The 144,179-nt window shown below is 43.1% G+C and overlaps 1 protein-coding gene and 1 non-coding gene across 2 annotated transcripts; one reads left to right on the top strand and one right to left on the bottom strand.

Moving 5' to 3' along the window:
* The first annotated feature begins 49,085 nt into the window (after positions 1–49,085).
* Positions 49,086–112,916, top strand: LOC126416604 (keratin, type II cytoskeletal 68 kDa, component IB-like). Its single transcript, XM_050084361.1, has 3 exons — positions 49,086–49,167; positions 103,972–104,242; positions 112,451–112,916. Exons 1-3 carry the CDS (start codon positions 49,086–49,088, stop codon positions 112,686–112,688), a joined length of 591 nt encoding a protein of 196 aa, XP_049940318.1. The 3' UTR covers positions 112,689–112,916.
* Positions 75,424–75,498, bottom strand: Trnal-caa (transfer RNA leucine (anticodon CAA)). The gene has a single exon. It is a non-coding gene; the product is annotated as a tRNA-Leu (tRNA).
* Positions 112,917–144,179: the final 31,263 nt, after the last annotated feature.

Raw genomic sequence — 144,179 nt, 5'->3', positions numbered from 1 at the left:
GAGTCCACACCAAGTCCCATGATTTTTTTCAGCTCAGTGTAATTTTTTTTGACGGATGTAAACTGTGTGCAAGATTGGAACTGGATTCGAACCCGGAACATAACCTTACACGGGCACTGCTCTTATCCAATGAGCTACTCATGTAGGACTCGTGAGCCTTCCGCACAGCTTTGCATCGCCAGGTAGCTCAGAACTACTTCCCAAACTTCACAGAAATTCTGGTGCATACTTTGTGGGACTAGTACTGCTGGAAGAAAGGATTCATGAATAAATGGAAATAATCCGGGAACAATCCATTACGCTACGCTTAAGTCATCTCTGCCTAATAGCCTTTCTTCAAGGAGTTCTAGGCACGCAAGGAATTCATCCTCGTATTTAATTTACTGATTTTGTGCGGACTTAGTTTTTAATGGTATGTCATGAGGAAGAAAGAAGATGAATCGGGAACTGAGAATAAAAGACACAGTCGAAAACACCAGTTACACACCAGAGCAAAATATTGGGTATCGAGTATATTAACTGAGAAAGGAACTTGCAGTGATTCTGAAATCCATATTATTAATAAATGTTCTAGCTCCTATTGCGGAAATATAGCTATTTCTGAACAGAGCTTAACAGAGCAGCTAACTACCGTAGCTATTAAATTAAAGAGGACATTCTCAGTTTATCAGGGCCATTAGTTTCAACAACAACTCCCGGGGGAATACCTTTCTGATGATTCAGCGGAGCAGCACATCAGCTAATGGTTTCTTATGAATTATGTGGGAACGATGGCCGGCAGTAATATTCGTCTGAGTTCCCAGAAACAAGTATCCCTCTGACGTTACCAGCTCATATGAACTGCTGCCTCTGTTCACCAGCAGTTAATACACATCTTCATGGTACACAGCCACACCTTCATCGCTCACAGACGTTTCTGACTGCACCTCACGTCATTGAAAGGAAACAGGATTCGGGTTAAAATTAACGAGCCACTATCTGAACTTGCTTTCCACTTTGTGAAATTCTTTTGACTGACGTAGAATGGGAAACTACGTTTCACATAATGCTTTCTGATAATGGAAATTGTTACCTCACAGAGTTTAAGTTTTTCGCAAGCCAGTTGTTTATTTTCTGATCAGTAAGACTGTCCGGTGATTTCGTCCGAAGTCTTAAAATGTTATTTTTTTTTTTTTTTAAGGTGGTTGGCACACAACATCGTGCCTTAGCTACTCTGCGAATTTAGTTCAGCTGATGATCTGTTTAGATTACTGACAGTATCTTATAGACAAAGAACATGGAGTAAATGAAAAATGAAAAGTATGTAAATAGTGTTATATCATACATTTCAGTAACTATCCCAGTCACAGCGCAGTATTTAATTGTATCAGCTCTTTCACTTACATTTCTTGCTGATTTTCCAGGCTTTAACGAAGTCTGTAAATATCAGTTTTATGTCAATTATTGTACTGTCTACATGGCGACTGATCGTATTCCCTTACTCTTCAGTTGCGAAAGTTTCTGACGAACAAGGCTTTCAGGGAGCAAATGGTGCTTTCAAAGCATGCGAAATGATCCTTCACACTTTGAAAAGTATGACTCGCGCACGGAGGGTTCCTCCAAACTTGATTATGTCTATACATAGTTCATCTAGTCTGGGAATTGACAATCTGAATAATTTTGGCCTGTTATCGATATCGATACTTGCAAGATATTGCTACCGGGAATTTCAGGTTCAAATGGCTCTGAGCACTATGGGACTTAACATCGGAGGTCATCAGTCCCCTAGAACTTAGAACTACTCAAGCCTAATTAACCTAAGGATATCACACACATCCATGCCCGAGGCAGCATTCGAACCTGCGACCTTAGCAGTAGTGCTGTTCCAGACTGAAGCGTCTAGAACCGCTCCGCCACTCCGGCCGGCCGGAATTTCAGGACCATATCAAAACTAGCACAGAGATACAAAAGGAAGCGAGCGGGGGACTTCAGTTTAAATGCAGACAGAGAGAAGATTTGATAAAACATTTTTTTATTTCCTTGCTAAACCATGATTACAACTTACATTTTATGTTCACATGCAGTAATGTTCGTCTGTTATGCTTTTGACGGATGATGAATGCAGTTTATGTTCAAATAGCAAAAAGATTTTTTTGATTGATATAATTACGGTTTAGAGTTTTTGGATTTTTTTCCCTTTGCTTGCTTCTTACCAAATTTCATGATTCTGGGTGAACGGGAGGTATCGTGTATGTATTGATGACTGAGATTGCGAGTTTCAAAATATGACATAAATGGCCGTATATTTTGATTGCGTTTACTTAGAATCTTAAGCGCCACCGAGGGACCGTGGTGCACAACATGTTATATAAATTTGAACTTCATACGTCTGCCCGTTCTCGATACATGTACAGAGAGACAGACAGACGGTAAAAAAGTGATAATTTTTTCGTGTTATATAATTAACAGTTTTCAGAGTTTTTCCTTCACTTGTAATGTGAAATGTTGCTTCCTGCCAAAATGCATGATTATAGGTCAACCGGAAGTACCCTATAGGTTTTGATGAACGAGTTTTCGAGTATCAAAATGTGTAACATAAGTGGCTGTATCTCTTGATTGAATTGACTCAGAAACTTAATACACCGCCAAGGTACCATAGCCCGTAATACGTGACGTAAATTTAAGCTTGGTACATCTATCCGTTCCTGAGTAAAATGGTTCTTAACAGTCAGATAGACAGACAGACAGACGACAACAAAACGATCCTATAAGGGTTCCGTTTTGATGAATTGAAGCACAGAACCCTAAAAAGTACATACACATTATGTACACTCTACGCAAGAGTGATTCGAAGAAAACAATGGTGATTTTAGACATCTTGGTTGTGCCTAAACTCGTAACATCTCGGAGATGTTGAAGATTTTTTAGGCATCACACCCTATGACCCAAATGGCCTCTCAAACTCATATCGTGATTGAAATCGGATCTGGGGAAAACAGAATGGTGCCCACACCTTTTAACTACTCTCGGCATGTCTATTGAAGACTATAATTTCGGATTTTTACTGTGTGGAGCCATAAGGTAAGACCTGCACAACTATACATACGGACTGATAATTCAGTACAGGATGGATATAAAATTTGCCGACAAATGTTTTGCTGTGTGGTTTGTTTGGGTGTATAAGACAAACAATAATATTTATTTAAATTTTACTTGTACAGAAAACAGTGTTTTCATAAACTCGATATGTTAGTGAGTATACTGCACGCAGATACTCACAGCATCGCTGTAGTCCACTTGATCAATGTTACCGAGGACTTTCAATGCTCGTGAGGACATGAAGATAAATATTTGTTCTATCAAGCTCTAATTGTGAAGCATGCACATAGATGTTTTTATGGCCTGATATGCATTTGTATGTGTTAAGATAAAGGAGTGGAACTGCTGATCCCTGACGAATAAAACAATCATTTTCCATTACAGAATTTTTTATTGCTTCCTGCCTAGTCTGTACTATGCTCTCCTGATAAAAATAAAGAAAAATGTGAATTTTTGGGTAATTACCAAAACTATGTTGAAATTTCGATAAAATCTGCTGGAAAATAGTAGAATTCTGTGAAATTAGTGAATAATGTCAAAAGAACCATTCTATATTATTTCAGAAGCACACATCTGAACATCATACTAATATAGTTTTTGAAGACGACATTATTCAATAACATACTCGCGACTTAATTGCTACTTTAGATTGAAACAATATCTTCAGCATTTCATGAAAAATGGTTCAAATGGCTCTGAACACTATGGGTCTTAACTTCTGAGGTCACCAGTCCCCTAGAACTTAGAATTACTTAAACCTAACTAACCTAAGAACATCACACACATCCATGCCCGAGGCAGGATTCGAACCTGCGACCGTAGCGGTCGCGCAGTTCCAGGCTGTAGCGCCTAGAACCGCTCGGCCAACCCGGCCGGCGCATTTCATGACACTGTGTCATTACCAACACCTGCCATAACTGATCATATATTGGGATTGCCTACCACATAATCGTCCAAATGACATTGTAGAAACGTAACTCAAAGGTAAAGAGATATGCAAGCACTACAACAGTTTATGCCAGTGTTTACAAAGGAGGAATTCCAGCAGAGTAACGGAACTGCAAACTCGACATGTTTTTCTGTAACCTCTCAGTATTAAGTGTTAGCTACCATATTGTTGTTGTTGTTGTTGTCTTCAGTCCTGAGACTGTTTTGATGTAGCTCTCCATGCTACTCTATCCTGTGCAAGCTTCTTCATCTCCCAGTACTTACTGCAACCTACTTCCTTCTGAATCTGCTTAGTGTATTCATCTCTTGGTATCCCTATACGATTTTTACCCTCCACGATGCCCACCAATACTAAATTTGTGATCCCTTGATGCCTCAGAACATGTCCTACCAACCGGTCCCTTCTTCTTGTCAAGTTGTGCCACAAACTCCTCTTCTCCACAATTCTGTTCAATACCTCCTCATTGGTTACGTGATCTACCCATCTAATCTTCAGCATTCTTCTGTAGCACCACAATTCAAAAGCTTCTATTCTCTTCTTGTCCAAATTATTTATCGTCGATACATGGCCACATTCCATACAAATACTTTCAGAAACGACTTCCTGGCACTTAAATCTATACTCGATGTTAACAAATTTCTCTTTTTCAGAAACGCTTTCCTTGCCATTGCCAGTCTACATTTTATATCCACTCTACTTCGACCATCATCAGTTATTTTGCTCCTCAAATAGCAAAACTCCTCTACTACTTTTAGTGTCTCATTTCCTAATCTAATTCCCTCAGCATCACCCGACTTAATTCGACTACATTCCATTATCCTGGTTTTGCTTTTGTTGATGTTCATCTTATATCCTCCTTTCAAGACACTGTCCATTCCGTTCAACTGCTCTTCCAAGTCCTTTGCTGTCTCTGACAGAATTACAATGTCATCGGCGAACCTCAACATTTTTATTTCTTCTCCATGGATTTTAATACCTATTCCGAATTTTTCTTTTGTTTCCTTTACTGCTTGCTCCTTATACAAATTGAATAACATCGGGGACAGGCTACAACCCTCTCTCACTCCCTTCCCAACAGCTGCTTCCCTTTCATGCCCCTCGACTCTTATAACTGCCATCTGGTTTCTGACCAAATTGTAAATAGCCTTTCGCTCCCTGTGTTTTACCCCTGGCATCTTTAGAATTTGAAAGAGAGTATTCCAGTCAACATTGTCGAAAGCTTTCTCTAAGTCTACAAATGCTAGAATCGTAGGTTTGCCTTTCCTTAATCTATTTTCTAGATAAGTCGTAGGGTCAGTATTGCCTCACGTGTTCCAACATTTCTGCGGAATCCAAACTGATGTTCCCCGAGGTCGGCTTCTACCAGCTTTTCCATTCGTCTGTAAAGAATTCGCGTTAGTATTTTGCAGCAGTGACTTATTAAACTAATAGTTCGGTAATTTTCACATCTGTCAACACCTGCTTTCTTTGGGAATGGAATTATTATATTCTTCTTGTAGTCTGAGGGTATTTCACCTGTCTCATACATCTTGCTCACCAGATGGTAGAGTTTTGTCAGGACTGGCTCTCCCAAGGCCGTCAGTAGTTCCAATGGAATGTTGTCTACTCCCGGGCCCTTGTTTCGACTCAGGTCTTTCAGTGCTCTGTCAAACTCTTTACGCAGTATCGTGTCTCCCATTTCATCTTCATCTACATACTCTTCAGTTTCCATAATATTGTCCTCAAGTACATCGCCCTTGTATAGACCCTCTGTATACTGCTTCCACCTTTCTGCTTTCCCTTCTTTGCTTAGAACTGGGTTTCCATCTGAGCTCTTGATATTCATACAAGTGGCTCACTTATCTTCAAAGGTCTCTTTAATTTTCCTGTAGGCAGTATCTATCCTACCCCTAGTGAGATAAGTCTCTACATCCTTACATTTGTCCTCTAGCCACCCCTGCTTAGCCATTTTGCACTTCCTGTCAATCTCATTTTTGAGACGTTTGTATTCCTTGTTGCCTAGTTCATTTACTGCATTTTTATATTTTCTCCTTTCATCAATTAAATTCAATATTTCTTCTGTTACCCAAGGATTTCTACTAGCCCTTGTGTTTTTACCTACTTGATCGTCTGCTGCCTTCACTACTTCATCCCTCAGAGCTACCCATTCTTCTTCTACTGTATTTCTTTCCCCCATTCCTGTCAATTTTTCCCTTATGCTCTCCCTGAAACTCTGTACAACCTCTGGTTTAGTCAGTTTATCCAGGTCCCACCTCCTTAATTTCCCACCTTTTTTGCAGTTTCTTTAGTTTTAATCTACAGTTCATAACCAATAGATTGTGGTCAGAGTCCACATCTGCCCCTGGAAATGGCTTACAATTTAAAGCCTGGTTCCTAACCATACAACAGCGAAAATTACTATTCAGTATTTGATAATTGCAATTTTTTATGCAAAAAGATTTTTCTGTCATCGAAAATAATTATATACTGGTTTGTGAGAAAGTGCTACGTAAATGCCGACCTGAAACTACACCAAAAATGTCTTTGATTATGTATATCGCATCTTTTATCTTCTTGGGTGGCTGCAATACAGGTGAAATGATTTGTCTGCAGAAAAAAAGGAATCATACGGGCAGATCGTCGTGTGATGGTTGAGTACCTATTCTGACACAGAATAACCAGAACCAAGCCAGTCGTTATGTACTAGTGAGGAGACAAGCTCGTGAGTGCTGAATCTGTGAACTGAGGTAAGTATCCAGCCACTACACAACCAGTCTCGCGAATAAGTGTACTCGATGTCCTGAGTGGGTGAATGGTGGGGCTCCATGTAAACCGGGTTTGCCTTTAAGTCAACAGTGGTGTTGACGTCGACGAGGCTCTCTTTTGGCGGTAACCGCTGCCTCCCTATGAGAAGCGTGTAGGGCAGAAGTATCCTGGTCTTAACAACGACAGCGTGTTGGGCAAATGGATGTCCTGGGCAGCAGTATCTGTGTTGGTGGATGTGTGAGCTAGGCTATTGGACCACTGTTCAAGTTGCATCTTCGAAAGGTAGTGGCATTAGGACCACCAAATCTTTCCTCCTTTGGGCAGTGTGCATAGATTAAGTGCACTGGATCTATCCCCAGTTGAACTGAGATCGTATACAAAATCTGTTGCTGCCCCTGAGATGCCTATATGCGGATTTTTACTGCTGATGGTGGGCTTTGTGGGCTGGTGGGGAAAGATGTTAGGCCAGGGGGCAGAAAAGAGAGATCGCCACACTCAATACATCAAAGAGTGCCATCTCTCCTGGCCAGCATGAATTCCATATGTCTGTAGGTGTCCGCCAACTTGGTTGATGCCCAGCCTGGTTGTATCTCAAACGTGCACGCCCACTCCAGGGCTCCAGGGCATTAGTCTGGAGTAGGATAGCACTACAGGTGAGGGATGGCGTAGGTTTGGGGCGGATGTAGTGAAGTAACTTTAGCTGTTGTCCCTGTGCAGTACCGCGGTATGACTTGTTTCTTTCACTTGTGTGATAAGGAATAAATCTAGTATGTAAATGTAGGCTTCAGCAGCCGTCCATAAAATTATTCAGGGTATATGACTGTATTGCAAACATGTTGCCCGTTTTGTAAGCAAAAAACCCTGAGGTAGGGTATTTGCAACAGTGGCCAAAATTTCGGAGAAAAATATTATATACTGGCAATACGGCCACGTGCTGTAGACAGTTTTATGGACAAGTTCAATGGTATCTATGTTAGGTTATTCCCTCGTCGTTTTCGTTAGGTTTTATATGCGGTTTAAATGAACATTTTATGTTTCCTGTCTCCTATTCGTGGTGTAAGTAAAGATGTCATGTATTAAATGCCATTTTTCGCACAAAATTCCCGAAATAATTTGGCGTCCATTTTCTGTCACAGTTATATGTAGAAATTGCTTGGAGCTTGCTCCTGCGTATTTTCTGTACAGTTTGGAAACATTGAGTGTGTAAAGCTCAGATGAGATCTGTTGACGATGCGTAGGAGAAATGTCTGCATCCTTGGCTTTTCGAGAACCATGGTGCAAGTTAAACATCTGGTGATGGAGCAAAACGTCTCCAACCCATCGTAACTAAAGAATTAAAGGGTGGTGACGTTTACGCTTTGATTATTGATTTCTAGTTTGAACATACAGGCATGGAAACTACCTATAAGATGTTTAATTTTGATGAAACTGTGACTGGTTGCAGTTTTTTACATTACTGAAAAGAAAGAAACGTTATTGCTGCTGTTAAGACTCCAACAAAATTTAAAAAATTAAACAGTTCAAATCATTCATATTCATCTACAAACTTTGGTATGTACAACCTAACGGAAAAAATCGCAACACCAAGAAGGAGTTACACAGCAAAACGTGTTTCTACATCTGAAAGATAATGTCGATTAAAATTTCGCGCCGGTTGCATAATAGTGGAGAGAATGCAAATCAGGTTTGCTTTAAATAGGCGGTAGTGAGCTTAGTTACCTTTGAGAATGGACATAGTGAGTTGATTTTAGTCAAGAATGTCTTTAACGCGCCATAGACACCATTATCAACACATCACTGACTTTGAACGAGGACGTGTAGTAAGGCTACGAGAAGACGGATGCTCCTCCTGCGATATTTCAGAAATACTCGGCAAGCATCTAGCCACTGTACATGATTGCTGGGAGCGGTGGTCACGAGAATGCGTGGTCGCAACAAGACCGGGCTTCGGACGACCACGTGTTACTACCGAGAACGAAGACCATCGTGTTCGACGTATGACTCTGGCGCATCGTACTGCATCTGCAGCAGCAACTTGAGCAGTAGTTAGCACCGCAGTGACACAGCGAACTGGTAAAAATCGGTTACTTCAAGAAAACCTCGGAGCCAGGATGCGTGTAGTGTGTTTTCTCATGAGAGCTGGTTCATCAAATGATTCAAATGGCTCTGAGCACTATGGGACTTAAATGTACAGGTCATCAGTCCCCTAGAATTTAGAACTACTTAAACCTAACTAACCTAAGGACATCACACACATCCATGCCCGAGGCAGGATTCGAACCTGCGACCGTAGCGGTCGGGCGGTTCCAGACTGAAGCGCCTAGAACCGCTCTGCCACACCGGCAGGCAGAGATGGTTCTTCCTCAGTGCCAGTGATGGCCGAGTGTTGGTTAGACGGAGGCCAATTGAGGGCCTGCAACCACTCTCTCTGTGTGGTATACATATTGGACATACCCTTGGAAGTGTGGTCTGAGGTGCGATATGACAGCAGTAGCACTCTCGTAGTTATCCCACGCACCGTGGCTGCAAATTTGCGCGTCGATCTGGTGATTCGACCTGTTGAGCTGTCATTTTGTGCTGTCATTAATGAACAGCATTCCAGGAGGTGTTTTTCAACAGGATAGCGCTCATCCATATCTCGCTGTTGTAACCCAAAATGCGCTACAGTGTGTCAACATGTAGCCTTGGCCTGCTCGATCACCACATCTGTCTCCCGTGAAAAAAATAAAAACACATATAGCCGTCCTTATGATTTTATTTTATTTTGTCGCTACTAGTTTCGACGCTTCATTGGGTTATCTTCAGGCCTGTATGCATAAAACATTAAAGATAGCATTATGAACTTATCGGTCAAGTAGTACAGAAAGGGATAAAAATAGAATGAGAACAACGGCAAGACTCTATAAATGAATTAACACCGAACATTTGACAGAAAGAACTGATACATCCATTGTCACATATCTAAAATTTACCATCACGAATTTCCACTCAATATATTGTAAAATTATACCATCTATTAAAACTTCTTTAAATATTATTCACGATTTTTATTTGAGAGTTGGACACGCATTACCTGCACAACCTTGAAATAACTTACTGTAAGACAAAATAACTGTAAAAGGTGATGAATGGAAGGAAACAATACCTCACAAAAAAGAAGGAACATGACCTATGTGTCGTGTCAAAGTATCAAATGCTTATGCGTACACAGATGAGGGGCATACATTATGTCATATCTATAAAATGATCGTCCGAGACGTGGTATAAACCGAATTTAGGACCCACATACATAGGACGTATGAAAGACACCCACAAGGATGCAAACATTCATATGCGAATGCATCATATATCGTGTATTGCCATGAAACAATCACACACAGGGATATTAAGTAGCCCGCAAGGATGCAGTGTCTCATGAAGGATGACAACAGTATATATATATATATGCCAGCAATCAGAAAAATTTCCAGACATTCAAATCGTGTCAAAGTCAAGCTACATTATTAATTGGCCAGTGAAGAGACCACACACCATGCTAATAATTAAAACGTAGGTAATAGTAATTTTTCGACCAGTCGTACACTGTTAACGAGTGGCATCTATCTGTATGTTGGCAATACATACACTAGTACAAGAAAAACATTGGCAATGCCACGAGTCGTATGTAGTAGAACGTAAGGTAATGTAATGCAGGTCTACTCGAAATAGAATACAGGTACATAATCAATGTCACATGTATGACTAAAGTAATTGCATGTCATAGAAAGCGACATTTAACATACACAGTTCTACCACCAAACACGTAACTAGAGGCCAGTGGCCATCAACGTTCACGTCAACTTCCTGACCAGCAACCCACTCGAAAAGTACTCATATAAATGAAACCCAAGTAACCACGCAAAAATACAATAAAATTTAAATTGCACATACTTATGAGTAAATGTATTGTAACCAATACACATCTTGGACTTTGAACTACGTCAAACCTAAAAATCATATCGATGTAATCAAATTTCAAAAGAGCCTTACTGGCCATACTTATCGTTACACAAACCAAATTATCAATTGACCAGTGAGGTGCCCACACAAACTGTAAATAATTGAATCGTAAGTGAACCCTATACTTACGGTTGTTGTGGGACTGACCATGTCATAGCAGTCTACGAATTGACATTATATCCACTGTTACAATTGCAACATTGGGGATGCCATAGTCCTGTCCAGCAAAATCTGGTAGATGGTCAATGAAGCGTTGGAACTGGTAGCGACAAAATAAAATAAAATCCTAAGGACAGCTGTAGGTGTTTTTATTTTTTGTCACGATATTAAACGGCCGTCGTCCCAGAGACGCCCTGCTAAAAGGATGGACATACAAAAAATATCTGTCTCTAGTCGAGCACATATCGGATAACTCCAGTATCATACATAGACAGCATTAACCGTTCCTGTATTGACCGATCAAGGGCAACAGGCGCGGAACTCAATCCCACAAACTGACATCCGGCACATGTACAACATAATGCGTGCATGTTTGCACTCTTGCATTCAACATTCTGGCGGTTACACCGGTTATTCATGTATCAGCATTTAACATTTGCAATGGCGTCTACATTAACCTATGACCTTGCAATGTTAGCCACTTAAATAGGTTACCTAGAAAAATGTATTTCCGAAATTTGATTATTCTAATTAATTACTTTTTGTGTTGCGATTTTTTACGTCGTTGTATATATATTTCATGAAGGCTCATACAGGAAAAAAGATATTTGTTGCGGACAATCCAAAAATACTGTTGATCAGAATGTTGTAACTGTGGTGTAGCCTCGTATAACCACTGTAGCTACGCCTCAGTGCCGTTTAAGAAGCACCAAGAAAAGTAGTAGGTAGCTTGCCGTCTTGGTATGAGAGGCACGAAGTCAGCCTGACTCACAGTGTGGAGAACACTCGCACGCTATCCTTCGGCTGGTAACCACAGCGACGCGTGCTGCAGTCTTTATCGTCCACAGCGGCCTTCGCGACCCATAAGGGCGTCTTGTCACCTTCGTGGTCGTCAGCTGACGGTAGCTGAAATCTTCTAACACGTCACTGTCGGCACTCTATCGTCGTTTATAGCAGTTTCGCTTAAGTGTAAAGCTGTTGAATTTTTAACAGTTCATGAGTGGCTGGGGTTGCAACACGTATAGACATTTTCGCCTAGCATTGCGCTTATAGCTGGGGCTCTCGTAATACTTTTTGTAATGTGTCAGAGCTCAAACCTGTCTCTTACCTTGTCACAGGGTGGGTGACGGTTTCACCACCGCTGGATCAGGGCCTGTTATCGATTGTCACTGCGACATAGTTAACTGACCTAAACGAGTGAGCTTAGAGACAAAATAATGTGATCAGGCACCCATAAAAACGAGAAAAAAAGCAAATATGAGGTGCCGTAAGGTACATCAAGCACGTTCAAAAAGTTTCCGTTTCAGTAGGTGCTGGCTGGTGTGGCCGAGCAGTGCTAGGCGGTACAGTCTGGAACCGCTCGACTGCAACGGTCGCAAGTTCGAATCCTGCCTCGGGCATGGATGTGTGTGATGTCCTTAGGTTAGTTAGGTTTAAGTAGTTCTAAGTTCTAGGGGACTTATCACCTCAGAAGTTAAGCCCCATAGTGCTCAGAGCCATTTGAGCCACATTTTTCAGTAGGTTGCCGCAGCGTGTATGCAATTCAGAGCGACTCCGATGCAGGTATATGGGCACCGACTTCTAGGCAAGGGGTTGGCATGGCCTTCGAATGGAAACTTTTTGATTGCCCCTTACACAATAAAACAATTCGCTACTGGTGAGGAGTCCTCAGCAACCATAGCGATAGCACACACACACACTACTCAGTTAAGCACATGGCCTGCATGACCATTTACACTGTTCACTCACATTAATGTGAAAACCTGTCAAAAACTTGAATAAGCATCTTCTGCAGTGCAGACCGCTGCGAGACATGCAGGAAGAATCAGTGAGATTCTGGAAGACAGGGATGTGAAACCCTGCCTTGACCAGCTGCGCTCTGTATCTCGGTTGCGGACCTATGAGACGAGGAGCTAGACCGAAGTTGTCGCGCTGATTCTCGATTTGTTTTAAATCCGTGGAGTTTGATCGCCAGCGGAGTGCGGTAAACTCATACCGGAGCCATTCAAACAAAGGTCTGTACGGCGAGCTGTATGATACTGCATTATCCTGCTGGTAGATGCTGTGGTGCCGAGAAGGAACAATGTGCATGTAAGGGTGACATGGTCCCCAAGGATAAACGCATATCCATGTCGACCCACAGAATGACGAGATCGCCCAGTGAATGCCACGAAAGCATTCCCCAGATCATAACGCTCCCTCCTCTGGGGTTGACCCTGCCGACGATTGTTGTAAGATGTTTGCTTCCAGTGAGACAGAACATGAAACGTGATTCGTCTGAAAAGGCCACCTGTCGCCGCTCAATGGACGTGCAGTTGCGGTGTTGGTGTGCAAAGTCTGACCTTCGTTACTAAGGCCGGTATTACACTATCAAATTTCTTTGTCAAATATCTTTGTCAAAGATATTTGATGGTGTAATAGGGAACTTTGTCAAATGTCGTCCAATATTTGATCAAATCTAGGGTCTCGCTGTAGATTTGATCAAAGAAGTCGCTTGTCTTCTGTTCAGTGCAATGTGACATGTTACCACATGGAGCGCTAGCATCGCTGCAGCGTTCTGTCGTCTGTAGTGTTTTTATAAGCATTGCCGGTAAATACAATTGGTGTGTGCCGACAACTACAAAATTAATAGAGATGTATGAAGCTAATGAGGCGATTTACAGCGTGAGGCACACTGAATACAAAAATAGATTATGAAGATTGGAGACCTGACCTGACCTGACCTGACCTGACCTAACCTAACCTCTCTCTCTCCTGTAGCAAGAAATCGGTGTGTTACAGTGAGCCTGTCTTCTGCAGATGTAGCAGTTCTTAAGTGAATATTGTGCTTTGTGATATGAGGATACACTTCATTGAGCACATACAGAAATTTATGCTCATCCATTGTCAAGTAACTGATGTACGACTTGACGTCCTCCACTATAAGCGCACGTAACAAGTTTTGTTGAATGCTTTTATCGTGCCGTCATAAAACCCACGGCTTCACCCAGGTATGTTTCCCCTTTTTCCCCCGCTTCTCTTCCGCATGTGCAACTGTGGTACAAAAATGGTTCAAATGGCTCTGAGCACTATGGGACTTAACATCTGTGGTCATCAGTCCCCTAGAACTTAGAACTACTTAAACCTAACTAGCCTAAGGACATCACACACATCCATGCCCGAGGCAGGATTCGAACCTGCGACCGTAGCAGTCCCGCGGTTCCGGACTGAGCGCCTAGAACCGCTAGACCACCGCGGCCGGCACAACTGTGGTACATGCAACTGGTGTGATTAGTAACAAGTTGTTGTTGTCAGCCATCTTGAACTTTGACGAAAAATATGGTGACAGTGTAATACCCCTTCTAGCGCCACATCAAAGATCTTTGTCAGATATGTTTGGCGGAATATTTGATCACATCTTTGATCAAATCTTTGACAAAGAAATTTGATAGTGTAATACCGGCCTAGTGAACAGCGGTCAGCATGGGTGCATGAATCAGGCGTCTGTTGCGGAGGCCCATACTCAGCAACGTTTGCTGAACAGTCGTTGGGGAGACACTGTTGGTAGCCCCTTGGTTCATTTGGGCACTCAGTTGCTCAACACTTGCACGTCTAATCGCCTGTATATGTCTTCGCAGCCGGCTTTCACACCTATCATCTACGGCCTTTGGCAACCCACAGTTGCCTCGGCGGCGGTTTTTGAATAGAGCCATTTAGCTACGCACAGTGTAGTTTAACCACGGTGGTAAGTTAACTGAAACCTGTTATTCAAGGGAAGGCAGGATACGGTTATGATTGTGGACGGGGCCCTGTTCAGTTACTACTGGTTGCCTTTTACAGTTACACACAATTTATTTTAAATCAGTAATTCCAGACTCAATAAATAAAAATACCACTCATTATTAACGAAGGAACAAACAACAGTGTAAATAATAGTGTTCTCAGTGAGTTACAATTTAGCAGATGCAACAGATAATGTTTTAAAAGCAAGCCACTATGATCTTGGCAGAAAGCTTATACGCCAGGAGTGACAATAAGTTAAGAATTGTTTAAGACTCGCTGCCACTTACAAATTGCAGGTATTGAAATATTAAAGGCAAGTCGCCACAAACACAGCAGATGGCATGAGACGCCAGGAATGGCAGTAAATAAGGTTTTAAAGGCTTACTGCTAAAATACAAATAACAAATTAGAATTTTAAAGCAAATGACCACAACCACGGCTGAAGGCCTCACACGCTAGGAACGGAAATAAAATAAAAACTTTTTGAAACCTGCTGTAAAACAGCAAATAGAATGGCAAAAGTTTATTAAAAAAACAAGCATCTGATCCAGATGGTGCTCCAGGAATCCACCTCTGGGAAGATCCGGCAACGAACACTTTCGCGAGCCATGAGATAGGCAGCCAAGAGTTGCATTCAGTTCACAAGGTCGTAACTCAGACTAGAGGCAGTCTAACGAATTATTAATGATAATCTTGCTGAAGCTACCTGACGTCCGATAAACCAAATGCAACAATATGCCAAAGCCGAAACCGGCGGTCTGCACTACGTCCAGAATACTGTGTTTAGACCGCCTGGAACGAGAAAGGAATCATTACCACCAGAGTAGAAGAATCACCAGAAAGCTGTCAAAACTACACGCCTTACCAGACAGCAGCGGCAAGGCGAGGAAATGTACACTGCCGTTACATACTCTAACCCCCAGGGCAGATAACTGGGGCGTTAGCGGCCACCAGGCAAGATAAATTACCGCTGGTTGAACTTAACAAATTGTCACAAGCTGAACGCAGTAAATAGTAATAAGAAGTCGAGGAAAGATAATCAGATCCACCTTCCCCAAGAACTTCACTCGCTGCTCTTCGCCTCAGTGACACTACGAGCAGCAACACGAACCCAAGTCACTTGAGAATCGCGAGATATCACAATGGTGGGGTTTCTCTACTTGGATTGAAATGCACTCATCTTAAAGCTTGCTGGATCCGGCTTATGACGAGGTCGTGCACCCTCGTGACCACAGTCCTTCCATCCGGCAGTCCATGCGTGCCGCCAGCGGTGCCGGCGTGGTCGTCGCACTGCGCGGACCTGGCTTCTCCCCAGTCTCCAACCGAACTCACACATTCATACGACCCGGGAAAACAACGACGTCGCCGCAAAGATAGGGCAACAGTTACTACATATCGATAACCGCCGCTCCTGCCACTAGCTGACAGGCAACACTTGCGAAACCGAGTGGCGCCAGTCAACACGAGAAGAAGACAAGCAACGACGCCCACTAAACGAAACGGTCTGGCCTTCGACAGCGAGCGGAAACCTACAAACAGCACCAACGCGAGATGCAGCACGTCTCATTAACTGTTTACAAACTTAGCCGTTTTGGAAATGCTTCCACCCTTGGACCGAAAGACAATGATAATGCACTTTTGGTCGTCAGATAAATCGCTGTTTCCTCATTATGAGCGCGACTACACTGTTTTCAGAATCCCTCACCCCCCTGCCCCCCCTTCCCCCGACAAGCTCTATATACCCTCCAGCGCTGGTGCTGCCATCTGCCGTCTGTAAGTGGTTATTGCACGCTGACGATGAACATAAGCGGTGGTCACATTAATGTGACTGAACCGTGTATTTCCATAAGCTAAAATCAGCTCATGCAGCTGCTACCGTTGCAAATTCTTAAGTGTAAAATTTACGATCGTCCAAAAGAGTTAACTGCTTAACGCCGTGCTCACCATAGACGCTAATAGTGATGGGACAACCGACTTGCTTTAAAAGCCGATTGGCTATTCGACTGCTTTTTCGTTAAGTCTGTTCTTTCAGTTGAATGAAACAACCGAATGAAACCAATCTCTACGGCCAGGTCAGCAGCCTGAATGTTTTCCATCCACTCTCCGGGTCTGAGTGGTTTCACTCAGTGTGCGAAAACTGCCTGACAGAAGTCTCTGGCAGTTACGGCAGTTATATGAAACTTTTTCCTCAGTCTCCGTGTTTGAGTGAATTCACTTTTCCAGCCTTTTCAGTTATACATGTACCATATTAGAGTCGACAAATAACGTGTCTTATTTCAAGAAGAGGCAAATAAAAAGTATGTGTATAAAAATTAAGTGTTTTCAAAATTTATGTATTTATTTAGTTAAATACGAATTGTTCGTACTTTTTTCATTAAATATGGATTTTGGTTGCCTCTGAAAGGTTAATAACTGCTGATACTTTAAAAATTATGTTTAAATAAATAAACAATTAGTTTGTTATTCAAATTTAGTGAAACTTGGTCTAGCTAATCCCGCTGGTTTGAACCGTTCACTAATAATACCGTTTCGGTAAATACTGAGGTGGCGTGAACAGGAAGCACAAGATACCATTTTTCCAACTGTTTGGTGAGTTAATCACTTGCTTTTTAAACATATGCCTTACTTATTTCAAGTTTTTCTTTACGAGAAATGTTTGTCCCGATTCGTCACTTTCCTTTGTAGTTTATTGGGTGTGCGTGTGAATTTCTAAAGGACCAAACTGCTGAGGTCATCGGTCCCTAGACATACACAATACTTACACTAACTTATGCTAAGAACAACACACACACCCAAGCCCGAGGGAGGACTCGAACCTCCGGCGGGACCAGCTGCACAGTCAGTGGCGTGGAGCCTCTAACCGCGAGGCCACTCCGCGCGGCGTAGTTTGTTAATCCATATACTTTCATTTGTGTGTGTGTAAGTTTGGATGTTACAGGTGCTAGACGTCAAGGTTATCAGCGCCTTCACATATATTCTAAGAAAGGAATGTGTGTAAAATGTCTGACATTGTTGTCACTCAGTGAGGAGGAAACCTTTAAAATGACATTCATTCACTTCCTCCCATCTAATCGCGTAGACCCACACAATCACTCTGCCTCACAGGCCTTAATACAATGCAGAAGGGAGAAAGGTGCTATGCATGGGATTAAAGCAGAAGTAAAACCACATAAGAGCGAGAAGGATATGGAAATATGACTGGCTGACCACTTACGAAAAAATGTGGCTGAGCCAGTCACCCTGTTAACACATTAACAAAGTCTCCCTAAAATTTTAGGAAAGAAGTTGGATACGTCATAAAACAGTAAAACTCTAACAACATTCGTTTCAGCGTCAAAATAGGGTCAGATATGCCAGCAAGTCTGCGGCTGCCCTCTGGCCCGAAAATAAAAATAAGTCGAGTGAACTGCGGCACACAGCAATCTGTACGCCACAAGTGCCACACACTGGAGGATCTTCTTGCTGGAGCAAGAAGCCATGCGTCATAGGGTTCTGGCCTATGCGGGCACGAGTAAGGAGGACCTCACCTCGTCTTCGTGGCTGACAGGAAGCACGCCACGGCCGCGTAGTGGGCTTTACTAGACGCAGTTCGTTATCAACCACTTCCCATCAACACATGACCCTCTACCTCAACAGCGAGGGGATAGCATGCAAGGGCATAGCACACTGAAACAACTGACGATTGCTACACGCCTCCCCGGCTGTTATATCCGCCCTTTCGTTTCGCGCAAGACCCATGTGCCCTAGTACACAGCAAAAAGACACATCCTTCCTTAGTCGCAGTTGTTGGGGGTGAAGGTTCTGATTATTCTGGGCTATTTTACCTGCTGGTTACAAACGTTGTAGAGAGTGAAGGGCACTCATGGGGTCAGAACAGACAAGGAATTTAGCACTCGAACAACGTCTCATCTGCTCCATGGCCACAAGATTGCCTACAGCTTCGCGTCGAATACAGTTAAGTCTCAAGGTAGTCGGTCCTTGAGGACACGCTCAGGAAACAACAGATCAACCAACGGAGTCTCCTTGTTTTGACCCGTCTGTAAAGAAGCTGTAGAACTGTTAATGGCAGAAAATAATTAAAAACGTATCCACGAGTGCGATATTTTCTGTACTGCACTAATCTAAAATCACCCTGGGCCTCTACAGTAACCACGGTGACAGCTGGTTAAAACCCTGGATTTGGGTCTGTACATGCTCCACACCAAGTGACTCCAGCATACACTGCACGTGGGTTCCAGACGGCAATGTTGTTCATGGACGATTGAAGAAAGGGCGTTCCAGAGGTGGACGAGCAACAGCGTGGAATGCAGATGAAGTTGAAGCTGTGAGGAACTTACATGCCTGATGTACCATGAGGAACTGTTGCCAGATGGTGACTCTTCCCCAGCCTCAGTACAGAGACTGGGTATGGGGTTGGACCTGTAAGCACCTGCAGCTAGCCTAATCCCCTCATGGTGGATAGCGCCAATAATCTTCAGGTAAGATGGCCTCACTGACCCATACAGCCATGCAGCCACAGCCTAGCTGTGAATGCACATAAGCCATACTAAACTGGAGCGGGTGCATCCAGTCTACTCCCCAAGACCTGTGGCTAAGGCGCTTGATGATATTCAGTGCCTTCAGGGTTCTGGCTTCCAGGTCTCTCAGGTGTGGTAGCCATAAGAGTTTAGAGTCGAAAATGAGGAGCGGAAACCTCACGGAGTCTTTAAACTGGAGACAGGTGTCCTTCATATGCGAGACAGGTAAATTAAAAATATGATGAGAACGATTAAAATGAATATACACACACATTTCTCTGCAGAAAACTGAAAACCTGTCTTTGCAGCCCACTCCTCTAACCTCTGCACTGTGAGTTGCAACTGACAGGTCGCTGTTGCGAAAGTGGAGGACGAACAGAAAACAGTAAAATCGTCCACAAATAAGGAGCACTGTAAAGAACTCCTTACAGTAGCTGCGATACTTTTTATGGCTGTGGCAAAGAGGGTAACATTTAAAACACTGCACTGAGGAACACCGTCCTCCTGCTCGAAACGATCTGACACCGCATCACAAACTCGGCACCTAAAATAGCACTTAGACAGTAAGGACCATATGGAGATTGGGAGGTGGCCACGAAACCCCTATTGATGGAGTTGCTCGAGAATACTGTTTCCAAGTAAAGTTGTGTACTTTACTGATATCAAAGAAAATAGGAGACAGTGATGTTCACGAAGGAAAGCCTCCTGAATAGCTGCCTCTAGTAGGACAAGGTTGTTGAGAGTGGGCTGAAATATTTGTAATCCACACTGGAAGCAGCTAAGGAGTCGCCTGGTCTCTAACAACCAGGCCAGACGATGGTTCCATCCGCTCCATGGTCTGTCCTACACAGCTCGTTAAAGCGACGCTCTGATAACTACTGAGACACGGTGATCCTTGCCTGGTTTGAGGAAAGGTGCCAGACCTGCCTCTCCCCATGAGTCTGGAAAGTTTCCTGTCTCCCATACAAGATTAAAACATTCGAGGACAATTTCCTTTGATGCTGCTATCAAATGTCGAAGCATGCAGTACCGGATTTGATCGTGACCGTGCACAGTGTCACGAGTCTCAATGTCGATTCCAGCTCCCACATGGAGAAAGGGCAGTTGTAAGAGAGAGAACTGTAGGGTCTGATGCCCAACTTGACCCTCTCTGCAGTCGCATACTAACGGCGAAACACTGGATCCCGCCTGACTTTGACTGTAGTTTTCGCAAAATGCTCTGCCAGCATCTGAGCGATGTCTCTGGGCGTTGTTTCAGTAGTGCTGCTATTGGTAAACGACTGTGTTTACCAGAAATCCTCGTGATGGCTTCCCACACTTTTGTAAAAAGAGTGGAATAGTTGATGGAGTCAAGAATGCTTGCCATGACGTCTTCTTGCACTCTTTATTTACGTGTCGAGTATTAGCTCGTGCGATCCGAAATGCTGTCATGTTGTTGGCTGGTACTTAAACCATCTAAGAGCTCCACGACTGACCCGGATTGCTGAGTGGCACTCTCTGATTCTCCAAGGTACTGGTTGCCTCCTAAGACTACTCTGGGATCAATAGGTCAGCGGCATGATGGATCATTCATGTGATATGGTCCACCCATTCTTGGACACAGTCGTGGAGTTCAAACACAGCCAGCTCGCTGAACAGTATCCAGTTAGCCCGGCTGACAACCCAACCCATTTTGGTGGCTTCTCTTCAGGTAATGCTCCAGCCAGTGCGGAGTGGGTAGTGGTCACTGGAATGAAAGACATCAGTTACTTCTCACTGAACGGAGTCTATAAGGGCTGGAGAGCAGAAAGAGAGATCGTTGACAGAGGATGACCCAGTAGCAGCAGAGAATTGGTTGCAGCTCTTGTGTTCAGCTCGTGAAACGTCAAGACGCTCTCCAAAACCGGAACCCAAGGCCAAATAGAGGTCGAGCCCCACAAGACGTGATGGGCATTGAAGACCCCCAGTAGGAGAACTGATCGCAGGAGTTGTTCCATAAGGTCTGTGGGAGCTTCAGTGTCTACTGCATATTTTGAGATAGATACAGTGAGCAAACAGTGATTCTCTGACACAGATGAATTTCAACAGCAACTGCTTGCAGATCAGTAGCCAGGGGGAGAGCAGAGGAATAGTGCATGTTATTCAGAAACACAGGAACTCCTCCCATGACTCTGTCCTCAGTCAAGTCATCCTTTTAGTGAAGGGTATAGCCCTGTAGCACAGGGATGTCAGTGGCTTTCAAATATGTTTCTTCTAAACACAAACAAAGGGGACGTTCCTATACTGTCAGTTTCAGTTCCTCCACGTATGTTCTGAACCATTTAATGTTCCACTGTAATATGAGAGCCATCTATCAAGGAGGTTGCACTTTCACTCTGTCTTTCCACTGGGGAGGGGAGCCAGTAATGGGTGGAGGCTCAGTCTTGGGGCGAGATAATTGTTCTAGTCTCACATGTAGATCCATTAGCTCTACAGAGGAATTGTGAGAGACGTCATATAGGCTGACGTCGGAATCATCTAACTGTTGACTTCCCAACTCTATCAGTGGTAGACCCTTGGCCTTTGATTTTTTTTGTCCTTGGTAGGTTCCTGATCCACAACCATGGCAGTGGTGGTGGCAGCCCTGGATGGTGGACCAGACTGAACGTTTGGAGGAGCAAGAAGGCCTGCAACATTAGCGCCCACGGCCTTGTCTGATGGAAGCGTAGACTTTGAAATAACTGCAGCAGCACAAGAACAATGACATCCGCAGGTACTAGTACCTTCGTTTGCACAGCAGCATTGGTTTTCTGTATTGCCTGTTTAATAACTGAAGCACATGAGGTAGCGAATGTGGAAATGGGGGGGGGGGGAGGGGGGGGCTGACACTGCATGGTCTTACAAATCGTTCTGATCTCTGATGCATCTTATTGTTTTGATCTCGTATATCTTCTTTTCTTCAAGGAAGAAACAGCAGTCCTTACTCCAGACAGAGTAAGGCCCAGAGTAGTTCACACATTTTGGAGGAGATTAACATCCGACTCCTTCGCGGCAGCCTCACCACATTTAAGTGGCCTCTCCCTTACATCCAAGAATGGTGTTCCTAAAGCCCTGGGCCGGCCGGTGTGGTAAAGCGATTCTAGGCTCTTCAGTTGGAACCACCCGACAGCTATGGTCGCAGGTTCGAATCCTGCCTCAGGCATGGTTGTGTGTGATGTCCTTAGGTTAGTTAGGTTTAAGCAATTCTAAGTTCCAGGTGACTGATGACCTCAGATGTTAAGTCCCATAGCGCTCAGGGCCATTTGAACCTTTTGAACCCAAAGTCCTGACATTTCAAAGAGCACGTTGGGTTGGGGACATAGGGCCGCATGGTTAAGCAAAGAAAACCCGCCTTAGTATGTTCTGTGCTATTAAAAGTGAGGATGAATGAGTCGGATTTAATCAGATTGCCTTCCAACCTTTTCATAATAGATCTCTACATGTCACTACACATTTACTGTAGTTTGTGTGGTGTGGAGCTCAGTCTCAGTGGCATATCCGCTTATTAGATTTTAAGGTGCCTGCAAACACCTCTAAATGTAAAAGGATGAGACTTTGTCAAAACTTACTCTTTCTTTTTAACTAATAAAAACGCTCTCTGAGTAGCAGCATGCATTAGTATAAAAACTAGAATTCTGAAACAGTCCTGAGTTGGAAGCACTGGCTACACGAGCCCTCTTATTAGACTGGGTGTTTGTGTCTTACACTGGCCCACCCTTTCTGTTGGGTAGAGAGGAAGAAAAATTCGAAGAATCCATCCTGGTCCCTCCTTCAGCTAGGGAAATAAGGGCCCACTCAGACAGGGCCCTACATACCTGAGTAAGCTCATATAACTGAGAGGTGCCCGCTGACGACTGTTCTACATCAAGAGCCATACATGTCATCATTACACAACATCTTCAGATTCAGGGATTTTTACTATTCTCGTGATCCAGACGTGCATGCCAAATTCCCATATCTGCGATACACAATATTCCACTGCCGTGCCATACAGTGGTCGCTGAAGCATACCTATAGCCCATACAGTGCTCGCTGAAGCATGCCCAGAGCTTACAGTGACAGGGGACTGGAGCGGCGCATACTATTCCCCAGTTCAGAAACTCCGGGGTCGCCAAGCCTGTACCCAGCAAACGAATGCTGGGCCCCTGAGAGAAATAAACTTTCATAACATGAATCACCCTTAGAGATACTGGTACTTAATAGGGAGGCTCAAAAATGCTTTTACAGAGTTAGTGGACAGATTCTTTACACACGCCGGCCGGGGTGGCCAAGCAGTTCTGTAGTGTCATGGAATAGTAAAGATTTGGAAACGTGGAATATTGTCAAAGTTTCGTTGCCTATGCCGAGAGCCAGAGGCAGTAGGTTAGCCAAGAGGATTGCACATGTATCGGAATGTGTCGTCACATAGGGACAATGGCCTGGTTACACACAACAGGCGAGAGAGAATTGCTTAGCACGCGGGTTTGTGTTAGACGGAGACTTTCGTAGAGTGTAAGACAGAGGTATAGCGTCAGCTGAACTGTCTGCCGTAACAACACGCAACTCTGTCGCAAGAACACCTAAGGGGCGAGTACGACAGATGAATCAGCAGTATAAGTGGAACGAATGCGTTCATTACAAACGAGCATGACGTTAGGACGTCGCTCGTGCTTCCTTTAAATACGCCAGCTTTGATAGCAACAAGGCACTCGCAGTGAGACTCACAGTTAGACTTGCAGTTAGATGTGTACTGAGCGCTGCGTAGCGCTCAGCTCGGTGATCGACATGTTAATCTTTATTAAGGAGATGCTGCAGTAAGGGCGGCCCATCCAGCAGCAGACGTGAGGGGACAGTACCAGCTCTGGTCCTCTCTGCTGCCGCTGTCAATCATCAACCCAGGATTAGCAGACATCGCGGCAGACTCGCTCGCCGCCAATGCTGACCACATCAGTGAGCCGTCGTCGAGATCGTGCGGGGCCTACGCCCTGTGCATCCGCCGTCACAACTGGGTGAGCCGACGACGCTGGGGGACTGCAGCCCGTTCCGCCCGTCCACTGCGGACAAGCCACCAGGAGGAGCAGGGAAGAAGACGGGATGGGATAGAGTACACTCCGCACTACGAGAACGCTTCTCGTGTCGACAGCGCCGGGACTCCAACCCGGAGCCTCTTGCTGTCCGCAGCCAAGCCGGCCGCCCAGCCGGGCGCCGCCAGCCACGCGCGGCGGAAGTAGGGGCACTCCTCCGCTACGTCACAGCACGCGGCGCTGCGCTAGCAAGACTGTGCGGCCCGGAGCTGGTGTCATCGCTACGAATCAGCGGGGACTCGGGAAAGGTTGTTGATATCACCAAGCCACATTGTACTCGGCAGGAATAAAGAAAGGTGTTATGAATTAATAATGTTTCTTTGGCGTTTCTGACGCGTCCAGAGTCATTTCCTAGCATCCTGACAACTGGAGAGGTCACCGCTCGGCCATCCAGTCCACCGTAGGCGACCGGGACCACCAGGGCGCCTACAGTTCTAGGCGGTACAGTCTGGAACAGCGCGACCGCTACGGTTTCAGGTTCGAATCCTGCCTCGGGCATGGGTGTGTGTGAAGTCCTTAGGTTAATTAGGTTTAAGATTTTAAACATGGCTGAAACAGCAACTGTTGAAATTCTTCACAGTAAATGATGACAGCCAAAACAGTTGCAGGATAAAGATTTATTAAAATTCTTGACGAAGGTTTCGGTATATATAAATATATCTTCATCAGAAGTAAAAAATCCTGAACAGGAAGACACTTTCATTAGCAAAAACTTAGCATCGGAAATGAGAAAGAAAAAACACTAAAGCTTAAGTAACCGTGAAATTACCAGAGTAATACAGGCACAAAATCTTTTAGTTACTTACTAAAATTACAACCTGAAACCGTAGCAGCACCATGGAACGGACTGAAGCGACTAGCACCGCTCGGCCACAGCGGCCGGCAATTAATTTCCAAGAAGGAATGGTAATTAAAGTGTCCGATAGAGCAGGTAAGTCGACAATTGTAATTCGTCAACGTCAATCGAAATACTCTTTTTTACAGCTTGTATAGTAATATATTTACATTTGTGTATTCTCACTGCAGGTTGACAGTAGCAATTGTCAAATAACCGAACCCTGTACCATCGAAGGGAAAGTAATTCTCGTGAAACGACAGGATATGATCATAGTAATCCACGTATGCAGCGCAATTTGCTGTAAACCTTTCTGGAAAATTATTGCAGACTTTGTTTGCCTGAAAGTGAGTAATGGTTTATTTGGACCGAGGATTCAAAAAATGGTGGTTTAATACGCTGTAAATAACAAGAATGTCGTCATTACTTCATCAAAATCCGAGAAACTTAAAAAAGCTTTACACAAAAGCCACAAGAAAAAAGTGAGTGATTGTATTATAAAATTTTCATGTAATCAGAAAACCAATACACAAACTGACATCGCCTCTTACTAGGTTATCCTCCTCTCTCTCTACAGGATGATCACAGCATTCATGTAAAGAAGCATTAATATGTGTATAAACATGTGTTAAATGTTTTTGTAATGCCAATATAACCTGATTACGAGATATCATTTGGAAACATATCACTGAATAAATACTTTAGTTGTGCGATTCCCGGCCGGGTCGGGGATTTTCCCCTCTTGGGACTGGATGTGTGCGTTGTCCTCATCTGCATTTCATCATCTACGATGTGCAAGACGCCGAAGTGCCGTCAGTAAAAGACTTGCACTAGGCGGCCGAATTTCCCAAAAGAGAGATCCCGTCCACAAACGCAATACGCATATTTCATTTCATGCTATCATCTGATTCTTCCTAATTAGATAGGATTTTTATTCTCGTATGATTTTAAAAAAGTAGTACTTTTACGCATAGAATATTCAGTGTACTGTTTGAATTTAGACTCGCAGGATAGTAGATTTTCAGAAAGCAATAAATAAACAGATATAATCTAGAGTCAGAGTTTACTCAGTGTAAGCCACCAACTGCCGAAGGGAACACGTCAACACAAACTGAAGAGCAAGACCACAGAAAGGACCACAGTCAAGCTGTCAAACAACTGGAAGACTTGTAAGTAAGGAGGTCACAGTTTCCGAGTCCGTAGTATCCGACATTCTATAATGGAAATATGGGTTCATGGACTGCAACTGGTGAACTGGATTTCAACATATACAGTACTATGAACAGTTACACCTTGAATTACCGTATTAATTTCCTTATGTTTCATTAAAATTGCAGCTTCTTTTAATTATTCTAATACGTTTTATAATTAAGTAATCACTTTGTCGTTCTCACTCTCATTTACTTTTACTCACCTTTGTTTTTCCGTTCCCTAGACCATTTTCTTCGTATTTATCTTATTAACACTTAAGTAGACTAATATGATTTAGTGTTATGTATAAAATGACAATAACTATTTATCGTCTATTCTAGATAATATTATTAATAATAATTGTGAAACACGGTATACAGCAGTTTCTCCTCCACTGAGGTGCCAAAAGGCATGGGATAACTCCTAATACCTCATCGGACCCGCTCTACCCCGGGCAAAAAGAGGTCCGACACGATATTAGCAGGTATCCATGACTTTTGGCACCTCAGTGGAGGAGAAACTGCTGTATACCGTGTTTCACAATTATTATTATTAATATTATCTAGAATAGACGATGAATATTTATTGTCATTTTATACGTAAGTGACTGTACACATCACACACACTTAATTATATTAGTCTACGTAAGTGTTAATAAGATAAAATATGAATAAAATGGTCTAGGGAACGGAAAAAGAAAGGTGAGGAAAAATAAATTAGTATGATGTTGAGGGATGGAAGTGTGAGAACAACACGTGATTACTTATTTATAAAATGTGTTAGAATAAATAAAAGAAGCTGCAATTTTAATGAGACATAAGGAAATTAATATGGTAATTCAAGGTGTAACTGTTCATAGTACTGTATATGTTGAAAGGCAGTTCACCAGTTGCAGTCCATGAACCCATATTTCCATTATAGAATGTCGGATGCTACGGACTCGGAAACTGTGACCTTCTTACTTACGGCAGATTGCCACACAAGTCTTCCAATTGTTCGACAACTTGACTGTGGTCCTTTCTGTGGTCTTGCTCTTCAGTTTGTGGTGACGTGTTCCCTTCGCCAGTTGGTGGCTTACACTGAATAAACTCTACCTCTAGATTTTATCTGTTTATTTATTAGTTTCTGAAAATCTACATCCCGTTTGTCTAAAGTCGTACAAAACACTGAATATTCTATGCGTAAAAGTACTACTTTTTCAAAATTTTCCTGTCTAATAATGCAGTACTACAGATACTGCTTTAAACAATATATAGCTTCCGAACAGACCGTGAAGGCTCAACGGTACCGACCGGCCATCCTGTCATCCTCAGCCTGAAGGGGTCAGTGGAAGCGGACATGGAGGGGCATGTGGTCAGCATACCGCTCACCCGTCCGTATGACAGTTTCCGAGACCAGAGCCGCTACTTCTCGATCAAGGAGCTCCTCAGTTTGCTTCACAAGGGCTGAGTGCAACCCACTTGCCAACAACGCTCGACAGACCGGATGGTCACCCATCCCGACAGCGCGTAACTTCGGTCATCTGACGGGAACCGGTGTTAAGCTTAACAGTAAATATATAAAAATCCTATCTAATTAGGAAGAATATAAAATGAAACAAAATAACAAAACAAAAATGAGTGTATTACGTTGCTTTCAGTACTAGAACGCGCGTTTAATTGGAACTCTTGCGGAATTGAGCCGAGACGCCAGGCACATACCTAAAACTTATCCCGACTAAGTGCTGACAATACGTAGCCAGAACTACAAGATCAGATGTATTTCTTTGTACTGTCTGCTCTGTATCTGGGTATTCAGTGTCGAGTGCTGTTGATCATGACTGAGCTTTACGTTTCTATCTAAATGAAAACTGATCTCTTTACTGTAATATGGCTCTGCTAACCTATTCAGTACGGCACATACCTCTTGAATTACCAGAAGATAGCGCCTGTTCATCAGCTGTAGCCTTTCGATCGAGCCACTGAGCCGTTACGGGTTCAGGTATCCACATTTCTCCACAGATTCACCTGCCGTAGCTCTTGTCAGCCAATGTTTAAAAGTTGTCTAGGTCCTGTCTTTGGAGCGTTACCATTTTGACCATACTGTTGAAGGAATTTCGTGATTCATATTCATGCGTTAATCGACGGAATATTACACACTTTTCTTGGTTCAAATGGCTCTGAGCACTATGGGACTTAACATCTATGGTCATCAGTCCCCTAGAACTTAGAACTACTTAAACCTAACTAACCTAAGGACAGCACACAACACCCAGCCATCACGAGGCAGAGAAAATCCCTGACCCCGCCGGGAATCGAACCCGGGAACCCGGGCGTGGGAAGCGAGAACGCTACCGCACGACCACGAGATGTGGGCACACTTTTCTTGTTGAAATGGTATTGTCCCATACGCGTTGTCATTCATCTCTCTAGCCCTTGTCTATTAATGATTGCCGGGCAGTGTGGCCGAGCGGTTCTAGGCGCTACAGTCTGGAACCGCGCGACCGCTACAGTCGCAGGTTCGAATCCTGCCTCGGACATGATTGTGTGTGATGTGCTTAGGTTAGTTAGTTTTAAGTAGTTCTAAGTTCTAGGGGACTGATGACCTCAGCAGTTAAGTCCGATAGTGCTCAGAGTCATTTGAACCATTTGTTAATGATTAATTGACCAATTATGTACTTAGTTTTCACGAAGTTGCCTTTTCTGAGCGAATATTCCGCTTTCCTTCACTCAAAATGTGAGTCGATCGGATACCTTCCAAGTATCACTAAATGTTCTTTTGTATCGGTATTGTTTTCCTTCATTGAAAATTATATTTTCAAAGATCGACTTAATTCTTTGCTACTAATCGATACACCATTTATTTTATACAATGACTCCTGTTCCTCGTCAGCTTTCTTTTCAGCAACACCTAAAATCATACAGTATTATTTGTAACTGTCTTCGATGTTTTTTTCTTTCCTTTCACACGCTTTGTTAATCAACAGAGCTGCGTTACACTCTCGCTGTGTCTGAGCTCTAGAATTTCCAGTAATTACTGTAACGACATCGCTGGTGCATCCACTAGTGACAACTGCTACGTTGCTTCTAAGCACTTCTTCTAGCTTCAGCAGTAATTTCAGACGGTGACTAGACTGCAGTTGGTTACAAAGAAGTGATCATTCTGAGTTTCATGTGGTTGCACATTGTCTGTGGGACCTGAGTATCAATGGCTCGATCAAGAATGGACATGATAACAGCTCTACAACCACCTCGAGATACGAATCTCTGTCGACTAATGTCGACAACTACAGTATTAATAGCTTTCGTCTTCACTGACGACATCCATAGCATAGCATACATGATCAAAGGTAACAGTACATAGCCGGAAATGGGTAAATATCAGAGCAGGGAGGATGTGGAAGGCGATCGCTTGCATAGCTAGAGCGCAGAAGATGCACTACAAATGGCGGCGCATGTATAAGACAGTCTGAAATGTGGTTACTTGAAACTTTTAGAAATTCAGTAATAACTCATAGTTCCGTAGTAAAGGACATATGAATACATACGCGATCTCATAAAGTGAGGAACATCCAATGAAATAAGAGTATTGTTTTATATCTTAAAAACTACAAAAGTGAGAAAAGTGACCAATTATTTTCATAATAAACCTTAAAAATAACTACTTTTAAATGCTTTGTGCGATTTCAGCAAATAGTGTCTCGGATGATAGCATAGCACTATAGCTATCATCCCTATAAGTTGTTCATTTGCATCTATTTTATTTATTTATTTATTACTTTTTATATCTCTTTCATTACGCAAATATCTGTATTCTCCGCAATAACACACCAACTGAATGCAGCAAGAATGCCTCATATCTTCTCATCCTTACGAAATTATTTAATGAATATTTTCACCATCATTGCGTAGAGTCCTTAAAGACGCTTATATCAAGTAGACCTATGTACTTATTTAAACGATATTTAACAAAATTTAGTTTGAGTTAACTTGAACGCACGTGCACCAGGATGTTGGTTTATATACTCGTATTAATGAAAAAGTATTATTTACACTTAATGTATATGGTATGAGCGTGACTGAGTGTTTATTAGACTTTTTTTTACTAAACATTGATATAATTTACTAGTTCACCACGGAAAGTGATCAAGGTGAGTAAATCATGTCCATAGAATATTAGAACGATGTATTTTTCAAGGGGATGGCTTTCAGCCAATGAGAATTAGACAGTGGCGGAACACTACTGGAGTCAAGTGAAGACAGATCCTTTTTGAGTGGTGCACTCAAGGGTGTGATTCAGGAAATGTTTACGTTAGATCCAGAGGAAGGTAGACCTGCCTGAGGTAATGTGTGATACTCGATCATACATGCGACAGCTATAATATTTTAACTTTCGAAGGAATTTTAACTTTCTTGAAGTCTGATTCAGAACTTCAACTTTTCCGCTTGCATTATGCAGCTGAGACTAGACACAGTATGAGTGTCTACTCTTTATCACTCATATTTTAATGTTTAAATAGTAATGTGCATTTCCTTAGCACATCTTGGTTGACTAATTAGCCTGGCGGTTCTGCTACATTCTTGTAACACATTTAATGGAACTTTATTGCATTTTAATAAGGTTATCTTCCTGGCTGTTTTATAATTGGTAACAGAGGACCACATTCCGTTTATTGGAGATTACTTAATTGAATGAACATTATTCACCATAATTTCCAGGTGTCGTCTATACAAGTGTCAGATGATAGAATGAAATGAAATATGCGTATGGCATTTGAGGCATTCTGAGAAATTCGGCCGCCTAGTGCAAGTCTTTTGCTGATGGCACTTCGGCGTCTTGCACATCGTAGATGATGAAATGCTGATGAGGACAACGCATACATCCAGTTCCAAGAGAGAAAATCCCCGACCCGGCCGGGAATCACACCAGGGGTCCCAAAATCGTGTCAACAACATTAACCATAAGATCAAGAGCTGCTGACATATGTTGAAAGAAAACCTTTTTTTGTTATCTATTCATTTATCTTTACTTAATATTTCTGATTACTTTATTAATTTTCAATTAAAGACATGTGCGGAGAAATGGGCTAACCGTCAAATGTAAAACCTTAGATATAAGTGTTGCCATCTATTGCTGGGTACGGAAACTATCAAAATTGACATTGGTCTCACCCTTCAATATCCTAATGTGATATTTAGTGGTGAGACCAATGACAGTTTTGATAGCTCCCGTACCCAGCAACAGATGGCAACACTTATCTCTAAGCTTTTACCTTTGATGTTTAGTCCGTTTTTCCTCGAATTTCTTCAGTTCTAGCCAATTCATAGACTGCTTGACTGCAGTATCGTGGGTATATGTTACTATTTTCAGCGAGAGCAGCTGCAGGGCATGAAAGCAGACGTGTGCGGCTCGACTCTACAACATCACCGACGCAAAAAATAAAGCTGTTCACAGCCCAGTTACCTAGGTATATCAAAGCGGAGGTAAAGCCGCAGTCTGTAAGATAAATACAATTTGATGTGCGTTTCAAAAGTACTTTTTCAAACTTTGGGGACAAGTTCCTCACGCCGAAACAAGAAAAAATTAATAGAAGCATACATCTCACAATCCTCAATTTTCGAGTTATTAATGAAAAGTGACTTTAAACCGCTTTCCAGGTACAGTCCAACAGTTTCACTTATTCACATACCCGTTTGATTCATTGTATCCCAAATGGCATCGTTTTGTCAGGAAGACTTGTTTACATTCATCTTTCCTTATATTCAGGTTTTTTAATTGTGTACATGTACTGCACGTACTGAGTTAACTGAAAGTACTCAGTTCAAACATAGCATGATATTTATTTCATCAGCAGGCAGACTTGACTTTTATATACGGCCGAAAGAGGCTGCACGGCTGTAGTGGACAGCTGAGTCATCCGACTTTTGGTGCTGTGTATCGTCGCGTTGACGAAATGTGATCCGAAGTGCCAGAGACTATTGACTGAGGAAGACCCTGTGTTGGTCATACACCTGACCAGCAAGAGCACATTCTCCGGGCTGTCGAAGAAGAGCCATGTATCAGTGCATGACAAGTGGCTCTGTGATGTGATAGCTCTCAAAGTTCAGCATGAAAGAGACTTCACGAACAACTCATGTATCCGTATCACCTCCAACGTGTGCAAGGCTTTATGCCTGCCAGTCTCCCACCATAGGAGAACGTTTGTCGATGGTTAGTTACACAAAGTGTCAATCTGCTGCCTGTCTCCGCAGTTTTGTTTACAGATGAGGACCAGTTCCATGGCGTCCACGTTCACCCGACCTCAGTCCCTTCGACTATTAACTCTGGGGGCGCCTTAAACCATAAGTCTATGCTGCGGTTCATGTGCATGCAGAAACTCTTCATTAATGTAGCAGAGAACCTTTCGAAATCGTCAGGGAGTATTTAAAGTGCGACATTCCATGATTCGATGAGTGCATGCATGTTTAGAAGCAAGGGGAGGACGTTTCGAGAATTTTTTAAGAGTTCGGCGTATGCTGTAAGAGCCATAGATGTTCGGCAAACGCCACGTAAACTGGATAACGTAGAATTGCTTCATGAAGCGAGTAAGGGTTACAAACTGGATCTGCTCGAAGAATTAGAGATTTTCAAGTATCTGTCTCTAAAAGATGGTTTTGTTCTGAATGAACAGGTGCAGCTTAGAAACGAAAATTTTTAGACAGTTTCAAACCCCTCCTTGCCTTCATGTAGTATAGTCTGGCTCACTAGAAGTTAGTTTTCTTGCCTGTTGATGACGGTGAAATGTGCTTTTCCTGTCTTGTTGGGATTTTACGTATTTTTGATGTTTGCTGTTTGTGATTTTCGGTGTGTTTGTGAGGTTAATTGACTAGTATGTTTTTATTCACAACGACAGATGGTTTCGTTTTAATGTAACATTTTGGTTGTTTTCGCTAGTATGTATTTTACCGCTTACGTTACGCGAAATTCTCGCGTATTGCACTAGTGCCCTGTCTCGCTAGATGTGTCCCATAGCGCAAGCTTCATCTGTTTGACACTAGGACACGGGTAAATTGGTTTCATATTTTCTATTTTACATAGATGTCTTTAAATGGTCTGCGTCGGGAATGGACACGTATGACGTCCATAGGTTGGTTAGGTTTAAGTATTTCTAAGTCTAAGGGACTGATGACCTCGGATGTTAAGTCCTATAGTACTTAGAGCCATTTTCACCATTTGAATTTGGAAAATAATTTGTGAAGTCTTTGTGGACGCTGTAAGTACAATACTTAGTTTACATTTATTTTTAAATCCCAAACTTCCTTTGCTTTTCCTTTTCATGCATTGTATGAAAGTATTAATAAACACAATATATGATGACACAATTATTTCGTTTCGTTTGCAGTCTAAGTAACACAAAAATTGAAAATAAAAAAAAGAAAGAGAAATGTTTACAAACAGGGAATAGATCCTGCGATCATCCGAGTATCCTTCGTGCACTTTGCGATACGCCAACCGCTGCCTGGAAACTACGCTAACATAAGTGGCTTATGACTTGCTCCATTTACCATACCCTTCCCTTGTTGTGTAGACGAGTCTATCTGCCTCACGTGAATCGCTGAGTGCGTGTAGAGCGTAGTGATGTGTCTGTGTTGTTATGATTGAAGAAGAGGGAGAGGACGAAACACGCTGCTGGCACATGGCTTGCCTTTCTCGACTGCCACCAAGGGGACAGTCTAGCCTGACGTCAGCCTCTTTCAGACGGATCGCCAAAAACAGTATCACCTGCCCTTACTTCATGACACGCTACGGAGAGATTTGAAATTTAGCCCTGGATATTCACAATATCAGCTGATTAGAAACTCAATATCTTAAAAATGGCTGCGATTCAGCAAATCTGAAGAGGTTGAAAGAAACCAGCAAACCAGTTGCAAATCAAAGGTTTATTAGCCCTTGACCATGGTTTCGATATTTGTAGATACATCTTCTTCAAAAGGAGTGGACCTTGTTACATCATTAGGCTTGGCTTCAGATTATGTAATTTACCAACATATGATGTAACAAGGTCCACTCCTTCTGAAGAAGACAGTTTTATAAAATAGCGGAACTTAGGTCAAGTGCTACATAAATCTTGAGCATGCAACTGGTTGGCTGATTTTTCAACCTCTCCAGCTTTACACCAAAGTTCTTAATTTATTATGAAAATACGGATAATAACCGTAATAGTCTGCAGATTGCTGTTCTCTGCGTTGTTGTTACGTAAAAACGTCTGACCATTACCTGCCCACGCTCCACATTTAGGTTCTGTAAATATTTCCCTGTTCTGAGATAAAACATTGCAGTGTTTCCATTATTCGCATCGCCTTCAAAATTGTTTCTTGAATGGTTTTCCTTCCTTTCACTGAACTTCATTTTGTACCAAAAACTGAGTATTTTACCTATAACGAAATGATAAGCTAACCTCATAACCTGAACTTCCCTATTGGGGCGCATTCTTACACTATGACACATGATTATGTCAACTAACAGTGTATTAACTTTGAAGTGGTGCGGTGGGTGTGGTGCCACACTTTTGATGTTGATGCTATCTGCTGCATCGCAACGGGTATGGCAGTTTGCCTCCTAACGTGTTCATAAACACGTTTTGTGTCAGGAAACTGAAGGACTCATCATTAAAAATCAGTGGCATGCAACAGAGGTGTGATGAAGTTCCTTAGGTATAATATACATTGTTGTTTTCTCCATTGCTTGGCACTCACTGTACGAAATACAAGTACAATGAGCTCTGTAGAATGCAAGAAAAACAAAAATCTATCCATAACTTAATCTGGGTCCTTAAACAGATGTACAGAAGCTGTTGAGTAGAGTTATAACACTGCCAAGTGACAATTGTAATTAAAGTACGGAGAGACACCGAGTAACACGGAACGCATGCGGTGGGCAGTTAACATTTACGTTTACCTAATTATTGGTATAAGTTTTCCCTTAGCATATTTGTTGGTATATGTTTTGGCTTGGTTCAAATGGCTCAGAGCACTATGGGACTTAACATCTTAGGTCATCAGTCCTCTAGAACTTAGAACTACTTAAACCTAACTAACCTAAGGACATCACACACATCCATGCCCGAGGCAGGATTCGAACCTGCGACCGTAGCAGTCCCGCGGTTCCGGACTGCAGCGCCTAGAACCGCACGGCCACCGCGGCCGGCGGTATATGTTTTCCGTTAGCATTTCTTTTCTCTGTTCATAATACGAAATTTATTTACGACAATAATTCTGACACTGTCGTCGCTTACTTAACTACACTCCTGGAAATGGAAAAAAGAACACATTGACACCGGTGTGTCAGACCCACCATACTTGCTCCGGACACTGCGAGAGGGCTGTACAAGCAATGATCACACGCACGGCACAGCGGACACACCAGAAACCGCGGTGTTGGCCGTCGAATGGCGCTAGCTGCGAAGCATTTGTGCACCGCCGCCGTCAGTGTCAGCCAGTTTGCCGTGGCATACGGAGCTCCATCGCAGTCTTTAACACTGGTAGCATGCCGGAACAGCGTGGACGTGAACCGTATGTGCAGTTGATGGACTTTGAGCGAGGGCGTATAGTGGGCATGCGGGAGGCCGGGTGGACGTACCGCCGAATTGCTCAACACGTGGGGCGTGAGGTCTCCACAGTACATCGATGTTGTCGCCAGTGGTCGGCGGAAGGTGCACGTGCCCGTCGACCTGGGACCGGACCGCAGCGACGCACGGATGCACGCCAGGACCTTAGGATCCTACGCAGTGCCGTAGGGGACCGCACCGCCACTTCCCAGCAAATTAGGGACACTGTTGCTCCTGGGGTATCGGCGAGGACCATTCGCAACCGTCTCCATGAAGCTGGGCTACGGTCCCGCACACCGTTAGGCCGTCTTCCGCTCACGCCCCAACATCGTGCAGCCCGCCTCCAGTGGTGTCGCGACAGGCGTGAATGGAGGGACGAATGGAGACGTGTCGTCTTCAGCGATGAGAGTCGCTTCTGCCTTGGTGCCAATGATGGTCGTATGCGTGTTTGGCGCCGTGCAGGTGAGCGCCACAATCAGGACTGCATACGACCGAGGCACACAGGGCCAACACCCGGCATCATGGTGTGGGGAGCGATCTCCTACACTGGCCATACACCACTGGTGATCGTCGAGGGGACACTGAATAGTGCACGGTACATCCAAACCGTCATCGAACCCATCGTTCTACCATTCCTAGACCGGCAAGGGAACTTGCTGTTCCAACAGGACAATGCACGTCCGCATGTATCCCGTGCCACCCAACGTGCTCTAGTAGGTGTAAGTCAACTACCCTGGCCAGCAAGATCTCCGGATCTGTCCCCCATTGAGCATGTTTGGGACTGGATGAAGCGTCGTCTCACGCGGTCTGCACGTCCAGCACGAACGCTGGTCCAACTGAGGCACCAGGTGGAAATGGCATGGCAAGCCGTTCCACAGGACTACATCCAGCATCTCTACGATCGTCTCCATGGGAGAATAGCAGCCTGCATTGCTGCGAAAGGTGGATATACACTGTACTAGTGCCAACATTGTGCATGCTCTGTTGCCTGTGTCTATGTGCCTGTGGTTCTGTCAGTGTGATCATGTGATGTATCTGACCCCAGGAATGTGTCAATAAAGTTTCCCCTTCCTGGGACAATGAATTCACGGTGTTCTTATTTCAATTTCCAGGAGTGTATTTCCATTGGACGTTCAGTATTTTTGATACTGAGTAGGGAAATAATAAGAAGATTTCTTAGGAACAAGTAAAATACAGTGATTTAGTGGTGTAGACAAACCAGACTGGACTTCGACAGAGGCGAAAGCAGAAGAATGTGGGTGGCGTCGCTTCTCTCTAGAGTCCGTCATTGCAAAGCATTTTGCAATTCCATCAGCGTTCCTGAAAGGCGATGTTCTTGGGAACGTGAGGCCATTGTCGATGAAACGTTACGCTGTTTCGCGGAAATTCCTCCAGGTGTGGCTAGCAGCCGAACGACAGGTAAATGAATTACTGTTGGCAACGCCTGCTCGAGCAGTACATCGGTGGCTGCTGTCCTCACCAGGGGTTGAGAAATTCCGGCAGTATACATTCATTCGTCAACAGGCGGGCCAGCAATTAAACTTCAGATGCCGAAATCAGATGGGGAAAAATAAGCACATGAACATTGACGCATACTGTTACAATGCACCATAAAATATTCCGCACATCGCATTCTACGATGAACAAATTATGGACTTATTTTGAGAGGATCCTTCTCGAGGAAATTTGAGTGAGCGCGTCCGACGTGGTTACTTATATGATAGCATCAGCTTTTCTGTATTCCGAATAATCCTTTTGGAAGGTACAATAAATCAACATTGTCCTTGCTTCTTTGTTTTCATCTGTAGTTTCCTTTGGGCCCACACTTTTGTCACTCTTCGAGAATGTTGTTTCTTCTCTTCTTATGTCCTCTTCCTTCCAGTTCTTGACTTTTTTCTGCCCCGAAAGCCTGCCTTTTCTGTCGCTTCTTTAAAATTTACATCTGTTACCTTTAAACGTAGTTCTGTATTAGATCTTAATCTGTATTCTGATTCGCTGCTGCTTTTGGGTCTTTGCATTTTTCATACGAGCCTTCTTCCAGTTTTTTCTAATATTTCAAGCTCTCACTTCGTAGTAAGTTTTAAAGTTTCTGCTGCGCAGAGTATTTCTCGTCTTACCACTGTTTCACACATTTCAGTATTGTGTTCCAGGATTTTTTATTATAGATGTTTCTTCTTATTTGAAAGGCGCTCTCCATTTATGTATTACCGTCTCTACTGTTGTATTTCACTTCATGTTGTTTGATGTCAATTATCTTAGATATTTAAAACAGTGTACTTTAGATATTGTGTTGTAATTTATTTTATTACTGATGTTGCTGATGACCTGTGTTTCTTCAGGTGATAACTGTAATCCTACTTTTGCTATTTGACGCTGAAATTCTGTGATTTTTTCTTGTGCATTTTCACGGGAGTTTGTTGTAAGTGCCATGTCATCGGTAAATGCTAGGCAATCTACAGTTACCTTGTTTGGCTTTCTTCCTAGTTGTATACTCTTAGTATTTGTGGCCTTCCTCTATTCGCTAACCACTTTGTCTAATGCGCATTTAAAAAGTAGAGGTGACCAGCCATCTCCCTGTCTTACTCCTGATTTTCTTTCAAAATTTTCTGACAGTTCTCACACAAATTTTACTTTTCACGTAACGCGGTTAAAGTTGTTTTAATTATTTCCTTTATTATTATAGATGTCAATTATTCTACTCTCTTTCTAGACCCCTTTATTCTTTCTTAACCGTTTCATTTTCTCCGGCTCCTTTCACTTCCTTTGGTCGTGATTTTCTACAATTCTTCAATTGGCCACGATACTGTATGCAGCACATATTGTATACGTCATCAGCAAGATATTTGTAGATCGTTTTGGAAGCAGCGACGCCATAACTGTCCTTCACTATCTATTGCACATTACTGACGGAGACTGTAGCTGAAATAAACACAAGAAAATTTCAATTAAAACATTTTGTCATAGCGGTCTGGATCAAAGCTACCACTTACCACTTCAGTTGGATGCTATGTTTTCTGGTGCCCAAAGCTGTCTTGCTCGTTCTTTATCATAACTCCCGTGTGGGCGAGCATACGAACACTCAATAGCACAAACATAATGTAAGTAAACTGTTGGTAACCTTCCTCGCCTGTAAGTCTGATTTCAGTCAAATACACTCATCATAGTTGATAGGACGAGGCAATGGTTCCGACGAAATACTCCCTACGGCACTAGGTTCAAACTCAGAATGACCAGAATGATTAGATAATACTGAACGTTTTCTTAAGGCTATTTTTTCATAAAAATGATGATTAATAAATATGTGCATTCGTGAAATCATGTGGACACAAGAATTTGCTAACATCACCAGATGTTTTCAGCCCTGATGTGGAAGCAATCGGCATCGCCGGAATATCGCCACTGCGGATTATGACAGTCTCCACCCAGGATGCCTCTTGCAGTCTAGCGCCTAGCCCTCTGATAGGTGGACGGGCACAGAGGAGCGCCTGACATTTTTCGCACCTTGTGTCTTCCCATTCTGCCTATTTATTTACATTAATATAATGTTGCTAACTGATAGAGTTGATGATCGAACTGCTGCATGGATCCTTTGCAAGAGGTCGCTTGCTTTAATCGTAAGTATATGTACAAGTGATGCTAAATGTTATTATCTTTACAAAAGTGAGCTACACACTTAATTTTTATATATGGAATTAGCCAATTTACTCATGGGACTATTGTTGCTTATGTTTGGGGCCATTTTCAGAACTGAAAATAATTAACTACACTACTGGCCATTAAAATTGCTACACCAAGAAGAAATGCACATGATAAACGGGTATTCATTGGACAAGTATATTATACTAGAACTGACATGTGATTACATTATCACGCAATTTGGGTGCGTAGATCCTGAGAAATCAGTACCCAGAACAACTACCTCTGGCCGTAATAATGGCCTTGATACGCCTGGGCATTGAGTCAAACAGAGCTTGGATGGCGTGTACAGGTACGGCTGCCCATGCAGCTTCAACAAGATACCACAATTCATCAAGAGTAGTGACTGGCGTATTATGACGAGCCAGTTGCTCGTCCACCATTGACCAGACGTTTTCAGTTGGTGAGAGATCTGGAGAGTGTGCTGGCCAGGGCAGCAGTCGAACGTTTTCTGTATCCAGAAAGGCCCGTACAGGACCTGCAACATGCATCAGGGATGGAATGAAGGGTAGAGCCACGGGTGGTAACACATCAGAAATGTAACATCCACTTTTCAAAGTGCCGTCAATGCGAACAAGAGGTGACCGCTACTATGGCGATGACGAATACAAACTTCCAATGTGCGTTTACCGCAATGTCGCCAAACACGGATGCGACCATCATCATGCTGTAAACAGAGTCTGGATTCATCCGAAAAAATGACGTTTTGCCATTCGTGCACCCAGGTTCGTCGTTGAGTACACCATCGCAGGCGCTCCTGTCTGTGATGCAGCGTCAAGGGTAACCCCAGCCATGGTCTCCGAGCTGACAGTCCATGCTGCTGCATACGTCGTCGAACTGTTCGTGCAGATGGTTGTTGCCTTGCAAACGTCCCCATCTGTTGACTCAGGGATCGAGACGTGGCTTCACAATCCGTTACAGCCATGAGTATAAGATGCCTGTCATCTCGACTGCTAGTGATATGAGGCCGTTGGGGTCCTGTACGGCTTTCCGTATTACCCTCCTGAACCCACCGATTCCACATTTTGCTAACAGTCACTGGATCTCGACCAACGCGAGCAGCAATGTCGCGATATGATAAACCGCAATCGGGATAGGCTACAATCCGACCTTTATCAAAGTCGGAAACGTGATGGTACGCATTTCTCCTCTTTACACGAGGCATCACAACAACATTTCACCAGGCAACGCCGGTCAGCTGCTGTTTGTGTATGAGAAATCGGTTGGAAACTTTCCTCATGTCAGCACGTTGTAGGTGTCGCCACCGACGCCAACCTTGTGTGAATGTTCTGAAAAGCTAATCATTTGTATACCACAGCATGTTCTTTTTATTGTCGGTTAACCTTCGCGTCTGTAGCACGTCATCTTCGTGGTGTAGCAATTTTAATGGCCAGTAGTGTAATTTAATACGATTGACTTTTGAATTGCTGATGTACCAATTTATCACAGCAATAAAATGAGGAGTGTGAACAAGAATTGTGGCGTATTTAAATTTACAAAGCATTTATTGGGGTGAAAACTATACAAATTCTCCCCTCAATTAATTCCTCTTAGAACGCAGTCTGTTTTTGTTTACATAAGTCCACTGTGAGGCCCAGTTCTGTTCAAACGGAATCAACTAAGACCAAGAGCACCACAAACTATGGTTCACAGAGAACAGGGAGCTGTGAATATCATTTAACAACCCTACGCCGGTGCAGCAATACTTTACCCTTTCACCTTGACTCAGGCGGTAGCAGAAGACGGCATGCTGTGGGCGATGAGCGTCGTACTGCGGCAGATGTGATGTCCTGACGCATCCACAAAAACTTGCATACTATATGGACTGTCGTTCTGATTATCAGAAAGTAGGAAACTTCCCTATCAGAGCCCTAAAATCTCGGCAGATTTCAGTGTGAGATGGATCTATTTGCTGGTCTGGCCAACCAATTTGACTCAGAGGCATGACGGCGCGTGGGACTATTGTCAAACGTCAGACGGTCGACTCAGGACTAATAAATTCACCCTCTTAACACACGATTTGTCCGAGATGAGGTGCAGCTCCCATTGTTGGTACAGTTGGAAACTGGCACTGACTCTCAGTCCGCCACAAGTCGCAGACCACGAGAGCCACAGAGCCACCCACTAGGGAAAGACCTGAAGTCCCCCACCAGGGGAGGACCAGAGGACGAAGAAGCAAAGAATCACAATCACTTTCCACCAAGCCTCGGTATGGGAGCCGAATAAGCAGAAAAAAACAGCTTCCATGTTGTATACACCAACCCAATTGTGCCCTACTCACTGAATCTCCTCTCCTGACTGTTCTGCTGGCCTGGTAGCCAATCCACACACAATACCGGGGTTCCCATGCCTTTGCTTTGCATATCCTGAGAGGAGCCAATCAGCGACTCAAAATCTCTCTTGTCTGAAAAAAGAAGATTTTAGACTAGGGAGAAATCATTGTCACGGTGAGCATGGGCATGGGGCTGACCATTTGTAATTTCTGAGAAAAGGCTGTTAAGCTTCCTGGACAGTCGTACCCACGAAATATATGTTTTTGCCACTCGCTAAAAGAACCTGGTGACTTCCTGACGTCAGGGGAGTTACAGTCATGCGTGCACCAGCCGCACTGTTCGTATCATCCCACTTTCTAACATGAGAATGCTTGTAGTTTTATGACCATCCCACAGTTTGCAGAAAAGCGCAGATTACAGCAGTCTTTCTTAAATGGCTTCCCCAATCCACTTTCTGCCAACTGGCTGCCTTTGCGATGGTCTGTCGCTGCATCCAGTTAAAATGTTTTGCAAGCCGGCGCCCTCCTGCTCCAACCCTAAGTGGGAACAGTGGAGTGCCACGGCCCGAAGTACAATTCACAGAGCACTGCTTCCTCGAATCACTTGCACAGCCTGGTCGCTAGACATAGGCCATCTTTCTCCCTGTTCTCTGTCGCCTCCACTATGGCCTCTTGGGTACAAGTTCTCTACAGGCTACACATGCAATTATATGAATATTCCGCCCACAATTTCCTCCTCTAAAAAATTCATAAGCCATACATACCAAATGTAGTACTGGGGAACATGGAGATCGTGCCCTAAAATATGAATATTAATCTGACTGACACTGTAGTTAAAGTGAGAGAGTGGTGCGCCACCTCTCATCTTTTGTGCTTGTTTGTTGACAGATTTTGGAAACAGATACATAATTAATAAGCTTGTGATCGATCTGTCTCTTGTCAAACACATTATTTACAGATTTTCGCTTTGTCTAACCACTCAAGGAATTATCAGCTGAGTAGCACAATAAAGCTAGTAACTGCTACAATGCAAACAAGATGATTTAAAAGACTTACCAGTCAGTTCTATCGAGCAAAGACGATGGACAGACGTGCAGTTGCATTAACGTATAGCTCTCATAGTCACATTCTTCTGTGAGAGCCTTGTAGACAATAAATGTAGGATTTTAGCAACTCCATCTAGTTTTGAGGTTGTATATAATAATCTGACACACTGGACTGCTGATAAACAACTTTTATAATCACGTGTAAAAGAGTTTCTTGAGGCTTATAACACTATTGTTGGATGTCAGGTTATGTAAATCTCTTAATCACAAAACAGCAAACACAGTTTTACATTTTAGCTCTCGGCCACTTCTCGCACGTCACGGAAGTAATGATACTATCTTCTTCTGAAATGGCGTTGATCCTAACATCATCTCAAGGAAGGAGGTCTGAACATTTTTCATCAACCTTTGATGCATCCGAAGTGAGCCCAACGCGATAAACCCCTGATCTACAGGCTGTGGTCGCTTTTTTGCCAAATCCTCTGGACCAGATACGAAATTCTCGATGGCTGTCGAAATGGTTATTTTGTGCGACGTCGCTGGAAGCGGATGTATATGATGAGCTTTGTCCTTGACGAATGCTCATAGAAACAACCCACATAGTGAGTGGTCCAGCGAGCGTCGCTTCCTTGTATAGGTAGTGGTACCTTGGGTTGATCTTAACATTCAGTTGACATGAAAATAGGTAACGGGACTTTCTTGCACGAATGACGTGGGCCAGAAGCCGTGAAAATGGAACCGTGCTCTTGCTCGTTTGCTGTTGTAGTATTCGACATCGTTTAAAAACGTTTTTGTAAACATTCCGTATGATTTCTTCGACGACAAACAGGCTGCTGACACTTTGTTTAGGAACAGCATAAATACACTTGCTTTTCGTTTGCAGGTTCAGTCGTAATGACTCAAGAGTTTCGGGCCAGTCAGCTTTTCTAGATAAGTAACCGGTCGGTGCATCACTGATATTAATTTTTTCCCGAGTAAAAAATGTGCGATAATGAATATCTATCAAAAATGCCTGCCTCTTTGCCGGAGCATTATTCTGAAGTTTGCAAGAGCTGCTCTGCAATAACTCTCGTATAATTTTCTTCACTGTCAATGCGACAACTTCAGTTGCTGACCAACTACTCACAATGATTTCTCCGCCAATGTAGCAATTTTTGACTGTTTCTCGACAATGTTTGACTTTGTCCCTGGACAGTATCTCCACTTTCATTTGACATCACTCGCACTTCATTCACTGAGCGGAGAAAAGTAACCCTCCTACGAGACCGTTCGTAACTCATTTGGCAAATAAGTTTTGTTGGATGCTGGGAGGTATATAGACATTCATTTTGAGTATGTGAACATGGAGCTTTCGATGCGTAATTACGATGGGGTCTTACATTCTTCGTACACTTGTTAATGATAATTCGATGTCCCGCGCCAAATCAAAAGACGAATGTCGATCCATCACGGCGGGGCACACATTCATTATAGAGGATAAAAGGCTTGTTAGATAATTCGGTTTTACATCACTGTATTTGTATCTCTGGCAACACATGATGGGTTCTGTGTATCAGAACCCCAGTAACAGTGAGGAAACATTCTTAGATATAATTGGTGCTCCGGGCGAAGTTCGAAATCAAGCTAATGAAAGATTTATTAACAACCAGCGGTTCATAGTTCGACGAATTGAGATGTACTGTCAATGAACTGGCGCACTAAAGGAACATTCGTTGTAAGATGTATCGTAATTAAATTCAAATAATAACAGTTAAAATAATTACGGAAACAAAAATCAAGGCCGGTCTAACCTTATATTACCTCATTTATAATGTACAGGGTGTTTCAAAAATTACCAGTATATTGGAAACGGCAATAAAAACTAAACGAGCAGCGATAGAAATACACCGTTTGTTGCAATATGCTTGGGACAACAGTACACTTTCAGGCGGACAAACTTTCGAAATTACAGTAGTTACAATTTTCAACAACAGACGAGGCTGCAAGTGATGTGAAAGATATAGAAGACAACGCAGTCTGTGGGTGCGCCATTCTGTACGTCGTCTTTCTGCTGTAAGCGTGTGCTGTTCACAACGTGCAAGTGTGCTGTGGACAACATGGTTTATTCCTTAGAACAGAGGATTTTTCTGGTGTTGGAATTCCACCGCCTAGAACACAGTGTTGTTGCAACAAGACGAAGTTTTCAACGGAGGTTTAATGTAACCAAAGGACCGAAAAGCGATACAATAAAGGATCTGTTTGAAAAATTTCAACGGACTGGGAACGTGACGGATGAACGTGCTGGAAAGGTAGGGCGACCGCGTACGGCAACCACAGAGGGCAACGCGCAGCTAGTGCAGTGGGTGATCCAACAGCGGCCTCAGGTTTCCGTTCGCCGTGTTGCAGCTGCGGTCCAAATGACGCCAACGTCCACGTATCGTCTCATGCGCCAGAGTTTACACCTCTATCCATACAAAACTCAAACGCGGCAACCCCTCAGCGCCGCTACCATTGCTGCACGAGAAACATTCGCTAACGATATAGTGCACAGGTTTGATGACGGCGATATGCATGTGGGCAGCATTTGGTTTACTGACGAAGCTTATTTTTACCTGGACGGCTTCGTCAATAAACAGAACTGGCGCATATGGGGAACCGAAAAGCCCCATGTTAAGTCCCATCGTCCCTGCATCCTCAAAAAGTACTGGTCTGGGCCGCCATTTCTTCCAAAGGAATCATTGGCCCATTTTTCAGATCCGAAACGATTACTGCATCACGCTATCTGGACATTCTTCGTGAATTTGTGGCGGTACAAACTGCCTTAGACGACACTGCGAACACCTCGTGGTTTATGCAAGATGGTGCCCGGCCACATCGCACGGCCGACGTCTTTAATTTCCTGAATGAATATTTCGATGATCGTGTGATTGCTTTGGGCTATCCGAAACATACAGGAGGCGGCGTGGATTGGCCTCCCTATTCGCCAGACATGAACCCCTGTGACTTCTTTCTGTGGGGACACGTGAAAGACCAGGTGTACCGCCAGAATCCAGAAACAATTGAACAGCTGAAGCAGTACATCTCATCTGAATGTGAAGCCATTCCGCCAGACACGTTGTTAAAGGTTTCGGGTAATTTCATTCAGAGACTACGCCATATTATTGCTACGCATGGTGGATATGTGGAAAATATCGTACTATAGAGTTTCCCAGACCGCAGCGCCATCTGTTGTTGACAATTGTAACTACTATAATTTCGAAAGTTTGTCTGCCTGAAAATGTACTGTTGTCCCAAGCATATTGCAACAAACGGTGTATTTCTATCGCTGCTCGTTTAGTTTGTATTGCCGTTTCAAATATACCGGTCATTTTTGAAACACCCTGTATGTACGTGTTTCGTCCAGGTGTACCGATCGCGCTTCACTTTCGCTCAGCACTCCATGTACGGACAGCAGTCGCAATGTTAATTTACTTAAAATTATCATCTAGACCCGATCTACCTCTCTCATGTTCAGTTTGTTACTTACTTTTGGATCCTCTTGTATACACTTCAGTGCGTGGCAGTGTGTAATTTTTAATGTGTCATGTACAAAGATTTCTTCTCATTCTATTCTAGGATGCAATGTGGAAGAATTTATTGGACTATATATCTTGTGAGAGCTGTTACTAGTCTAATTTTGCACTGACACTCTCTACAAGAGTTGCTTTCGTCGCAGCTATAAGCAGAGTACGCTGACGGCGATTCATCTATGTTTCGTCAATGAATCCACTAAATTATTAAAAGAGTCAGCGCTCACAGTTACACTAGATAATGTAATACTTCGACTTGATCACTTGCGCCACGAGCAAACTTGTGAAGTTTTGTACAATATAAAGCGATAACTAAGAAATATTACAATGTGATTTGTTTTTATAACGCAGTTTTATCATGTTTTAAGTCTTTTGACCATGCCTCTGTTGGCTATATATTAGTTAACAAAGACAGACATGTCAAATGATGATCATATATATCGATACTGGCTTCAGAATAATACACTACTGGCCATTAAAATTGCTACACCACGAAGATGACGTGCTACAGACGCGAAATTCAACAGGAAGAAGATGCTGTGATACGCAAATGATTAGCTCTTCAGAGCATTCACATAAGGTTGGCGTCGGTGGCGACACCTAGAACGTGCTGACATGAGGAAAGTTTCCAACCGATTTCTCATACACAAACAGCAGTTGACCGGCGTTGCCTGGTGAAACGTTGTTGTGATGCCTCGTGTAAGGAGGAGAAATGCGTACCATCACGTTTCCGACTTTGATAAAGGTCGGATTGTAGCCTATCCCGATTGCGGTTTATCGTATCGCGACAATGCTGCTCGCGTTGGTCGAGCTCCAATGACTGTTAGCAAAATATGGACTCGGTGGGTTCAGGAGGGTAATACGGAACGCCGTGCTGGATTCCAACGGCCTCGTATCACTAGCAGTCGAGATGACAGGCATCTTATCCGCATGGCTGTAACGGATCGTGAAGCCACGTCTCGATCCCTGAGTCAACAGATGGGGACGTTTGCAAGACAACAACCATCTGCACGAATAGTTCGACGACGTTTGCAGCAGCACGGACTATCAGCTCGGAGACCATGGCTGCGGTTACTCTTGACGCTGCATCACAGACAGGAGCGCCTGCGATGGTGTACTCAACGACGAACCTGGGTGCACGAATGGCAAAACGTCCTTTTTCTCGGATGAATCCAGGTTCTGTTTACAGCATCATGATGGTTGCATTCGTGTTTGGCGACATCGCGGTGAACGCACATTGGAACCGTGTATTCGTCATCGTCATACTGGCGTATCAACCGGCGTGATGACATGGGGTGCCATTGGCTACTCGTCTCGGTCACCTGTTGTTTGCCTTGACGGCACTTTGAACAGTGGTCGTTACATTTCAGATATGTTACGACCCGTGGCTCTACCCTTCATTCGATCCCTGCGAAACCCTACATTTGAGCAGGATACTGCACGACCGCATGTTGCAGGTCCTGTCCGGGCCTTTCTGGATACAGAAAATGTTCGACTGCTGCCCTGGCCAGCACATTCTCCAGATCTCTCACCAACTGAAGACGTCTGGTCATGGTGGCCGAGGAACTGGCTCGTCACAATACACCAGTCACTACTCTTGATGAATTGTGGTATCGTGTTGAAGCTGCATGGGCAACTGTACCTGTACACGCCATCCAAGCTCTGTTTGACTCAATGCCAAGGCGTATCAAGGCCGTTATTACGGCCAGAGGTGGTTGTTCTGCGTACTGATTTCTCAGGATCTATGCATCCAAATTGTGTGAAAATGTAATCACATGCCAGTTGTAGTATAATATATTTGTCCAATGAATACCCGTTTATCATGTGCATTTCTTCTTGGTGTAGCAATTTTAATGGCCAGTAGTGTACTTTTAGCGATCAAAGCCTGTTGAAATTTAACAAACTCTACGAGCGACGTGATGAGTGCATGCAAATATTAGTAGTTTTCGCAATGAAACCTAATCCTTGAAAATATATGCGTAGGATTACGCCAGATATTAGGCGTTATTCTTCGAAATTTTTCAGAATTTTTGGTACAGACACCCTCACCATTGTTTTTGTGCATACAACATCAAGTGTTGGTTTAGTTTGATATGGAATCTCAAACGACAGAGCTGTTTTTCATCGTATACTGCTTGTGGAAGCACACGGGTACACTCATAACTAAACAAATATCGACGTCAAGACTTTAGTTGCATCTCGAAGATCGCGCCGAGATGCGTGTTTTAACACGAAATCTGTCAGCTTGTATCTCGCATAATAAATTTATACTATGTAGTACCAGTAGTCCTGACGCCCCTATGCGGCTTCTCCCTGCCCCCAACATTTTTATGAGACTCCAGTATCTGTCCGCTTTCGGATTATCTACGCTAATACCGGCAACTGGGAGAATCGTTGATTTCACGTCAGAGCACGGGTGTTCCCACGATCCACTGCGCGTGGTCCGTGAGACGTCGACGCGGGGCAAAGCACTTCTCGTCACGAAGCACTCGTCGCCAAAAACGGAGGGCGGACGCGCGCCGGCTGCCGGAAGTAGTCTCGAGCGGGGGCCACGCCCCTGGGCCGTGTCACAATGCGACATAAGGGATTCCCGCCCCGCGCCGCGCCGGGGGCAGGGAAGTGTTAAAAGGCCGGCGGCGCGCGCCGCGACGCCAGCCGTCACCATGGCGACGCCCCGCCACCTGCCGCTGCTGCTCGCACTGCTGCTGTTCGCCGTCGCCCGCACCGCACCCACCGACATCGCAGGTTAGTAGGTCGCCCAGTCACTGGAGTACGAGCGAGGCATTAATATCGAAGGGTAATGTGTGCTGTTGTGTAAAAAGAACTGCCGTACGGTTCACGACCTGGTGCAAGCCTGGCCAACGGATCAATGTAGCCAATGGGTAAGGCACTGGACTCGCATTCTAGAGGAACAAAGCTGTCCTTTTTGCCATCCAGTTTAGGCTTTCCCGACCCACTTCAGGTGAATACTGGATGGTTTCTCTGTAGAAGTAACAGCCTATTTCACTCATGGAGTACCACAGGGTTCTATTTTGAGTCCACTCCGTTTCGTTATATATGTGAACAGGTCCGTTCTTTCGGACGTGAAGATAATGGATGAGGATAATGGGGAAGGGGCACTGCATTAGTAGCGTGTGGCCAAGTTGAGAATTTGGGTCTGGAGGGAGGTGTGCTAAGAGTAGTCCGTGCAGTTGCGATGACCACTGTGTCCTGATGGCTTTTGTAGTAAGCAGGAGACACGGGTTCGAATCCTGGCCCTGCACAAATTCTGCTCTCGCTAAGTTCTGCTATAACACACTGTATTCATTGTAAAACGTACACTTTCAAGGCCGGAAACGACCCACTAATTAAAATACTCTTTAGTGTTATGCCGTGGTCGCATGAATTAATTGTTGAAACCTGACATTTCTTAGTCATCTGCGGAAAACATCTCAAGCAGAGGGTTGCAGCTTTCTCAAAGATTCGATGGAAGCCCCGGCTCGTTGCTGTCAATAGTTAGTCAGGTCGTACATCGGACCTTCAAAAACTTCAGAATGCTGGGTTTTAGCAACAGACTGATCCGACTACGGCACAATAGGCCGTAGTGTTTTAAATAGATGTGACACTATATTCAGATTTGTACAACGAATACAATCATACGAACAACTGACGTGGCAAATGCACAGGAGTCAGCAAAAAGCGTCCTGATATATTTTGCATATTTACACTCTATAATTCCTTATGGAATAAGTTTCTGGAGCAACTCATCACTTAGAAAGAAAATATTAATCGAGCAGCAAGAATAATATGTGTTCACCCGCAGTGATACTGCCCATTTAACTGCACCTTCACACTATATACGTTTTCTACCCAAGTAGTAGTGTCCATACCTACAGCACAGGAAGAAAAAAACCGACTTTTATTACCCATTATTAAAGTAGTCAGTGGCTCCGAAAGCAGTTCAGTGTGCATCATCAATAAGTTTTGATCATTTGCCCAGCAACATAAGATGTCTGATAGCACCACAAGCTTTAAATCTAACGTAATATCATTCCTTGTGGACTATTTCTGCTTCACATTAGAATTTATATTTAGAAAGTAGTAGGCTGTAAATAGACTAATTTTTAAAGGTAGCCACATTAGTAGGAATGAAAAATAATATGTTCAGTATTGTTAAAACTGATCATGTCTACATATCATGAAAACTTACTCTTTCGTCATTATTTAAGTAAAAAAAAAATATTCAGATGATCTGTGTAACATGTACTATAACGAACAATCCCAGTCACACCGAGTTTCCTAATCGTCACTAACGGTAACATCAATGGGACGTTAAACTATCAGCTTCCTTCGTTCCTTCTACCACTCCATACGCCCGTGTGCCCATTTTGTTGCTTCTTTATCGAAGCAACTTCCGAGCTGGCCTCAAATGATTCAAAATCGGGCAAGTCTGTTACTGAAGAATCCGATGCGACCCCTGGGAATCGAACTCGAGAACGCGCGTCGGTGTTCTAGCTGTTGGGGAGAAGTATGATTAGACGTCAAATACGTGAAGCACTTACGAAATCGAATTTTCGTTTCATGAAATCATCGAGAGCAGAAACGCCAGTCAATTCGGGCGAGGCAAACTTTGTACAGTGTCGAGAGCTGATCTTGTCATCAGTCAAGGCTTTGCAAAGTGAGCTCAGAATGCACAACCTGAAAATAGTAGTTACGCAGGTCTGAATCCCGCTCTAGCAAACAGCTTTAATCTGTTATGTACATGCGACTGAAATCTTTAATGTCAAAATTTTATATATGACAGCGGATTCGAAACTGAATGTTTCGAGTAAGGAATCAATCGTCGGAAATAAATATTTCACGCAGTACTAGGTGATGAATGGTGTTTGGACGCGAAAAAAGTATTTCAAACTGCTTATGCTGTCCATCGACGTTAGTGGCGCTACCTGTATAAAGCAATACACAATCGCCTGATGTGTGTTCACGATGGAATTTTTCGTGGTCCCGTATGAAACAACAGTAGAAACCGGAGAGGAACAGTAAGGACAATGAGTGCGGCAATTTTTTATACCCAGTTATAACATGTACTAAGAATGGTGGTCATCACTTTGAACAGCAGCTGTGAGCTTAAGTTGATCTGTAAGGTGCAAACTGTTTACATCATAAAGAACTAAATAGTAATTTTCGGCTACTAGTTTTTCAGCTCGTAATACTCAGTTTGGGATCCTCGAGCATATGTGTAGTTTCGACCTAGAAAATTTTGGACACCAGTGTGTACTGAACTTGTTCGATAATTTGTTCTCAGATTGTGATCAAGCTTCTCTGAGGTGTAGGAACAGTTTCTTTCTAAATTTATTGCTGTTAATCCATCAAACGGTTACCTAATTCGTATGTGTAAAAATCATTCTACATATGTATGTATTTATGAATGTACTTCCCACATATACTCCTAAACCACTGGATCGATTTCAACCACAGTTGGTACAGGTATCGCTTACTACCTGGAGAGAAGCACTGTGGGGATATGAACCACATATCTGCCATAGTTTGGGGGTGGAGACGAGAAGGTGGTCACGTAGGTGCACAATTCAGGAACGTCTGGAGCAAACTGGTGTATACATGACTCATTATTTGTGTAAAACATACAAATAACATGTGGCATTGTTGGTTGTGTGGGTCCACTTGCCTGGTAGAAGGGGTGTTCTCCTCCATACAGACTGACCCTTTCCATTCGGATATGTCATAGTAGTATTGTGTACATGAGTGTAATGGATGAGTGTATCTTTTTTTTCTGCGTGATCAGTCTTCTGACTGGTTTAATGCGGCCCGCCACGAATTCCTCTCCCGTGCCAACCTCTTCATCTCAGAGTAGCACTTGCAACGTACCTGCTCAATTATTTGCTGGATGTATTGCAATCTCTGTCTTCGTCTACAGTTTTTGCCCTCTACAGCTCCCTATAGTAACATGGAAGTCATTCCCTGATGTCTTAACGGATGTCCTATCATCCTGTCCCTTCTCCTTGTCAGTGTTCTCAACATATTTCTTTCCTCTCCGATTCTAAGCAGAAGCTCCTCGTACCTTATCTTACCAGTCCATCTAATTTTCAACATTCGTCTGTGAAATCATCTCAAATGCTTCGATTCTCTTCTATTCCGGTTTTCTCAAAGAACATGTTCCACTACCATTAAGTGCCGTGCTACAAAACCACATTCGCAGAAGTTTTTTCCTCAAATTAAGGCCGATTTTTGTTACTAGTAGACTCCTCTTGGCCAGGAAGCCCTTTTTGCCAGTTCTAGCCTGATTTTGATGTCCTCCTTGCTCCATCCGTCATTGGTTATTTTGCTGTCTAGGTAGTAGAATTCCTTAACTTCGTCTACTTCGTGACCATTAATTCTGATGTTAAGTTTCTCGCTGTTCTCATTTCTGCTACTGCATTACTTTCGTCTTTCTTCAATTTACTCTCAGTCGATATTCTGTGCTCATTAGGCTGTTCATTTCTCTCAGCAGATCATGTAGTTCATCTTCCCTTTTACTCAGGATAGCAATGTCATCAGCGAATCGTATCAGTGGTATCGTTTCACCCTGAATTTTAATTTCACTCCTGAACCTTCCTTTTATTTCCGTCACTGCTTCTCCCACGAAGAGATTGAACAGTAGGGCGAAAGACTACGTACCTATCTTACACCCTTTATAATTAGAGAACTTCGACCTTGGTCGTCCACTCTTATTATTTCACCTTGGCTCTTGTACGCGTTATATATTACCCTTGATGAGTATATAGCGTAGTGTTACGCATTATGATGGTGAGATAAAAGAGAGGGTGCCTGCTCATAGCCTACTACTCGGGAATAGCACCGAGGGTGCCGCCGAGTTTAATGTCCCTATCCAATGGACGTATCGCCATCAACAGTGTCGCATGTCTTCTCCATGAGACAGTGCGGAGAGGTTTGGTATTTAATGCAGGACACTGCCACAAGGGCCGTCGATCAGGAACTTTACGGACCATCTCTCGTCCCCTAACCGGCCAAGTATTAGCATCGAAAATTTCATCTAGCACCAGGAATCGAACCGGCTTATCTCTGAGTCGAATGCAATGCACAAGCATGCGTCAGCGACGTAGGCTAGGAGGGGATGAGAAGGGCTGACGTGGAAAAACGTTCGAAAACGACCAGTTGCTCTTTCTTACCTACATTTAGTTGAGTTGTAGTACTTTAAAAGCATGAAGTGCAATCTGTCTCTTATCTGTATTTTTAAATGCGACAAAAATTTAAAAAGGAAGGAATGCGAGTGAATGTGATGAAATGAGACGATATACTTACCCTTTACAAATGTAAAAAGTGTTTGTGTCATTTTCACCCCAAAAGAGCTGAACAACTGCGCAGGACACTTTGCATACATGCACTGGAACAATTACAAGTTTCCTTTCGATTTCGATGAAACCAGGCATAATTCGTTACAGATACAAATGAAATACGTGTACAAATATGTGCGAAGTGCGACGTAATATTCTGCTAGAAATGCTTTCTGTTCTACTACAGTTCCGATTACATCCCTCGGCTGTTATTAGCGATATTACTCAAGCAACTCTGCAGCTCGCCTTCCATGAAGACGATAAGAGTGTGACAAGTTTTCTGTGGCACGTTTTTCGAGGTAGTCAAGGAAACTACCATACTACGAACGAAGTAACGACTTGCCAATTCACTAGACTTCTGATCGGTCCGATATACAATCCATTCTTGCTTTCGGCAACGCTGAAGGAGCACACTTCTAGACATGAGACCGTTTTTCTAGTAGTGGCACAGATGTCAGCCAACAACGTACCCCCTGGATCCCTTCGCGTTTGGTGCTGGTAACGACAATGAAGCTATCGCTTTCTAATTTGAACTAAAGACCCTTATGAAATTACTGAACTTTCATTTCAATTGATTCAACTGTGAGTTCTTGGCGAAACATTGTATGTTGTACTAATTAAATGAAACACATGTGTAGCCTTGTTTCATAAACTAGTACAAAATTGCTCACAGATGAGAACCAAGCCAACATAAACATTTCAGCTTCTTAATCTACCCATTCTTGACTTAAACTGTAACAGTTACCATTGTTGCCAAATTTTACCCAAAGATTTACAAAATTCATTTGGACAGCTTTTACAGTTACTGCAATTAAACATACTTTTGAAAGTGCTATTTTTGTCATTGTCTATCAATGAATGAAAGCACCAAGGTTCTGATCCTAAGCAGAGGCTGTAACTTTGTCTAAAAGGGGTGAATAATTGAATTAAGTTTGCTCATTCAATAATAAATGTGGGATACAGACATTTGTTTCTTAATTTCTAATATTTCTGAGTAAGATTTGCACCCTTTCGCTCTACGTCTAGGACATTTAAATGTACTATGTATTTGTGGTTTTCGTTTCAGCGATATTCACCAAAGGATGAATCTGTCTTCCTTAATCTCCAGCTTCTACCATGTTCTCTGAGCCTAGAACATGCTGACCTCCCAGTCTGTCAATGTAACAAAACTGCCAATCTTGGCAGATGATCTTATAACCCTAACTTAAACATGATGTCTGGTTGTTTACCTTTTGAACTGAAGAAACATCTACCTAGTGTCTGTGGGACATAGAAAAACACAGCGAGACTCTTTACCTTTAAAATGTCGCTTATTCTTTTTGAAGTTTTACCTATGCAAGGTAAATTCCATCACTTGCTTTTCGGTCTGTCTATATTGTTTATGAGGCACAGTAGGGTCTGGTTTGCTTCCTCAGTCTTTCATTGAGAATTTTGTCAATAATATTGGAATCAAATTCATTATTTTTGGCTATTGTTTTTACTGTACTGCGTTCCTAGTTATAGTCTTCTTGGAAGATGAAGATAGAAAGGAGACGGTGGATCATGTGGTGGGATGCTGCATGTTTGTAGGGCGTAGGATTTCGATGGGAATCTGGGATGAATATGTCAGTAAAGGAGTCTTTCCGGTAATTTTAAATTTATGGTTGTTATTTCCTTTGCAGATGGGAAACAGAAATCATAAATTTAAAATTTAAAAACCACACCAACGTAATATTTTATGTGTAAACGAGGTATACTTCGTGTAACAGCGGCTGTTCGTGAAATCATCAGCAAAATTTGTAAATGCTTTGTGAGACGTTGCGGACGTCTTAGCGCACTCAAAAACTGATATTTACCTTGACCATTGTATTAATTAATTTTATAGTGTCACTGTATCAATTAATTCTGCACTGGCTTACGCGTTTCGGCGCTACGTCATTCTCAAAGGCTGTACAAAAGAAATATATGACAGGGTATCAGTGAAAATACATTGGTAAAATTACATAGAACATCTTAGTAGAAACGGAAGAAGCACGTACTCAGTGAAAAACAGTAATAAAATACATGATATGAACGTCATAAAAAAGGAGAGATAGAGTTCACAAAAAAATCCGTAACACATTCTTAGGTAAAACGAAGCTTAACTTCGCAGACATGGATATAGAGTACCTGGTCTGCATTACATGATGGTACCTGAATACAAAATGGTTCATTGAATACATCGAAGTATTTGATGAAGAACCGCCCAGGTGGCAGTACTACATGGTGTTAATGAAAATTACAGAAGTATTGATGCAACTGATTGATACAATGTAGTTATAAATGACAAATAACGTTCTATCTAATACACCACCCAGTTTATTATCTTATAAATATCACCTTGTGTAAGGACTCTGGCGAAAATGATCATCAAAAGATTGCGTCATTGCACAAAAATCTAATTAAAACAAGTGAACATCTAGCTGTTTAATGAAACAATATATTACAACAATGCGTAATTTAGTATGCATTAACGCATACATAAAAACGCTGGGCTCAGTGTATTGATATTCCAGCCATAACATAAAACAAAATTTACAAAGTTACATGTAAAATGTAACTTAGTATGTAACAATTTTGCAGAGATAAGCATCAGTGTAGGTACGAAATGTAATTTATCTAAGGGCAGGTATACACCAGCTGAGCGTGTATTTAATATACAGCTCAGCTATGGTACACTGTGAGTGTATCATTAAAAGTCTAGTGGTCTTGTGTAATAACATTCCACTTATGATAGAACCAGCAATATACCGGGTGTTCGGAAATTCCCGTTACAAACTTATAGGAATTGCAGAGGCGAATGAGTGCTTAATATTTCAAACAGAAACCCGTTTCTACCACGTTTTCAGTTCAGATATTTAACGGATCCACTTCTGCTTGAGGAACTGAATTAAGCTTGATGCAATACAATTATTGGGTAATAGTTTTAAAGGAAACATAACGAAACCTCGATTTATCACTTAAGTACATCGAGCAGCTGTGTAATGCATCAGTACTATTCTGTACGTAAAACATGCTGGGTTCTTGTTTAGTTTGGAATTATGTAAACACGTAATGTTTAAGCTTCAAATTTTCTCAAGTGATAAATGAATGTACCGTTATGTTTCCTTTCGAATTTTTACCTAATAATTGTACTGCGTCACGCCTGATTCTATTCGTTAAGTAGAAATGGATGAGCTAAACATCTGAATTGAAACCGTCGTAAAACGGACTCCTATTCAAAATCTTATGTACTCACTCCTCTCTAGAAATTCTTGCAGTCTGCAACGGAAATTTCCGAACACCCTGCACAAAAACTGAGATAACAGTATGTAAATTTTTTTAAATAAAACTTTTTTTAAAAAAGAGTTACGTTTATTTGTAAAATTTCCATTGTTATGAAATATTGAGTTATTCTAGAAAATGGAAAATGCGACCAGTGCCATTTTAACAACGGCGACGATTAGAAACGAGCAACCAACACAGGGAGAAAGATAAAAGGCTTCCACAACCGGTGTTTTTTTGGAAAAAATAATTTTCGGTATTAAGGCGCATCATTGTAAACTACTAAAACAACTAAATTGCCGACGTTTCGACCGACTTGCTGCGGTTCTCTTCAGGGAAAAAATAACAGCAATAAAATGCCGAAAATCGGCTATTTCAGAAACTTATTTCAGAAATCGATTATTTCGAGTGGTTTAACAGTCAGAATAAACTGGCGTTGAAAGAACGGGTATAACCGAAAGCCTGTTGGTAAAGCGATAACCGGCATCCCTAATGACGGTACTGCGCCAGCAATAGATTAAGTGTGGGTACTTTTCAGCAGCTCGAAAAAAGATTCTTTTCCTCACTTCAGATCAGCGGTTACAAGAGAAGCGTCAGTTCGGTGGGTGGAGTCGTTATTGAAAGCCCAGTCCCCCACCTCGGTACGTTGTTGCTGAGAAATGACTGCCCAATTGCGCAAGGGCGCACCTGTCCTCAACCCGAAGGTTTGAACACTGAAGTGCGCTACTAGACGTGGTAGTATGTCCTTCCCTAATTCCGGCCTTTGAACTGACTTGCGGAGGCAGTTACATCGTTACCTACACTTCAGCATGGGTTCCGAATGGTGCAACGCAACTGTTTTCGCATTCGACATCCATTGCAGGAGGCGAAAGAAGAATTAAGTGCCAGAATAAATTTTATAAACTTCTGAGCATCCATCCCCGCACCATTGGCTCTGTACTCTTATACCGGGTGGGCAAAATAAAAGTGATCCCGAAAATATTTTATGTACCTTAAGAGAGGCAACTTAACTGACATCATCTGCCTAATTGCGGATGATGTACGTTGGGGCCGGCCGGGGTGTCCGAGCGGTTCTAGGCGCTACAGTCTGGAACCGCGCGACCGCTACGGTCGCAGGTTCGAGTCCTGCCTCGGGCATAGGTGTGTGTGATGTCCTTAGCTTAGTTAGGTTTAAGTAGTTCTAACTTCTAGGGGACTGATGACCTCAGAAGTTAAGTCCCATAGTGCTCAGAGCCATTTGAACCATTTGTACGTTGGGCTGGCTGTCTTAAGGTATATGGAATATTTTCTGGGCCACTTTTATTTTGCTAATCCTGTAGTTACTTACATAGCCACAGGGACACTAGAAATCGAGTACATGCATGTTGTATCTAACGCTAATGCTATCTGTAATTTTAATTAACATATTCAGTTTTAACTAGTTAATGAGATCCGAGATATTAACATCTTTTAGTGTTACATTTGGTTTCGCGGATGGTACCAATAAATCTCCAATCTCCAGTCCGACAGTTCTGATAACAACAAAATTAGTTACTTGGCGAATTCTGTGTAGCACTTTAGGCTGGAAAATTACCTACACGTACAGAGGCCTAAATTATTCAAACTTTTTTATACTCGACCGTTCGGTGGCTTTATGAAGAATGAGTTTCGTGGTTGAACGCAACTGCTTCGTTTAGATGGCTCTGATGAGTGCGCGTGGAGTATAGTGCGGAATTTGTATTGTTGGTAAACGAGCAAAAATAAGGTGACTTTCTGAACCTGCTCGTATCCTACTCGTCTCTAAGAGGAGCTATTGAACTTGTTGCCACCATCCGGCAGAAGGGTGCCCTCGCCACATGGGACATGGTCAGAGGTTTGGAAGCTAGCCCCGGACACTGGCCCTACGTTTACTGATGGAGAACTTTATGCCACCACCTGTGCTTGCTTCACTGGCCGAATACTACTGTTGAAAATTACTTCCACTAGCAAGATGCGAAGCAGCTCCCTCCAGATCGAGCGCGATCGCTCAAGCGTCCTGGTACTGAACTGGATCTTAAATGAATCGCCTCTCTTGAAGTAGCTCTCTAAGTGATTCAATACATAGATTAAAATGAAGCAGAACTGCCTATTTCGAAACCCATAGACTGTTATACATTTTATTCACATTAGCTTTTTTCCCGGGGCTTCGTCGGCGTACATCACACATATTTCATATATATATATATATATATATATATATATGAATGTCACATCTATTTAACGTTGTTGAGAGCGGAAGCGTTGATCTCATTAGACGCGTCGAAAACGATCATTCACTTCATTTAATCAAGTTACTCCTTGTTAACTACCTGATGCGGAAGGTAAAGGATGGTGTTACTTGGATTTTCAGGAAGAACGAGCTCTACATGCTTATGTGCAGTCCAACATAAGATGATGGTGCATGTCTTGTAAGGAGTCGTTGCTAAGAAACCTTTTATTGTCAACTACGAAGTATACGTTCTGCATTCAGTGTATTACGAGGGTAAACCCAAAAGTAAGGTCTCCTATTTTTTTTATACGTTCATAGACCTGTTTATTTCTACAATGGTTACACATCATTTATAGCTTGAACATTTAGCTATTTTTCGACATAATCACCATTTCTGTCGATTCATTTTTGTAGACGCTGTGGCAGTTTTTGTATGCCCACGTCATACCAGCTCGCCGCCATGCTGTTCAGAAAGTTATGAACCTCTTCTTTCACCTCGTTGTCGGAACTGAATCGCTGGGACCACGATTAATTCTGACAGGCACTGTGATACTCTGCAAAAACTCAGACGGGCAATTCCGAACCGGAGAAGAGGAATGTTCAGCGAGGGCGTACACATTCTCCATGACAACGCTCGCCCACACATCGCTCGGCAAACCGTTGCTCTCCTGCAACAGTTTCAGTGGAACATAATCGCCCTATAGTCCTAACTTGGCGCCCAGAGACTATCACCTGTTCCGTAGCTTAAAAGAACATTTGGCCGAAAAGCGATTCAGCTCCGACGACGAGTTGAAAGAAGCGGTTAATAACTTTCTGAACAGCATGGCGGCGAGCTGGTATGACATGGGCATACAAAAACTGCCACCGCGTCTACAAAAATGCATCGACAGAAATGGTGATTATGTCGAAAAATAGCTAAATGTTCAAGCTGTAAACTGATGTAAACCATTGAAGAAATAAACAGCTCTATGTACTTACAAAAATAGGAGACCTTACTTTTGGGATTACCCTCGTCCAACATAAGATGATGGTCGTTGCTAAGAAGCCTTTTATGTGAACTACGAGATCTATGTTCTGCATTCTGTGGGTTAGCAGAATACTGAATAATATTTCTTATGAAGGCGGACGACTCTTCGATCATGAAGCACAAAATAAGATACCTGGAATTCTTGGATCATGATGTGCAATTATGCCAATTGCCTATAGGTCCCAAAATGGTCTCAACTCGTCGTATGTGGGCTTGAAAGACAGAATTTATATTGGTCATTACTGGATCACGATGTGTAGCTGAGCGAGTTACCTCTAGGTCCCAAAATGGTCTCAATTCGTCGTCTGTGGACATCTGAGTCCAAAGTACAAAGACAGCAGATCTGCTCCCAATGAGAGTCCAAATGAATATGGTGGGCCGGCCGAAGTGGCCGTGCGGTTAAAGGCGCTGCAGTCTGGAACCGTAAGACCGCTACGGTCGCAGGTTCGAATCCTGCCTCGGGCATGGATGTTTGTGATGTCCTTAGGTTAGTTAGGTTTAACTAGTTCTAAGTTCTAGGGGACTAATAACCTCAGCAGTTGAGTCCCATAGTGCTCAGAGCCATTTGAACCATTTTTTTGAATATGGTGGGAATCAGAACAATGGATATAGAAACGCGGATCGGTAGTCTATCGGCGACAGTTTTCTGATAATGATCACTACCAGTTAAAAACTCGATGGGCATGCATTTTTGGGAATCTGTTCGTCGATCAGCTAAGTGCAGTGCGCGGACACGTGCCACCATAATCTTCTGGAACATAGGGCTGTGGGGTGAACCACTGATCGGTTTCATACGCGTTGACGAAGGTCGTAACATTAGTCCACACTCCTGTAATCTCGAAACTGACAAGGCTGTACCATCACGAGGAGCTAGTATGAGATTCGAACGTGGAAACTGTAAGTTGTCGTTGGTCGGAGGCTGGCAGTTTCAAATCTTCTGTTAACGACTTTGATATGAGGGTTGCTTGGTTTCTGTTGTCTAACACACATCGAGTAAGTTTTCTTAGTCTTGTTGACCCTACGATACGCAACTGAAGTTTGGCGTATTGCATGTATTTTAACTCACTGAGGCGAATATACACTCTAAGATACAATAAAAACCAACCGGATACACCATGAAGGAATTATCCGAATTAGTCGGTAATTGGTAGAAGTGATATACATGTACAGAAAAACAAATAATTACAATTTCAGAAAAAACTGGATATTTTAATCAAGAGAAAGAGCTTTACAGACTGAGCAAATCGATAACGCGCTGGCTCTTAGGCAAGCAATTATTTGGCTTGGAATTGATTGACATAGTTGTTAGATGGTTCAAATGGCTCTGAGCACTATGGGACTTAACATCTATGGTCATCAGTCCCCTAGAACTTAGAACTACTTAAACCTAACTAACCTAAGGACATCACACAACACCCAGTCATGACGAAGCAGAGAAAATCCCTGACCCCTGTTGTTAGATGTCCTCCTGAGGGATTCATGCCAAATTCTGTTATACCGTTTCGTTACACAGCCAAAACACGAGTCGGTTTGAGGACTGCAAATAATGCTCCAAACGTATTCGGCTTGAGAGAAATCTAGCGGCTTTGCTGGCCGAGGTAGGCTTTGGAAATCTAGAAGGCAAGCAGTGGAAACTCTCGATGTGTGCGGGCGGGCATTATCTTGCTGAAATGTAAGCCCAGGATGGCAGAATATCTTCAACGTACAGCTGTGCTGTAAGGGTGCTGCAGATGACAACCAAAAAAGGGGTCTTGCTTTTTTTTTGTGAGCCATCAGTCTTCTGACTTGTTTGATGTGGCCCACCACGAATTCCTCTCCTCTATGGAGTGAAATGGCGTCCCAGACCTTCACTCCTGGTTGTCTAGCCGTGTAGCAGGCGAAGTTCAAATGGTTCAAATGGCTCTGAGTACTATGCGACTTAACTTCTGACGTCATAAGTTGCCTAGAACTTAGAACTAATTAAACCCAACTAACCTAAGGACATCACACACATCCATGCCCGAGGCAGGATTCGAACCTGCGACCGTAGCGGTTGCCGAGTTCCAGACTGTAGAGCCTTGAACCGCACGGCCACTCCGGCCGGCTGCAGGCGAAGTATCACGGTGGTATTCCACTGTTGTCCAGGACGTCACCAGACACGTCTTTGCTGGTCATCGGGGCTCACTTCGAAGCGAGACTCGTCACTGAGGACAATTCTTCACCAGTCAATGGGATTCCAGGCCACACACGTGTCTACAGACGCCCCGTACAGTAGTGGTATGTCAATCTGATTGTCGCCAGCCATATGGCCCGACAACTAGGAGTGATGGTCTCGGGTGTCATTTCACTTCATAGCATGACCTCTTTGGTTGTGATCTGCGGCACCCTTACAGGAGAGCAGTACATCGACGTTATTCTTCGTACCGTTTTGTAGCCCTTTATGGCCAGCCATCCTGGGCTTACAATTTAAGCAAGACATTGCCTGCCTGCACACGGCGAAAGTTTCTACTGCTTTTCTTGGTTCTTGTCAAACTCTACCTTGACGAGCAAGGTCGCCGTATCTCTCTTCAACTGAGAACGTCTGGAGCATTATTGGTAGGGCCCTCCAACCATTTCGGGACTTTGACAATGTAACGCATCAGTTGTACAGAATTTAGCACGATATACCTCAGGAGTACATTCAACAACTCCGTCAGACAACGCTAAGCCAAATAACTGTGTGCATAAGGGACAGAGGTGGACCAATGCGTTATCGCCTTCCTGAAGCTCTTTCTCTTGAATAAATCATATAATTTTTCTGAAATTATAATCATATGTTTGTCTACATGTACATCACATCTATCAAACTCCGTCCTGTTCCGATAGTTAATAAGCAGAGCGTCTTTTTTGTGTCTTTGTTCCATCTTAGCACCGTGGCGGGATGTTGCTCGCTGTTCTGTTTGTATGCAGCTTGATCAACGCAGTTCCTCTAATCTTCCTACGGTACAGTCGTTTGATTACACAAAACTTTATTTTGCGAGCTAGCTGTTTGGTTCGTTCATGTAATGTCGAAAAAATTTATATCTCTTCAACTCTGCATTTTTTTATTTTAAACTTTCGGTCTTTGAACATAAATCTATCTCGACATTATGAAAAAATAATTATTAATTCGTGCAGAAAAGTACCACTTTTTATCAATTGTAATCGTGATGTAATCACTAACTACATGTAAAGGTACATCTAAATACTGATCGGCGACAGCCTCGGGACCTATTTCACGGTAGTTCATTTCATTTCTGAAAAGGGCCATCTCTAAAAGGAGGAGGAACTCGTAGACGCAAATGGTAACTACCTGATACATGACATTGCTAAAGAAGCATACGGTACATGGAGACAATCACGTCTGCTACGTTGGTACCGGCATAAACAGCAGAAATCTTTTCGCAGCGTGTAATTAAACACGTGATCCGACCTCAACACCTGGCGCGAGACATGAGTGAATTTGGGATCCGTCCGCTGGCTGTTAATAACGGAAGTGACTTTGCTCATTGCTACTAAGATCTTACGCTACGTACCTTCGATGCATATCGATTTGTGATTCGATATTTTACCGTCATCACAAAATGCCATACTCTTCTTTCAGCAATATGACACTTTACGTCGTCGGTTTAGACATAGAAAACACCCGTTAGCAAGTCTCAGTTTCTGTTTTCATGTAGTGTCGTCAGTAATTGTATTACATTCTTCGTCCCGATGGCCACATTCTTCGCAAAAAGACCCAAAATAGACCGTAATTTTTATTGCCTTTGAGTAATGTCTATTTCTGTTTTCATGTAGTGTCGTCAGTAATTGTATTACATTCTTCGTCCCGATGGCCACATTCTTCGCAAAAAGATCCAAAATAGACCGTAATTTTTATTACCTTTGAGTAATGTCTATTTCTGATTAGCACGGACAAGAGGGGCCGCTGGCACGGGAGTGTAAGTCGACGTTTTATTGCCACAGTAGATCTCCTGCCAAGGAAGCGCTGCGTCTATTACTGCTCCTACAAATTCCATCAAGCGAAGTATGTCCCCTCATGCAAAACCTGTTTGCATGACATGAATAAGCCAGCCTCAGCAGTTATCGTCGGGAAAGTTTTGAGAATTTTTGGTATTTGTACACGATCATAAGTACAATTGTTGGAACTTTAATAGTGGCAACTATTTATTTTCAGCTCGTACAAAATAGATACGTGTTGCAAAGTTTTACTGACCTTCAAAGTGGTCACCAGCATTGTGTATAACCCGTTGCCAGAGATGTGGCAGTCGTAGGATACTCTTAGCAGTGCCAGTTGTGTTGACAGTTCGAGGGGCGCTGTCTGTTGCCCGACGAATTTGTAATAGTTTCGAAGCGAATGCAGTGAAGTGTTTTTTCCGTTTAGAAATCGAGTTGAACTTACGAGGGCTTAAGTCAGGGGAGTTCAATAGCTGGTATAGCACTTAGCAGCCCCATCAGTCGAACAAATCAGTAACAGCTTGCACTACACGTGCTTGACCAATGTTCTGCAAAATAGTGGTCAGGTCCTGCAGAAAGTGTCATCACTTCTGTCTCTATGCTGTTCATTTTTGGAACACAACCTACGACCAGCTTAGAGACAGAAGTGATGGTACTTTCTGCAGGACCTGGCCATCATTTTGCAGAACATGGGTCAAGCACGTGTAGTGCAAGCTGTTACTGATTTGTTCGACTGATGGGGAAGTGCTATACCAGCTATTGAACTCCCCTGACTTATGCCCTCGTGAGTTCAGCTCGATTTCTAAATTGAACGAAACACTTCACGGTATTCGCTTCAGAATTGCTACAAATACGTCGGGGAACAGACCGAGTCGCTCGAACTGTCAACACAACTGGCCAGGACCAAGAGTATCCTACGACTTCCGCATCACTGGCAACTCTACCTTGGCCAGCAAGGTCACCGTATCTCTCTCCAACTGAGAAGGTCTAGAGCTAGGTTATACACAATGCTGGTGACTACTTTGAAGGTCAGTAAAACTTTGAAACAGATATCTATTTTGTACGAGTTGTAAATAAATAGTTGCCACTATTAAAGTTCCAACCCTTGTACTAACGTTTTCACGTGCGCTCGCAAGCTTGGATGCGGCCATCACAATCGATAAATGTAGAATTACGTGAACATGAATTCGCAATAGCAGGCCGGAGTGGCCGTACGGTTCTAGGCGCTACAGTCTGGAACCGAGCGACCGCTACGGTCGCAGGTTCGAATCCTGCCTCGGGCATGGACGTGTGTGATGTCCTTAGGTTAGTTAGGCTTAATTAGTTCTAAGTTTTAGGCGACTGATGACCTCAGAAGTTAAGTCGCATAGTGCTCAGAGCCATTTGAACCATTTGAATTCGCAATGTGTATGGACTTGATAGATTCCAAGTAATCGAGATGAGCCTGTATAATCCTATTTTTATTGCCGTTGTGTGCTGTGATAATTCTTTGGTCAGACTGAGTGTGACAGTAGACAAGGTCAAATGCGCACATTTAGTGGTCCTTCGCCGACCAGAAAGTTTGCCGGTGTCAGAGGTTCTACGTCATCTCTAGCAGGGATAGGCCTCGCGTTTACCAATGTGGAGTATAGTTGTTCTGCAGTTAATCTGGAGCGTCCCAACACTTTCCGCAAGCATCAAAACTGTCTTTGTATCAGTCCTCACTTAAGGGTTTTTTGCAACCATCAGTGGCACCATGTCTGCCACCGTGCCGACACGTCGTGCCGCGGGGCCCAGGTTCGATTCCCGCCTGTGCTGGAGATTTTCTCCGCTCCGGGACTGGGCGTCTCTGTCGTTTTCGTAATCATCATTTCATTCTCACCGACGATCAAGTCGCCGAAGTGGCGTTACCTCAAAAGACTTGCACCAGGCGATCGGGTCTACCCGCCAGGGGGGCCTCGCCACACGATATTTCATTTCATTCCAGTGGTACCTCCTCTGATGGACTACTGTTGAGGTAGTGTTAATGTGTACATTTGTGATCATATGTATGTGCACCAAGCTAAGCCGTGTAAAATTACGTCTTGCTACTGACCATGGAAAGGCCTTAAAGCACAGAACGGAGATACGATTAGGACTTAACGAGGCCGCCAGGGCTATAGCCCCGCCCGACATTGGGTTCAGAATCAACAGTGTCCTACACGCTCAACTCTTAAGCCACAAAAAAGTGAAAGATGGAAAGCAATTTGGTGGCAACAGTCAAGAGGTACGTTTCTAACGCCAGCAAAACACCTGAGTCGAAATTTTATTGCAACCCAGACATGAAAACGGCTGTCTTATGGTCTGTCGGCACAGAAAGGGACTGGTCACTTCTGCAAGTGGGCGATTTCTGTCGAACAGGTGTTTGTGCGTCTAGCAGAGCACACCCTCCTTGTTGCAGAGATCAGAACTCTGCAACTTCCCAGCTGCGGACCCTCACATATATACGCCGCGCTGTAGCGACCTCCAAACATTCTTGGAACAGCGAGACTACCAGGAAGCGCAGATCATTGTTCTGTTGCATCACAGCCAGTGCAACTGGCACGTGAAGCCACAAGGCTTGCAAAATGAGTGTTCTCCGTGGGATGATAACGATATCATGTGGGGAGGTTCACCTGCTCTCCCGCCCTGGTGCTGGCACGACTTTTTGAGTACATCTTGCAGCTTTTTATGCGAAATGAATATTTCGTCACTTGTTCAGTATTAGTGCAAAATGCTTTTCAGATTATTCTATGACATGTTACTTACATGAATCCTTGGTGGGCGACGATTCTGTGAAGGTGCTACTTTAGTCTGAATTGTTACAGAATAATTTAAAGGATCATCGATGGGAAATTCCAAACAGCGCTATTAAATGCACTCGCTCGTGTGCTTATGTGAGTGCTTGTGTGTCAAATGAACGGGTGAAAAATTTGGAAGTAATTTATTAATGTGGATGACGCGTGTCATCATGATGAAACAAATATAATCTGACGTCAGCGACACACACAAACACGCACACAGACATTGTGACATAGTGTGTGTATATGTGTGTGTGTGTGTGTGTGTGTGTGTGTGTGTGCGTGTGTGTGTCTACAGAAGTTCAAACCTACGAGATTTTCGAGAACATAGATTGTGAATGTCGATGGCATAACTTTGATTGAAACGTCTAAACACCAGGTAATTGATTAGATTAGTGTTCTTTTTTCTGCAGGTCGCATTCAGCGTAATTATGCTCTCGTTTATTCTACCCACTTGAAAAGGCAATAACAATTAAGATTCAAGTAAGTTCTATAATTTGGCTGAAGGCCAAAAATCTAACACTTGAAATCAACAACCTTAGTTTAAAGACGGCTGAAGGCCCATGATTTAAGACTCAAGGTAAAATTAAATAAAAGAAACACAAGGCAGAAGGCCTTATCTTCAATTAGGCTGAAGCCCCCAAACAATCTGATGCTCGAAAGACAAAGATCCTTAATTTAAAAACGACTGAAGGCCCCATGACTTAAGACTCAAGGTAAAATAAATTTAAACAACAAAGCCTTAAATTAGGCTGAAGGCCCCAAAAAATCTAACACTTGACAAGCAATGGACTTCAATTTTAAAACGGCTGAAGGCCCATGACTTCAAACGCCTCTAAAAACAGTTCAACTTTAATTCAAAACCATCGGCTATGAGCCATACAAATACACACAACAGATAATAAGAAAAGGCAGTGCAACTAACGGCGCTCACAAGTTGCGGGGATCGGCCAGCACTTGAAATACTAACGATCACTTGGGTGAGACAGGCAGTCGGCCCAACCATTCTCGATCCGACAACAACCCAACCAACAGACAGTCAACAGACCCACCGACAAGGTAACTTGCGCTCCACGCGACCAGCACTCAACCGGGAGTTCAATGCAAAACGTAAAATGCATGGACGCCCACAACCTAGTATACATTAAGCTGTCAAACTACACACCATGCTGGACAGCGACAACACAGCGAAGAAAAGACACTGCCTGAATTTACTTCAACGGCCAGGGTAGGTAACCAGAACATTAACGACCACAAGGCAGAAAACTCCGCTGGTGCACTTCAATTGCAAATAACGAAATACAGTTAGACTCCACTGAACGGTGGCTAAACCTTCGACAACTCGAACACATAAGTTGTTAGTCGCGGGAATGTCCCAACAGCCGACAACGACAACCAGATGGCACAATGTGAACAGTCTTGACTTGCTGATAAATTAAATCCAAACTGAACTTTCGTGTCCACGGTCGGTGAGCCACGGACCTCTTTAGCAATGGGAACAGCCCCACACACTCCGACACTGTGTAGAGACCGCCATGGGCCCGGCCAAACAACGCCCTGTGGAGATTTCCTCACTGCTCCACGCCAACCGAACGACGACTCGCACACCAGCATGGAGACAGCACTAAAATAACTGAGCAGTAGAGATCAGAAGCTACACACAATTACACAAACACTTGGACGAAGAACGCAGCCAATGCTAAAAGCAGTGACTGGGCAATGATATGGCAGAACCATGAGTTGAGACACACGCCGCTAACCCATAAGCGACCGGCGAGCAAATACACGTCGTCCGGTAAGACGACCAACCAACGATCAACCAAGACCGTCCCCAGTTCAAGTCATGTGTGCTGGCGACGGTCGGGCGGGTCATGACTATCCAAGCCTCACTACTGCTCCAACCCGACCGACTTCCACCGTGACCCCAATGCTATGACTGCCAGGTCCGAACTGCACTGCAGACCCGTTCCAACTCGCTGCATGACAGATGTCAACCGGGAAGTAATACAAGTCAGCAAAGATGATACGGCAGGGCTATATCGATAAGCGCTGCTGCTGCCGCTCATGGGCAGGCAAAGCAGCAACTCAATGACAACAGAAACTGAAACTAACATAACGAGGTGGCAGTATGGTAAAAAATAAAAACAAACAAACAAACAGGATGTAAAATAAGAGATGGCACGAACACGAGCCACGCGCGGCTCAAGATTGTTAGAAGTAAGCAGAGCTAATTGTCTCATTGACTCATGAATTCGTGGTTTAACGAAAAACTAAATATAACTTATTTTTCGTCACGAAGTGGCGACAGGAAGGGCATCTGCCCCCCCCCCCCCCCCTCCAAACTAACCATGCCAAAACCGTTGATAACATTGCCGCCCCGAATGAATGAGCACATTAAAGCGCTGCTCTTGAGAGCTGATCGAATCCGCCCAGTGATGGACGACGAGTGATAGCAAGCCAGCCAACCTCGATGTGATTTTAGGCGGTTTCCCACATCCAGCTAGGTAAATATCGAGATTATACCTATGTCCCACCTGAGATAATGCTACGCAAACATTTAGAGCACGCCCTCGCAATTGAACGTGAGATTTAGTCTAGAGGCAGACAGGTAATTCCTCCTGGGGGGAGTGTTGGCGTCGTCTGATCACCACCAGCACTAAAATTACCAAATCCCACATAACAGTGCCGACCCCGTAGAGAAGCGGGGCAAGACAAGGAAGAAGAAGGAGATGGCGGGAATATTACGGTTCCTGTAACGCATCCTTTAAGCGTACCCGACATTACTTTTGTTTCTGTGGAACATTCGCTGTCCAGTTGCTTGTCTTTACCTGAGGTGGATCTTATTAAGCTAGCGCGGCGTATTTCTCCATTGTTGTTACAAGTCGATTCCACTTGCTCTTTAGTAAACACGGTGACGCTACCAGAGAGATTGTGGGCCAAGACTACCACGTGGCGCAAAGAATAATGGCTCTATTACTGTGCCCTGAGGCAGCAGTGACGTCACATCTCCGCAGAAGATTCATTGCAAACAGAGGAGAAAAACGTAAACGGCTGCAGATGGTAGGCGGCTTGTGTACGGACGGGACAGGTCGGGGAAACCCGCGCGCCCGACCTTGCACTTGCCGGCTGCGGCCGTCTGGGGAAAGCCCGCCGCCGCTAGCGCCACATCCGGCTGGTGGCCGCCACGGGAACCTCAGGTGGCTAATTTGGCGCTCTGTATGCGGGCCGCGCCCCGCGTGCCTAGTCGCGCCGCCGCCCATGCCGTGCGATATGGGTCGAGCAGCCTCGCCTCGACATTCGCGGGCGCCCACGGTCGCGTAACTCGACGTAACTGTTTTGTCACGGCCGCAGTTTGACCTGAAGCAACGGGTAGGCAGTATTCCCGGCTCGTGTGTGTACGTGCAAATCCGCAATGGCGAATTAAAGAGCTTTCTCAGCATCGCGTTGTAATGGAGGTTCTACGTAAAAATCCCAGCAGCCAAAATATAACTTAAAAGAGCACACTGGTCGCCTTGGAGCGCTGTATAAATCATAAAGCTTGTACTGGGTGGCGATGCGACCCCCCATCGCTAAGTGTTGGCAGTGAAGTGGTAGAGTGCATGTAATCAGTGCAGTAAGACAGATCGAGGTGGAGACGAGACAGAATGTCAGAAAGCAGAAAGGAGGTATCGTGTCTGGATGTAGCCATTACTACGAGAGGAGTTCGATAAGTAACACAACACATTTTTTCTCTGCCACTTTCGGTGGAAAAATGCGGAATTTATCGTGAGAGATCGTGGATTATTCCCGCTTCAGCCCTTACAGTTTCACAAAGTTCTGATTGGTGGCGCCACTATACTTCAAAATGGTGTCTGTAACGGAGTGCTTTCCAAGCAGGGAGCTGTTATCGAGTTCCTTTTGGTGGATAACCAGAGCTTCACAGATATTCATAGGCGCTTGTAGAATGTCTACGGAGAGCTGGCAGCGAACAAAAGCACGGTGAGTTGTCGGGCAGGCGTCTGTCATCATCGTAACAAGGTCGAGCAAACCTGTCCGATCTCCCGCATGCCGGCTGCCTGCACACAGCTGTGACTCCGGCATTGCTGGAACGTGCGGACAGTCTCATTCGAGGTGATCGACGGATCACACTCAAACATCTCAGCTGGGTGCTTCTGCTGGTATCGCTGACACACTCATCCATCAGTTAGGGTATCCACTATTTGGGGTGCTGAAAACTGTAGCTCAACGAAGGATGCTCTCTGCGAGAAGCAATACTTGGATAATGAAGCACTCCATCTTCAGGCCCACAAGGAGCCAACCGGGATCATCCGACAGCCATGTCATCCTCAGTTCAGGATGCGGATAGAAGGGGCGTGTGGTCAGCACACCGCTCTCCCAGTCGTTATGATGGTTTTCTGTGACCATTGCCGCTACTATTCGGTCGAGTACTTCTCAATTGGCATCATGAGGCTGAGTGCACCCCGAAAAATGGCAACAGCGCATGGCGGCCCAGACGGTCATTCATCCAAGTGCCGGCCACAACCAACAGCGCTGAACTTCGGTGATCTGACGGGAACCGGTGTATCCACTGTGGCAAGGCCGTTGCCTAGTACTTGGATAATGAGAGGTTATTAATGCAGCAACACGTTGCTTCCGACGTTGAGCAGTAGAATGGTACCATGCAGGCATGAGAATACAGGCCCTTACAGTAAGGTAACAGAGATAATGTTGAAATATAGGGTTCTGTAGCCAAAAGAGTGGCAAATAATATGGTGTTTTGGAATCCTGAATGAAACCAATCTGTTTTTTTAAAAAAAAAAAACTGTTTTGAATTACTTATTCAACGTCAATGGTACACCGTGCAAGAAGTTGCTCAATTTTTTTTGTCGTTACGTACAGTTCGGTGTGTCTACAAGGAATGGTCTATCACTTGCAACATCGCCTGAAGGGACTGGAGACGAGTTTCACGACTTGTTAATAACAATCGGATTCACATCCAACAGGAAATGCTGCCATCGGTTAATGCAGGACCATCTCGTCTAGTTTCCGAGCGTCAATGGGCCAAGCATCACAGGAACGAGATAGTAACTGACTTTTTCAAATGAAACTGGGTGTCAACCCCGCCGACGGCCTCATGTGGCAGATAACACGCGGTGTGTGGAGGATGTAATTCAGGTTGGAGGTTTAGAGGCTATTTCCCTTATCACGACTTGGACCGATCCTTTCAGGGCACCGTGAACACAAAGCAGGATGCTTATTTCAATGTTCTCAGTGATCAAGTATGCCCTTTCTTCTACATCTTCATGGACGTGTATACCATGGTCACTCTAACCTTTCAAGATAACAACAGCCGCGTTGACAAGGCTTCTTCACACACATGCTCTTGGTTTGATGAACACTCAGGTATTCCAACATTATCTTCTGGTAAACCTTCCGGGATGTAAGGTCGTGGTCCATGAAACTCTTCAGCTCCTAACGTTAAAATATTCCAACAATCCTCGATTGATGCGCTAAATCACCCGAGTTTAATCGCACAGAAGCTGTCTGCGACTGTTTGGAACAGTGGGCTAATCCCCGCAATTTGGTAGTTCTACAGAATCTAAAGATCAGTGAGTGGCTTCAGCTAGAAATGGCACACCTGAAAAAACGTGTGGACTCGTCTTCCACACCGTACTGAGGCCGTTATCAAAGCTAGAGGGGATATTAACATGGTGTCCTCTGACCGTGACTAATCTTTCTCCTGGTGTGCTTATAATAACTATAGCTTCGGAAGTAGCAGCAACTGGAAAAGAAAATAGAGCTCAGGATTTGACGCAAAGGAAAATTTACTTCTCTGACTAATATATATGTATACTATTTAATGTTGTCTTTTTTGTTTTTAGTCCTCCTCTTTTCCACATTTTCGTTACACAAGAATTACAGGTTAATACCACATTTTGTGATTGTCATAAAAGTCTTATTTAGATCATACAAGTGACATTCTCAGTGACCAAGTATCACCTTTTCTTCTACATCTTCATGGGCGTGTATACCACGGCCACTCCCACGCCTTTAAAAGCATCTTCAGTCATCACTGTAACAGTCTAGTTTCTCTTGCAAATCTGGTTGTTACGATTACAAACAGTTCTCATGTTTTACTGTACCACTATGTAGCAGTTATATTGTGGGTGCTGAAATTATTAAGTAGAAGCTCGATTACAACGCGGTGCTGAGAGAGCTCTTTAATTCTCCATTGCGGATTTGCACACACTGGCCGGTATTACTGCCTACCCGTTGCTTCAGGTCAAACTGCGGCCGTGACAAAACAGTTACGTCGAGTTATTACTATTATTAATCACGATCTTTTGCTTCCTACAGCATTCCTAATATTCTTCCACACACAGGTGCTCGACTCTTAAAACATTAAATTTCACTTACCCTAGACATATTTATCTTTCCACATAGTGTAGATGCACTTAAACCTCAAGCAGTTTGTTTTGATGCAATCGTATATTGTTTCATTTTTCTGTGGTTCTGCAGGTGCCTGCTATATCTCTGTGCATATGTGTGTTTTTATTTTTTCGACTGGTATATGTATAGTTAGACATATGTTCATAGTGCTTGTATTTTCCTCTGGTCTTGAGAGAGTGTGTTTTCAGATACAGTATTCAAATTTTCTTTGTAATGTTCATTTACTTTTATTTTTACGTTATGTTTTAAATCATACGTGCAAAAGTTTTGTCGTTTATAGCAGGGGAAAGTATTTGTCCTTGTGTGTGTTTGTGTGTTGTGTGTGTGTGTGTGTGTGTGTGTGTGTGTGTGTGTGTGTGTGTGTATCTGTATGTGTGTGTGTGGGTTTGAGTATAGGGTAGGTGTCTGACGCCAAACTCGATGATGAAAAACCAGAAGTGCTATAGAAGTTTTAAAACATAATGTAAAAATAAAAGTAAATGAACATTAAAAAGAAAATTTGATCATAGTATTTGAAAACTTACTATCTGAAGAACAGCTGAGGGATATAAGCATCATGAACGTAGGTCGAACAAGGGAATTAATAGGAAAAGAAGTTAAAAGCATTATAGATAACAGATATGAATACAATAATACAAAAGGGATAAAAGCATAATTTAAAACTCTGAAAACCTGCACAAATAAAACAACCATAATCACAGTAGACAAGGGAAATAAAGTGGGTATCATGGACAAACAAGTTTACAATAGCAAAACACAAGAATTCATTACATAGAATAAATTCAAAAGAGAAAGTCAGACCCAACAAACACATTCGGCACAATAATGAAAAAATGTATTGAAAACTATACAACATACACTCGAAGATAGCAAAAAACGTGACTGACACATACAATACATAATGCTCCAGAGCTCTGCTCAAAACTAAAATTCATATTGTAGATACAACTGTGAGACTAGGTGTAAAATGCAGAAAAGCACCCACATACATACTTACCAGACCTGTGTTAAATACACTCAATTGTACAAAACACAAAATGACACATCTGTGAAAAAACATAGGAACTAATAAACCACATAAAAGACATATATGTTCCAGGTACAGCTATGTTGATTTGATGTAGAAAACATAAGCTCCACAATCCTAATCAAAGAAACAGTCATGATGACAGAAGAATATACACATACAAACAATCAGTTACCACAGGAACTCATCTCAGAGATAAGCACAACCCTACACCTTATTACCCACCAAAACTACTTTGAATTTAATTAAAAAATCTACTTACAAGAAGATGGATTTACAGTGGGGTCTCTAATTTCTTTAAAGGTAGCAAATCTTTTCATGAACAATACAGAAAAAGGGTTATTACAGAAAATAGTACCAGGAAAATACGAACTACTACATTAGTGGAGATATTTGGATGACATCCTATGCTTGGTAGGCAAACCAGAAACAAAGGCAGAACAACAACACACAGAAATAAACACACTACATATTAACCTGAAGTTCACTTCACAGTGATAACAAGCAGGTCAAATAAATTTTCTAGATATATCACAAAGAAAAATAACTAAATCTTCCAGAATGCGATTTTCACTCTACAGCGGAGTGTGTGCTGATATGAAACTTCCTGGCAGATTAAAACTGTGTGCCCGACCGAGACTCGAACTCGGGACCTTTGCCTTTCGCGGGCAAGTGCTCTACCAACTGAGCTACCGAAGCACGACTCACGCCCGGTACTCACAGCTTTACTTCTGCCAGTACCTCGTCTCCTACCTTCCAAACTTTATAGAAGCTCTCCTGCGAACCTTGCAGAACTAGCTCTCCTGAAAGTAAGGATATTGCGGAGACATGGCTTAGCCACAGCCTGGGGGATGTTTCCAGAATGAGATTTTCACTCTGCAGCGGAGTGTGCGCTGATATGAAACTTCCTGGCAGATTAAAACTGTGTGCCCGACCGAGACTCGAACTCGGGACCTTTGCCTTTTGCGGGCAAGTGCTCTACCAACTGAGCTACCGAAGCACGACTCACGCCCGGTTCTGCAAGGTTCGTAGGAGAGCTTCTGTAAAGTTTGGAAGGTAGGAGACGAGGTACTGGCAGAAGTAAAGCTGTGAGTACCGGGTGTGAGTCGTGCTTCGGTAGCTCAGTTGGTAGAGCACTTGCCCGCAAAAGGCAAAGGTCCCGAGTTCGAGTCTCGGTCGGGTACACAGTTTTAATCTGCCAGGAAGTTTCATATCAGCGCACACTCCGCTGCAGAGTGAAAATCTCATTCTGGAAACATCCTCCAGGCTGTGGCTAAGCCATGTCTCCGCAATATCCTTTCTTTCAGGAGTGCTAGTTCTGCAAGGTTCGCAGGAGAGCTTCTGTAAAGTTTGGAAGGTAGGAGACGAGGTACTGGCAGAAGTAAAGCTGTGAGTACCGGGCGTGAGTCGTACTTCGGTAGCTCAGTTGGTAGAGCACTTGCCCACAAAAGGCAAAGGTCCCGAGTTCGAGTCTCGGTCGGGCACACAGTTTTAATCTGCCAGGAAGTTTAACTAAAACTTATTCAATATTTACAACAAAAACAGGACAACAGACACAGTGCTACAAAAATCATGAAACCATCTACAGTGCCAAAAAATAAGCGGCCGGCCGTTGTGGCCGTGCGGTTCTAGGCGCTACAGTCTGGAACCGCGTGACCGCTACGGTCGCAGGTTCGAATTCTGCCTCGGGCATGGATGTGTGTGATGTCCTTAGGTTAGTTAGGTTTAAGTAGTTCTTAGTTCTAGGAGACTGATGATCTCAGAAGTTAAGTCCCATAGTGCTCAGAGCCATTTGAAGCCAAAAAATAAGCAGCTGTGAGATCAGGCTCCACAGACTAAACATAGTGTCCCTAGACAAACGGAATTACGATAAGGAGCTAGTAACTCAAATAGCAGAAAGTAATGGATGCAAAGAATCTCTAGTTACAAAATTATATAAGAAAACCCAGAATGACTTAAAAATAAAACAATACAAATAAGTAAAAGAAAACACCGCACAAATCCAGCATCACACAACACTCACCACAAACTCAGACTCTAACAACAGCACTATTACACAATAAGGACACAGAACTAAAGCTCAACAACCACACTGGTAGACACTGACATGAAGAAACTAGCTGACACACAGAACTGTTAAAATTTGTAAGAAACAAGGAATAAAGGTATCTTAACGAGGCAATTATTTAATAAAAAAAGATTTAAAGAAGGAGAATGAAACTGATATATATATATAAAATTGCGGCATTTATCAACTCCAGTGTTACAGATGTGAGCTCTGTACTAAGGACAGGCCAGGAGAACATTTGAAACAAAATTATAAACAACATAAAAGAGCCTGAGACTATGATACCAGACATTCAACATTAGCAAAGCACTTCTGACAAGAGAACCAACCTCTCACTCCCCCACCCCCACTCCCCACCCATCGCCAACAGCACCGCAATAGAAACAGATATAAAAGTAAACAGGCTCAACAAACAAAAAAATCTCCTAATTCAACAAGGAAACTTCCAAAACCAAACGGCAGCCATAGAAAAGAAACAAGTATGAAACAAAGAAACAAACCTCAACAACGAAAAGATATTTAAACCAATAAAAGATATTGTAGATATATAACAATCAGTTGCTGTAGCCACCACAAAAAGAGTACAACATAAGAATACCAACATACCCACTCCTGATCACCTGCTACAGTAGAATAAAATTGTGCGTTACCAAAGTAATAATTGGTGCACACGGAAGTTAGGACATATGTCTAAACCACACCCACCCACCCACTCAGTCACACACACACACACACACACACACACACACACACACCAATCGAAAAGAGAAAAAAAAAGCGCACGCGCACAACCATACACACATACACACACACACACACACACACACACACACACACACACACACACACACACACACATAGGAATAGCAGACGCCTCAGCAACCTAATCAAACCAAACAATGACGGTCGCATTTTGCAACATGAAACAAATTGTCTGCTACATTATAGTGCAGAAGGTAACTGAAGAAATACGCAATCAGACGAACAAAAATGAGACATTTATTCAAAGCCAATAATTACACTGAAGTCACCTCGATTTATGATGGTGCCCTATACGTTTCAAAAGTTGGGACTTGGTTCTTTAACAGGATGTGTGATCACTACGGACTTGAATGCATCCTCTGCAGCGTGTTCCGATGCCGGCCACAAGACAATGTTCCTGGGTGCATTTCGTGTTCCCACAGCACGGCATATGAGGTTACGACCAGCAATGTCGAACATGATCGTTTTGGTGGTCTGTGTATTAGGGTATGGAGGGGGTCATAATGTTGCATGGGCATACTGACCTCAGAATCTTCGAACATGGTACAGTCTCCCGTCAACGTTATTGTGACACTGTAATCCTCCCCCTTGTGCGACTTTTCATGGGTGCATTCGACCCTGAGTCCATTTCTATGGACAATGGGCGACCGCATCGAATATCGCAGGTGTTCCCTCGACTTTAATCCGTCGATCACGTGGTTTTGGATGCATTAGAGAGTGGTACTGTAGCATTTCCACATGCGCCAAAGACCTCCAGCAGTTGTCAGCCGTGCTGATGTAGGAATGGAACGCCCTACCGCGAGAACTCCTTACCAACCTTGTGGCCAGTATGTGAGTACGTTGCAGAGCATGCACTGCCCTCCGCGATGATTACACACTCTACTAAAGACCATGTCCCGCCGTTTGTAACGTGCAGGAGACCGTCACCAATCTCGATGATCGGTACAATTATTGTCCTCGAATAAAAGTGTCATTTTCATTTGTAACATTATTTCTTTCAGTGATCTTCCGTACCATACTGCAGCTGTTCTTTCTATGTATGGCCCAGGTTCCATCCAACTATGTTACTTGGCAGGAACAAATCATGCGAAAGTTACTTTCGTACTTAAGTTATGACACCAGTATATACAGGGTGGTCCATTGATAGCGACCGGGCCAAATATCTCACGAAAGAAGCATCAAACGAAGAAACTAAAAAGAATGAAACTCGTTTAGCTTGAAGGGGGAAACCAGATAGCGCTATGGTTGGCCCGCTAGATGGCGCTGCCATAGGTCAAACGAATGTCAACTGCATTTTTTTTAAAATAGGAACCCTCATTTTCTATTACATATTCGTGTAGTACGTAAAGAAATATGAATGTTTTAGTTGGACTACTTTCTTCGCTTTGTGATAGATGGCGCTGTAATAGTCACAAACGTATAAATACGTGGTATCACCTAACATTCCGTCAGTGCGGACGGTATTTGCTTCGTGATACATTACCCGCGTTAAAATGGACCGTTTACCAATTGCACCAGGAATTGCGTGGCGACGACTTTGAACGTCGTGTACTGTTCTGCCACTGGGCATAAGAGAAATTACGGGACGATGACAGATTTTTTGCACGCGTTCTATTTAGCGACGAAGCGTCATTCACCAACAGCGGTTACGTAAACCGGCATAATATGCACTATTGGGCAACGGAAATCCACGATGGCTGCGACAAGTGGAACATCAGCGAACTTAGCGGGTTAATGTATGGGGCGGCATTATGGGAGGAAGGATAATTGACCCTCATTTTATAGATGGCAATCTAAATGGTGCAATGTATGCTGATTTCCTAGGTAATATTCTACCGATGTTACTACGTTTCACTGCGTGACAGAATGGCGATGTATTTCCAACATGACGGATGTCCGGCACATAGCTCGGGTGCGGTTGAAGCGGTATTGAATAGCATATTCCATGACAGGTGGATTGGTCGTCGAAGCACCATACCGTGGCCTGCACGTTCACCGGATGTGACGTCCCCTGATTTCTTTCTGTGGGGAAAGTTGAAGGATATTTGCTATCGTGATCTACCGACAACGCCTGACAACATGCGTCAGCGCATTGTCAATGCATGTGCGAACATTACGGAAGGCGAACTACTCGCTGTTGAGAGGAATGTCGTTACACGTATTTCCAAATGCATTGAGGTTGACGGACATCATTTTGAGCATTTATTGCATTAATGTGGTATTTACAGGTAATCGTGTTGTAGCAGCATGCGTTCTCACAAACGATAAGTTCACAAAGGTACATGTATCACATTGGAACAACCGAAATAAAATGCTCAAACGTACCTACGTGCTGTGTTTTAATTTAAAAAACCTGCCTGTTACCAACTGTTCGCCTAAATTGTGAGCCATATGTTTGTGACTATTACAGCGCCATTTATCACAAAACGAAAAAAGTGGTCCAACTAAAACATACATATTTCTTTACGTACTACACGAATATGTAATAAAAAATGGGGGTTCCTACTTAAAAAACCCAGTTGATATCCGTTTGACCTATGGCAGCGCCGTCTAGCGGGCCAACCATAGTGCCATATGGTTTCCCCCTTCAAGCTAGACAAGTTTCGCTCTTTGTAGTTTTTTCGTTTGACGCTTATTTCGTGAGAAACTTGGCCCGGTCACGATCAATGGACCTCCCTGTATACAGTATCAGCGAAGTGTGATTTTCGAATAATTGAACAACGATGTGTGGAAGAACATTAGGAATGAAATAGTAAGCAAAACATCGTGAGGACTAATTGTAAATTACTATCCAATAGTTGTAATGTAAAAAACGAGAACTGTTTACGACACTAACAGACAGTTTTGTTAGAAGAACCAAACTGTTACAGTAAGATGCTTTGAAATAACACGAAACACTTGTGCTCTGGAAATGGAAATGAGCGTTTGGCGTCATTGGCCGGGAGGCCCCTCGCGGGGCAGGTCCGGCCGCCATATCGCAGGTCTTATTACATTCGGCGCCACATTGGGCGACCTGCACGCCGGATGGGGATGAAATGATGATGAACACAACACAACACCCAGTCCCTGAGCGGAGAAAATCTCCGACCCAGCCGGGAATCGAACCCGGGCCCAGAGGACGGCAATCCGTCACGCTGACCACTCAGCTACTGGGGCGGACACTTGTGCTCTAATAAGACTTTTATTACTGTCACAAAAGACATTATGTAACCTATAACACCAGTGTAATATTTACCTTTGACCCAGAAGTAAGAAAATAAAACGAGGGAGATGTAGAGGGCACTGCAAAGAAATTAACTGCAAAATGGAGAGACACAAGCGGATTTACAGGAAAGAAAATGCGGGAAAAGGTCGCACTTATGAAATAAGGAAGATCACAAACACTGATCATCTCTCCACAGCTTCATGATGTCCACTCCGTCAAACTATTCGTCCCAAAACAGACGAGCAGAACTACGCTGTACCAAACTGGATAAAATACACGATTATCCTAAACGACAAGATTTATGCTCCTGTGACAGTAACGGACAACACAGACACGTTAACGATGGTTGAGTTGCGTAACTGTGGATTAAGTACACTGCATGAAAAAAGAAATAAACCAATCAGAAGGGGAAACGAAATGAAACTTCACGGATTGAGAGGTTGTTGATATTATTCCAGTGATTACAAAACCGAATCAAATTTACAAAGAACTTATCAGTATGACGTTGCACCCCACTGGCGTGGATGCATGCACTGATACGACTGGAAAGGGCGCCATAAAGCTGTTGTATCCTCTCCTGAGTCAAGCTGGCTGACAACTGCTGTAAGTTTAACAAAGAAATCTCCCAACCAGTCAGGCAATTGAGATGTTATTCTTTTTTATTTTCGCTACAAGTTTCGGCATTTCATTATGCCATCTTCGGGTCCCATATGTACCTCTAAAAAATAATCGATATTGGCATACTGGAGCCGTATGTTCTGGATGTCGTGACTTCGTAGCTCAAGGGCTTCCTTCGAAGACTTGACTGCTTGATCCAATGGATCAACTGAGACTAATGTAAGTGGTTCTGGATATCCTGGATGCTGGCACTGGGACGGATTTATGTCTGAACTGGTGCCACACATGTTCCATCGGTGACAGATTAAGAGATCATGCTGGCCACTGCAGTACCTCACCATCTTACTTCACTATCGTGCCATGTGTGGACGTACATCGTCCTGTTGAGAAATGGCACAACGATACTGTCGCTTGGGAGGTAATACACCAGCATGCAGACTGTCCGTGACGTAGTGTTGTGTCGTCAGTGTTCCCTCAAACACTACCATCCTTGAGGAATAACGCCAGAAGAACGGGACCTCTCCGAAGGCAGTTACTGTACTCGCTGACGATAGTTACTTGGAGTAATGCAGAACAGCGATAATCGCTGTTGTGGTGTTCGGGGCAGCCTACCCAGAAGACGGTAACTCCCTAGCCCGACTGCCGCTAGTCTCCAAACAACGGAGCGAGATGGCACAGACTGTCGTAAGAAGTCCGTTACATGTTGTCGAATGGCAGGCGTTGATGTAAAGGGGATATGATGTTCTTGATAACGGAATACGGAGATCGTCTCTTGTTGGATGAGACGGTGCCGACCGGAACCTTGACGATGCGTATGCCTCCCCTCACGTTCTCATGCAGTACAGCACTGGGCTACTGTCACATCCTAATGCCCCACAAATCTGGGTATTGCACCGTTCGACTGTAGGCCGAATGGAACCCATAGTGAAACCCTTTTCAAACTTTGGCAGTTGCTAATAATGCTGTCTCAGACGAATACACGGCATCTCTGGGTCCTTCAGAGTGATCACTCAATATATGACATTGTTCAAGCCGCTTCTACGCCCTGCCATGTCTGGTAACAACACTAAACACGAAGATCAGCAGTGCACTCTGGTGGCGGATCTATCAGTTACAGAGAATTGCAACTCTGGTCCTATACGCACTCACCGTAGGTGTGCACTTGAGTGAAGTTACATTGACATTCGACGATGTCTGATACAGGCGCTTCACCTTTCTAGTCATGGTCCGCAGCTCGTCATCTACTGGCTATAGTTGCTATCTCTCGATCACGGGGCCCTGGGTTCGACACCCGACAACGTTGGGGATTTTCTCTGCCTGGAGACTGGGTGTTTGTGTTGTCTTCTTCATCATCGTCATCGTTCGTGACAGTGGCTAGATTGGATTGTGAAAAAATTGGACTGTGTAAGAATTGGGACTATGTACGGGCGGTGATGACTGCGCAGTTGAGCGCCCCACAAACCAAACATCATCACCATTTCTTGTCAGGCAATGTATCATCAGCTGGGACTACCTCTACGCCTCCATCAGATTTCCTGTTATTTGAAAAGACCCGAGTCTATGATAATTCAGAAATCGAACAGCATGGTCAGTCTTTGTTGTTGTTGTTGTCTTCAGTCCTGAGACTGGTTTGATGCAGCTCTCCATGCTACTCTATCCTGTGCAAGCTTCTTCATCTCCAAGTACTTACTGCAACCTACATCCTTCTGAATCTGCTTAGTGTATTCATCTCTTGGTCTCCCTCTACGATTTTTACCCTCCACGCAGCCCTCCAATACCAAATTGGTGATCCCTTGATGCCTCAAAACATGTCCTACCAACCGATCCCTTCTTCTAGTCAAGTTGTGCCACAAACTTCTCTTCTCCCCAATCCTATTCAATACCTCCTCGTTAGTTATACGATCTACCCATCTAATCTTCAACATTCTTCTGTAGCACCACATTTAGATAGCTTCTATTCTCTTCCTGTCCAAACTATTTATCGTCCATGTTTCACTTCCATACATGGCTACACTCCACACGAATACTTTCAGAAACGTCTTCCTGACACTTAAATCTATACTCGATGTTAACAAATTTCTCTTCTTCAGAAACGCTTTCCTTGCCACTGCCAGTCTACATTTTACATCCTCTCTACTTCGACCATCATCAATTATTTTGCTCTCCAAGTAGCGAAACTCCTTTACCACTTTAAGTGTCTCATTTCCTAATCTAATTCCCTCAGCATCACCCGACTTAATTTGACTACATTCCATTATCCTCGTTTTGCTTTTGTTGATGTTCATCTTATATCCTCCTTTCAAGACACTGTCCATTCCGTTCAACTGCTCTTCCAAGTCCTTTGCTGTCTGTGACAGAATTACAATGTCATCGGCGAACCTCAACGTTTTTTTTCTTCTCCATCGATTTTAATACCTACTCCGAATTTTTCTTTTGTTTCCTTAACTGCTTGCTCAATATACAGGTTGAATAACATTGGGGACAGGCTACAACCCTGTTTCACTCCCTTCCCAACCGCTGCTTCCCTTTCATGCCCCTCGACTCTTATAACTGCCATCTGGTTTCTGTACAAATTGGAAATAGTATTTCGCTCCTGTATTTTACCTCTGCCATCTTTAGAATTTGAAAGAGAGTATTCCAGTCAACATTGTCGAAAGATTTCTCTAAATCTACAAATGCTAGAAACGTAGGTTTGCCTTTCCTTAATCTATTTTCTAAGATAAGTCGTAGGGTCAGTATTGCCTCACGTGTTCCAACATTTCTGCGGAATCCAAACTGATCTTCCCCGAGGTCGGCTTCTACCAGTTTTTCCATTCGTCTGTAAAGAATTCGCCTTAGTATTTTGCAGCTGTGACTTATTAAACTGATAGTTCGGTAATGTTCACATCTGTCAACACCTGCTTTCTTTTGGATTGGAATTATTATATTCTTCTTGAAGTCTGAGGGTATTTTGCCTGTCTCATACATACATACATACATACATACATACATACTCAGGTCTTTCAGTGCTCTGTCAAACTCTTCACGCAGTATCGTATCTCCCATTTCATCTTCATCTACATCCTCTTCCACTTCCATAATATTGTCCTCAAGTACATCTCCCTTGTATAGACCCTCTATATACTCCTTCCATCTTTCTGCTTTCCCGTCTCTGCTTAGAACTGGGTTTCCATCTGAGCTCTTGATATTCGTACAAGTTGTTCTCTTGTCTCCAAAGGTCTCTTTAATTTTCCTATAGGCAGTATCTGTCTTACCCCTAGTGAGATAAGCCTCTACATCCTTACATTTGTCCTCTAGCCATCCCTGCTTAGCTTGTATAGACACTCTATATACTCCTTCCATCTTTCTGCTTTCCCGTCTCTGCTTAGAACTGGGTTTCCATCTGAGCTCTTGATATTCATACAAGTTGTTCTCTTTTCTCCAAAGGTATCTTTAATTTTCCTATAGGCAGTATCTGTCTTACCCCTAGTGAGATAAGCCTCTACATCCTTACATTTGTCCTCTAGCCATCCCTGCTTAGCCATTTTGCACTTCCTATCGATCTCATTTTTGAGACGTTTGTATTCCTTTTTACCTACTTCATTTAGTGCGTTTTTATATTTTCTCCTTTCATCAATTAAATTCAATATTTCTTCTGTTACCCAAGGATTTCTACTAGCCCTTGTCTTTTTACCTAATTGATCCTCTGCTGCCTTCACTACTTCATCCCTCAGAGCTACTCATTCTTCTTCTACTGTATTTCTTTCCCCCATTCCTGTCAATTGTTCCCTTATGCTCTCCCTGAAACTCTGTACAGCCTCTGGTTTAGTCAGTTTATCCAGGTCCAATCCCATCTCCTTAAATTCCCACCTTTTTGCAGTTTCTTCGGTTTTATTCTACAGTTCATAACCAATAGTCTTTAGGGGTATAGAATGAAAAATATGTACAAAACAGTGAAACATGAATTTTGTTTTTCTTGTAGTTCACAATTTTTCAGTAGTAGTAAGGTTACTGTTTTTCGTAAATAATCATAAACTGGTTTCAAGATAGTGTATATTCTATAACTCGTGTTTGGAAAGCGTAGCTGAAGGCACTCTTTAAAAAGCACCAGCAGATTTGACGTGCCCACGGGAAACGGACATTCTCATGCTGATGCTGCTGTACATAGTTAAGTAAAAACGCAGGAAAATTGTATTGAGGTTCAGAAAGGTCTGCGGAGGATTGATGCTCGGTGCAGGAGCTGGCGGTTGACCCTCAACATAAGTAAAAGGAACTAGGCGGAAAGACCCGTTATTGTTCCATTACGCATCTGGCGAGCAATGTCTGAAAACAGTAAGTAACATTGTAAAATATTTAAGAATACGCTTCGGCGGAGATTCAAAGTGGAACGACGACATAAAACTTGCTGTAGGAAAAACAAATGTCAGACTGAGTTTCATTGGTAGTACTCAAACAAAATATAATTTACCAGAGAAAGAGGTAGTTCACAGCACCGTATTGAACTTTTATAGTCACCATGATGGTAAAAATTTGAGAAATTCGATTTCTTGTGTAGGCTTATGACAGCATTATGTCTATGCACCATTCAGCAATGGGACGTGAAAAAAGCGAGAAATTATAGGGGTACGCGAACTACCCTTAGCCACAAACAAAAAGACGGCGTACAGAGTAAAGGTTATGCACCTCATGAGAGTACTTTTTTTCTCTCTGTATTCCCCTTCGCCACAAATAATAAGACGGCATACAGAGTAAAGGCTATGCACCTCATGAGTGTACTTTTTTCTCTCTGTATTCCCCTTCGCCACAAACAATAACACGGCTTACAGAGTAAAGGTTATGCACCTCATGAGAGTACTTTTTTTCCTCTGTATTCCCCTTAGCCACAAACAATAACACGGAATACAGAGTAAAGGCTATACACCTCATGAGAGTACTTTTTTTCTCTCTTTATTCCCCTTCGTCACAAACAATAACACGGCATACAGAGTAAAAGTTATGCAACCTTATCAGTCCTTATCTTATCAGTCAACCAAATTTTCAGTATTTTTCTGCAGGAATACTTCTCAAACGCTTCGATTCTCTTCTGCTTCAGTTTCCCCACTCGATGCTGTGCTCCAAACGTACATTCTCAGAAATTTTTTCCTCAAGCTATATCTATCTTGGATATCAGTAGAGATCACTTGCCCAGGAACGCCCTCTTTGCCTGTGCTAGTCTGCATTTTGTGTCTTGCTTGCTTCGTCCGTCGTGGGTTACTTTGTTTCTAAGGAAGAACAATTCCTCAACTTCCTCTAATTCGTGACCTCCTCCTCTAATTCGTGACCACCAATTTTCATGTTACGTTTCCCTCTATTTTCATTTCTGCTATGTCCTACTACTTCTGTCTTTGCCCGGTTTACTCTTTATATTTTGTGCCCACAAAACTGTTCATTCCATTCAACAGGCCCTGAAATTCCTCTTCACTTCCATTATGGATAGCAGTGTCATCAGGAGATCTTATTGTTGATGTCCTTTCATCCTGAGTTTTAATCCGACTCTTGAACCTTTATTTCCGTCATTGCTTATTCGATGTATGGAATAAATAGTAGAGGTGAAGAACTGCATCCCTGTCGTATTTCAGTTTTAATCCAAGCACTTCGTTCTTGGTCTACCAACCTCATTATTCCTTCTTTATTCTAGCAGATATTCCACATTATCCACGTTTGCCTATAGCTTACTCCTATTTTCCTCAGAATTTCGAACATCTTACACCATTGTACGAGGGTTGCCCAGAAAATAATGCACCGCATTCTGTACTGAACAAAATGAGAATTACACACACGAAAGAAAGGCGTTTTATCTACACAGGCTATTTTTCTACGTAATTTCCATCCCGTTCTATGGCCTTCCTCCAGCATGAAACAAGGGCGTGTATGTCTGTCGGTACCAATCCTTGTCTTGGTGGCGGAGCCAGTGCTTCGCTATGTGAACTTCCTTGGCTGACTGACAAATGCAGCGCCAAGTGTCGAGTCGTAATGCGTCTGTCCTCGCGAATGACTGGATCAGCTCGCTGCAACATGTCAGGTGTGACAGCCGTGGGTGGTCTCCCGGACCGCCGAATGGCCTTTGATGACCTCACCCTCCGGGCCCAGCGACTGACTGTATTTCTGTCGACAGCAGATGCTTCATAGACTTCGCACAAGCGTTTGTGAATATTGCCCTGAGATTATTTCTCTGCAGTGAGAAATTCAGTGACGGCACGTTGCTTGTAACGCGCCATTTTGAAACTGCCCTGCAGCTACCCCATCTGTCGGAAGTGACGGAAACTTGGCGCACTCACTCAGGAGACTTCAAATAATACATACGAAACGTTTCGCATTCGTAGCATTGTTATCGGTTTAGAAACAAAATGCAGTGCATTACTTTCTGGGCAGCCCTCAAAGATTTCCGGAAAGCATTTGACCCGGTGCCCCACTGCAGACTGTTAACGAAGGTCAGAGCATATGGAATAAGTTCACAGATATGTGGGTGGCTCGAAGATTGCTTACACAATAGAACCCAGAATGTTGTCGTAAACAGCGAGTGTTCATCAGAGATATGAATATCGTCAGGAGTGTCCCAGTGAAGTGTGATAGGACCGCTATTGTTCTCTATGTACATAAATGATTTGACAGACAGAGTGGGCAGCAATCGGCGGTTGTTTGCTGACGAAGCCGTGGTGTGCGGTAAGGTGTCGAAGTTGAGTGACGGTAGGAAAATACAAAATGACTTAGACAAAATTTCTAGTTCATTTCATGAGTGGCAGCTAGCCCTAAAGGTGGAAAAATGTAAGTTAATGCGGATGAATAGGAAGATCAAACCTGTAATGTTCGGATACAGTATTACTAGTGTCCTGATTGACACAGTCAAGTAGTTCAAATATCTGTGCATCACGTTGAAAAGTGATATTTGCGAGAGAAACAGGAAAGAAAATGACCAGTAGTGGTACAGGGTACCCTCCGCCATGCACCGTATGGTGGCTTGCGCAGTACCTATGTAGATACGAATGTAGATGTAGAGAACTCTGTCCCACAATCTGACATCCGACATCTGTGCAACAAAATGCGTGAATGTCTGCATGCTTGCATTCAACATTCTGGCGGTTACCATGGTTATTAATGTGCCAGCAGTTTACATTTGCAATGGCTTATCTAGCCCTTAACCTGTGATCATGCAATGTTAATTATTTAAATAAGTTACCTAGACAAATATATTCCTGAAATTTCATTACTCTACATTAACTATCTTTTGGTGTTGCGATTTTTTTCCTTCAGTGTAGTACCATGGGAGCAGCAGAGCTTGAAGTCCCCAACCGAGTGGACGTCAGCAGTGTCACATGACCTTTGGATTTAATCTAAGGAATTGCCCCAAAGCCTAGTGATCAAGAACTTCACGCCATCACCTCCCATTTCCTTGCGGACCAAAAATTAGCGATACTGAAAATTTCTTTTCCTACTCATACTCGAACCGGCTTCCTCTGACTCGAAGGCCACTGCAGAAGTCTGCGTCAACAACCACGGCTATAAGACGGAGGTAGCAATCTGGAATATTTTACTTTTGTTTTGGTTTCGTGGAATACCATACTTTTATTTGCTCAAAGAGACATAAAGAGGAAAAAAAAGGAATTAATACTTTTCCCGTTTTGCCTCCACGGCTTTAATTAAGTCAGTTTCGTCGAACATAAAAACGAGTTCTGGTCACGCTGTAGAGCCCTGGCGTCATCCTGATGCAGCATGAGTTATTAAACGTCAGCAATGGTAATAATTTTGACTCCATAAAAACCGGGGCATCTTCGAATCTCTAACTTTTACACAACCGTTACATAATTTGTAAAAAAATAAACTCACGGGTGTTAGAGCAACCAAAGAAGTGATACGTTGCAGTAGGATGCCAGATAATTGCTCACGGAAGGAGCATAAAATTTCCTCTGTCCATCTGCATTGCATGCCGTGAGTAGAATGTCAAGGAAAGCAACTGCGCTATTAAGAGCAATTTCATGTTAACACACCTGGCAACATTTCGAAATATTACATTTCTACGAGTGATCTTCTCAGCTAACGTCAACGAGAAAACATCACCATTTAGAGAGTATCTTTGTTGCCGTAGCAGATGTCTTACTATCCAGTCGTTCTTCTCCTAAGGGTCTTCGATGTACTTCCTCACCTGTTTCTTTAACACTTATTCATATCGTACTTTATCTGTCCATTTAATTTTTAACCTTCTTCGATTGCATCACATTTCAAATGCTTCCAAATTCTTGTTCCCCGGATTTCAGATGGTCCGCGTTTTACTTCTGTACATTAGTGAGCTATAGACTTACACATTCGTGAATGTTTCCTCCCTGAGTTCCGTATCAATATCTGAGACCAGTAGGGCTCTTCTGTCCAAGAAAGTTTTCTTCGCCTGTGCCATTCTCGAGAGGTATCTTAGTTGCTTCGACCATCTTCCGTAATACTGCTTCGTAACTAACAGAACTGTTTCTTTTACTTAGGTGCAACCTTTCTTGCTTTGCAGTGTTGTAGGACAACAGCCGATATTTATGTAAAAAGGTAAAGAGCACCTTCAGCTGAAAGTTCATCTCCAATTTATTTTTTAGGCTACCGGTTTTGGCGGTATAATACGTGCATCATCAGGCCCTCTATTCTAGACAGTGGCTGAATTTTCCAATAACAAACGTGTGTATGTCATATGTGGAAATAACCAATCTTCGCACCAGCTTATGCCCGGACATTAGCGAACGAGAACGTCTCCAAGGTAAGGTTGTCGTATGCTAATGGCACTCGTGCATAAGCTGGTGCGAAGACTGGTTATTTTCACGGATGCATACACCTGTCATTGGAAAATTCAGCCACTAACTAAACTGCGCAACAGAATTAAAGCATCACTTTTTTCGAAAACCCGTAATTGTCCCCCTTTTACAACGCATAAGTTTTAAATTTGGCTCAAAGGTGCTACAACGTTCCTATGTAATGGTGAAACGGCATTGCGACCTCGGCCTCGACGCCCCTTCAAACAGCAAGGTGTCGACAAACGTGAAAAAAGAAAGACCAGAGCTCAGAAGCTGATGTGAAGTGTAATGTGGGTTAATGTTGTCACGTTGGTATCAGATTTCACCACAATTCTGCCTAACGCCACCGTGGACCTGTGACACGATGGGAAGATCGTCACAGCCCCTCTTATCTACATTTCACCCTTGTTTTGACGCCTCGGCAATGAAAGTCATAACCGCGATGCCCAGCGTCGAAATAAGCTGTTTTGTTATGGACGTCCGAGGAAAACATGTCAGACACACCGCCGCACGGAATCGAAACGAAAAGGCATCAGGGGACGTCGTTAAAGGGCCTCAGTAAACCACCTCTTTCCTTGAGATGTCTATTCACACAAATTTCGCTCCTTACATAACAGCTCGCCGTGCGATGAGCAAGAGGTAGATGTTCTTGAGAACCTTTAACATTGTTGACACCCTTGAAGGTTTCAAACACATCCCTATTGACATCGTTTGGCTGTATCCATAATGGACGTGATTACACATCTTTGGAGTGCAGTGTGACCACAAGTTTTGCTCTCGCGTGCAGACTGGAACTACTAGGAACCGTTTAAACCAATTCGACAAAACTTGAATGTGATCTACAGTAGCAGATGGTTCTTACGCTTTTTCAGCGCTCCTGTTTTACCCCTCCTGTGGCGTGATCACAGAGGAGTACGACATTGACACATACAAGAATAAAACGGCAAAGACTTCCTCTAAGAACTTGAGTTTGGCAAAACCATCAGTGGCACCAGCCCACATTTACTATTTTAAAAATGTACGAGGGCTATTCAGAAAGTAAGGTCCGATTGGGCGCGAAATGGAAACCACAGTGAAAATCCGATGAAGCTTTTCGCAGATGTAGTGGGCAATGTCTGTGGCATGCCCATACATCGCGTCAAGTTGCTCTTTTCAGTTCCGAGTGCTTAGTGACGACTTAAAGATTCCTAGAAAATGTGTCTTTCACCAAGTGTGAGTGCCATGTGAGAGATTTTGCCTGATGTGATGCAGCCCACATAACATAACTGTCATGTGTTTCCTTCCTCGTGACAATTCTCGGCCGCACTCTGCAGGGGCAATGAAGCTGCTTCTGCAGCGTTTTCGGTGGGAAGTGTTTGATTACCTACGATACAGACCGTAATAGACTCCCCTTGAGTTTCATCTCTGCTCACATGAACCTATGGCCATGAAGACGGTGTTTTGGGACGGACTACGAGCTGCAGACCAAGGTAGAGAATTGGTGGAAACCACAGGCAGCTGTCTTCTGCGATGGACGTAGGAAAGTTGGTACAACGCTTCGACAAATGTCTAACATGGAGTGGCAACTACATTGAGAAGTAGCTGGAAGCTGTAGCTGCCTGTGACAAATAAAAAGTTTTTTATTTTCACCGTGCATTCCGCTTCATGACTGATAAGACATTACTTTTCGAACAGCCCTCATACCTCTACAGAGAAAACCTGCGAGATACTCATAGGTGCCTGGAGGCAGGCAACTGACCCCAGACACGTGTCAAGTGGTTGCCTACCTGCAAGTGCCTCAGGCTCCCTCGCGGGTTTTCTCCAGAAAGGCACATTTTTAAAATTCTTATTGAACGTGGGCAGGTGCCACCGAGAATTTTGCTGGACTTGAGGTTTTAGAGAGACCCTTAACGGATTTAGTCTTGCATGTGTCAATGTTACACCCCTCTGTGATCACATCACAGGAGGGTTTGAGACAGGAGCACTGAAAAAAGCATAAGGACACTTTCCTGCTTTGGATCACGTTCAGATTTCATGGAATGGGTGTGGATGGTCCACAGTGGTTCCAACCTGTACATGTGAGCAGAATTCGCTGTCGCACTGCTCTGCGATCATGTTGAATGGGGATGCAGCCCACAATTTCCACATAGGGAGGTACGAAACGTCAGAGGGTGGCGGCAGTGTTAAAGGCTGTCAAGAGCGTCCTTCTGATGCTCATCACACTGCGAACTGTCGTTTTCTACCGCGATATGTGTGGAAATGGACGTCACAGGGAAAGGTGCGGTTTCGTTGATGCCATTTATAAAGTCCCCTAAGGCCTTTTCGTTTCGATTCTGTGCTGCAGTGTGACCGAAAATGAGTAAGAAAACCGAATATTTAAAAGCTGGGCGTCGAGGTTTTGACCTCCATCGCAGAGGCGTCAACAGAAGGGCGAAATGTGGGTAGGAGGGGCTCTGGTGACCTTCCCGTCGTGTGACAGGTTCACGCTCTGGTTCTGGGCAGAGTTGCGGTGAAACTTGGTCCCAATGTGACGTCACATGAACTTCTGAGCTCGAGCCTTCTTTCCGCATGTGTCGACACCTTGCTGTTTGAAATGTAGACGAACCCGAGGGTGAAGTTACAGGGTGCCATGTTGTTACATCATTATAGAGAGCCAACTTTCAAACTTACACGTTGGAATGGGAGACACTTAACGGGTTTCGGAAAAGTAATCCTTTAATTTTGTTGGGCAGTGTAGTGTAGAGGGCCTGATGATGGCGTATTACGTGGCCTAAGCCGGTAGCCTACAAAATAAATTGGAGATGAATTTATGCCTGCCGGTGTTCTCGAAATTTTTTACTGTTTCACTTCTTGCACTATTGTATCGTTGAACATTTTGATATCAAGTATGTCGTTACCGAACTGGTAATTGCAGAAAGGGAACAGGTCATCTTTTTCAAATTTAACAGGAGAAACAGAAAACTGCTTTGTACAAAAATTCTAAAGCAAAATTATTCTATATTTTTCCTAAAAATATTTGTTGTATGGTGCTTTACATTATGTAATTTTTGTCCAGTTTGCGATACCATTAGCTTTCTTTCTTTTTTTCTTTTTTTTTTTCAGCTGGAGATGTTCTCTTTTTGCATTAAACAATGTGGAATATAAATTAAAAGCCTTATGTTTGGAAAATAAGTAGTTAATTTGCATAGTTTCCTCAAACTAAATACGTTTTGAACATTCTTTCCTGTTTCATCTCTATTTTTGTCGGATATGTAAAAATTTCATTCCATATGCGTCTTTTCTTCTGGAATGTAAACTGACCTTTCTTTACTATCATCCTGTTTTAAGATGTTTGTGGGTAGTTTAGCTTTGTAGGCAGGTCCCTTGGGAAGTACTAGTTTCATTTGAGTACTCCTTAAATAACCTCTGTTACAAAATAGACGTTTGATTTTTATCTTACATTGAGCTATCTATGATGTATCTTTGATGAAACTAAATTCATGATACTTTGATAGGGCAAAAGAAATGTTTTATCTTTTGGTTCAGCTTCTCCTTAAGAATCATTATGAGGGCAATTTTGTTTCGTAGAATTTTGGCTACCAGTTACGGTAACCTTTAAAATCCTCTGGACGAGAACAACGCTAAGAGGACTGTCACCTCACTAACAGTGTAACATCTTTTCTGTTTTCTCTGTTTTTATCCCGATGATGCTAAAATCCATATCATTCGGAAAAATGAATGGCCTTTCTGAGTATAATGTCGTGATCCACGAAACTCTTCTGTTCCTAACGTTTCGTCCAGAAATGCGCTGAACGTTTTCAGAGGCGTTCCTCCACAGTTGATTCTCGCAGTCAGCAATCCCGAGAGGTTTACCAGGAGCAATCTCTGTGACACTCTCTCACTGGTCAAACAAACCTGTGACCATTCGTGCTGCCGTTCTCTGTACATGTTCAGCACCCCCTTTTAGAATTATTAGATTCGGGTCCCACATACTTGAACAATAGTCTGCAAGCGGCAGTCAAATGAAAATGAGACAAAAATATTTATTACTTCTAAAGTAGTTATCCAAAGTGCTAATGCCTTTAGCCTACTGTGAGTCTGCGGTCGTCTGCGGGACCGTGTTTGCATCCAGGGGAGCAACTCTTCGTCCGAAGCAACTGACCGCCACGAATATCTTCCTTCAGAGCTCCAAACATACACTCCTGGAAATTGAAATAAGAACACCGTGAATTCATTGTCCCAGGAAGGGGAAACTTTATTGACACATTCCTGGGGTCAGATACATCACATGATCACACTGACAGAACCACAGGCACATAGACACAGGCAACAGAGCATGCACAATGTCGGCACTAGTACAGTGTATATCCACCTTTCGCAGCAATGCAGGCTGCTATTCTCCCATGGAGACGATCGTAGAGATGCTGGATGTAGTCCTGTGGAACGGCTTGCCATGCCATTTCCACCTGGCGCCTCAGTTGGACCAGCGTTCATGCTGGACGTGCAGACCGCGTGAGACGACGCTTCATCCAGTCCCAAACATGCTCAATGGGGGACAGATTCGGAGATCTTGCTGGCCAGGGTAGTTGACTTACACCTTCTAGAGCACGTTGGGTGGCACGGGATACATGCGGACGTGCATTGTCCTGTTGGAACAGCAAGTTCTCTTGCCGGTCTAGGAATGGTAGAACGATGGGTTCGATGACGGTTTGGATGTACCGTGCACTATTCAGTGTCCCCTCGACGATCACCAGTGGTGTACGGCCAGTGTAGGAGATCGCTCCCCACACCATGATGCCGGGTGTTGGCCCTGTGTGCCTCGGTCGTATGCAGTCCTGATTGTGGCGCTCACCTGCACGGCGCCAAACACGCATACGACCATCATTGGCACCAAGGCAGAAGCGACTCTCATCGCTGAAGACGACACGTCTCCATTCGTCCCTCCATTCACGCCTGTCGCGACACCACTGGAGGCGGGCTGCACGATGTTGGGGCGTGAGCGGAAGACGGCCTAACGGTGTGCGAGACCGTAGCCCAGCTTCATGGAGACGGTTGCGAATGGTCCTCGCCGATACCCCAGGAGCAACAGTGTCCCTAATTTGCTGGGAAGTGGCGGTGCGGTCCCCTACGGCACTGCGTAGGATCCTACGGTCTTGGCGTGCATCCGTGCGTCGCTGCGGTCCGGTCCCAGGTCGACGGGCACGTGCACCTTCCGCCGACCACTGGCGACAACATCGATGTACTGTGGAGACCTCACGCCCCACGTGTTAAGCAATTCGGCGGTACGTCCACCCGGCCTCCCGCATGTCCACTATACGCCCTCACTCAAAGTCCGTCAACTGCACATACGGTTCACGTCCACGCTGTTGCGGCATGCTACCAGTGTTAAAGACTGCGATGGAGCTCCGTATGCCACGGCAAACTGGCTGACACTGACGGCGGCGGTGCACAAATGCTGCGCAGCTAGCGCCATTCGACGGCCAACACCGCGGTTCCTGGTGTGTCCGCTGTGCCGTGCGTGTGATCATTGCTTGTACAGCCCTCTCGCAGTGTCCGGAGCAAGTATGGTGGGTCTGACACACCGGTGTCAATGTGTTCTTTTTTCCATTTCCAGGAGTGTATGACAATCCTACGGGGAGAGATCGGTACTGTTTGGAGGATGAGTGAAACTCCAGCAGCGTTGTCGAAGCATCCTTGGTAATGCGTGGACAAGCATTATCCGTCAACAGAATGGTGCCGTCCATCAACATTCCTGGGAATCCACGTTGACCATTTACAAAAATGAAATGCGCCATCCAGTCCAGACGCCCTGAATGTTGATGGACTTCATTATTCTGTTGCAGGATAATGCCCGTTCACATGTTGGCAAGGTTGTTCCGACTACGCTGCAGAAGTTTTGCTTAGAAGCCCTTACACATCCTCAGTACCGTCCCGACCTCTGTCCGTGCGATTTCCATATTCTTGGAGCCCTGAAAAAAGACGTCCGTTGCCGTCTATTTGCTTCGCATAAAGAGGTGCTTTCTTTGGATCAATTATTGTTCTGTAGGCGACCGAAAACATTTTTCCATTAAGGCATTCACCGTCTTGTCTCATAGTGGGATAAATCTATTAGCAGTTATGGTGATTACTTTTGAAACAATAAACAGTTTACTTTTTCCCGATGTGTCTCGTTTTCGTTTGACTGCTGCTTATAGGATGGTTCACACGAGTGGTCTGCAAGCAATTTTAGACTGATTGTATTTCCATAATATTCTATCACCGAATCAACGTCTCCCAGCTGCTTTACCTGCTACTGTGCCTACCATTTCACACACCTAAAAATTGATAGACCCAGACATTTGTATGAGTTGACCGAATACAGTTGTAACTCGTTGATACTGTGGTCATAGGATACTTCGTTTTTCAATTTTGTGATGTGCGCAATTTGGTATCTATGAAAATTTAAAGCAACTTGCCAGTATTTGCACCACTTTGAAATCTTTTCAAGATCCGACTGATTGTTTGTGCAGCTTTTTTCAGACAGTACTTTATTACAGATAGCTGCATCATCTGCGAAAAGTCTAAAGTTAATATTTATTTTGTCTGAAAAATCATTAGTATACAACAAGACCGAAAGGGGACGCGATTACCTTTCCTGGGGCACACCCGAAGACTCTAAATCTCTCGATGACTCTCCATCCAAGATAGCAAGCAGCGTCCCCCTCCAAGAAATCCTCAATGCAGTCACCAGTTTCGTATGATACCCCATAAGATCGTACTTTTGACAATACTCTATAACAAGAAATTGTTTGTGTAAATTTAACGTCGCTTTATGAATAAAACTGACATGTAGAATACTAAAATGACCGTAGTTTTGCCAAAATAATAATTATTTTGTAGCAGAGGTTGAAAATACCGCTTCAGTCATAAGTTTATTTTCACACGTTCCTGTACTGCGCTCATAGGCAGGACACCGAGCCTGGTACACGCGGCGCTCGGGGACCACGGCACAGCTACGACACCTGAGGATGGGCTTATAACAGTCCGAAATGGTTCAAATGGCTCTGAGCACTATGGGACTCAACTGCTGAGGTCATTAGTCCCCTAGAACTTAGAACTAGTTAAACCTAATTAACCTAAGGACATCACAAACATCCATGCCCGAGGCAGGATTCGAACCTGCGACCGTAGCGGTCTTGCGGTTCCAGACTGCAGCGCCTTTAACCGCACGGCCACTTCGGCCGGCAACAGTCCGAAACCGGTCGTGTGAAAATAAAGCAACTTACAACTGAAGCGGTATTTTCAACTTCTGCTATAATGCTCAGTTGCGGATGTTCTTCCAACAGCATTGTTTGTAATTATTTTGTAAATACTTAGGATATCATTGTTTTTAAAAGACCAAGAATAAAATACTGTTCATTGATTTACTTACACCAGATAATTCACAGTGTTACGTTTTGTATTAGATTCATTTCCATTGTCTTTCAATGCAAAATTAGTGCAAAATTATTCCACTATTTTCTAGTTTATTCGAAATTGCTTCTAAGTTTCTTGTTGTGTTTTCTTTACAGTGACTTAGAAAAATTGCAGCCGGAATTAGCAGTTGACTCTTTCTGTTATGTCTGTGGCTTTTACATTGGGCGTAAACAAGTTAAACATAACACTGTATAGGAGAGTTTTGTAATGCATATGAATCTTACTTTGGAGTTACGGTTGGGGATGTGGAAATTTCTTGGGCCCATCGTCTGCCATGTGAAACTGTAGGTCTGTATTGGAAGGGTACCTCCATGGGACAAGAAAAATTATGCCTTTTGCAGTCCGTCGAATTTTGACGGAGCTCATAAACCATAATGATGTTTGCTGTTTTTGTATTGTGGCTATAGTACCTGTGCATATTACGTTCGGACTAATTAAACAGTTCAAGAAAGTTGTGGCTGGTGATTCTGCTGTTCTTCACTTTCAAAGGCCCAAGTTACCCCAGACATCTGACGCAAAAGTGAAAGGTGGAATTGTTTCCCGAGCCTCTGGTTCGCTTCATTTTACATTCAGTCAAAAGTTCTGGAGGAATCAATGACTAAAAACGAACGTTATGCACTGGACTCCTTCAGAATGCTGGTACATGGGTTTCTATATGAAAATAAATGAGAATTGCCTAAAATTGATGGTGCTTTAATTCAAAGCTACAATACCACTGGACGAAGAATGTAAGTTAAAATGACCTCTTAGTATTCACATATTGATTTCTTTAGACAGATTTTGGAAAATGTAATTGAAGAACACGGGGACGTTTCCAGGAAGACATTCGGTCTGTGGAGAAAACGTATCAAGGAAAGCGGCATACAGCTACGATAGGGGAGTATACACGGGGCTTTGTGGGTGAAACGAAGGTAGCACCACACAAAAGATCACTTTTTTACTTAAATTCTCCCTAAACTAAAGTATATGCTTTTTGAATGGCTGTTGCTTGTTACAAGTACTGTTCTTGTAGATATTATTTTCTTATATATCATTTCCCTGTTTGTTGAACACAATAGTATCTTATGTTAGCGTAGTTTTAGTAAAAGTGAATATTTTGAAATTACACCTAAAATACTGAAATAAGAAAAAAATTAGTTTCATATCCTTCATCAGCACTGCAAAGTCATATATAAACACTAAAACATTAAGATAAACAAAAGCCTGATAAAATTTGGTTATCCTGTGTAGTAAGTATGGTACTGAGCCAAAGGCTTTTTGAAAGTCGAGAAATACTGCTTCTTACCGACTGTCATGTTCCATGGCTTTCAGAGTTTCATCTTGAATCGCTGATTATATTCTGTATCCAGCTGTATACAGCTTCAGTGTATTTAAACACCGGTGTTATGGAGTACCAAAAGCTACTGTCATGTACATTTATCTATAGACAACCACTTTCAGTCAAGCGATCAATTTACGTATTAACGCTACATCAGATTAAAGGAAGGTTGCTTAGTGTTATTATATTCCACGCCAAACTACTTTCATTTAACTTGAATTAATGTCTATTGGTGACAGGAAGATGACTGCTTTACCGAGACTGGCTGTCCGTGAATAAGTACCCATCACAGCAGCATCTAGTGGTTTTCGTGATTTCGCTCCCGCAATCCCACGTTGTTGTTGATTGGTATTGGTTCGTATCAAAGAAAGAAGACGACTGTAGTTCTGTTTAGTAATTGCTTCAACTTTCACATCTAGTGTTCCTTAGAAGGGAAAATAAATTAAATTCAAACATCTTAACCATTATGAGGAGATCTGTTGTTTGACATTCATCTGCAAAATTACAGATACGGAACTGGCGACATCTCACGGTGTAAAACTCTGTTAATGAGCGTCATTCTTCTCGGTCTATACTTTAGAATGAAAGCGCTTCGGGAAAAAGCATTTCTAGACGTATGTCATTCTTCTCGGAAGTGTTTTTTTCTATCACGCGCTCCCTGTGAAGGTGTCGAAACTGCAGTAGTCGTCAACAACCTGACACCTGAACAAAAGCCAAGGTCAATAGCCGCCTATCGAATGCAACGAGTCCACTTTCACGGGAACACGACGGACGTCAAACAGTTCGAGGAAGTTTACGAGTGGCTGTCGTCCTGAAAACCTGTAAAAGGAAGTCATTATCTAAAAGTTTCGTTGCCCATTTGTCTTCTTGGTTTCGAATGTCTTGTTCGATTTTACATTGTCGTATTCTCTCACTTGATTCACAACCTCTATGAAGATACCCAGATTTTTCATTACGCTTCCTTCCACTATAAACCACAATGTATGTAGCCGACAATACGAAAGCATGAAATGTCATAATCATTGTCTGATAGATTTAAAATTAACAGCTTGTCCGTTCTTCGGTGGTATGAATAGTTTCGGGAAACATAATGGTTAGTCTCCTTTTGTCTCGGTGCATCGAATTTCTCGTTCACACTCTATCGAATTTAGGTTGTTCTGGCGTATCTCATAGGCTCAAGGTGAAACGTCATTCAGTCTCCGTCCGTATTACATATACCTTCAATGTACGTCCAGCATTTATAAGTTTTTGGGACCGTCTAGAACAATGCGCAAAACATATTGGACGGAATTTCTAGTGCCAGTAAAAAAAATCTGTATTTTTAAGTTAAAAAAGACTTATTTCTCGACGAAATAACTTTAAGCTCACGCTGTCTGACGTTTCCCTTGTGAAAACATTCCTCCTCTTAAGTCCAGCTGTGGAAGATATGCTCACTTTTCGTCTACGGTTGCTATAATTCAATAATTAGAACTACTCTACGCCCATATCACCACCATAAGTTTAATCCCCTCTGGGAAAGGGTTAGTCTGCTGTTCACGCAATCTGAGGTTGGCTATACGTCTGGGTGTGGTTGCTCATTAACATTCTCCTATCTGGGAGCTAGTAGAAGATTTTTGAAGGGTAGCGGTGTAGAGCAGAGGCGTAAATGCATTGGCAAGTTGTGGAGAAAAGAATAAAAGATAAAATCTGCGTGACAGTCTAACGAGTGAGAAGAGTGCTGGAGGGTTACGCGGCGACAATTCGTGCAAGGGTACTACGTTTGTTAGCGTGTAGTTACCATTGTTACTGGACACCGACAATGTCTGCTGAGCCAACTACGGCGGCGTCGGTCCCGTAATCTGTCAAACCTATCAGAGAGGTCAAATTGGTAACAAAATTGGCCGCTTAGTGTAGTGTTTCATCTACATTTATATCTACGTGATTACTCAGCTATTCACAATAAAGTGCCTGGCGGAGGGTTCAATGAACCACCTTCAGGCAGTCTCTCTACCGTTCCACTCTGGAACGGCGCGCGGGAAAAACGAACACTTAAATTTTTCTGTGCGAGCCCTGATTTTTCTTATTTTATCGTGATAATCATTTCTCCCTATGTTTTGTAGTCCCTAAGTATTTAGTTGAATTTATAGCCTTCAGATTTGTGTGACTTATCGCGCAATCGAAATTTAGCGGATTTCTTTTAGTATTCATGTGAATAACTTCACACTTTCCTTTATTCGGGATCATTTGCCACTTTTCACACCTTACAGATATTTTATCTAAACCATCAGCAGTTCGTTTTGGTCACCTGACGACTTTACAAGGCGGTAAATGGCAAACAATCTAAGACGGCTACTCAGATTGTCTCCTATGTAGTTAATGTAGATCAGGAACAATAGGGGGCCTATAACACTTCCTTGGGGAACGCCGGATATTACTTCTGTTTTACTCGATGACTTTCGTCTATTGCTACGAACTGTGACCTTTCTGACAGGAAATCACGAATCCAGTCGCACAACTGAGGCGATACTCCGTAGGCACGCAGTTTGAATAGAAGACGGTTGTGAGGAACGGTGTCGAAAGCCTTCTGGAAATCTAAAAATATGGAGTCAATTTGACATCCCCCTGTCGATAGCACTCATTACTTCCCGAGTATAAAGAGCTAGTTGTGTTCCACTAGAACGATATTTTCTGAATCTGTACTGGCTATGTGTCAGTAAATCGTTTTCTTCGAGGTACTTTATAGTTCGAATACAATGTATGTTCCAAAACCCTACTGCAAATCGACGTTAGTGATATGGGCCTCTAATTCAGCGGATTACTCCTACTTCCCTTTTTGGGTATTGGTGTGACTTAAGCAGTTTTCCAGTCATTCGGTAAGGATCTTTCTGTGAGCGAAGATTGTAATTGCTAAATATGGAGCTATTGTATCAGAATACTCCGAAAGGAACCTCACTGGTATACAATCTGGCCCGGATTTAAGCTGCTTTGCTACAGCGAGGATATCTACAACTACATTTACATCTACATCTACATCCATACTCCGCAAGCCACCTGACGGTGTGTGTCGGAGGGTACCTTGAGTACCTCTATCGGTTCTCCCTTCTATTCCAGTCTCGTATTGTTCGTGGAAGGAACGATTGTCGGTATGCCTCTGTGTGGGCTCTGGTTTTATCCTCATGGTCTCTTCGCGAGATATACGTAGGAGGGAGCAATATACTGCTTGACTCCTCGGTGAACAAACTTAAACAAAGGCCCGTACCGAGCTACTGAGCGTCTCTCTTACAGAGTTTTCCACTGGAGTTTATCTGTCATCTCCGTAACGCTTTCGCGATTACTAAATGATCCTGTAACGAAGCGCGCTGCTCTCCGTTGGATCTTCTCTATCTCCTCTATCAACGCTATCTGGTACGGATCCCACTGGTAAGCAATATTCAAGCAGTGGGCGAACAAGTGTACTGTAACGTACTTCTTTTGTTTTCGGATTGCATTTCCTTAGGACTCTTCCAATGAATCTCAGTCTGGCGCCTGCTTTACCGTCGATCAACTTTATATGTTTCTATGTTTCTCATCTTGGCAGTTGTTCTTTATTGAAATTCAGGAATATTTACGTCGTCTTCTTTGGTGAAGGATTTTCGGAAAACCGTGTTTAATAATTCTGATTTAGTGGCACTGTCATCAGTGACTTCACCGTTGTTATCGCGCAGTGAAGGTATTGACTGCGTCTTGCCACTGATGCGCTTTATGTATGACCAGAATCTCTTTGGATTTTCTTCCAGATTCCGAGACAGAATTTCGTTGTGGAAATTATTAAAATCATCTATCACCGAAGTACGCGCTAGGCGGACAATGGCTGAATACCAGCCTCACTGGCCCGCCATACGGCTGAGCAAACAGAAATGATGGTCTGGGGTGCGATTTCATTTCACAGCAGGACTACCTTGGTTGTCATCCGCAGCACCCCGGCATAGCTTCGTATCGACAATATTCTACACCCCGTTTTGTCTGATTTCGTGGGAGAGGGGGAGAACGTCGAAGCAATATCTGTGCAGTCGCGTCGACGGTGGATGTGCGGGCATACCCTCCACTTTCAGTTTGTATAATATTACATTTTCGCAATGTTGTTGTTGTGGTCTTGAGTCCAGAGACTCGTTTGATGCATCATCTCTCCATGCTACTCTATCCTGTGAAAGCTTCTTCATCTCCCAGTACCTACTGCAACCTACATCATTCTGAATCTGTTTAGTGTATTCATCTCTTGGTCTCCCATTACGATTTTTACCCTCCACGCTGTCCTCCAATACTAAATTGGTGATCCCCTGATGCCTCAGAATATGCCCTACCAACCGATCCGTTCTTCTAGTCAAGTTGAGCCACAAATTTCTCTTCTCCCCAGTTCTATTCAATACCTCCTCATTAGTTATGTGATCTACCTATCTAATCTTCAACATTCTTTTGTAGAGCCACATTTCGAAAGCTTCTATTCTCTTCTTGTATAAACTATTTGTCGTCCACGTTTCACTTCCATACATGGCTACACTCCATGCAAATTCTTCCAGAAACGACTTCCTGACACTTAAATCTATACTCGATGTTAACAAATTTCTCTTCTTCAGAAATGGTTTCCTTGCCATTGCCAGTCTACATTTTATATCCTCTCTACTTCGACCATCAGTTATTTTGCTCCCCAAATAGCAAAACTCATTTACTACTTTAAGTGTCTCATTTCCTAATCTAATGCCCTCAGCATCACCCGACTTAATTTGACTACATTCCATTATCCTCATTTTTGCTTTTGCTTATATCCTCCTTTCAAGACACTGTCCATTCCGTTCAACTGCTCTTCCAAGTCCTTTGCTGTCTCTGACAGAATTCCAATGTCATCGGCGAACCTCAAAGATTTTATTTCTTCTCCATGCATTTTAATTCCTACTCCAAATTTTTCTTTTGTTTCCTGTACTGGTTGCTCAATATACAGATTGAATAACATCGGGGCGAGGCTACAAGCCTGTCTCACTCCCTTCCCAACCACTGCTTCCCTTTCATGCCCCTCGACTCTTATAACTGCCATCTGGTTTCTCTACAAATTGTAAATAGCCTTTCGCTCCCTGTATTTTACCCCTACCACCTTCAGAATATGCAGCATTTGTTTTGACCACCATAGTATTCTGTTTCCTTCTTTTTTTAAAATCAAATCGGCGCTTAACATTAGTTGCTTTACAATATGTGCGAATATAACATAAATAAGTTTCCCAGTTGTAGCAACATGTGTTTGCGAGACCACGGAAATTTCTGCTTTGAGCAGCTCTTATGAAGTGTGATCTTCCGCAGGAGCGGGCGACGTCTTCGTGTTCCCGGAGCCGCACGTGGTGGCTGCGGCGGCCCCACTGCCCACGGCGTCTGCGTCTGCGGCGGCGGCGTCGGAGGCAGCAGGGGGCGGCGTGGGGGCGAGCGCCGTGGCCGAGGGTGGGTTGGCCGGCGCCTCGAGCTTCAGCGGTCCCGGGTTCGCTGCCAGCCACGCCTCCAGCTACGGCGGCGGCGGGGGCGGCGCCTTCAGCTACAGCAGCGGCGCTCACGCCGCCTCCTACAGCTCCAGCTTCGGGTGAGCGTCGGGTGCGGCGGGAGGCGGGAGACCAGGCTCCTTCCCAGGCTCGACAAGCGCTCTCTTCAACCTGCTACCCCTCTCACTCTGTGTTCACATTCTATACACACTCATCCGAAAAACTGATACAGCCATGGTTATCCTTCTGGAAGATTCGGTCTTCAACAGCATTTTCACACAAGAACGTAACACTGTATTCTCTATTACCAGTATATTATTATACTAAATATGCAAGAGCCATAGTACAGCCCATGCGTTGGACACAGTTCCTGATCCGATAAATTACCATTTGTAATCTTCGCTCACCTAGATTAACTGAAATTAGACATAAAAATTAATCGAAGCTGTCGTTATGTCTAAGCCATAGATTTAAAATCCTTCAGTTCTTTAAATTTTTTTTACGACTCATTGAAGTTCACTAGAGTTAGTAGCATAATTGAATTAATTAACATTAGTGCAGAAACAGCAAAATACTCATAAACTATTAATTCTTGCTACTTAATTTCTTAATTTTTTAAATTAAACTAAAAGTTTAAAAAAGGGGCATGTGTTCTCTACCCTGTGCTCCATTTTCTTACCTGACGTCAAGCATGTGAAGTTCTAATTGTTTAGCTTTTCCTCTATTAATGTGATTACTATGAAAATTAACCTCAACCACATTACTGCAAATTGATGCTTATCTATGTAAGGGAACTCACTGAATAGCCTAGGTAGTTCTGGACGATGAAGCCAGAGCTAGCACTATGATAGTTCCTAAAGAGCTAAATTGTGATTGACAATGTTTATAGTATATCATAAGATGTAGAACCGTTTCGCTGTCAACCGCAGATCTATCTTTTTCTTAAGCTAATGTATGGCACGAGTTCCTTGTTTACAGTAATGTATAATGTTTACATAAATAAAGTGTTCAACTTACAATGTTCAAAGAACAAAAGTAATAACATTGTTATTGTAGTGAGACGTCATGCTATATTCATCCTACATTAGTCAAGCATTCCCTTCAAGTACCTTGTGCAGCAGCATTACAACACACGAAGAGCTCCTATCCTAACAGGTAAGAGTCTCTGAAGAAGCAGTAATAGGAGATTTGTTCCCGGTAGCATGAAGTTCACTAGCCTCGTACGCATAGTGTACTGCAATCTCAGCAGCCCATCTACCAGAAACACTCAGCTCACTATAAACACTTCACCTACAGTAACTAGGTGATGATGCGCAGTAGCGATGTAGTAAGCTCGTACATGGGAAGACAGCGCTTCGAATATCCATTCGGCTATCGGAATTCACTTTTCCGAAGATATTCCTAAATCGGTGAAACTAAATACCGTAATGGTTCCTCTCCCTCGTCCTTGTCCAATACGAACATGTGCTCCGCATCTGACGATATTTCTGATGGGCTGATTAATCGTGATCTTCCTTTTTTATCCATCGCAACTCATTACCAATTTGACATAGAGTCCCATATGCAAGAAATGAGCGTTGGGGAGCAAATGGGTATCAGTGGACGGGATTTGTCCTTGTCTTCCTCGGAACTGTTATGAAGTGTCAAGTGTATGTGTCGTATTGATGACTGTGATGAGATGGCTGTACAGTCTAGCGTTGCGGTACTGGTGTTAAGCAAGAAGGGAACGGAGATGATGCTACCGCTGATGGCACATAGTCTTCTCCTCTCGGATAGCACCAAGGAGAGCCGCCGGAAGGAACACCATGAACAGTCACTCATGCCCTCAATTCGCGAGACACTGCGGAGAGGTTTGGACTTCAATCCAGTGCACTGGCGCAAAGACTGATGAACAGGAACTTTGCACCACCACCTCTCCTCCCCTTGCCGGCCAAATACTGACATTTAAAATTTTCCACCACCAGGATTCTAACCTACTTGCCTCCGTGTCGAGCGCCACCCGACAAGCATGCGTTAGTGACCTAGGAGAGGGAGATAGGTAACATAGACCTGTACAGAGAAAAAAAAAAGAGTGCCACTCAGTTCAACTAACTAGATTCACTCAATAAATACGCTGTAGTTTATTCAAGACGACAACTTTCAACATTCATTGCCGTCATCTTTAGGTCTTTAACATCTTTTTGTTGTAAAATATATTCATTTTACGTTGAACTTCACGCACAAGATGTCAAGTGGCTAAAACGCAGCACATTACAAACGTTTGTCATTGCTGAAATATTTAATAACATGACGTGTTGAGTTTTATCCACTTGACATCTTGTGCATGAGGTTCAGTGTAAAACGAGCATATTTTACAACCAAAAGATTTTAAAGCAATGACTGTTGAAACCTGTCGTCTTAAATAAAGAAATTTTTATGCGATCTTGGCTTTTGAATGGTTTTTAACAATTAAAACAGATAGCCCTGCAACACTCTGAAAATGAGGAAATCCAGTGTAGTTTATTCGCTGGGCAGGTTCCCAGCGAGGAATACAAAATCATAGCAAACCATTTTCAACGGCTTCAAACATGAACGAAGATTTCAACTGAAATTAATCTACAATAAAGTATAAACCAAAGAAATATTTCAATGTATTATTTATTTTTCTTAAATCTTGCACCCTGATTTCACTCAGTCCATTTATGTTATACTCTGCTTACTCTAAATTAGTCTAACACGGTTTACACAATCACAATACGGGTAAGGCACAGACATCTGTTTTTTTTTCTCTGCGTAAGAGTTCTATTGAAATCTCAGTGAATTTCGCATACTTTTTAAGTCTTCATAGTCTCGGGAGGATAGACGTAGAAAAATGTCTTACTCTAGTCTGAACCTGGCCGATGGACTTCAACTCGACCAGCTTCGTCCCTCCGCAACGGTTTGAACGCTATGAGATTGCGTTCCGATTTCCTAGCTTATCTATATCTATACCCTGCAACCAGCCTTATGGTGTCCAAGAGACTCCAAAGTATCCGCTGTTTGCTTTTGATGAACAGGACAAAAAACGCCCTCGATATAAAGTTCCTGCTACGTAAGTCGCAACCAATTAAAGCACAGTCTGCCGTGCGGGATTAGCCTAGCGGTCTCAGGCACTGCAGTCACGGACTGTGCGGCTCGTCCCGGCGGAGGCTCGAGTCCTCCATCGGACATGGGTGTGTGTGTGTTTGTCCCTAGAATAATTTGGGTTAAGTTGTGTGTAAGCTTAGGGACTGATGACCTTAGCAGGTAAGTCCCATAAGATCTCACACACATCTGAACATTTGAAAGCTCAGTCTAGCAATCATACTAATACCATGGCATGTAGTGTAGCCTGGTGCAAGCCCTTCTAGCAGGCACAATTGTAACAACTTCTGTATCATTGTATTGAGTGTAAAATAAGTCGTGGTGGTGACTGATGCCTGCATATGTAGTGTGCAGTATCATGAATGTGTCGTTGTTGATGCTGATGATAACGAAAAAAGATAGGATGTCAGTGCCGACATAAAACCTGCTCCTCTCGAACAGCAAAAAAGGGGCCGCAGGGTCCAACGACCACGCAGCTAACGGATCAGCATCACAGCCACAGACCCTCACTCAATGGGACATTGTGGAGGGGTTTTGAATTTCTCCCAGAACGCTGGCGCAAACTCTGGTGATAATGATCAGGAATTTTACGCCACTACCTCTTTTCCGACAAAATTCTGGCTATGAAAATTACTTCCACGATCAGGATTCGATTGAGTTACCTCAAAGTTGAGCACCACCACGAAAGAATGTGTTAGTGATCTCTACTGAGGAGGCTTCTTTTGCTGTAATTTACCTAGAAGAGTTGCATTTTAATTGTAATTTGACGTGACTTATATGCCGAGTACTACATATTATTTGTCTCTGCTGCGCAAATCAAACAGGTCACTAATACTGTAGTTAATTCCTAGTAGAAATTTTGCTGCCATGACACTGTTGTAGTTTCAAAAGATCATTAGAACAGCACAGACCCTTCTCTCCCAAGATGCTTCGCCCAGTCTTCTTGATGTAGGCCATTCGCGATTTCCTGAAGTCTCCTAAGGTGAATGCCATATTCTGTGAAAAGGATCTTGCCGATTTCCTATCCGAGCTAGTGTTTCTAATGATCTCGACATCGAAGGGACATTACACTTTAGGCTTGTTTTCCTCCTTAATTTCTCCAAAATTCACTTTCTACCTATCATTGTGTTTATTCATTCTGGGACTGCAGGCAGTAAGCTCTGGCCAGAACCCAAAATGACGACATATTGCTGTAACACATTTTCTCTGATTGGATGTCTACTTTACTTCTCCACATTTTCGAAGTGATAATTTCATACAACCATCTCCTTCAGAGTATCTGCATCCATTTCCTCGCTCTAATTATCGCTGAATTACCTGCCGTTTACTGTCGCTTCCAAGTCGATGTTCTTATTGTGGTTTCACAAGCATGGCGTCACATATGATTTGATTTCATACAAACAACTATAATGGTGTGAGCACAGAACCATTGATACGAACGAAACGCCTACATTTATTTCACCTACAGAGTTTCGCAGAAAGGCATACGTTGTCTCAGTGAGATGTATTTCTTCTTCTTCTTCACCAGTTTCTGACAAGTGAGTGCATATCACTATCAATTTATTCAGCCGTGTCGTAGATTACTATGTAATTGAAACTCAATTACGAATGCAGCTTCAAAAATTAGCTAGACGAATAACATGATGGTCTATTGTATATTTATTGAGTTTCATGCGATTAATAGAGATTATAAACTGTATGTTTTAGTTTTTCTTAGCTTTGGTAAATAATAAATAATATTTATGATCCATCTACAAATACATGTCACTTCCGATACATGTATACTGGGAATTTAATTTCGTTCTGCTATTACATCCAGTCTGCTAAATGAAATCTCACGTAGTATAACTGATGTCGTATGGACAGAGATTACAAACGAGAAGAATGTTCATCATGAAAATTTTTGACGAGCACCTAATTTCGTACGCACTGGGACTGCCAAAGGAGTCGGTTCTATTTTTATTTGCTTATAATCATTTATTAATGTAAAGCTATTTTCCAACAACATAATTTTTTTAGGAACTAATAGTTATCAGCAAGATAATTAACAGCAGTACAGCAGTTTTTCTTCATATTTCGTGAATGCGATTTGATGGCTTTACGACAATACAAGAATTGCTTTTTCATTGAAAATGATATCAGTAGAGTATCGGCAAGCAATTCACCGCGACTGTTGGTGTCTCTGTCCTTGTAACAGGGGTGCGTACTGCTGTCTTTTCATTGTTAAGCTCAGCTATTCGCAAAATGAAATGTTCTTGTCGCTAATTTTGATTTCTTTATTGGTAGTAGGCTGTAATAGCTTCTTTACGTGCAATAAACAGGAATGGACGACATTATCATAGCCTCATACCGTTTTACGAGTACCTGTTGGCGTTCTTCTACATCTACATCTACATCCATACTCCGCAAGCCACCTGACGGTGTGTGGCGGAGGGTACCTTGAGTACCTATCGGTTCTCCCTTCTATTCCAGTCTCGTATTGTTCGTGGAAAGAAGGATTGTCAGTATGCCTCTGTGTGACTCTAATCTCTCTGATTTTATCCTCATGGTCTCTTCGCGAGATATACGTAGGAGGGAGCAATATACTGCTTGATTCCTCGGTGAAGGTATGTTCTCGAAACTTCAACAAAAGCCCGTATCGAGATATTGAGCGTCTCTCCTGCAGAGTCTTCCACTGGAGTTTATCATCTCCGTAACGCTTTCGCGATTACTAAATGATCCTGTAACGAAGCGCGCTGCTCTCCGTTGGATCTTCTCTACCTCTTCTATCAACGCTATCTGGTAAGGATCCCACACTGCTGAGCAGTATTCAAGCAGTGGACGAACAAGCGTACTGTGACGTACTTCCTTTGTTTTCGAATTGCATTTCCTTAGGATTCTTCCAATGAATCTCAGTCTGGCGTCTGCTTTACCGACGATCAACTTTATATGATCATTCCATTTTAAATCACTCCTAATGAGTACTCCCAGATAATTTATGGAATTAACTGCTTCCAGTTGCTGACCTGCTATATTGCAGCTAAATGATAAGGGATCTTTCTTTCTATGTATTCGCAGCACATTACACTTGTCTACGTTGAGATTCAATTGCCATTCCCTGCACCATGCGTCAATTCGCTGCAGATCCTCCTGCATTTCAGTACAATTTTCCATTGTTACAACCTCTCGATATACCACAGCATCATCCGCAAAAAGCCTCAGTGAACTTCCGATGTTATCCACAAGGTCATTTATGTATATTGTGAATAGCAACGGTCCTACGACACTCCCCTGCGGCACACCTGAAATCACGCTTACTTCGGAAGACTTCTCTCCATTGAGAACGACATGCTGCGTTCTGTTATGTAGGAACTCTTCAATCAAATCACACAATTGGTCTGATAGTCCATATGCTCTTACTTTGTTCATTAAACGACAGTGGGGAACTGTATCAAACGCCTTGCGGATGTCAAGAAACACGGCATCTACCTGGGAACCCGTGTGTATGGCCCTCTGAGTCTCGTGGACGAATAGCGCGAGCTGGGTTTCAGACGACCGTCTTTTTCGAAACCCATGCTGATTCCTACAGAGTAGATTTCTAGTCTCCAGAAAAGTCATTATACTCGAACATAATACGTGTTCCAAAATTCTACAACTGATAAACGTTAGAGATATAGGTCTATAGTTATGCACATCTGTTCGGCGTCCCTTCTTGAAAACGGGGATGACCTGTGCCCTTTTCCAATCCTTTGGAACGCTACGCTCTTCTAGAGACCTACGGCACACCGCTGCAAGAAGGGGGGCAAGTTCCTTCGCGTACTCTGTGTAAAATCGAACTGGTATCCTATCAGCCTTTCCTCTTTTGAGCGATTTTAATTGTTTCTCTATCCCTCTGTCGTCTATTTCGATATCTACCATTTTGTCATCTGTGCGACAATCTAGAGAAGGAACTACAGTGCAGTATTCCTCTGTGAAACAGCTTTGGAAAAAGACATTTAGTATTTTGGCCTTTAGTCTGTCGTCCTCTGTTTCAGTACCATTTTGGTCACAGAGTGTCTGGACATTTTGTTTTGATCCACCTACCGCTTTGACATAAGACTAAAATTTCTTACGATTTTCTGCCAAGTCAGTACATAGAACTTTACTTTCGAATTCATTGAACGCCTCTCTCATAGACCTCCTCACACTACATTTCGCTTCGCGTAATTTTTCTTTGTCTGCAAGGCTTTGGCTATGTTTATGTTTGCTGTGAAATTCCCTTTGCTTCCGCAGCAGTTTTCTAACTCTTTTGTTGTACCACGGTGGCTCTTTTCCATGTGTTATGATCTTGCTTGGGTTATATGGCTGACGGTTCTCTGACTTTCCTGGCAGATTAAAACTGTGTGCCCGACCGAGACTCGAACTCGGGACCTTTGCCTTTCGCGGGCAAGTGGTAGAGCATTTGCCCGCGAAAGGCAAAGGTCCCGAGTTCGAGTCTCGGTCGGGCACACAGTTTGAATCTGCCAGGAAAGTTTCATATCAGCGCACACTCCGCTGCAGAGTGAAAAGCTCAATCTGGTTCTCTGACTGTTCTTCTGTCGTTTCGGCAGGACGAGTGACTATGCACTGTCAAAGGTTCTCCATCAAATTGCTCGCCACCGGTGGTGGTTAATGTAACTTTGAGAAATCACATGCGAATACCGACAGATAGCATTTGTGGGTTGTGTCAGTGCAGTCTTCCTCTGCGAAACCACACTGATCATTTTGTATTTCTGTTGTGTCTTAAACAAGGAAAAATATTTATCATTGTCGTTTATCTGTGAAGGCTGCATTTACAACTGGACAAAACGTTTTAAGTGTTAGCCATAGACGTTTCACGTTCTTTATTTCTTTAAGCACCATCATGCTTTTACGTTGCAACTGATTTCAAATCCTAATGATTTATGTTAGGAGAGATTAACAACCTTATGGGATGATTTTTAAGGCACTTGGCTGTACTGAAGAAGGGTACTACTTTAATGTTCTCTTCTTTGTAATTCTGTATTTGAATTAATATAACAAAAGAGTCGTTCGAAATTTAAAAAAAAGTCAAGAAAAAACTGGAAAATGTTATTTTGATCAAACAGGTTGACGTTTAATCGTTTCATAACGTAGATGTATCCCAGTTTCAGACAGACTAACCGCCGTGTTTTCAGACCGATCTCTGAACAGTGTACGCTAACACAGGCGCCGCCTCCGCCGTGTTTCAGGCCGGCGGGGGCGGCGGTCCATCACTCGGCCAGCTTCAGCTTCAGCCACAGCCAGGGCCTCGGCCACGGCCAGCAGCAGTTCCAGCAGCTGCCGCCAGAGTTCGTACGCCGTCGCGGCTCGTCTTCCAATCCAGCGTTGAAATCTCCGGAGCTATTGCGGCGACTGATGCGACGCCTATCGACTGCCAGGCGAAACGCCACGACATTTCTACGAAGGGCAGCGGCCTCGTCTCATTGACAACTGCTGTGCTAGGAAAAATGTCTCTATGCTCAAGCTTTTTTTTTAAATTTAATTCCTGCTACGTAGTAGTTACCATCACAAGTTACCGAAGAAAACCTCAAGTTGACCAAAGCTGTAAATGTAAGCAAAGCACCCGCAGGTGTTGCAACTCACTGCCATAACTCCAACGTTGTGTTCAGCCTCTCACCATTTAAGCATAAATAAATAGCATTGCTCAAATTTTAATACATGATTTGCAACATAACCCTACCGTCTAATTTTTACACTTATATTTATATTTATAGCGTGTTTTTAAAGCGAGACAATTCCGTCACTCGTAATACAAGATGTACTCCCATCTGATTCTCAGTTAGTGTATGTTTTCTTAGCGCGTTTGTTGTTCCGAATTAGTCGAACGTAAACTAAAACAGGCGTTTAGAGACAGAATGTTTTTAAAACGTTGTTGCAGTCAGGGTATGTATGTAGTGTATACCATTCGTGACTCTTTAAACTCTTCTCCTTCTCTGACAGGATACATAAACAGATATCGACGATATTTCTAGTCTAGAACAACCAGCAACGTTGCTCAGAAGTCAGTGGTATCAGACGCAGTGCTGGACCAATTCCATAATGACCAATTTCTGTATGAAATTTTCCCCCCGTGTGCCGCCTATCAAACAAACAAAAACAACTGTAACACTGTCTCTCTGTTATGTCTCTGATTAAGTTAATAAATTTAATAAATTTTCCATTGATTCATTCTGATTAATTGCATTTTTTGCAATATCCTATCAAGCTTTCGCCGCATACATATGTAAGTTACCAGTGCACCTTTTTAGAGTACATTTTGTAAAAAAAAAATAAAAAAAAATGTTATTGAGTACGTACCTTATAAGTCGTTTTAAATTTTAATGGTCGAAGAGTAAAGTCTGGTTGCTTAGTTTCCTCCAAATAATCCAGAAATAATTCTTTGGTTTTCGTTATCGACCCTTGTGCAGCTGAAATATGTGATCTATACTTGCGGAAAAAGTTTTTCGCGTTTTATTTATAATAGCATCATCAAAGCCTCTTATTACAATAGACAATGTCGAGGGCTTTCTCCGCTTGCAAAAATAGTCTAAAGGCGTTTGTAAATGTAACGTACTTGGAGCAAGTGGTAGCCTTTGATAAGGCACTATTCTTTCATAATGGAGGAGCATGGTTCAAATTCACGTCCTGTTACCCACACTTCTGTTTCCCGAAGACTCCGTAAGGCACGATTAATAGAATGGTTCCTGCCTGCTTCGCTTTTAACTACATCGAAGCCATTCGTTTAAGCCTATTATCCCAGTGCCTGAAGTAAATGTTTCTTATACTGATCACTGTTCATTGTATTCTTCTATTATTCAGTACACGCTGGATCATATAATCTGTTAAACTTAAATACAGTTATTTCCAGATTCTTTATACAACGTGCCAGAAACTATCATGGCCAAAAGTATGCAGACCGCAGAAGATCATGTTTTGGGTTAAGGAAATAATGGACGGAATGAATATTTCAGGTGTTACGAGGTCTCGGATTATCTACCCATGGGAGACTCGGTTGTGTATGTTTCATTCCCACTTCGACGTTGACGATACGCCCACGGTGGAACTGCCACTGTATACAGTTGATGACTTGTCTAAGATGGAGCGTTACTTGCTATAGGAATTTATAGACTTGCATTTATAGACTTTCATGTATCTGCAGCTGGTAGCTGTAGCGTCCGAATAGTCAGACAATATGCAATATTTGCATTTAACATTTATCTGCACTGATGGTCTATTAGTTACCTTATTAAATGAACTGTATATTACTTTACATTTTTGTAACACTTTGTACAGAAATAAATAAATCTGTATTGCTATTTCATAAAATACCTAGTATACGCTTAAGACAAAAAATAAAAAATTAAAAATAACTTTGGCTTGAGAAATTGTAAGAATTTGACATATGATCATTTCATCAGGAAGGGAAAAAAAAGGAAGAACACAGGATAGAATGTGTAAGCCCCACCAGACGCAAGGGTCTCAACTGTACACATCGGGTCGTTCGCCTCTGGGTGGTATACAGATTTCCAATACTAATGACTGACTGTAGGAAAGCATCTCCAGATTAACGTGCGGTCAATACCTTAAGCCTGTTTTCTGTGCAATTCTGATCAAACTTCAATTGTATTCTAACACAACCTACAGTAAACCCTTGTTTTCTTCTATATGTATGGCTAGTGTATTTCATTTCTACTTGTACCCGTTTTAACGAGCCCATTATAGGCGTAGCCCCCCCCCCCCACCCCCCCGCGCCCAACAGACATAACAAATGTACAGAGAAAACTTTAGTTACATGCTTCATCTGAATTGTAAAAAAAAATTATCGCCGTGGATGGGAACTTGCGAGAGAATGGATCATTCGTGACACGAAGACTTGATCAGCGTTCTCCAGAAGCACAACAGAATTTAAGCAGATGGTGTAGAGCTGTGTGAGAGAGGATTCATCAATGTGCAAGCATCGACTTGGCCTTAAAATGCATACTCCGAAGAATACAGTGTGGAGAGAATTGGTGGAGAAACAGTTGCCCTTCTATCTTAAGAAATGAGTGCAAGCAGTGAGATAAATCGATACTGAACATCGAGAATAGGTCAATGGATTATGTTATAATGTATGCATTCTGGCTGACGTTGGTCATTCCGCACGGTTGCTATCTGCTATGACGCCTAAGCCCGTTATATGACGAAAAAATATTAATTTGCTTCCATTATTGCCCTAACTCAAAGTACTCAGCGTGGAGATCTTTGCCACATGCATAATTTTAATCCTGAAGATTTGGTTAGACATGCGTCAGATATCGTTTACGTTTTCAACAAGTGATAGAAAATAAAGGAGAAGCAATTTCTTAATTTGCTACATATATGAAAAAGTTATTAAAAAAAAGATTTACAAATTTCATCAGTGATGTACGAGAGGGCTTGGAATGATGAATGTATTGATATGTTGTGTGATGTGACTTGTAGCGAAGCGTTTTGCGGATAGGTGCACAGCTCTCTTTCTTGATGTTTACGCGCCTGATCTAGTGATACTGCGTTGTTCTGGCAATCTTGTATACTTCCCACGACACTTGCGAAGTATTCCCCTTCAGACAATAACAAATATATTACTGTACTCCTCTTTCGAAAGGCTCTTTAAAGCTTTTGAAAGTTACAGAAATGCACAGTTCCATTTAGCAACCACGATTACGTCATAATTTTGCCAAAGTTATTAACTGGTTCTGCAGAAATGGATTAGCTTTAGATTTTGAAGAAACGCAGGACATCCCGTTTCCGACTGTCAGAGCTACTATGGATGTAGGTTGCAAACAAAAACATAATATACTGGTTAAGAAGGTCTTGAGATGTATGTCAATGAGAAATTGAAGAAAAAAAAGTTTTGTAAACTAACTCTGCTACTTTTGTCATAAGAATAATGGGAAGTAAGTAAGTCAATATATTCTGAATATATTTTGTACATTTTAATTCAAAAAATGGTTCAAATGGCTCTGAGCACTATGGGACTTAACATCCGTGGTCATCAGTCCCCTAGAACTTAGAACTACTCAAACCTAACTAACCCAAGGACATCACACATCCATGCCCGAGGCAGGATTCGAACCTGCGACCGTAGCGGTCACGCGGTTCCAGACTGAAGCGCCTATAACCGCACGGCCACACCGGCTGGCGTACATTTTAATTCACTGATGTTCTGATGATAAAATTCTAGTGTAACTCCTCACTTAGTCCACTTTTGCTTGAATTATTTTTTCTGTTTGATTTTGGGCGACCATGTAAAATGTACTTAAAGTAATTTGTTTGAGATATCCTTCCTATAACTTTTGAATGTACACCAATGGTTTCGGCAGAGAACATTGTTCCCAAATGCCCAAATGTGAACACCAAGAATGAGAGGGATTGCACAAGTAAGAAAGAAAAAAAAACATTTTTTTCAGTATTATTCATTTATTTAGTAAAACAAAAGCTAATATGGGAACGAAGTTTTTTCACGACGGCACTTATATGTAAAACATTCTCGGTTTTCTTGCCGCGTCAATTCTGGATAAAAACTGAAGCTTTCGATGATTACCTCCATCGTCATCGTCAGGAGCAACTGACTGTCTTCACTGCTGCTGTGGTAGCCTTTTTGTAGCCGGTGGACGGCTTCTGATTGGTCGGCTTATGATTGGTTGGCGATTACATACTGCTGTCGCAGACGGTGTCAATGTGTGCGCCGGTGGCGCTACCGCTTCCGTTGGAACGTAAACCTCGGAACGAACGTCTCTGCTGCTTCTCTGCATCAAGCTTTAGTACAAATATTTATTACATATGTCCTACCAATAGTTAATTCTTCGAATGTTAATCCTCGAAACAATACTCTTGAAGAGTTAATTTACATTTTTCGCATGCCTTCTGTTTTTTTCCCCATCCTCCATATTTGGATGCATTTCAAATCCAGCGGCCAATGTTGTAAAAGCGAACTGTGTCGATATTCCTCCTTAGCAATTTTTTCGGTGTTTTAGCTCTTCCTTCTGGCGTTAGTGGTCCATCGTACTTTTGAAAATATACTTGTACTATGTTCCGTCTAAATGAGAATTCTTATTATTTATATTTTTCCTATAAAGTTCCCATGCAATTTGCGTTGACACGTCAAGACAGAAAATAAATATTTGCCCCCACCATTTTTTAATTATACAGATGTACGAAAATACGAAATATTTTAGTCCATCCGATCTACGCCGCCCATAAAACGGTTATACGCTTGGACTACATTCGGCCGTTGAACTACTACTGTTTACTTTTCAGCCTGGGTCCAACTGCAGGCTTCTCTGATGGTGTGAACAGGTTTACATGTTCATATGAGATGATCTGGTAGGTTGTTGTTGTTCCCAGTAGCTATCAGGGATCCCGATTGTTTTTCTCTTCTGTAGTCGAAGCTACTGCGAGGGAACTTCGCTATTTTGTTTGGATCATCCGTAGGGCACTTCCGTATTCTATTGCTCATTATTGTACCCCTGAATCTCATTCAATTTTCTTTCTCTCAATTTTTTGGCCAAATAAATTGAGGAAAAAAAAGTGACCATATTTTGTATGGAGCTGGTGGAAAGTCTTTCACTAGTTCCAGAATAACATGCTCACCTAAGCTGATGATGTTCAGCAGATCAATATCTTATCGGCTGTAAGGAAAAAATTGTACTATGTATCCAAGTGGCCCACAGAGACACTACTACTCGAAGCCAAATCTTATGCAGTTACACTTCTTTGCTCAATGACTGCCATAATGTGATACCATACTCTCGTCAACTGTTAGATGAGACAAGAAATGATCATTCAGAAGCCTTATCGGGGGTGATAACTTACCAAATCGATTGCCTGATGGTATTTCGGAGTTATTAGCACAGTGGACTAATTGTTTTATTGTTTAAAATCTTTTGGGGTGCATTGCTGGACTGTGTCGACTTCCCACAGCATTCTACAGCTATGAACGGATAGGTACCCTGACAGAAACAAAACTGCCTAGGAACCTCCGAGTTCGTCACATGGAATTGCTAAACTATGGTCACCTTCATGATAACGTTTCTCGAAGGTGAGTCAATATACTATTGTCAAAAAAGACTTCAAAGCACTCAACAAGATTAGAGGAGATATCGTTTCCTTGCAGTGGAGTAAACTGATTGAAATTGGGAGTAATGTCAGCTTTCTCCCAATCATAAGAAGATGAGTGATCCCCTGAGCAACGTTTAGTATTACTTTCATATTTATTAGAATGAGATTCTGGTTCAGGTGGAGCAGTTCTGTCGATATATTCTGCTCTATCCGGTCTGATGGCTTTTACTTCAGTTGCTGCTAAACTAAAATGAGTAACAACTTTGTAAACATACAATAACCATCAGACGGCAAACATGTTCGATCTCGAGCAGCCGAGCGGTCTGGCCGTGCGGTTTAGGGCGCCGTGTCACGGATTGTGCGGTCCCTCCTGCCGGAGGTTGAGTCCTCCCTAGGGCATGGGCGTATGTGTGTTCTTAGCATACATTAGTTTAAGTAGTGTTTAAGTCTAGGGGACCGATGACCTCAGCAGTTTGGTTCCTTAGGAATTCGCACACATTTGAAAATTTGATCCAGAGCACTAAGAATAAACTTAGATTCCAAGCAGTGTAAAAAGAATTTCACAATTTAATAACCATTACATGACTCGAAATAAATAAACGAAAACTTAAAGAATATTGTTCCATTTGGGAACATCGGGCAAAAATAGGTTTGGCAAATGGTGTTTATTGCACAAAAGAAAATAATTAGGATTATATGTAGATTTCATATACGTACATCTTGAAGGCATTTTTTAAACAATTTACATCCACGCAGTACATTTACTCACTTACGAAAAGTATGACAGTAATAGGGATATTCTCCAACAGAGTCCTAGAAGGAAAAATGATCTGCATTTCCCCCTAGTGACACAAACTTTGGCATAGGAAAGAGTGAAATATACAGCTACAAAATTATTTATTAATTTTCCCATTGAAACGAAATGTCAGACTATAGATGGAAGCTTTTCTCCTTAACCACTCCTTCTATACCATAGGAAAACTTTTGAACAGAAATCGTTAGTCAGTTAAAAATACGTAAATGGCCAGTATACAGAGAATGTGTTTTGTTCAGCTGACACATTCCAAATCACAACTTTTATTGTGAATGTGATCAAAGAACGTGGAACTAATTGTCTCATTAGGTAGAAAAGTTATGAGTATTGTGTGCACAGCGAAACATTCTCCCATTTGCCTCTCAAAAACAATTTTCAGCTCTTCCTGATGTATAAAGCATTAACAACTTAGGTAACTGACGTAGTATGCGACTCCACTTAAACATTGCGATTCGTGAAATGTGCAGCTGATCATCTAACGTTTCAAATGGTTCAAATGGCTCTGAGCACTATGGGACTTAACATCTGAGGTCATCAGTCCCCTAGAACTTAGAACTACTTGAACCTAACTAACCTAAGGACATTACACACATCCATGCCCGAGGCAGGATTCGAACCTGCGACCGTAGCGGTCGCGTGGTTCCAGACTGAAGCGCCTAGAACCGCTCGACCACACCGGTCGGCATCGAACGTTTCCTCAGATTCATCTGAAGTACCACACAGTAATTATGCACTTGCTTCGGAATATTCCTAGCCGTCATAAATTAAGAACGATGGTGCAAGCTCTTTGACGTGCAGTTTGTCGGGAACGTAATGACGGCTGTTTGTCATGCAGGCGTGTGAAGGCGCGGAAGGACCGCTGCGTGGCAGCCGCATTGTTTACGCTGGCCGGCGTGACGTCACGGCGCGGACTTACCCAGCGCTGGCCCTTAACAACTTCCCGCGAGGCGCATCACCCGGCTCCTCCGCTGCTTACGTAACTCAAATGCCAAGGCCGGCGCGGGCTGAAAATAATGTATCGGATCGGAGCTAATAAGTGGCTGCGTCAGGCGCGCGAAAATCGCATTCTGTCTGCCTGCAGCCAAGTGTGGGTCCCCGCTGGGTTTCCCAGCAACCCCTCACATTTATCTCCAACCTCTCCAGCACGGTGCCAGCTCCCTTCTCCAACAGTAGCTACCTAACTGATGCAGCGTAATTGCCTTGTCGTGACTGATTTGTGTCTCAAGGAAGCGAATAGTGAAGGCTGTAAGACTACTTTTAACTTTCCTCTTTCTGAAGACAGACGAGTAAATTTCTTTCTGCATACTGTCATTTATGCTGTTCATTCAGTGGAGATGAATATACATCCGTATCAAAGGCATGTTTCTTTCGCTGTCTCTGTAGTAATTACCATCCTACATTGTGCAGGTTTATAACAGAAACTTGTTTCCTCTTTAATACGAAAAACAGGTAGGCGACAGACAGGAACGACACCGCATCTCCTGTGAGTGTGTTGCTACCGCTCCAGAACTAGTTTTGTTTGGAATTTGCATTACATATAATTACAAGGAATTAAATAGGTCAAGTGAAATTCGTGTCTGGCAATGAACCGAGCATTGTGCCGTGTTACGCTCAGAGGGGAATCAGGTAGAATGTTCATATTATAGAATATTTACACACAAAATTTTAAAGGTGATATTATTGTCCAAGAGAATGCATAGGGATGTGGATCAAACATGCCTGGACCTCAAGTACGTCAAGAATATACTCAAATTGTGTACACGAGGGGCAGGAATCAAATCCTCGTTTTAGGTTTTATGTGTTTGTCTAAATCATTTCAGAGTGAGTACAGGGAAGACGCACCCCTATTCAGCCCCGTCCATCCGAGCTTGTGCTATTTCCATAGATGCTGCCGAGTAACCTTTCTTAGTTTCTTTTTAACATAAAGAATAAGCTTGTAGCCAGCCGGTGTGGCCGAGCGGTTCTAGGCCCTTCAGTCTCGAACCGCGCAACCGCTAAAGTCGCGGGTTACAATCCTGCCTCGGGCATGGATGTGTGTCATGTCCTTAGGTTGGTTAGGTTTAAGCAGTTCTAAGTTCTAGGGGATTGATGACCTCAGATGTTAAGTCCCATAGTGCTCAGAGCCATTTGAACCAATAAGCTTGTATCTTTCCATCCACACACATCACTTTGTGGGGCTTCAGCGATAGAGCTTTTCATAAATTGCTTGTTGTCTAAAATTGGCTATTCAGTTATTAAGACTCAATGATGTCCGGTGTCCTAATAACAAGTTGCTCGAGAGTGACGTTACTCTTTGTTCAAAAAATGGCTCTGAGCACTATGGGACTTGACGTCTATGGTCATCAGTCCCCTAGACTTAGAACTACTTAAACCTAACTAACCTAAGGACATCACACAACAGCCAGTCATCACGAGGCAGGGAAAATCCCTGACCCCGCCGGGAAGTTTCTCTTTGTCACGAAGGTGTTAAAATTATGGAATTTATTATCTTTAAATTCCTGTTACTTGATCGCTAATGATCAGTGATCTACTTTATGAATACTGATGGTGCGCACTGATGTTCAGAGGTACTGTCAATCTTTCTTCCGCTGAGTGTATCACATGTGTATGATCTGACGAGATACAGTTTTCCCGTATCGAGCATATGACTGCTGAGCAGCCGTGTAGTTATTAATTGTATTTTTACATTGGATGACTGTCGAAATGCAACGAAGAGAAGGGGTGAAACCTCATCCCGACATGTACCATACTGTTCTGTTAAGACGGCCGATCACTGTCACGAGCGTCATATGTTCTCGCTTCATGAGAGTTTACCCACGACATTGATTAATAAAATGATGATTAGAAACTGCCCTGCGAATTTCTTACCACCACTCTCTCCCGGTGTCTAAAGTAAAGTGCGTGCTTATCGACGTGCTGTTGATCAGTCCTTGTTCATCGTCCATTGCTTCTTCTATTCCTTTGGACATACTGGATTACTTAAACCTCAACTACCTCTGGATAGAATGAGACTGCATGGTGAATTTGGAGCTTTCAATAAATAGCAGAATTTAGGAACCACTTTATGCACTGCTACCTCCTTAGAAAAACACCGTTGAAAATATATAACAGACATTTTTACAGCACCGAAGAAGTGAGTCAGTGTCCTGAAATGCTATCTGTTTTTGTCAAGTTGGTGCAGAACAATGTATTAGAGTCTAAGGAGATTGTGAGTAAGCAATCAACAAATACTGGTGCTATTAAAGGTTTCAGGACGTGTCCTGAGTCGTGGTAAGAGCACTGAGCCCAAAAGGCAAGACCCTGTGTTCGTGTCTCAGTCAGGATTTACTACTTCATGATGCTTCACAACAGCGCTACAGAAATTATTTGTAATTTTTTTAAAATTTGTAAGCAACAATGCGTGAACAAATTAATTATTATTCTTTTGTGTGTCTTCCCAGTTGATATCCGTGTTGGTGGTTTGCGTGTCAGATTTCTTAAGTGTAAATTTGGTGAGTAGTTTCGTAGATAGTGGCGAGACAGAACAACATGAAAATTGGTTTGTCCCCACTGGATGGACGGATCACCACAAACCGACTCATATGCCTTCACTCAATGAGCCACTATTAATAGATTTGGGGTCTGAGCGGGGTCTTATGGTCACGAAGTCTCCCTTTTACGGTCAAATACTGTTGTGTAACTTTCTTCAGCAACAGGATTTCGATTGTACTATCTCGTAATAATGGGTTAGCGATCTCAGCTGCGCGAGTGAGTCTTCTATTAGACGTAAGCGAAAATCCCAAGTTAACGAGAATCTTAACGTGAGCTACTCAACTGAAGCAAACACATATGACAAGTTCTTTGCGTTGACTGGTCCACATACTAAAGCAATATTCTGGGATGGTCCATATAAAAGAAAGATGAACTTCAATTCGGCAATACCTTTCCAGCGAAGTGAATATTTGTCTCAGTCAGGATTTACTATTTCATGATTCTTCACAACAGTGCTACAGAGATTCTTTGTTTTTAAATTAGTAAGCAACAATGCGTGAACAAATTAATTATTACTCTTTTGTGTGGTAAAAGTCTTCCCAGTTGACATCCATGTTGCTGGTTTGCATGTCAGGTTTCTTAAGTGTAATTGCAAAGAGAATTCAGTTTCATACGACAAAATGACGTTACAGGTAGCATTTATTTTATGAAAACTTTCGTTCAGCTCTTATCGAAATCCACACTCCTCTTCAATTCGCAACCGATTTAAATTAAGGTCATGTGCGAAACTCTTATTCAGAGGAAACTAAAAGGAAGGTTTGTTGAGGTTCACTCACTTCTCTTGGGAACTGGACGTCTTCGTAGAAGATTGTAAGGCGGTATTTTAATACAGTACTCAAGTCAGACAACCTGTTTTCGACGCACCTAAGAGGAAGACGCCAAGTAATTACGGACAATCACTTGATCTCTGCCTCGTTAATGCAAAATGTTTTATGCAACAGAATAATTCGAGTCCATCTTCCTTCCTTCTCGTCTTCGCGTTCATCTATGTAAAAATATAGTAGGATTAATAGGTTTTCACAAATTATGTCACATATTCTCGACAGTAACTTCACCGCAGACAAAACTTTCATTACGACGAATAACTTCACATTGCCTTCAGGTCACATTAAAATAATTTTCAGACATGTGAGGCAATTGTTGTGATGCGATACTACTTCCAACTACTTCAACCCCTACATTTGTAGTGCCAGTTTCTTTCATCTGGATAATAGACAAATTAGTTGTATGCGTAAAATAAATGCCCTACACTTGAAACTTATGCTCTTCAGAACCATTAGGCACAGCGTTGCACTAAATATAATCACCGTGGGCTTATCTTCATAGACACGAAGCTGCTATGGTGAAATCGTGAACGAATATCGTACATAAAATACCAGGAACTGGTTGGGACGCTAATGGAACAACTGCTAGACTGATAACCCTTTCATTAATCAGCAGCTGAATACTACGGTTTCGTGCGGTTCAACATTGTTCATATGCAGAAGATCGACAACCATTTGAAGAATGGCAAGGGAGCCATAACAAGAAGTATTCTATCTACACGAAACAATGTGTGTCGTTGATTTGAAACATCTGCCCTCTGCAATCCGGTTCACACTCTTGTGTTAGACGATTAATGGTCCAAATATCACATCGATTATCAACAATTAAACAATGCTGTTAAAAAGCAAGAGTTCACTGAAATCAAGGAAATCGCCTCGGAAGCGTGGTGAAAAGCAGATGCGAGATTTCGAAATTTGTGCACATTGCATGATGACTGGAATCCCGCAAATCCAGATAGGTAGGTTTTGTGTCGGCTCCAATTAGGCGACCACTTTGTTTCAGTCCGGCCAAGGAATTTTTGAAGTCACTAGATCGTGTACATAGAGGAGATGTTTGATGCCGGTACTGCAGATACAAGAGACGGAGAGCAGAATGCCATAACTGTATAACTGTGATTTCAGTAGTTAACTGCGACAAAATACAACGCCGTACGCTACGCCGGCTATGGATATTTTCGGGGAGAACACAGAATATCCTCTAAGCTACGAAAGAATTTACGGCAGGAACATCCAGCTATGGTAAAAAATGTAACTTGACTCTCTGGTTTTTTGTTTATAAGATGAAATCACGGAACTGTGTGTCCTGTTAGGTGTGTATATATTGTACAGAACGAGATTTTAATGTTTTAATCCATTACTGTTATACACTACTCGCCATTAAAATTGCAACACCACGAAGATGACGTTGCTACAGACGCCAAATTTAACAGACAGGAAGATGATGTTGTGATACGCCAATGATTAGCTTTTCAGAGCATTTACACAAGGTTGGCGCCGGTGGCGACACCTACAACGTGCTGACATGAGGAAAGTTTCCAATCGATTTCTCATACACAAACAGCAGTTGACCGGCGTTGCCTGGTGAAACGTTGTTGTGATGCCTCGTGTAAGGAGGAGAAATGAGTACCATCACGTTTCCGACTTTGATAAAGGTCGGATTGTAGCCTGTCGCGATTGCGGTTTATCGTATCGCGACACTGCTGCTCGCATTGGTCGAGATCCAATGACTGTTAGCAGAATATGGAATCGATGGGTTCAGGAGGGTAATACGGAACGCCGTGCTGTATCCCAACGGCCTCGTATCACTAGCGGTCGAGATGACATGCATCTTATCCGCATGGCTGTAACGGATTGTGCAGACACGTCTCGATCCCTGAGTCAACAGATGGGGACGTTTGCAAGACTACAACCATCTGCACGAACAGTTCGACGACGTTTGCAGCAGCATGGACTATCAGCTCGGAGACCATGGCTGTGGTTACCCTTGACGCTGCATCACAGACAGGAGCGCCTGCGATGGTGTACTCAACGACGAACCTGGGTGCACGAATGGCAGAATGTCATTGTTTAGGATGAATCCAGGTTCTGTTTACAGCATCGTGATGGTCGCATCCGTGTTTTGCGACATTGTAGTGAACGCACATTGGAAGCGTGTATTCGTCATCGCCAAACTGGCTATCACCCGGCGTGCTGATATGGGGTGCCATTGGTTACACGTCTCGACCACCTCTTGTTAGCATTGACGGCACTTTGAACAGTGGACGTTACATTTCAGATGTGGGTCTACCCTACCCTACCCTTCATTCGATCCCTGCGAAACCCTACATTTCAGCAGGATAATGCACGACCACATGTTGCAGGTCCTGTACGGGCCTTTCTGGATACAGAAAATGTTCGACTGCTGCCGTGGCCAGGACATTCTCCAGATCTCTCACCAATTGAAAACGTCTGGTCAATAGTGGCCGAGCAATTGGCTCGTCACAACACGCCACTCACTACTCTTGATAAGCTGTGGTATCGTGTTGAAGCTGCATGGGCAGCTGTACCTGCCATCCAAGCTCACGCCATCCAAGCTCTGACTCAATGCCCAGGCGTATGAAGGCTGTTATTACGGCCAGAGGTGGTTGTTCTGGGTACTGATTTCTCACGATCTATGCACCCAAATTGCCTGAAAATGTAATCACATGTCAGTTCTAGTATAATATATTTCCCCAATGAACACCTGTTTATCATCTGCATTTCTTCTTGGTGTAGCAATTTTAATGGCCAGCAGTGTATTTTTCTCGTTCATAACGTAATTAATATATTCAATGTTGGCATAAAAATTATTCTAATTGGCAAGAAAAATTCTGAGTGAGTTCTCAGAGAAAAATGGGTGTTTTTCCGGAAGTAAAATTGGAAAGGAAATGTCATGAAGACAAGAGAGAGGAAAGCACTAAAGTACATTCCGCATTACCGGTTTGAGAACTCATTGTGCCGCCGGAAACATCGAAGTAGAGTAATAACAATGGCAACGAGTATCATTATTACACCAATTTCTTCACTAATAGGAGTCTGATCTAACAGTAAATATGTAATTGCAACAAGGAGTCTAAGAAACTCATTGAAATGTTTACCAGGTTTATTCTTTGTAATTACGTATGATTAACAGATGCAGCATCATAAACAGAAGGAACATTTTAAAGGGAAAATAAATCTAGCAGAATTTTTAACTAACAGAACACCGTTGAAGCTGCTCGCGAAACCTGACCTAGACTTAGTGAACATTCGAGAATCACATGAAGGCGGCGTCTTGTATTGATTTTTTTAACGGTACAATGATTTAAGGGTAACATTTTTAGACCTTAGGTAAAGAAATAATCGACCGATGTACATCAGCTATCCGTTGCACCATACAGGATGATTATATGATGGGTGGGCAGCTCCCTTGAGGCAGAAAGTGAAAAACGAGAAGCGTGACCTGTAACGGAAACTTTTCTTCCAGTTCTACCCACAGAAAACTCTGTAGCAGCTGGAGTTACACCTTCTTCCTGGGAGGAAGACATCGGTGTTTAACGTCCCGTCGACAACGATGTCATTAGAGGCAGAACACAAGCTCGGATTAGGATAGGATTGGGAAGGAAAGCGACCGCCCCCTTTCGAAGGAACCATCCCGACATTTGCCTTAAGCGATTCACTGAAGTCATGGAAAAATAAGTCAGAATTGTCAGACGCGGTTTTGAACCGTCGTCCTCCAGAATGCCGGTCCAGCGCGCTAACCACTGCGCCAGCTCCCTCGGTCAGCTTCCTTATCGTAGATACACTGATGCTGCCAAATCCGGTTTCAGAGCAATAGGAAATTTCAAGGGGGTTACGCAGTTGACATTCGCTCATTTCACACGGGGCACTTACTGCTTAATACTGAAAATTTGGTTTGTTTGCTGTTCAAAAAGTGCACAGCCGCTAAACAATACGGTATCTGTACGAGCAACATGCTATCCTGCAAAACGTCCTGACACTGGCTGACCGACTGGACATCTGTGCGCATTAGTCTTGATGAGTTTTCCACTCTCTTTCACTTACTACCTAAGCCATCAACATTTTGTCGGCATGTATCACAATTTCCTGTTGCAGCGTTCTTCCATACCCCGACAAAAACTCCAAGGATAGCTTCATGTTCACTTATAGAACGCCTTGAAGGTTGTACGATTTATTACTTCATGGCCTGAATGTTTTCACATATAACGACGCTCAAACGTCAAGCAGGTGGCTATTGTTTCAAAACTGATCCAGTTTCCATAATGTTCAAAAGAAGTTGACGAACAGTTTTTCTATCAGGAAAAGGACAAAATACATTACGTTTGATGAATACTTTCGTGCTTCATACAAAGTTTCAGTAACTGTAAAAAAAAAGAAACATTTATACAAAAAAATTGCGGTACTCATTAGTTCGCTTCATTTATGAACGGTAACGTGAGAAATATCGACGGACTTCTGCTCTTTTCTCCTGTTTGCAGTGATTCGTCTAAAGGTGCGAGTTATTTCGCCATACTATCAGCTGCACTTACTAATTGCAATGTTTTCTGAGAGGAAAACCTGTTTGTTCGTCGCTACTCTGCTGGGATGTCAGCACATGTTGTATGTTTAATTTGTGTGGTATTTTATTTGTAACGCGCTAGTTTCGCCTGCCACTTTGGATTACAATTTGACACAACATCACTATGTGACTTTCAATGTTGTAAGAAGTATGTATACCTAATAATGTTACAAGATCCAATGACGATAGCGTAGAACTGTCGAAATCGATAACAGTAATAAAAATGCATTATTAGTGGCCTTGGAAAACTTGATTCTTCGAGAATAATATAAATTTACAAACGTCAGAATTTAATATTATACACAAAGCACAGCCATTCTGGCCACATACAAGCCGGTCCGCACTGACCAACCGCCGTGTCACCCATTTCCATAGCGGTCTGGATGGTTGGATGTCAGTATGCCATTGTTCTGGCTGTTGTCTGTTTGGCAGGCCTAGTGCAGCTACTACCCTGTCAAACAACTCCTCAGTTGGCATCACGAGACTGAGCGCATCTCCTTCCAGTCATCCCAGCGAGGCAAAACAGCTGTCAGTATTGGAACTCGAACCCGGATTCTCCACAAGGCAGTCAGCCACACTGACCACTCAGCTACAGAGGCACACATAGTGTTTAACACGCCAGAGATTCATATCCTATCCTAGCTATTACACTGTCAATTTCGAGGTTGTTCTGGGACGTAAGTGTTTTAATATTAGTTGCCAGGGGAATTCGCACTGTTTGCTAGATTTTCTCACAGTTCATTTTCGAGTGGAGCATTATTTGTATGGTTAAGATCTTCGATCTCTTCTCGAAGTTCTCTGGCAAGCATATTTCCCTCCACGTCTCAATAGGAACAGAGTAATAATTGAGTTACTCTAAAAATTAATGTCACAGATCTCCTCATAAGTTTCTTCTCGTTATACTACACATTACTTGGAATATTTCCCTGGACTCAAGCGAAATTCGGAAAGATTTGGAGCTTCAGGCTTTCTTGTACATCTAACCAGATATCCTTAGTGAGTTAACGTTTTAGTGTGAATAGTACATGTGCAGTATGTAATAATATTAATGAAAATAACAGTAATGATAATAATAAAACTGATGTCGATAATATATGCAGGGTGGAAAAAGTATAAGCTGCGAAAATTATATTGACGGTACATCTCTGTGTACTTCAACAAAAAGTGTAATGAAATACCGTTGTATCATGTTCTTATTTTTGTATTACTAAAAGGTTTGTAGGTTTTTGTATTACTAAAGGTTTGTAGGTTTGATAGCAGATGCATTTCTATTTACATTGGCCACTGACAGCACACGACCTTGCTTGTGTATTAGCAACATCGACGCGGCAGTCAGAGAAAGGTCACGGACGAATCAGAGCAATGTAAACACTGGACGTGTACAACGACGCGGCGCGGCAGCTAGGTACTACCGAAACAAGCAATTTAAACACTCATTGTGGTGCTAGACGCTTCAGTCTGGAACCGCGCTGGGTTGCCAAGAGCGTGTAATTCGTTTTACGCAAACAATGAATTAAGTATAACCAGAGGAATACCGCACTGCAGTTCCTTCTCTAAATCCTCGCACAAACGAAAAAATGGCTGGCATCGAAATAAGTGTCCAAGGAATAGAAATGCAACTGGAATCACTCAACAGAGGGAAGTCCACTGGACCTGACGGGATACCAATTCGATTCTACACAGAGTACGGGAAAGAACTTGCCCCCCTTCTAACAGCCGTGTACCGGAAGTCTCTAGAGAAACGGAAGGTTCCAATTGATTGGAAAAGAGCACAGGTAGTCCCAGTCTTCAAGAAGGGTCGTCGAGCAGATGCGCAAAACTATAGACCTATATCTCTGACGTCGATCTGTTGTAGAATTTTAGAACATGTTTTTTGCTCGAGTATCATGTAGTTTTTGGAAACCCAGAATCTACTCTGTAGGAATCAACATGGATTCCGGAAACAGCGATCGTGTGAGACCCAACTCGCTTTATTTGTTCATGAGACCCAGAAAATATTAGATACAGGTTCCCAGGTAGATGCTATTTTCCTTAACTTCCGGAAGGCGTTCGATACAGTTCCGCACTGTTGCCTGATAAACAAAGTAAGAGCCTACGGAATATCAGACCAACTGTGTGGCTGGATTGAAGAGTTTTTAGTAAACAGAACACAGCATGTTGTTATCAATGGAGAGACGTCTACAGCCGTTAAAGTAACCTCTGGCGTGCCACAGGGGAGTGTTATGAGATCATTGCTTTTCACAATATATATAAATGACCTAGTAGATAGTGTCGGAAGTTCCATGCGGCTTTTCGCGGATGATGCTGTAGTATATAGAGAAGTTGCAGCATTAGAAAATTGTAGCGAAATGCAGGAAGATCTGCAGCGGATAGGCACTTGGTGCAGGGAGTGGCAACTGACCCTTAACATAGACAAATGTAATGTATTGCGAATACATAGAAAGAAGGATCCTTTATTGTATGATTATACGAGGGTCAGTCAAAAAGTAGTGCCTCCTATTTTTTTTCTATGTTTAATTGTCAGGAAATTTAAATGCAATTACATAGGTTGAAAACCACAACATTGAGGATCATTTTGTCATTTTTCAATGTAATCTCCGCCCATCTCTACAGTTTTGGTCCATCTTTGAACAAGGGCATGTATCCCAGCACGGTAAAAATCACAGCTCTGCTTCCTAAGCCATTGACGCACGGATGTTTTGACGGCCTCCTCATCTTCAAAATGAATCCCACGATGAGCTTCTTTTAGTGGCCCGAACAGATGGAAGTCTGATGGTGCCAGGTCAGGGCTGTATGGGGGATGAGGCAAAACTTCCCATCCAATTTTGACAATCTCGTCAGAGGTGTGACGACTGGTGTGTGGTCTTGCATTGTCATGCAAAAGAAGAACATCTGCCATTGATTTTGTTGGGCGAACTCGCTGAAGACGTGCTTTAAGTTTGTTGAGGGTTGTGACGTATTGAACAGAATTTATTGTGCATCCCTGCTCCAAAAAATCAACCAGAATCACACCCTTTGTATCCCAGAAAACTGTTGCCATAACTTTCCCTGCCGATCGCACAGTTTTGAATTTTTTCTTCCTCGGCGAGCTTGTGTGACGCCACTCCATTGACTGCCTCTTTGATTCGGGTTCAAAAAAATGCACCCATGTTTCGTCCCCGGTCACAATTTTTTTCAGAAACTCATCTCCCTCCAAACGGAAGCGCTGCAAGTGTTGGGAGGCTATTGTTTTCCTTGCCTCTTTATTCTGATCGGTTAACATTCTTGGAACCCACCGTGCACAAACTTTTGAGTACCCCAATTGTTTAATAATCGTGATCACACTGCCTTTACTAAGAGAAATAATGCGACACACTTCATCTGCAGTCACCCGACGGTCACCACGAATGATGTCATCAACTTGCTGAATGTTGTGTGGAGTCACTGCACTCATCGGCCTGCCGCTCCGCTTTTCGTCAGTCAACGGTGTTTGCCCTTCAGCTTCCTTACAACGACGAACCCATCGTCTAACAGTGCTGACATCCACTGTCACAACACCATACACCTTCTTCAGTCTTTCATGAATGCGTATGGGCGTTTCACCTTCTGCATTCAAGAATTCAATCACACAACGCTGTCTCAAACGAACATCGATGTCGGCCATCTTACAAACTTCTGCTGTGCTGCCACCTGTTGACACAGAAAGTTACTACTGCAGTGGATTGCAGAAGAAGGTTTGAGGAATGGCGCCAAATTCAAATTTTTCACTTAACTTAATTTCTTTAAGTAGAAAAAAAATGGGAGGCATTACTTTTTGACCGACCCTCGTATGATAGCGGAACAAACACTGGTAGCAGTTACTTCTGTAAAATATCTGGGAGTATGCGTGCGGAACGATTTGAAGTGGAATGATCATATAAAATTAATTGTTGGTAAGGCGGGTACCAGGTTGAGATTCATTGGGAGAGTGCTTAGAAAATGTAGTCCATCAACAAAGGAGGTGGCTTACAAAACACTCGTTCGACCTATACTTGAGTATTGCTCATCAGTGTGGGATCCGTACCAGATCGGGTTGACGGAGGAGATAGAGAAGATCCAAAGAAGAGCGGCGCGTTTCGTCACAGGGTTATTTGGTAACCGTGATAGCGTTACGGAGATGTTTAGCAAACTCAAGTGGCAGACTCTGCAAGAGAGGCGCTCTGCATCGCCGTGTAGCTTGCTCGCCAGGTTTCGAGAGGGTGCGTTTCTGGATGAGGTATCGAATATATTGCTTCCCTCCCGAGGACTTCACGAATGTAAAATTAGAGAGATTCGAGCGCGCACCGAGGCTTTCAGACAGTTTTTCTTCCCGCGAACCATACGCGACTGGAACAGAAAAGGGAGGTAATGACAGTGGCACGTAAAGTGCCCTCCGCCACACACCGTTGGGTGGCTTGCGGAGTATAAATGTAGATGTAGATGTAGACGTTCTCTTTTACAACATTAGCACAACGATGGTCGTGGTGATAAAGAGAAGCTAACTTCAAATAAAATGTGTTTCCTTAGTATAAAATCAACCAATTACCATGTAAATTGTTGTGCGTTTATTGCAATTGCAATCAACTGTTTCCTCTCTCTACAGCAATACCATAACGAAAATTACATTCAGGTTATTTTCCTTTTCTATAACAGCACCGTAACGAAAATGAAACCCACATTACTTTGTTTCCTGTACACCAATACTACAATAAGAGTTCAAAATGCCCACCATTTGATTCGACACATGCTTCATTACGGCGGACCTAGTTTTCGTCGCACTTGTTCACACAGCATCGAAAATCCTCTGCGTAGGTTCGTCCACATTATTTACTTGCTGAGAATAAACACGTTCCTTCATATGGCCCTAAGTGTAAAAACAAAGTGGTTTTAAATCAGGACGGCGTGCTGGCAATCGACGCGGACCAAAACGTCCTATCCATTGTCCTGGAAATCGTCTATTCAGAAACCTTCGTACTCTGTGACCAATGTGGGGTGGAGCACCATCGTGGGGGAACCATATGTTTATGACGTACGGCTAACGGAATAATTTCTAATAAAATTTGTAGTAATGTCTCCTCTGGAAAGATTCTGTAGTTGTTACCAGTCAATCGTGCTGATAAAATGTAAGGCCTAGTAATGTAATCATCGATTATACCCACCCATACATTTAAGGAAAAGCGAGGCTGAAAATGTGTTGCTGCTACTTGGTTCGGAGTGTGTACGCTCCACGTGTGCATGTTATCGAACTTATTTATTCCGTTGCGAGTGAAACACGCTCCATCTGTGACGAGTATTTGGCTTACAATATCATGCTGCGCACTTTGTAACAAAAAGCACTCTGAGAATTCTCGTCGCGGAGGGAAATCTTGCTCTTCCAGCTCTTGTACAGGTACACAGACGCTCCTCTTTCAAAGTGCGGTGAACGATAGTGTGCGATGCACCCACTTGAATGGCGATGTTTCTAGTATTCTGAGTAGGATCTTGGTGGATGCGGTCCAGAATTTGTTCCTCAGCTTCCAATGTACGTTCTTCGCGTTGTGGGCCACTGCCTTCTGCGCGGGGTGGTAAAGAGCCAGCAGTGTCTCTCATTCTATGCAAATTGAATGCGCACTCGTAATATCTATTCTGTCATGATTTATTTGATAATAAAACGAAACACATCAGAAAAGATAATACGTTTCGCATACAGATTTAAATGTAAAAGGATAAAGATAAGTACTGTACTTTGTTACGAATGAATTGCAAAATATTCGAGTAAAAGTAGAGAATTATGATGATATAAACCTCGGCCAACAGCAACAAATGTCGATCGTGCAGGAAAGCTTCTTTATGAGAAACGTTCTCTCGAAATACGTATAACCGCGCTTGCAACTATTTTTGCCACGCAATACATTAAATGAATATCGCATAGTTCAGTGATAGTAAATATTCCTTCCATCCTAACGTTTAGCAGAGTGGCAATAACGTCTGCACGGGTAACTCGATGACTGCAGACGAACGGCGTATTATAGGCCGTTGTTGCCTACGCCTTTGCGACTCACGCTCGCTATACCAATAAGCGCAGCGGTAGGGGTTGATCGAGTACCTCGTAGTATTTTTATCCTGTTTAATGAATTCTGCCAATCTACTGTGCATAATGTTGCCACAGTCTACGTCTAATCCGTGTGCACTGTCTCGTGTCTACTTTTCCGAAAACATTGTCCCGAGATGAACTTTTTTTTTTTTCTGCGCCAACCGTAGAAAATGGACAAACATGTTACTGGGCGCTTTAAATCAATTACTTGTGTTCTGCTAATAGGATGTTTTGGAAACTTATTACGTTTACACCCTGTATAGTAATCGTTACAATGCTCTACAGTGATGAGTACATAGAATTTCGGAAGTCACAGTCTTTTAACACTATGTTATACAATCTCTGTCATTAGTCTGGTGTCGAATGTGAGTACTGACACGTAACAGAAAAGTAAGGAATCAGTGAAGAATAAATGAAAATTGGAGGATTTCATTGGTCCGGCGGCTATCTGATTTGGTGAAGACTGCCAGTCTCGCTAGCGGGATGAAAGCAGAGCTCACCATCTGCAGCATCGTCGACAGGACTGACTGCGGACCTTTGGTACAGAGCCGAGTGGAGGGTCTGAATCAGAGGCTGAGACGGTTCTGCGACCGTGTGGGCTGCAGATTCCTCGACTTGCGCCATAGGGTGGTGGGGTTTCGGGTTCCGCTGGATAGGTCAGGAGTCCACTACACGCAACAAGCGGCTACACGGGTAGCAGGGGTTGTGTGGCGTGGGCTGGGCGGTTTTTTAGGTTAGATGGCCTTGGGCAAGTACAGAAAGGGCAACAGCCTCAACGGGTGCGGGGCAAAGTCAGGACATGCGGGGACCAAGCAGCAATCGGTGTTGTAATTGTCAACTGTCGAAGCTGCGTTGGTAAAGTACCAGAACTTCAAGCGCTGATAGAAAGCACCGAAGCTGAAATCGTTATAGGTACAGAAAGCTGGCTTAAGCCAGAGATAAATTCTGCCGAAATTTTTACACAGGAACAGACGGCGTTTAGAAAGGATAGATTGCATGCAACCGGTGGTGGAGTGTTCGTCGCTGTTAGTAGTAGTTTATCCCGTAGTGAAGTAGAAGTGGATAGTTCCTGTGAATTATTATGGGTGGAGGTTACGCTCAACAACCGAGCTAGGTTAATAATTGGCTCCTTTTACCGACCTCCCGACTCAGCAGCATTAGTGGCAGAACAACTGAGAGAAAATTTGGAATACATTTCACATAAATTTTCTCAGCATGTTATAGTCTTAGTCAATTTACCAGATATAGACTGGGACACTCAGATGTTTAGCACGGGTGGTAGGGACAGAGCATCGAGTGACATTATACTGAGTGCACTATCCGAAAATTACCTCGAGCAATTAAACAGAGAACCGACTCGTGGAGATAACATCTTGGACCTACTGATAACAAACAGACCCGAACTTTTCGACTCTTTAAGTGCAGAACAGGGCATCAGTGATCATAAGGCCGTTGCAGCATCCCTGAATATGGAAGTTAATAGGAATATAAAAAAAGGGAGGAAGGTTTATCTGTTTAGCAAGAGTAATAGAAGACAGATTTCAGACTACCTAACAGATCAAAACGAAAATTTCTGTTCCGACACTGACAATGTTGAGTGTTTATGGAAAAAGTTCAAGGCAATCGTAAAATGAGTTTTAGACAGGTACGTGCCGAGTAAAACTGTGAGGGACGGGAAAAACCCACCGTGGTACAACAACAAAGTTAGGAAACTACTGCGAAAGCAAAGAGAGCTTCACTCCAAGTTTAAACGCAGCCAAAACCTCTCAGACAAACAGAAGCTAAACGATGTCAAAGTTAGCGTAAGGAGGGCTATGCGAGAACCGTTCAGTGAATTCGAAAGTTCTATGTACCGACTTGACAGAAAATCCTAGGAAGTTCTGGTCTTACGTTAAATCAGTAAGTGGCTCGAAACAGCATATCCAGACACTCCGGGATGATGATGGCATTGAAACAGAGGATGACACGCGTAAAGCTGAAATACTAAACACCTTTTTCCAAAGCTGTTTCACAGAGGAAGACCGCACTGCAGTTTCTTCTCTAAATCCTCGCACAAACGAAAAAATGGCTGACATCGAAATAAGTGTCCAAGGAATAGAAAAGCAACTGGAATCACTCAATAGAGGAAAGTCCACTGGACCTGACGGGATACCAATTCGATTCTACACAGAGTACGCGAAAGAACTTGCACCCCTTCTAACAGCCGTGTACCGCAAGTCTCTAGAGGAACGGAGGGTTCCAAATGATTGGAAAAGAGCACAGGTAGTCCCAGTCTTCAAGAAGGGTCGTCGATCAGATGCGCAAAACTATAGACCTATATCTCTGACGTCGATCTGTTGCAGAATTTTAGAACATGTTTTTTGCTCGAGTATCATGTCGTTTTTGGAAACCCAGAATCTACTATGTAGGAATCAACATGGATTCCGGAAACAGCGATCGTGTGAGACCCAACTCGCTTTATTTGTTCATGAGACCCAGAAAATATTAGATACAGGCTCCCAGGTAGATGCTATTTTTCTTGACTTCCGGAAGGCGTTCGATACAGTTCCGCACTGTCGCCTGATAAACAAAGTAAGAGCCTACGGAATATCAGACCAGCTGTGTGGCTGGATTGAAGAGTTTTTAGCAAACAGAACACAGCATGTTGTTATCAATGGAAAGACGTCTACAGCCGTTAAAGTAACCTCTGGCGTGCCACAGGGGAGTGTTATGGGACCATTGCTTTTCACAATATATATAAATGACCTAGTAGATAGTGTCGGAAGTTCCATGCGGCTTTTCGCGGATGATGCTGTAGTATACAGAGAAGTTGCAGCATTAGAAAATTGTAGCGAAATGCAGGAAGATCAGCAGCGGATAGGCACATGGTGCAGGGAGTGGCAACTGTCCCTTAACATAGACAAATGTAATGTATTGCGAATACATAGAAAGAAGGATCCTTTATTGTATGATTATATGATAGCGGAACAAACACTGGTAGCAGTTACTTCTGTAAAATATCTGGGAGTATGCGTGCGGAAAGATTTGAAGTGGAATGATCATATAAAATTAATTGTTGGTAAGGCGGATACCAGGTTGAGATTCATTGGGAGAGTGCTTAGAAAATGTAGTCCATCAACAAAGGAGGTGGCTTACAAAACACTCGTTCGACCTATACTTGAGTATTGCTCATCAGTGTGGGATCCGTACCAGATCGGTTTGACGGAGGAGATAGAGAAGATCCAAAGAAGAGCGGCGCGTTTCGTCACAGGGTTATTTGGTAACCGTGATAGCGTTACGGAGATGTTTAATAAACTCAAGTGGCAGACTCTGCAAGAGAGGCGCTCTGCATCGCGGTGTAGATTGCTCGCCAGGTTTCGAGAGGGTGCGTTTCTGGATGAGGTATCGAATATATTGCTTCCCCCTACTTATACCGCCCGAGGAGATCACGAATGTAAAATTAGAGAGATTAGAGCGCGCGCGGAGGCTTTCAGACAGTCGTTCTTCCCGCGAACCATACGCGATTGGAACAGGAAAGGGAGGTAATGACAGTGGCACGTAAAGTGCCCTCCGCCACACACCGTTGGGTGGCTTGCGGAGTATAAATGTAGATGTAGATGTAGATGTAGATGTAGAACGAAGAATACTAGGGTAATGTTGTCAGATAGGGATGGAAAACAAAGTAGAGAGATGTGAGAGAAAGCTTTATAGTGTTGAAAGTGGGACAGAGATCCTAGTTCACTATTGGATAGTAGGAAAACAGGTGCTGTATACCGTGAGGGAAGCTGCGGCGATAAAAAGGTATAAAACTTCAGATTCCTCTTGAATGAAGAACGAGTTTGGATGAAAGTGGGATGTGAGTGATGAACGTAAAGACAAGAGGAGAGTGGAAGCTATTGGCATGTTACCTAACAATGTTAAAGATTAGGCTGATAAACAGAGTAGCTGATAAAGAGGTGCTGCATCGAGCTGGCGATAAAAGAACATTACGGTATAACGCGACTACACGAAGGAATATTGCGAGAAAATGAAACGTCTACAACAGTCCTTACGATTTTATTTATTTTGTTGCGACCAGTTTCGGCGCTTCAATGCGCCATCTTCAGGCTGTAGTCGATGCGGAAGGGGTTGACACGATCCCTATATGTTTCGCATCAGTGGCCAACATAACTGGTCACGTAGACTATCTGAAAACTTTGATGGCAGCACTCTAACCATAAGTTATTTTGGCCAATCACGCGATATACATAGGGATCGTGTCAATCCCTTTCGATTCAACTAAAGCCTGTAGATGGCCCACTGAAGCGCCGAAATGGTTCGCAACAAAATAAATAAAATCATAAGGACAGCTGTAGACGTTTCATTTTCTCACAGTAGTAAACGGCCGTCGTCCCAAAAACCTCCTGTCAAAAGGATAGACATACAAAAACAATAGGTATAGGTTGACAGGACGCGTCGGGAGTCATTAAAGAACAGCGAACTTAATAATGGACAGAAGTGTGAGGGTAAAAACCGTAGACGGAGATTGAGGTAGGTTGCAGTACTTATGCAGAGATGAAAAGACTTACAGATGATAGTGTAGCGTGGAGAACTTCATCAAAACAGTTTTCGGACTGGAAGACAAAACAACAATAGATGCTTACATTGTGGGACAGGCAAACTTGACAACGTCGAGGTATACTATTGTTGTGTGTGGGACGCTCCACTAATGCAGTGAAGATGACGTCATGCATACACGGAAATGTAAAGGTACTGTAACACTACCGATTATTACTGCGTGAGTAAATCTCCGAAAATGTTATTTGATAGGAATTAAAAGTTTGACAGTGATCGTATATTAATGGAAAGAAATCGGAATATGATTTGTCATTTGACAGATTCCGTTTCGACAGAGCAGTAGTTAATTTAACAGGGATCGAACCAATGTTATTGTAGTTGTAAGGTAAAACTGAATTCGTGTAAATGAAAGACAGTCGCCAGCCTGTAACACGCCCGGGAGTACAAATAGGTGGGGTACCTTTAAGCTGGTTGTCGTTTCTGCTTTGTTTGACCGTGCGCCCTGTCCACACCACATACCTGATAATCCCGCGGCAGTCGTACTGTTCTGCTCCACACTGCTGCTGGCTTGCCTGAAATTATCTCTTAATACGGAAGCGGGTTTAGGGGAGCCACTCAACATTAAAACACAACACTGTTCGACGTCTGGTATGAACAGCTATATTCTGAGACGATAAAAGAAAATCACAGGTTGCATTGTTTCTTTTTTTATTTTTTTAAAATCTTTATTACAAAACCATAATAATTGTACAGAATTAACCCACTTCCTTATCTCATTAGTGGGTCATAATAATTATACAACTAGTACCTATATTGCAGCTAGTTACAATTTTCAGGTGAGCTACAGTTAGTGTTACATACAATGGGCATTTACTTTCTAGTATCTACGGTTTATATCTATTTCTTATAACTAATTCCTATCGCCTGCAGCGTCACATGTGTGCCAGTGAAAGATATAAACCTACTTTTGATAGCCTTGCTCATCGAGCTAAACCCGAAGAGCGTGCCCCTGGCACTGGGAAGGCCACGATGTTAATTCGCCGCAGTTCCCTAGCATAATTTTCCTAAACTAAGCCCTACAAACTAACTTATCCTACGTCATATCCGGTGCATGTCCTTATCGGTAGCATTGACTCCCACTCCCCCTAATCCTGCACGTGGCAGATTCCAACTATGATGGAAAGTCGGCCAGTCCACGCACAGGCGGTATGGGAATAGGGCTCTGGACGCAATCAGTGTTGGTTGTCTTAGTTATTTAGTTCATGTCCCTCAAGTATTCTTTTAAAACTTTCCGTGATATCTCGTTGGCCAATGTATTTAGCATTTGGAAAGTGTGCTCACGTCCAAGCAGTTGATATGTGTCGTGGTTTGGAAGTCTGTCTCGAAATGTAGTCGTATCATCATTGAAGAGGGGGCTCTCGTAAACTACATGGTCGGGAGTACCCTCTGATACGCCACAGTCACACGCTGGTGTAGCCCTCTTCTCAAATCGACATAAGTATGTCGGGTAGGGTCCATGGCCAGTGAGAAAATGGATCAGTCCTCGTGTAGGCTCAAAATATTTCATGTCCAAGCGCTCCCTCACATCTGGTATGAACTGGAAAGTTCTACGTCCAGTTTCTTCGACCTCCCAAGACCCCTGCCAAAGTTCCTCCCCTCTTTTCCTTATTTCCCTTTTGTCCTCCACCCTTACAACCATGATGTCTACAATCTTCTCATAATTTCCCTTTTTTGCCCAGTACCAAGCCGCTTGTTCCCTTATTTTGATGTCCAGAGGGCAGAGCCCCATTATGACTAATAGCCCCCCCCCCTGGAGATGTTCTGTAGGCCTCCACAGATCTCAATATCATACTTCTCTGGACCCTTCTCACTGTCATGGCGGGCACAACCCTCGTGAAACTGTGCGCCCAGACTCCCGAGCCGTAACCCACTACTGCGGTTAGGATGCTATTATGGTAAAGTTTAATAAGGTGTGGTGGGAGATGGAATCTTTTGTGACCTATCTAGATGAGGTTGTTTAATATCTGGAGAGCTCTCTAGGTTACGGTGTCAATGTGTTTCCCGAAGTTCCACCTCTCATCAATGATGACTCCTAGGTAGCGTGTCCCACGTCGCCAGAGAACTGGTGAGCCATTAATTCTGATTAGATGTTCTTTTAATAGCAGGTATGTAGATTTGCTGGGTGAGATTGTCATTTTGGAGTTTCTCTATGACTCTCTCAATTTTCAGTTCTATGTCTTCCCGGCTACGGCCGCCGACCAACGGGAGGAGGTCATCTGCGTAGGCTATCACCTCTAGCACTTCTTCGCATTGTTGTAAACTGTCTAGTAATGGCTCCATGTGGATGTCCCAGAAAAGGGGTCCTAAAACGGATCCTTGGGGGCATCCTTTAGTGATTGCTTTTCCAACTCTCTCGCTAGGGGATGATAGCCAGACCTCCCGATCCTTACAATAGCTCCTCAGGCAACCGTATAGCGGCCCTGGACACTCTTTCTCCCGCAAGCAGGAGAAAAGCGAAGGCCACCACAGGTTGCCGAAGGCGCCACTGATATCCACCATGAAGGTTGCACTGTTTACACTCTAAGTCGTAAATGTTTATCCCAATTAACAATCCTGATGATTAACAGTCCACAATATCATTCGGACGAGCGTACACGTAACCGACACGACGCGGGTGAATGTTGATAATGCGGAAGCCGAATGATCGCACGAAAGTTCTTACGCTCGTCACGTATACACAGATATTTGGTACCTGACCTCCTTGACACTAGTAATGATATAACACTGTTCGTAAAGTTAATTTTTCAGTTCTCACTTGTACAAGCGTGCGCGCAACCGTCGCGGCGCGGTTGATTGTTGATGATGCGGAACGCGATGATCGAACGCACGTTCTCACGCTCGCTACAAGACACTGGCACTTGACTGCACTATTTTATGGTAACTAATTTTTACTGATTCACATCGGTTCATTCTGGGAGACCGAACACGCCTCGGGTGATCGATGCTGTGCGACACGCAACGAGAGGATACACAAATACGTTATCGACGGCACTGCTCATCTTTTAATTACTTCTTGACGCACAACCCTCTGAATCACTTCAATATTTCATCACTTTACTGTAACAGCACTTGTAGCAACACTTCAACCTGAATACTACTAACAAAGCCTCTCACATGCAGAGCTACTCACTACACAACATACAGTTCCGTGTCCCGCGCTCGACTCTACAGACGCGGCTGCCCGCAAAGATACTCCACAACTAAACCAGAGATATGACAATACGCTTACAAGCCCAATTAGCCAAAGTGATCCCGAGTAAATATATGGCTCTGAGCATTATGGGGCTTAACTGCTGAGGTCATCAGTCCCCTAGAACCTAGAACTACTTCAACCTAACTAACCTAAGGACGTCACACACATCCATGCCCGAGGCAGGATTCGAACCTGCGACCGTAGCGGTAGCGCGGTTCCACACTGTAGCGCCTAGAACCGCTCGGCCACTCCGGCGGGCTGAGTAAATATACTGTTAATAAAAAAAACTGACTACTCTATGTAGCTTGACTTTGCAACTAAATCTGTTTAGTAAATTGGACACGAAACAACAGTAAGTATTGTCTGTCTCTCTACCTGACGGACTGATTACTGATTATCTACCTGAAATAACCTTCCCATTGCTCTTCTGTTCGCAGTTTACTTACTCGTTTCTCGTACTCTGTCCTCCAGGGTGCTAAATTGTCCTTGGTGGACTGAAATATAATTACGGCCAGTGACTGATCAATGTTAAGTGACCACACCTACCGTTCTTTGGACGCGGTGAGAATTTCCAGTCTTGCAGTGGCTGGCGTGTAACCCGGGAACTCCCGTCTTGTTCTCAGGTGTTCCATGTTGCAGTTACGAGTTGTGACTCCTTAGCGTATAGATTAAGTGTTTGTCTGCAATGATGAGTTGTCAAGAAAGCAATCACAAACAGAAATTCCACATGTTTTTAACAAGAATAGCTGTGATTCGCTCAAGCGTCCATATGTACTCATGACTTAACGGTATCACCCTTGTGTCTGTTAAACTTCACATGGGGCAACTTCTGCCCTTGCGAGGCAAAGACTTTGGTTAAGCCATTCCTGCCTGGCTTTTGTCGAAGTCTCAAGCACGAAAAATGGCTCAAATGGCTCTAAGCACTAGTCCCCTAGAATTAGAAACTAGTTAAACCTAACTAACCTAAGGACATCACACACATACATGCCCGAGGCAGGATTCGAACCTGCGACTGTAGCAGCAGCGTGGTTCCGGTCTGAAGCGCCTAGAACTGCTCTGCCAAAACGGCCGGCCTCTCAAGCCCGGTTGTGGCTTAAATGTCCCTCTCGTCAGCAGTGCTAGGTAATGAAGTGTTAGAAATCATAATATTTCTTTTACATCAATGAGTAGTACAGAGCTTTACCATAATGTTCAAGAAATTGCAATTCAGAAAAATAAAGCTGTCAAAAAGAATGCACCTGAAAATTTACGTAATTAATTTAAGAAATGTGATAACAGCCAATTCTCATTCCTTTGAGAATGTCATAATTTGCGCAATACAAAATCAAAGTGTGCATTCAGAATAATTATTAGGATTTCTCTAGGCACTACAGTTGTGGAAATTGGTGCGAACTATGTTTATAAGAGCCCGTAACTGAGGGGAATGTTTCTTTCAGCCGTTTTCGCCTCTATTCGAAAAGGTGGCTTTTTCTGTTTTGTTTCTTTCTTTTCTTTGTGGGCGGATTTTCCCTTTTTTTCTGTTCTCATCATACTGTGACTTACTGCTTCTACCTGTGGATCGTGGATTCACATACTGTGTCGAATTTGTTTGTGACAGTAGGGAGTTCAGCCTTTATACACCGACGCCAGAAAATCGCAAAACCAAAAAATAATTAATGTAGACTAATGAAATTTCGAAAATATATTCGACTAGTTAACACATTTAAGTAGTTAATATCGCAAGATCACAAGTTAACGTAAGTGCAAGATAAACTATTGCTGATGTGAAATGCTGTATCATTAATAAACGGTGTAATCGTCAGAATGTTGAATGAAAGCATGCAAACTTGCATACATTGTATTGTACAGGTTTCGGAAATCAGTTTGTGGGATGGCGTTCTATGCCTGTAGCACTTGGTCGGTCAATACAAGAACGCTTAGTGCTGTTTCTGGATGATGTCCCATATGTACCCGACTGGAGACAGATCTGATGATCTTGCAGGCTAAAGCAAGATGTCGACACTCTGCAGGGCATGTTGGGTTACAGCAGGGGTATGTGGGCGAGCGTTATCCTGTTGGAATTCATCCCCTCGAATGATGTTCATGAATAGCAGCACAACATGTCAAATCACCAGATTGAGTACGAATTGCACTCAGGGTGCTTCGGATAAGCACAAGAGTGTTCCTGCTGTTGTACGAAATCGCACCCCAGACTATAACTCCAGGTGTGGGTCTAGCGTGGCTAACACGCAGATGAGTTGATTGCAGGCCCTTAAC

The sequence above is a fragment of the Schistocerca serialis genome, chromosome 1 (genome assembly GCF_023864345.2).
Source record: "Schistocerca serialis cubense isolate TAMUIC-IGC-003099 chromosome 1, iqSchSeri2.2, whole genome shotgun sequence".
Lineage (NCBI taxonomy): Eukaryota > Metazoa > Arthropoda > Insecta > Orthoptera > Acrididae > Schistocerca > Schistocerca serialis.
Note: the sequence above shows the minus strand (reverse complement) of the source record. Positions and strands in the feature narration are given on the sequence as shown.

Excerpts from the sequence above, each read along its gene's own strand:
- LOC126416604 (XM_050084361.1), top strand. The coding sequence starts at position 49,086 with ATGGCGACGCCCCGCCACCTGCCGCTGCTGCTCGCACTGCTGCTGTTC. Across the intron at positions 49,168-103,971 it reads CGCACCCACCGACATCGCAG|GAGCGGGCGACGTCTTCGTG; the intron begins GTTAGTAGGTCG and ends GATCTTCCGCAG. Across the intron at positions 104,243-112,450 it reads TCCTACAGCTCCAGCTTCGG|GCCGGCGGGGGCGGCGGTCC; the intron begins GTGAGCGTCGGG and ends GCCGTGTTTCAG.